The 144,179-nt window shown below is 37.4% G+C and overlaps 1 protein-coding gene across 2 annotated transcripts; it reads left to right on the forward strand.

Moving 5' to 3' along the window:
- The first annotated feature begins 31,412 nt into the window (after positions 1–31,412).
- Positions 31,413–118,766, forward strand: OPRM1 (opioid receptor mu 1). 2 transcript variants are annotated; one of them, XM_015137065.3, is made up of 4 exons: positions 31,413–31,895; positions 93,151–93,503; positions 94,278–94,798; positions 108,542–109,549. In XM_015137065.3, exons 1-4 carry the CDS (start codon positions 31,606–31,608, stop codon positions 108,569–108,571), a joined length of 1,194 nt encoding a protein of 397 aa, XP_014992551.3. In that variant the 5' UTR covers positions 31,413–31,605; the 3' UTR covers positions 108,572–109,549.
- Positions 118,767–144,179: the final 25,413 nt, after the last annotated feature.

The raw sequence follows: 144,179 nt of genomic DNA on the forward strand, positions 1-144,179 counted from the left end.
GTTCCCAGTTTGGGCAAAACAGTGGCCTTTAGAGTGTCACTCTACTTTCCAAGCCCTCTTAGGTCTTATCTCTCCAAAGGATTAAAGTGGCCAATAGTGCCCAGCCTAGAGTCTTAAACTCAAAGATAGAATTTTGCTCACAATTTCTGTTTCTATTATATTTTCATCAATTATTTTTTTCTGTCTTAAATGTATTCATTTTCAGCAATGTTCAAAAGTTAAAATAGAGTCTGTGACATATTTTCCAAAAATGAATGAAATATAAGTGTCTCGATCAGTTTGGGCTACTATAATGGAATACCAGAGACTGGTGATTTAAACAACAGAAATTGATTTCTTAAAGTTCTGGAGCCTGGGAAGTCCAAGAACAATTTCTGGCGAGTGCCTTCTCCCTGGTTTGTAGATAGCCATCCTTTGCTGTGTCTTCACATGGCAGACAGCAGGGAGAGAGGAAGAAAACCCTCTTGTGTCTCTTCTCATAAGGAGACTCATCCCATCACGAGACCTCCACCCTCATGACCCCACCACCTGCCAAAGGCTCCATCGGCAAATGCCATCATATTGAGGAATAGGGTTTCAACATATGAATTTGGTTGGTGGGGGTGGGGAGGACACAAATAGCATATGAATGAATTTGTTGCATCGTATCCTTGATGATTTAGGCCTGCCAAAAAGAAGAGTGTTTTCAAGTGGACATTAGCCTTGAGCCTCAAACATTTTGATTCCTGCTTTTTAAATTTATCCAATAATCAAGAGAGAACAATAACAATGAAGGATGTGATGCATAGAATATCAACCAGTTACAGCCAGGAAACTTTCAAAAACTAATATGTGAAAATCTAAGAAGAGCTTATAAATAGCTATGTTCATTGCATTTTAGTCATTTAAATTTTCCTGTGTGAGAGAAACTGAGAAATTCTGTAAGCAATGCCATTCAAGTACCTGAAATAATCAATGCATGCTGGCAAAAGTTACAGAAATAATTTGTGAATTTATTCATCCAACAAATGTTTATGGGGAACCAATTTCATATTGGACAAAATTTTCTGCCTTCATGGAGTTAACATCAAAGAGTAGAAAACAATAAACACATAAGTAAAATTTAATAGGTTGAATAATGGTAAATGTTTAATAAAGCTTAGTAAAATAAAGTGTCAATAGTGTGTCCATTAGTTTACTATTGCCACAAAATTGTCACATTTCAGCAATACGTGTTTATTGCTCATGTGTCTGAGATCTGTCAACTATGCTGATGTTGGCAGGGGTTGGCTGACTGAAGGGTGATCAAAGCTGATTCTTGCTAAGGTGACTGGAGAAACCAGCATGTGTCTCCATCTCCAGCATGTTAGTCTGAGCAGGTTATCAGGCTTTGGAAGGGGTGAGAGGACACGTGGAAATAGCCAAGGCTTCTTGAGACCTAGACTTGCACTAGCACACTGTCACTTCTAGCTCATTCGATTGGGGAAAGAAAGTCATATTGTTGATACTAGAATCAAAGAACAGAGCAGGTCATCCTACCCATTGAGAGAAGGAACTGGAGAGTCAGATAATAAAGGATACAGAGACAAGGAAGGGTAAGAAATGGGGCCAGTGATGCATCTACCATGGCGTCGATGCTACTTTAAAGGACAGGTCAGGAAAGAGGTTACTGATCTATTTGATCTAACTGATAAGACACCCTAAGGAGGTCAATAAGTGAGCCACAGAAATATCTGGAAGAAATATTTCAAATGCAGACGCCATAAGGCAGTATGGAAGAAATGAGGGAAGTGTGGTAGAAATGAGGTCACAGAGGTGGTGGAGGAGTGAGGTGGGACACAAATCTTGTAGGGCCTTTCAAGCCATTCGAAGAAACTTGATTTTACTCTAAGTAAGATGAGAAGCCAGTTAAAGATTATGAGGGAAGGAAAAACATAACCTTATATTTAAGAGGTTTCCTACCATGGACAAAAAGCTGAGCAGGCTGCTGGTTGTCATAAAGAAAATGAATATTAAGAGCCACAGACAATGAGAAGAATTGATAAATTCGACATGCAGGTTCATATATACAAAACTACATACCTGGTACCTTAAGGGAAATTTAATGACGATTGAAGGTAAGGTGATTTAAAATTTGCTTATGCTGAATTTAGGGAAAAAAAGCCCAGTTAAGCAGAGATTTCACCAGAAGCTATGTCCTTGAATACATTACTGCTGGGCCCACTGAGCACATATATCCTTTCATTTATGTGGTATATGCATTTCTAAAAGGTCTACGGGGTTTTGAATTTTAAAGTGAAGTAATTTTCCCATTACTATAATTTAAGATATGTAACCCCATGCAAAAATGAAGTTAAAATTCTCCAGAATAAAAAATGTGCCTTAAACAAGAAGAGAATTGAATAAGGCATAGGATATAAAAAGTAAGCCTGCCAAAAGCAATATCCTATATGCACATATAATTAAACTGAAGATACAATGAAAAAGAAGACCATATTTGATATAGCCAAAATGTATAACAATATAAAATATCCAGGCTAAATTTTAGCAAGAAATGTTCACATCGCTAGAGGAAATCGAGAAAACACTCTTCAAAGACACAAAAGTAAACTTAAGCAAATGAAAAGATACGCCACGTACTTAGGAAGAAGCAACCTTATAAGGAGATCAGTTATCCCTCAGGTAATTTTGAAATTTAATACGAGACCATTGAAAACCACCAGATTTGTCTTTTCTAGAGCTTGAGAAGTTAATTATAAAGTTCATTTGGGAAAAAAGCAAACATATGGAGAGAGTGGCTAGTCTTGTTATTAAAATCCACTAAAAGTCTCATAATGGTATAGAATGTGTTATGTAACAAGACAGAGAGACTAATGGAACAAAATTTAAAAATTCAGAAATCAGCTTGGTTACCTATACATACATACATAGAAAATATAGGATACAAATATAGGATACAATAAAGATAGAATCTCAAGTCTAAGCTGAAAAGATGAACTTTTAGTAACTTGAATTGAGATAATTGGATGTTCATATGGAAAAAGACAAAAATTAGATCAGTCTCTTACATCATACATGAGAATAAATTCTGAAGGAATCAAAAAGTAAATTCTAAAAAATTAAACACTGTAGTACTAGAAGTTAACATGGGTAAATTCTATCATCTGAGAGTGGGAAAACTGCCACAACAAAGTCCAGAAGTAATACAGGAAAAAATTGATAAATACGAGTACATAAAATAAAAAGATATTTTTGATATGGCAAAATCATAAGCAAATAAAGACAAATGGCAAACTGAAAAAAATAGCTAAGTGCTGTATCTCTAATATATAAAGATCTTCTAAAATAAAGAAAAAACAAACTAATAGCTCTATTTTTAAATGGGATAGAAAATTAAAGAGATCTCACAAAAAAGCAAATGATTCTTAACTCTAAGAGATGGTCAACCTCACTGGTAAGAGAAATGCAATTAAAACTACATGGAGATATCATTTCTCACCTACTAGATCAGCACAAATCCACAAGGTTGAAATCATACTCTGCTGTCAAATTCATGAAGAATCAGACACTCATATATATTTCTTGTGGAGTAGCAAAATGTACAATTTCCAAGTAAAGAAAGTTAATAATATCTAGCAAAATTACATATGCATGTATCCTTTGATGCAGCAGTAACTCTAGGAATCTACCTCAAAGATACGCTAGCAAAAATCCAAAATGCACAGGGCAATTCACTGTACTCCTGTTTAGAACAGCAAATGTCAGAGAATAACTCAAATGTTCATTAATAAGGTACTGGTTGAATAAAGTATGGTAATTCCAAACACACACACACATTGTTTACAATTATTAAAAGCAGTGAAATATATCTCTGTATATCATTATGTACTATCACGGGAAACTATATTAAAGTAGCAGGTTATAAAATTACACACAAAAAGCATAAGAAAGCAGGGAGGAGATAAAATTGTATATGTGACAACAATTACCTAAGGATAGAAGAGAAAATACTGTTAATACATATACATATCTGTTTATGGTAACAATTTATGGAGAAACCAAAATTTTTAAACTACCTTTAAGTGAGGGAAGAAGGGGAAAAGGCAGTGAGTAAAGAGTAACCAAACTTCTTTAGAAGGTACTTTACTTTGTATACCTGACTCTGATAAGAATTTAAATTGCTGATGAAACATATTGCAACACTGTAATTTTTAGAAGTGAATTTGAAGAACTTATGCTGAAAGTTATTTTCAAGTTTAGGAATTCCAATTCGACTTTTTTAATATGACATTAAGTTATTTTCTTAAGTTAGGAATACGCAACAGCTATTTTGGCATGTGTGAAAACACACACGTGTGGACTGTATTTTTCTTTTCTTTTTTTTTTTAATTTATTTATTATTATTATACTTTAAGTTGTAGGGTACATGTGCATAACGTGCAGGTTTGTTACATATGTATACTTGTGCCATGTTGCTGTGCTGCACCCATCAACTCGTCATTTACATCAGGTATAACTCCCAATGCAATCCCTCCCCCCTCCCCCCTCCCCATGATAGGCCCCGGTGTGTGAATGTTTCCCTTCCTGAGTCCGAGTGATCTCATTGTTCAGTTCCCACCTATGAGTGAGAACATGCGGTGTTTGGTTTTCTGTTCTTGTGATAGTTTGCTAAGAATGATGGATTCCAGCTGCATCCAAGTCCCTACAAAGGACTCAAACTCATCCTTTTTTATGGCTGCATAGTATTCCATGGTGTATATGTGCCACATTTTCTTAATCCAATCTGTCACTGATGGACATTTGGGTTGATTCCAAGTCTTTGCTATTGTGAATAGTGCTGCAATAAACATACGTGTGCATGTGTCTTTATAGCAGCATAATTTATAATCCTTTGGGTATATACCCAGTAATGGGATGGCTGGGTCATATGGTACATCTAGTTCTAGATCCTTGAGGAATCGCCATACTGTTTTCCATAATGGTTGAACTAGTTTACAATCCCACCAACAGTGTAAAAGTGTTCCTATTTCTTCACATCCTCTCCAGCACCTGTTGTTTCCTGACTTTTTAATGATTGCCATTCTAACTGGTGTGAGATGGTATCTCATTGTGGTTTTGATTTGCATTTCTCTGATGGCCAGTGATGATGAGCATTTTTTCATGTGTCTGTTGGCTGTATGAATGTCTTCTTTTGAGAAATGTCTGTTCATATCCTTTGCCCACTTTTTGATGGGGTTGTTTGTTTTTTTCTTGTAAATTTGTTTAAGTTCTTTGTAGGTTCTGGATATTAGCCCTTTGTCAGATGAGTAGATTGCAAAAATTTTCTCCCATTCTGTAGGTTGCCAGTTCACTCTGATGGTAGTGTCTTTTGCTGTGCAGAAGCTCTTTAGTTTAATGAGATCCCATTTGTCAATTTTGGCTTTTGCTGCCGTTGCTTTTGGTGTTTTAGACATGAAGTCTTTGCCCATGCCTATGTCCTGAATGGTACTACCTAGGTTTTCCTCTAGGATTTTTATGGTATTAGGTCTAACATTTAAGTCTCTAATCCATCTTGAATTAATTTTCGTATAAGGAGTAAGGAAAGGATCCAGTTTCAGCTTTCTACTTATGGCTAGCCAATTTTCCCAGCACCATTTATTAAATAGGGAATCCTTTCCCCATTTCTTGTTTCTCTCAGGTTTATCAAAGATCAAATGGCTGTAGATGTGTGGTATTATTTCTGAGGACTCTGTTCTGTTCCATTGGTCTATATCTCTGTTTTGGTACCAGTACCATGCTGTTTTGGTTACTGTAGCCTTGTAGTATAGTTTGAAGTCAGGTAGAGTGATGCCTCCAGCTTTGTTCTTTTGACTTAGGATTGTCTTGGAGATGCGGGCTCTTTTTTGGTTCCATATGAACGTTAAAGCAGTTTTTTCCAATTCTGTGAAGAAACTCATTGGTAGCTTGATGGGGATGGCATTGAATCTATAAATTACCTTGGGCAGTATGGCCATTTTCACGATATTGATTCTTCCTATCCATGAGCATGGTATGTTCTTCCATTTGTTTGTGTCCTCTTTTATTTCACTGAGCAGTGGTTTGTAGTTCTCCTTGAAGAGGTCCTTTACATCCCTTGTAAGTTGGATTCCTAGGTATTTGATTCTCTTTGAAGCAATTGTGAATGGAAGTTCATTCCTGATTTGGCTCTCTGTTTGTCTGTTACTGGTGTATAAGAATGCTTGTGATTTACAAGGAGGAGTTGGTACCATTCCTTCTGAAACTATTCCAATCAATAGAAAAAGAGGGAATCCTCCCTAACTCATTTTATGAGGCCAACATCATCCTGATACCAAAGCCTGGCAGAGACACAACAAAAAAAGAGAATTTTAGACCAATATCCCTGATGAACATCGATGCAAAAATCCTCAATAAAATACTGGCAAACCGGATTCAGCAACACATCAAAAAGCTTATCCACCATGATCAAGTGGGCTTCATCCCTGGGATGCAAGGCTGGTTCAACATTCGCAAATCAATAAACATAATCCAGCATATAAACAGAACCAAAGACAAGAACCACATGATTATCTCAATAGATGCAGAAAAGGCTTTTGACAAAATTCAACAGCCCTTCATGCTAAAAACGCTCAATAAATTCGGTATTGATGGAACGTACCTCAAAATAATAAGAGCTATTTATGACAAACCCACAGCCAATATCATACTGAATGGGCAAAAACTGGAAAAATTCCCTTTGAAAACTGGCACAAGACAGGGATGCCCTCTCTCACCACTCCTATTCAACATAGTGTTGGAAGTTCTGGCTAGGGCAATCAGGCAAGAGAAAGAAATCAAGGGTATTCAGTTAGGAAAAGAAGAAGTCAAATTGTCCCTGTTTGCAGCTGACATGATTGTATATTTAGAAAACCCCATTGTCTCAGCCCAAAATCTCCTTAAGCTGATAAGCAACTTCAGCAAAGTCTCTGGACTGTATTTTTCACTGTGATACGAGCTCTAGTATACAGCAGAAAGAGATGGAGTCTGGTGGAGAGTTTCTCAATTGGAAATCAGGTCACCAGCCAAATAAACAGAAAAAAAAAGTTCTTTGAAAACAAACAGAAAAATCCCACAATGGTTACGGATTGTATCCAGAAATAATGATTGGGATTTATTCCCTTAATCAATATGATTCTGTTTATGTAATCAAATACAAATATCTCAGTTTACTTCTTAACTTACTTTTTCATTGGGCTATCAAGCTGCTTTTGACACAAAATTGACTTGTTTACCTCCCCAGCACTTACCACCATCTGACATTACATGAAACTAATTTCTTCCTCTCTCCCTCTCTCTTCCTCTTCCTTCTCATACCCCATCTTTCTTTCCTCCCTCTGCAATGTAAGCTCCATTAAACCAGGGATTTTGTGTTTTTACTCTTTTAACTAAGTATTTGGTACCAGTGCCTGACCAATAGGTGATGCCCAATAAATATTTGTTAAGTAAATGAATGGGCGAGTATTATTCATTTGTCACAGCCAAAAATCTACCTGAGATTTGATATGGTCACAGTGCATTTTGCCATGTGTCTTAATCCAGGTATTTATGATGGACAGAATCTCTTGTAGGCTTTTAATGGCACTGGGGCACAGGTGTACATGAGATCAGGGCAGACTGCCATGGCTAAAGAGGGTAGCCTCTGAAGGCATTCACTCCATCTTCCACAGAGCCCAGTTCACGTACCTGCATACAGAGACTTAGGACAGAACCTACCTCATGTGGTTATTCAAGGGAAGTACCCAATACAGTGTCTGGCAGACAGTCAAGAAAATGTATTGTTCATACCCATAAGTTATGAGAAGGGATAAAGCGAAGAAGTCTAAAGGAGCCATAAAGCCTCCCCAGCACTTAACTTCCTCGATTTCCCGTTCTATTTTTCATACAGATGACCATGGTTAAGTTTTTGGAATAATTTGAGCATCAGCTTCTGAATTAGAAAAATTGAAATAAAATAATTCCTGCTCAACAAAAACATCAAACAAGACCATTTAAGTGGAAGTGATGTTGCTATATAATTGTGCTGTGTCCTTACCATCTACCCACTCAAACCACCTAGTCAATTAAGCCAACTGTTCAATCAATCAATCAATCAAACAGCACGTATTCATGATTACACACCAAGTGTGAGGCACTGAACTCTTCACCATGTAGAGTAAGGTAGGTATTTACAGCACTCCCCAGGGAAACCACAGACAAAAGATTCACTAAAGTCTTCTGACTTTTGTTTAACATGCAGCTGCCGGCACTCAGGTATAAACAAAGAGATTTTTTTTTCTCCTCAGAATATATTCTTGGGGACCAGGCACAGTGGTTCACACCTGTAATTCCAGCACTTTGGGAGACCGAGGCAGATGGATCTCTTGAGGTCAGGAGTTTGAGACCAGCCTGGCCAACATGGTGAAACCCTGTGTCTTCTAAAAATACAAAAAATTAGACAGGCGTGGTGGCTTGCACCTGTAATTCTAGCTATTTGGGAGGCTGAGGAACGAGAATCACTTGAACCCAGGAGGCGGAGGTTACAGTGGGCTGAGATCAGGCCACTGCACTCCATCCTGGGTGACAGAGCGCGACTCTGTCTCAAAAACAAACAAACAAACAAAAAGAAGAAAATATACATCCTTGGGTTCCAAGTTCTTTCTCACTTTCTATTGTGCCCCATTAATTCCTTTCTTTTGTCTTTTCTGACCCTGCATATCAAAAATGTGAGAGACCAAAACCCATTATAGTCCTAGTAAATAATAAAAACAGATTAAGTCTTGTGATGTTGCCCCAAGAGAAAACATCTGATACTCTTTTCTAATCACCATGTCATTCTCCTATCCAAACTGCAGGTTCAGGAATGAAGACTCAGCTCCTGAAAATACTACTATCCCCTGACCCAGGGTAACTTTTCTCTTCATGTTTTAAACGGAAAAACAAAGTGTGTTCTATTTAAACAAAATGTGTTCTATTTGGGTTCAAGGCCCACCCTCCTTATATCCAACATTAGACTATTTTCCAGGAACCTCACTCCAACCTCTTAATATCTTCTCTTTCTGAACACATAATTTCTCCCCCACAAATTTTGTTTTTTCTTATAACACAAATGTCCTAATAATATTACTATTTTTTTATTTTTTAATTTTAGTTTGATGGGTGCCTAGTAGGTGTACATACTTACAGGGTACATGGTATGTTTTGATACACACATGCAATGTGTAATAATCACATCATGCCAAATCGAGCACCCAACCTCTCGCGCCTTTATCTTTTGCATTACAAACAATCCAATTACATTATTTTAGTAATTTTAAAATGTACACTAAAATTATTATTGACTGTAGTCACCCTGTTGTGCTATCTTGTTTTGTAGGTGGCTTACTGATAGCATGCTTTTTAAAAAAATGAACTTTATTTTTTAGAGCAGTTTTAAGTTCACGGCAAAATAGAGCAGAAAGTGCAGAGAATTTCCATATGACCTTTGCTCCCACACACACACACACACACACACACACACAGCGTCCCCACAATTAACACCTCTTGCCTTTATTACAATCAACTAACCTGTATTGACATATTATTATTACCCAAGGTCCATAGTTTACATTAGAGTTCACCTTTGTGTTGTACATTCTATGGGTTTTGACAAACATATAAGGACATGCATTCACCATTATAGTACCATATGGAATAGTTTCACTGCCTTAAAAATTTGTACACTCTTCCCATTTTTTCCTCCCTCCCTCCAATCTCTCACAACCATTGACATTTCCCCTGTCTCCATAGTTTAGTCATTTCCAGAATGTCATATGGTTGAAGTCATACAGTACATAGCTTTTTCAGATTGGCTCATTTCACTTAGAAATGTGCATTTAAGGTTTCTCTAGGTCTTTTCATAGCTTGATGGTTTCTTTTTCTTTTCTTTTCCTTTTTTTTTTTTTTTTTTTTTTTTTTTGAGACAAGGTCTTGCTCTGTTGCCCAGGAACAAACATGGCTCACTGCAGCCTCTCCTTTCTGGGCTCAAGCAATCCTCCCATCTCAGTCCCCCAAGTAGCTGGGACTACAGACACATGCCACCATGCTTCGCTACTTTTTGTATTTTTTGTAGAGATGGGTTTTCACCATGTTGACCAGGGTGATCTCAAACTCTTGGGAGCAAGTGATCCATCCACCTCAGCCTCCCAAACTGCTGAGATTATAGGCGTGAGCCACCACACCCAGCCGATAGTTTATTTCTTTTTACCCCTGAAAAATACCCCATTGTCTGTACTGCAGTTTATCCATTCACCTACTGAGAGACAATTTGGTTGCTTCCAATTTTGACAATTATGAATAAAGCTTCTATAAACATCTGTATGCAGGTTTTATACGGACACAACTTTTCAACTCATCTGAGTAAATACCAAGGAACATGATTATGGGATTGTATGGCAAAAATATGTTTAGTTTTTTAAGAAATTGCCAAACTGTTTTCAATAGTGGCTGGGTGTTTAGCTTTTTTAAGAAATTGTCAAACTGTTTTCTACAGTGACTGGGGTTTGGGCCATACTCCTGAAAGATGCCATTCTAAATTTTGTAATATCAAATGTTGAAATCCCAAATTATCAAAATCCCTAATGTCTAAAATTCCCAAAATTCAAATATTGATAGACCAAAATCACAATATAATTCTGGAAAGATAATTTAAAAAAATTTTTTTAAAGACATTTACTTACATTTGTAAAGAAGGTTTGTTTGAGAAACATAAAAAAACAACTGAACAGTTTATAGGCATTTGAGATTTTGTCTTTTGGATTATGATTGGCACTGTGAATGGCTCTACCATTATGCATTCCCAGCAGCAATGAATGAGAGTTCTTGCTGCCCCAGCATTTGGTGTTGTTCATGTTTTGCATTTGAGCCATTCTAATATGTATGTAGTGGTATCTCATTTTAATTTGCAATTGGCTAGTGGCATACAATGTTGAAAACTGTTTCATATGCTTCTTTGCCTGGTGTGTGTCTTCTTTGGTAAGTTTTTAGAGTACTTTGGACACCAGTCCTTTATCAAAAGCATTTTGCAAATACTTTCTCCCCATCTGTGGCTTGTCACTTCATTCTCTTGACAGTGCTTTCACAAGAGTAAATGTTTTTAATTTAATGAAGTACTGCTTGTCAATTATTTCCTTCATCGATCATGCCTTTGGTGTTGGATCCCAAATATTCAGCCCAAACCCAAGACCATCTAGATTTTCTTCCTCACTATATTCTAGGAGTTTTATACTTTAGCATTTTTACATCTCAGTCTATAATCCATTTTGAGCTGATTTTTGTGAAGAGTTTAAGGTCTATGTCTAGATTCATCTTTTTGAGTGTGAACATCCCATTGTTCAACACCATTTGCTGAAAACTTACCTTTTCTCCATTGTATTCCCTTTGCTCCTTTATCAAAAATCAGTTGATAGTATTTATATGGGTCTATACCTATGCTCTGTTCCATTGATCTATTTTTCTGTTCCATTGATCTATTTTTCTATTATTTGGCAAATATCACACTATCTTTATTACTGTAGCTTTATAGTAAGTCTTGAAGTCAGATAGTGACAGTCCTCCAACTTTGTGCTTCTTCAATATTATGTTTGCTATACTGGTTCTTTTGCCTGTCCTTATAAACTTAAGAATCAGTTTGTTGATATTCAGGAAATTATTTTCTGGGATTTTGATTGGGTCTCCCTTGGATCTATGCATCAAGTTGGGATGAAGTGATGTCTTCATAATATTGAGTCTTCCCATCCGTAGACATGGAATCTCTCTCTATTTATTTAGTTTTTTATTTCTTCATCAAAGTTTTATGAATTCCTCATAAAGGTCTTATATATTTCTGTTAGTTTTATGCCTAAGTATTTAGCTTGGGGGTAATATTGTAAATGGGATTTTGTTTTTAATTTCAAATCCCATTTGTTTGTTGCTAGCATATAGGAAAGCAATTAACGTTTGTATATCAACCTAATTTTGCTACCTTGTTAATAATTGCTTATTAGCTCCAGGAGAGTTTTTTGTTGCTGTTGTTGTTTTGGTTTTTTGTTTTGTTTTGTTTTTTGGTCAATTCTTTCAGATTTTCTACATAGATAATCATGTCATCTGCAGACAAAGGCAGTTCTATTTTCTTCTTCCCAATCTGTATACCTTTTACTTCCTTTTCTTGTCTTATTGCATTAGCTAGGACTTTCAATAAATATGATGTTGAAAAGTGTTGGTGAAAGGAGATGTCCTTATCTTGCTCCTTATCTTAGTGGGAAAGCTTCAATGTCTTACCATTAAGTATGACGTTAGCTGAAAGATTTTTGTACATGTTCATTATCAAGTTGAGTAAGCTCCCCTCTATCACTAGTTTGCTGAGAGTTCTGATCATGAATGAGAGCTGGTTTTGCTAGATGCATTTTCTGCATCTATTGATATGATCATGTGATTTTTCTTCTTTAGCCTGGTGCTGTGGTGTAATTAGTCTGCTGCCACAGCCAAGTGTATAAAATCCTCTGGTGAATCTCTTGTGATCATTCAAATCCTAGAGTAATCTCCTGAAGAAGAGAAGAGCCTCTGCTCCACATCTCATGGCTTCCACCCTCCTTTCCCGTGCAGGGGCCCAGCCTCCTCCCCACAGCCTTGGGGGCTCTTGCCCCTCCTGTGCTAATAGTAGGTCTTATACAATCTTTCTAATGATTTTTTTTTTGTAACCCACTGAGTATCCCCACCTCCCCCATACCCTCTGACTACTCTTCCCAGCCTCTAGCAATCATCCTTCTACTCTCTATCTCCATGAGTCCAATTGCTTTGATTTTTAGATCACACAAATAAGTGAGAACATGTGAACTTTTTCTTTCTGTGTCTGGTTTGTTTCACTTAGCATAATGACCTCCAGTTCCATCTATGTTGCTGCAAATAAAAGTATCATTCTTTTTTTATGGCTGAGTAGTACTCAGTAGTATATATAAATACTGAGTAGTATATATAAATATATACAGTATATATATACTGAGTAGTGTATATATATATATACTGAGTAGTATATATAAATACTACATTTTCTTTATCCATTCTTCTGTTGATGGACACTAATGTTGCTTCCAAATTTTGACTACTGGGAACAGTACTGCAATAAATATTGGAGTGCTGCTATCTCTTTGGCATACTGATTTCCTTTCTTTGGAGTACATACCCAGCAGTGGGATTGCTGGATCATGAGGTAGCTCCATTTTTAGGTTTTTGAGGAACTTTCAAACTGGTTGTACTAATTTACATTTCTACCAACAGTTTATGAAGGTTCCCTTTCTCCACAAACTCACCAGCATTTGTTATTGCCTATTCTTTGGATATAAGCCATTTTAACTGGAGTGAGATGATATCTCAGTGTAGTTTTGATTTGCATTTCTCTGATGATCAATGATGGTGTCATCAATGATGATCATCAATCATCAGTGATGATCTTTTCTTATACCTGTTTTCCATTTGCATATCTTCTTTGGAGAAACATCTAATCAATTCTTTTGCCCATTTTTAAAATCAGATTATTAGATTTTATTCCCTATAGAGTTGTTTGACCTCCCTATACATTCTGTTAATTAATCTCTTGTCAGATATGTAGTTTGCAAATATTTTCTCCATTCTATAGGTTGTCTCTTCAGTTTGTTGATTGTTTCTTTTGCTGTGAAGAAGTTTTTAAACTTGACATGATTCCATTTGTCCATTTTTGCTTTGGGTGTTTGTGCTTATGTGGTATTACTCAATAAATTTTTGCTCAGACAGACGTCCTTGAAAGTTTCCCCAATGTTTTCTGGTAGTAGATTCATAGTTTGAAGACTTAAAGTCTTTAATTCATTTTGATTTGATTTTTGTATATGGTGAGAGATATAAGGGTCTAGTTTCATTGTTCTGCATACGGATATCCAGGTTTCCCAGCATTATTTATTGAAGAGACTGTCTTTCTCCCAATGTATGTTCTTGGCACCTTTGTAAAAAACTGAGTTCACTGTAAGTGTGTAGATTTGTTTCTGGGTTCTCTATTCTGTTCCATTGGTCTATGTGTCTGTTTTTATGCCAGTACCACACTGTTGGTTACTTTAGCTCTGTAGTACAATTTGAAGTCAGGTAATGTGATTCCTCCAGTTTTGTTCTTTTTGCTCTGGAGAGCTTTGGCTATTCTGGGTCTTTTGTGGTTTCACATAAATCTTAGGACTATTATGTCTCTTCCTGTGAAGAATGTCATTGGGATTTTGATGGAAATTACATTAAATTTGTAGATTGATTTCAGTAGTATGGACATTTTAACAATATTTATTCTTCCAATACATGAAAATTGAATATTTTTCAATTTTTGGGTGTCCTTTTAAATTTCTTTTTTTTTCTTTTTTTTTTTTTTTCTTTTTGAGATGGAGTCTTGCTCTGTCGCCCAAATTTCTTTTATTACATTTTTTATAGTTTTCATTATAGACATCTGTCACTTCTTTGGTTAATTTAACCCCTAGGTATTTCATTTTACTTGTGGCTATTGTAAATGGAATTGCTTTCTTGATTTCTTTTTCAGATTGTTCACTGTTGATATATAGAAGTGCTACTGATTTTTTGTGTGTTGATTTTGTATCGTGTAACTTTACTAAATTTGTTGATGCGTTCTAATTGTTTTTTGGTTCAATCCTTAGAGTTTTCCAAATATAAGATAATATAATCTGTAAACAAGGATAATTTGACTTCTTTTTTTCCAATTTGGATGCACTTTCTTTCTCGTGTTTGATTGCTCTAGCTAGTACTTCCAGTACTGTTAAATAACAGTGGTGAAAATAAGCATCCCTGTCATGCTCCTGATCTTAGAGGAAAGGCTTTTAGTTTTTCCCCATTTGGTATGATAGTAACTGGGGGTTTGTAATACATAGCTTTTATTATGTCGAGGTATGTTCCTTCTAGCCCCAGTTTTTTGAGGGTTTTTATTATGAAGGAATATTGAATTTTATCAAATGCTTTTTTTAGTATCAATTGATATAATCATATGTTTTTTGGTCTTCATTCTGTTGATATGAGGTATCACATTGACTGATTTGTGTATGCCTTGAATCCCAGGGATAAATCCCACTTGGTCATGATGAATTATCTTTTCAATATATTGTTGAATTCAGGTTGCCGGTATTTTCATGGGGATTTTTGCATCAGTATTCATCAGAGGTCTTGGCTTGTAGTTTTCTTTCTTTGCTGTGACTTTGTTATGTTTGGTATCAGGGTAATATGGGCCTCAAAGAATGAGTTTGGTAGTATTCCCTCCTCCTCTATTTTTCAGAATAGTTTTAGTAGGATTGGCATTAGTTCTTCTTTAAATGTTTGGTAAAATTCAGTAGTGAAGCCACTAGGTCCTGGGCTTTTCTTTACTGGGAGAACTTTATTCTGGGTTCTGTCTCATTACCTGTTATTGGTTTGTTAAGGTTTTGGATTTCTTCATGGTTCAATCTTGGTAGGTTGTATGTGTCTAATAATTTGTCCATTTCCTCTAGATTTTCCTATTTCTTGGCATGTGGCTGCTCATAGTAGCCATTAATTATCCTTTGAATTTCTGCAGTATCAGTCCAAATGTCTTTTTTTCCATCATTGACTTTTATTTATTTGGATCTTCCCTCTTTGTTTCTTAGTTAGTCTGGCTAAAGGTTTGTCAATTTTGTTTATCTTTTCAAAACCTCATTTTTTGTTTTGTTAATCTTTTGTATTTTTTTTACATTTCAGTTTCATTTATTTCTACTATGATTTTTATTATTTCTTTTCTTCTACTAATTTTATCTTTGGTTTGTTTTTGCTTTTCTAATTCTTTAAGACATATTACTAGGTTGCTTATTTGAATTTTTTTAATGTAGGCACTTAATAGCTACAAACTTCCCTCTTAGTACTGCTTTGGCTATATCCCACAGGTTTTGGTATGTTGTGTTCAAATAAACATTGTCATTTGTTTCAAGACTTTTCAATTTCCTTCTTAATTTCTTCATTAACTCATTGGTCATTCAGGAACATATTGTTCAATTTCCATGTGTTTGTACAGTTTCCAAAATTCCTCTTGATATTGATTTCTAGTTTTATTCCATTGTGATCAGAGAAGATACTTGATATTTAATTTTGTTGAATGTTTTAAGACTTATTGTGTAACTTAACATATGGTCCATTCTTGAGAATGATTCATGTGCTTAGGAGAAGAATGTATATTCTGTAACTGTTGCATGAAATGTTCTGTATTAAGTCTATTTGGTCTATAGTGCAGATTAAATGTGAGGTCTCTTTGTTGATTTTCTGTCGGGAAGATCTGTTTAATGTTGAAAGTTGACTTTTGAAGTCTCCAGCTATTATTGTACTAGGGCCTGTCTTTCTCTTTTGTTCTCATAATATTTGCTTTGTATATCTGGGTGCCCAATGTTGGGTGCAAATGTATTTGAAATTGTTATATTTGCTTGCTGAAGTGACCCCTTTATCATTATATAGTAATCTTCTTTGTCTCTCCTTGTAGCTTTTGTCTTGAAATCTATTTTGTCTGATACAAGTATAGTTACTCCTGCTCTTCTTTGGTTTCCATTGACATGTGATATCTTTTCCTATCATTTTATTGTCAGTGTATATGTATCTTTAGAGGTAAAGTGAGTTTATTTTAGACAACAGATCAATGGGTCTTGATTTTTCATCCATTCAGCCACTAATTAGGTTTTGATTGGAGAGTTTAGTCCATTTTCATTGAATGTTATTATAAGTAAGCAATTATTCCTCCCATTTGGTTATTTGTTTTCTGGTTGTTTTGTGGTCTTGTCTCCCTTCTTTTTTCCATGTATCTGCCTTTCAGTGAAGGTAATTTCCTCTGGTTATATGGTTTTATTTGTTGCTTTCTATTTTTGGTGTATCCTTTGTATTTTGAGGGATGGTTATGTTACCATGAGGCTTGCAAATACTGTCTTGTAACTCATTATTTTAACCTCATAACAATTTAACACTTTTTGCATAAACAAACAAACAAGTAAAACAAAAACAAAAACAAAAACTTTAAACCTTAAATTTGTCCCCCTACTTTTTAAGGTTTTGTTGTTTCTATTTACATCTTATTGTACTGTCTATATCTTGAAAAGTTTCTGTAGTTATTATTTGTGTATTGGTTTGTTATTTATTCCTTTTACTTAAGATAGGTTTAGATTACATACTAAAGTTATAATGTTATAATATTCCATGGGTTTCTGCGTACTTACTATTACCAGTGAGTTTTGTACCTTCAGATGATTTCTTTTTGTTCATTAATGTCCTTTTCTTTCTGATTGAAGTACTCCCTTTAGCATTCCTTGTAGGACAGGTCTGGTGTTGATGAAATCACTCAGCTTTTGTTCATCTGGGAAAGTCTTTATTTCTCCTTCATGTTTAAAGTATGTTTGATGAAGAAATAGGGTAAATGTTTTTTTTTTTCTTTCAGCACCTTAAATATGTCATGCCACTCTCTCCTGGCCTGTAAGGTTTCCACTTAAAAGTGTGCCCACCGGACATATTAGAGCTAAATAGTATGTTGTTTGTTTCTTTTTTATTGCTGCTTTTAGGATCCTTTCTTTACCTTTGACATTTGGAAGTTTGATTGTTAAATGACTTGAGGTAGTCTTCTTTAGATTACATTTGCTTAGTGTTCTATAATAATCTTATACTTGAATATTGCTATCTTTCTCTATGTTTGGGAAGTTCTCTGTTATTATCCTTTTGAATAATCTTTCTACCCTTATCTCATTCTCCACTTCCTCTTTAAGGCCAATAACTCTTAGATTTGCCCGTTTGAGGGCTATTTGCTAGATCCTGTGAGTGTGCTTCTTTGTTTCATTGCTTTTTATTCTTTATTATTTTGTCTCCACTGACTGTATTTTCAAATAGCCTGTCTTCAAGCTCATTAATTCATTCTTCTTCATCATCTCTGTTATTAAAAGACTGTGATGTATTCTTCAGTATGTCAGTTGCATTTTTCATCTCTATAATTTCTGTTTTATTATTTTTAATTATTTTAATCTCTGTTAAATGCATCTGATAGAATTCTGAATTTCTTCTCTGCATTACATTGAATTTGCTTCAGTTTCTCCAACATAGCTATTTTACATTATTTGTCTGTATGTCACATATTTCTGTTTCTCCAGGAATAGTCCCTGGTGGCTTATTTAGTTCATTTAGTGGGGTCATGTTTTCTTGGATTGTCTTGATACTTGTAGATGTTCATCTGTGTTTAAGCATTGAAGTATAAGGTATGTATTATAGTCTTTTCAGCCTGGGTTGGTTTGTATTTGTACCTGTCCGTCTTGGGAAGGCTTTCCAGATATTCAAAATAACTTGGGTGTTCTAATCTAAGGTGTATCTGCTTTAGGGAGCACCTCAACCCCAGTAATGCTGTGATTCTTGCACATTCACTGAGGTACCATTTTGATGGTCTTTGACAAGATCTAGAAAACTTATCTGAATTACCAGGTAGAGACCCTTGTTTTTTTCTCTTACTTTCTCCCAAACAAACGGAGTCTCTCTCCCTGTTCTGAGCCACGTGGAGCAGGGGGTGGTGTGACACAAGAACCCTTGAGACCACCACTACCTGGACTCTGCTGGGTCAGACCTCAGGCCAACACAGCACTGGGTGTTACTCAAGTCCTGCTGTAGGTTCTAGAGTCAAAAACCTTAGAACTCTATGTGGTAGCCAGGTTCTAGAGTCAAAAACCTTAGAACTCTATGTGGTATTCTACATTACTGTGGCTGAGGTGGTACTCAAACCACAAAATGCAGTCCTTCCCACTTTTCCTTTCTTTCCAAAGGCAGAGGAGCTTCACCCTGTGGCCAGAGCCACTATTGGCCCATGGGGAGTACTGCCAGACTACCATTGCTGTTCCTTTAAGCCACGAAGGCTCTTCAGTCAGCTTGGCATGAATGTACCCTGCCTGGGACTCACCCTTCAGAGCAATGGGCTACCCTCTGGCCCAAGGCAGGCCAAGAAATGCTATGCAAGAGCCAAGTCCTAGAACCCCATGAACCTACTTAGTACTCTACCCCACTGGGGCCAAACTGGTATCTAAGGTGCAAGACAAAGTGCCCTTTGCTTCCCCCTCCCCCCCGCCACTTTTCTTAAGTGGAAGGAGTCCTACCCCATAGTCACTATGGTTGGGAACCTGCTGAGTCTCACTTGAAGCCATGAAGTTCTCAGTCTCACTTAAGGCCCTCAACATAGTACCTGAGTATTGCTGCTGGTTATTCAGGACCCAGGGGCTCTTCATTAGCAAGTGATAAATTTTTCCAGGACTGGGTTCTTCCCGTCAAGGTAGCAGGTTCTCTTCTGGCCCAGGGCGTGTCTAGAGATGTTATCCAGGAGCTAGGGCCTTGAAAGAGGGCCTTACGACGATGACTGGGGCCATATCCTGCTGTGGCTGAGATTCAAGATGCAACACAAAGTCCCCCCTACTCTTTCTTCTCCTCTTGTAGAGTGGAGGAAAGGGATTTCTTTGGAGCTGTGAGCTGTGCAGCCTGGGGCTAGGAGAGGAGTGATGCCAGCTCTTCCTTAGCCATCACAATGCTCCTATAGTCCACTGTCTATTGGCCAAGTTCAGCACTAGGACTTGCCTGAAAGTTGCAGTCCTTGTGTCCTAGATAGTCTTTCAAGTTTATTTAAGGCCCCAGAGCCCTTTAGCCCACAGTGGTGAGGCTTGCAGGAACTCAAGTTTAGACCACTGGGATTAGTGATGCCTCTCTGGCTAGGGCTGGGTTAAATGCTCCCCACAGTTTGGTCCGGTTCTGTTTTCTGCTATAATAGGACAGCACTGAGTTCAATATGTCACAAATGTTGCAATCTCCCTCTGCCTAGCACACAGAAACACTGTCCATGCACTGCCCACCCACTGCTGGGGAATGGAGGAGGGATGGTGTTGGTGATTCAAGACTGTTTTTCCTACCCCTTCAGTGCCTCTTTCTCTTTCAGTGATATGAAGTTAAAACCAGGTGCTGGCTGGGCACAGTGGCTCATGCCTGTAATCCCAGCACTTTGGGAGGCCGAGGCAGGCAGATCATGAGGTCAGGAGATCGAGACCATCCTGGCCAACATGGTGAAACCCCTTCTCTACTAAAAATACAAAAAATTAGCCGGGTATGGTGGCAGGCGCCTGTGGTCCCAGCTACTCAGGAGGCTGAGGCAGGAGAATGGCATGAACCTGAGCAGAGATTGCACCACTGCATTCCAGCCTGGGCAACAGAGAAAAAAAAAAAAAAAAAAACAGATGCTGTGAGTGCTCACCTGATTTTTGGTTCTTATGAGGTGCTTTTATGTGTAGATAGTTGTTAAGTTGGTGTCCTTATCTGGGTGGCAATTAGTGGAGTCCTTTATTCTGCCATCTTGCTTCACCAGAAATCCAATATTATTATCTTATTTGGTCTAGCTTATCAGTAGCCCTTCCCTTGTAGAGGTCTCCATGGGGCTTTGCTAAGCTCAAATACAGATTCACATATTAGACACTGCCCCCTTTAAACTCTGATCTGCCCTTAAAATATTTGGATATACATAAGACTGACATTTTGTAAAGTAGTATATGAGCAACGTGACAACAAATTAAATGTTTCCTTTTAAAAAAACTAAATACTCTAGAATATGAATAAATGAAAGCAGTCTTTCAAATGGTCATTTTGTAAGATTATCTGTTTCTGAAAAAACTTGCTGGTTTAAGAACTAATCTTGAAATTGCTTTAAAAAAATTCATAAACGTGTTTTTTGAAAATAAATTTCATTCACATACACTAAAGCTGAATGTCTTTCTTTAAACCACAAACAAAATAATATGAATACAATGAATGCATAAACTTGGCTTTAATATTTCAAAAAAAATCAATTCTACCTTCAAGAAATAAAGACTTAAACACTTGCAGCTATATTAAAGGATATGTTAATATAAAAGGAAGCACAGTTCCAGATGAGATTTTCTAGACATATGATGGATGATATGGTTTGGCTGTGTCCCCACCCAAATCTCATCTTAAATTGTAGTTTCCATAATCCCCACATGTCATGGGAGGGGCCCAGTGGGAGTTCATTGAATCATAGGGGCAGTTACCTCCATGCTGTTCTCATGGTAGTGAGTTCTCACGAGATCTGATAGTTTTATAGGAGGCTTTTCTCCCGTTCACTCTGCACTTCTCCTTGCTGCTGCCATGTGAAGAAGGACGTGTTTGCTTCCTCTTCTGCCGTGGTTTTAAGTTTTTTGAGGCCTCCCCAGCCATGTTGAACTGTGAGTCTATTAAACCTCTTTCCTTTAATAATTACCCAGTCTCAGATATGTTTTATTAGCAGCATGAGAATGGACTAATACAATGAGCTATCATTAATAATTCTGTAGCCTCCTATCAGGAAATGTTTAGTCATGTACCCATGTACATTATATTCAGGTCTGTTTCCTTAAAAAGTAGTAGAATACCTGACATACTGTAGACTTCTGAGAGTTTCCCCTTGGTGTGGATTTACATTTAAGAGAGGAGATTTTAACATATTTATGAAGAAGGGTAAATCCTGGTTTTTGCTCTTGAGGTCCATAAACTTGATTAAGAAAATAAAAAGACAGGCATTGTGGGGACACTGGGGATTTTAGAACTTTTCTTTTATGCCCAGAAAAATTTTAAAGATTCAAAACAGAACTATATCTGTCTCTTTAAGAATTTAAACCTTTTATAGTAAGGTATTATTAAGAATGAACTTCAAAGCATCAATTTACTTTAATCAATATTCTTACTATGTACTTGGACACTTAAAAGGAAAATGAGGGAGAAACAAGTAAAATTGTAAGCTAAAAAAACAGAATAATAGAAGATATTCACAAAGTACATGCACTGGACTTTCCCAGTAGCAAATTAATTTTTAGTACAAAAATTTTTTTGTATTTTCCCCTATAAGATTTGGAAAGTACAGAGAGATTAGAGAAAAAAGACAGTCTGGTCAAGACCAGACTGACCAACCTGGTGAAACCCCATCTCTACTAACAATACAGACAGATTAGAGAATAAATTTGGGTAGTAGACCTTGTTCTATGTCAATTTTGGCAATCTCCTCCCTGAAAAGAGGAAACATTCTATGAAGGTGAGAAGGATTGAGAGTGATAAACACCATTAAAATACATGGATTGCTTTTGTTGTTCTTACATGAAAACAGTCACAGAACAGATAAACACAAAGACAAGTTACGTTAGTACTGCTCTATGAGCCTGCAAATGGATCCAAATGAAGCCTAGACTATATAAGATAAGAAGCAGAAATTTCAGCCACAAAGAATCTAAGTGTAACTTAATTCTAAGGTTACCATGGAAGTTTAATTTTATATTTAAAGCAATCAAAAAAAAAATAACATGTTCTATGGTAGTTTAATCTCATCAAAAGCTCTGTGAGTAGTTCACATTTCTATAAATCTCATTTCAAAAATGGAATGTCCTACTGTTAATATGAAATATTGCTATTTTGACAATTTTAAATTATTATTTTACTAAAAGTACTTAAAGAGAAAATTATCAATTAATTGTTTGGCACAGGTCATTAAGTTCTGAGATATGCTGTTGCATATGTCTAGAATACACCAAACCATGGAGTCTACACCACTCTCCTGGCAATCAATTGCTACAGAGAAGACTGAGGAGCTGCTACATTCCATAACTGCCAGTCTATAATGTCAATAGAACCAGTGTCTTACAGTGAGTCAAGAAATGTTTATTGGCTAGGTGCAGTGGCTCACGCCTGTAATCCCAGCACTTTGAGAGACCAAGGCGGGCAGATCCTTTGAGGTCAGGAGTTCGAGACCAGACTGACCAAAATGATGAAACCCCATCTCTACTAAAAATACAAAAAAAAAAAGCTGGGCGTGGTTGCACACACTTGTAATTCCACCTACTCGCGAGGCTGAGGCAGGAGAATTGCTTGAACTTGGGAGGCGGAGATTGAACTTTGGAGGCGGAGATTGCAGTGAGCCAAGATCACGCCATTACACTCCAGCCTGGGTGACAGAGTGAGACTCCATCTCGGAAAAAATAATAAAAATAAAAATCAAAGTAAAATGTTTATTAAATATCTACTGTGTGCTAGAAGAAAAAAAAATGAGCAAAAACAGAGAAGAAAGAAAGAGCATGGCAAGTACAGGGAATTATAAGCCGTTCAGGATTCATGGTGAGCTAGGAGCAAACAGTGGGTATCCAGAAATGCAGCTAAAAGGGTTTGTCCTCAAGGACCTTAGATGTCAGGATGTTTAACTTTATCCTGTGCATTATGGGGAGCCAACAAGCATCATCAGCAAGGGCACAGTCTGATTTCCATTCTTTTAATCTCTTTCTGGCTACAGTGTATAGGATGAACATGTAGGAAAATAGATCAGTTAAGAGCTCACTGTAAAACTCTGTATGAGCCGTGAAAGTCTGAACAACAAAAATGATACCAAAAGGTACAATCAACAATCGTGGTAGTTGAATGTGGGAAAGGCAGTGAGAGCAGTCTATGATTTTCTGTAACAAAAATTTATATGATGCATATTGTGCCAAGGACTCTTGTAAGTGCTTTATTAATGAAGTTCATTTAACACCCATAAAAGTCTTATAAAGTAAGCACTACTGGAAATCCAATTTTACAAATGAAAAAATCAGGCCATCAACTAGCTGATTAAGTTGTTCATAGTCACACCAATTGCCTGTGATTGACAAGATTTTAGCAAGAAATGGGGTATGAGAATTTATACTTCTTTTAAAATTGTTTTTGGAGACAGGATCTCTCTCTATTGCCCAGGCTAGAGTGCAGTGGCACAGTCATAGCTTACTGAAGCCTTGACCTCCTGTGCTCAAGTGATCCTCCCACCTCAGCCTACCGAGTAGCTAAGATTACAGGCATGCACCACAACACTTGGATAATTTTTTGTTTTTGTAGAGATGGGATTCTGCTATGTTGCCCACGCTGGTCTCAAACTCCTGGGTTCAAGTAATCCTCCCACCTCTGACTCTCAAATGCTGGGATTACAGGGATAAGCCACCTCACCCAGTTCAAAGTTCACATTTCTAACCACTGAACAGTGCTGCCTACCTAGAAGGCCAAGGAAGGCTGCCAGATTTTTGCCTTGGGGAACTAAGGAGATGATGATGCCATTAAGAGAACTATGTTTGGATAGGAAGGTGAAAATGCTTTGGGCTTGTTGTATTTCCAGTGCTCATGAGTTATTTAAGTGGAAATGTCTACCAAAGTTATCTGTATTAGAATCTGAAGCTTTAGAGAAACAACTGAGCTGGAGATGTAGGTTGGATCTGTCAGCATATAGGTTAAAATCAAGACAAGAATGACTTGAGATTACTTAAGAAGAACACGTTGAAAAGGTTAATAGAGAGAATGCTGGAAAACATCCACATTTAAAATGCAAGCAAAGGAAGAAGAAAGCATTAAGATAAACCAAAAGAAATTGTCAGGGTGGGAAAGTAATTTTAAAAAATAAAGTTATGGAAGAGAGATCATAAAGAATATCAAAAAGAGAGATGCGACAAAATAAAGACTAAAACACCAATAGATTTAACATTATGAAAGTCCCTAGTGTCCTTGGAAATAAAGGCCAGATTTTAAAGTGTGGAGGAGGAGAAAGGGAAGCTGTGAAAAACAGAGAGAAAATTGAAGGCAGGCCTTGGGTTAGAGATGAAAATGTGAATAAAATGCCAGTTTTTAATGAAAATGGAATAGTCCCATGGAATTAACACCAAGAGTCTTTTATACAAAGGCAAATGTGCAAGGGTTTGACAGCAGAATTAAAGCACTGCAAAAGTGCTACCCCCACTGCTTTCTCTGTGACCCTTGGAGCATGAAGTTCAGGGAGGGGAGGATGAGAGAAAGAATCAAGGGAAAGGAAGGACAGAGAGTTGTATGGAGATAAGAATGCAGGTTAATACATTTTGTTTGTTTGTTTGTTTTGTTTTGTTTTGGTGAGTATTGAAGGCTATAATGCAAAAGAGTGATTTGCTCAAGAAGAGATTTTAGAAAGATTTACATGGCACTGGTACAAATGTTCAATGGAGTAAAAGGAAACAAAAGACAGAAGCTGAGACATTCTTATAATGACCTAAATCAGCGCTTCTGAAAGTATAGTCTGTGGATTTGTGGGGTCTCTAAGACTCTTTCCATGGATCAACGAGGTTAAACCAATTTTAATAATAATTCTATAAAGTTAAATGGCTTTTTCACTATATTGCATTTTTGCATGAATGGTGCATAAGCAATCATGAGTTCAACTGCTCACACCTTAGCAGAAATCGAGACAATAACCCCATGCTGTACTAAGAGTCACTGTGCTCTTCACAGACCTGCAGTCACAGAAGAAAAACATGAAATAAGTTCTACTTTTAAAACTATAATTAATGGATCAGTAAAATGTATTAATGGTATTAAATCTTGGCCCTTGAGTACATCTCTTTAAATCTATGTATGATGACATGGGAAGGACACATGAAGCTTCTGCCACAAACTAAAGTAAGAGATTTGTCTCAAAGAAAAGCACATGCATGACTGTTTGAGCTGTGAACTGAACTAACCACTTTTTCCGTGGATCACTATTTTTATTTAAAGAATGACTGAAAAATAAACTACATTTATTCGAAATTCTGTGTTTGGCAGATATCTTCCTGAAAATGAAAGAACTGAATGTATCAACTCAAGGAAAACTAAAAGTATCTATTACCAATGATTAAGTTCAGGCTTTCAAGCAAAGTTGGAATTTGGAAAATTGTCCCCCACTGGGAGCTTAACAGCATCTCAATATTGGAAGAAATTTCCTACAAGACCAGTTGTAATATGAACAAATGTAATTTGTTGCTATTTTCTAATGACATGTTTCACCATTTGGAAAGTGACATAATGCAGTGAACTAGTATTTTCTAAATGATCAATGCATACTATTACAAAACTACACATGAATAGCAGATTCGTTCAAAGTAGAAGACAGATCAATAGATTTAAACGTATCAAAGTACAAAAAATTCATTAATGTGGTTTTAATCTCCACATACCAACTAACCTTTAAAAAACTAGCACTTCTTAAGTTTGGATTTAGTATTAAAGAAAAATATCCACTATTATTTGTAAAGGCTGTTAAAATAATCTTCCTTTTTCCAAACACATATATGCAATTGTAAATCCATATTTTTGTTCATGTACATCAGCTAAACAATGTATTGCAACTGATTGAATGCAGATGCAGATATGAGAATCCAACTGTCTTCTTCTAAATCAGACATTTAAAAGAATTGTATAATGTAAAACAATGCCATTCTTCTCACTAAATATTTTCTTGCTTGGGAAAAATATAGGGTTTCTTTTTCCTAGAAAAATATTTATGTTTACGTGTAATAGGTGTATTGTTATTTAAAATATAATGATAGGCTGGGCACGTTGGCTCATGCCTGGAGATCGAGACCATCCTGGCTAACATGGTGAAACTGCGTCCCTACTAAAAATACAAAAACAAAATTAGCCAGGCATGGTGGCAGGTGCCTATAGTCCCAGCTACTCAGGAGGCTGAGGCAGGAGAATAGCGTGAACTCAGGAGGTGGAGCTTGCAGTGAGCTGAGCACCACTGCACTGCAGCCTGGGTGACAGAGAGAGACTCTGTCTTAAAAATAAATAAATAAATAAAATAAAGTATAATGATAAAGAAATGTTTTTATAGATCTCTCAGTTTTAATATCTGAAGTGATAGACTGTGATAAAGATAACCTAAATAAGAAAAGCTTTTTGGATCCTCAATAATTTAAAAACTTGTAGAGTCCTGAGACTGAAACATCTGACAACTGTTTATCTAATAGAAAGTGATAAGGGGCTGTACTAGGGTAATGGCAAACCTCTGTAACTGGAAATTGAAGAGCAAGACTTGAATAGAAATGAGGTTCCAGATTTTAGAAAGACATTTAGACTTATGTATCATTTAAACTATTTGTTTTTGGATGAATTTTCAAAAGAGTTGATTTAGCTGGACCCTAGATACTACCTTCAGGCCCTTAAAAGAATCAGATCCTTTAAGGATGATTCTGTATTATTAAATATAGTGTATTATTTATGATAATTCTTCTTGCTAATTTGTAGGCCACATACAACAGGATATAAAAAGCCAAAAGACAAAGGATAAATTCTTTCATATATGTGTAATCCTATAAACCCTCTTTGAAGTTGATTCTCATATTTTTGCTTTACAGAAAAGGAAACCAAATATCAGGAAGCGTAAGTAATTTAGTAAGTCACAAGGAAGTAAATAGTTGAGCCTGGATTTTGAACTGCTTTTTTTTTTTTTTTTTTTTTAAATCAAAAGTCCACGGCTGTCATCCACTTTATTCTAGATGCCTTTGTTTTAGGTTTATTGGGTAGAAGTTGGTGTGAGAAGTTTTTTGCTTTCATTTACTTATTTGTTTTTTACTACAAATAAAGAGTGCCTATTCCATTTTACTTGATATGTATGCAACAATCCAGTGATCAAGGATAATATTGTATCACAATGAATTTGCATTCTCATTAGCTATACACATTTAAATGTTAGATAACACAGAAAAGATCTATAAACAAATATATAAAATGCTCCTCCAATGAAACCTTGGATGTCCCATTTTTCTGAGCTTCAAACCACTGTAATTGTTTCCTGCATAGTATTTATGCCTGTGTTCCTCATTAATAGCCATTAATCATGTGTTCCATTAACAGCCACTCTCAACAGAATCAGGACTAAGCTATTAAAATAAATGTAGGGTGATGGCAATCCTATGAATAACTAAGCCAAAAGATGTTGAAATTCAAAAAAGGGAAGTGACTTTTAGCACTTTCCTGGGATTCATCCATGCTGTGAATAAATACGTTGCTTTGAAACAAATAATTTTTGTGAAAAATGTTGCATGATATGGATTTGATAGCAATGTTAAATCTAAATTGATAGATAATAAATTAGTCTTCCTTCAAATAGAAAGCCTGGGCTAAGCAAGAAGCATCAACAAAAAGATATTTCTCTTGTACAAATTACATATTAAGACTCAATGAAATAAAAGATTTTGTGTTTGGGATCAATACTGTATAAAATAATTATGTTTGTAATAAATTGACTCATTTATTTGCAGTCCATCTGCTTTTATGAGAGACTTGAATTTTCACAATAGACTTCAGACCAATTGAGTAGGAAATGAAAAATTATGGAGGAAAGGGGGAATATACCAGAAGGAAACTCTGAAATAACAAAAGCTTGAAATTGAGGTGCTTTTGTACTACATATTAAGTGGTATTAATTTATTATTTCTGAAACATTTTTTATCTAGGTTTCTCAAGGCCGTCAATATATTTGAAAGAAAATTAAATTTGTTCTGCAGTTCCCTGAATTGTATATTAAATAGGTGGAAGACACCAAGATATAAATGTTAATACAACATAAGGAAGGACATGCAATGATAACCAGAAGATTCTATATTCAAAATAGAAGGATAATAACTATCCTCAGTGAAAGATGATAAAGACCAATAGAAAAAGAGAAAATCAATCTCAGCTGAGAATATGAAGTACAAAGTTCAAGTCCTTCTCTAGAGAGCAATTGCATTTTTCTATAAAACAGAAAAAAAAAAACAACTGTTTCTAGAAAAGGGCAATGGGAATGGGGTTGCTCTTCACCTATAATTCTAGAAGAAAAGGCATATGGCTAGTCCATAAGTATATACATTTAAGTCCTGGTTCGTTAACAGACTATATTGAGTCAAAAAGGACAAAATATCTTCATTAAGGTTTTCCCATAACGATGTTTTATTTTCAAACTGTATCATTAAAAAATCACCCAGATTACTTTATTAAATAGATAATGGCACAAAATATATGCTAATCATTTTTTCAATTGAATTCAAATATGATGCACATGCATATTCATATATATTTAATACAGAAAGAAACACAGAGAGTGAGGGAGGGAGTCCACTATGTATTAAGTACTGTGTTAGTGAGTAGGCCTCTCTTAGGAACCTTATTACAGAGTACAAAGCTAAGAGAGTAAATAAAGTATATTTAAAAATGCATGCAAAAGATGACAGAATCACCATTCCAAAAGATCTTGGTGGGTAACAATCATGAACTGGATCTAACAAGATGTAACTTAAAAGTAAAAAACTATAGTGTTGCACTGAGCTCCCTCCAAAGCAACTATATATTTATAGGAGATGAAACACATGATTCACCAGGCATAAGAAGAAAGCTTCCATAATCAAAAACAATTGTATCCATCTTTTTAAACTCCAGCTCCTATCACAGCATCTGGTCCAAAGCAGATCTTTAGTATTTGTGGAACTGACTTGGATTGTTCTTTGGGAATTTTGTCATTGGTAAACCTAAGGAGAGTCAAGAGAACAATGTGACCAAAAAATAAAAATAAAAAAATAAAAAAAGATTGGGACTTTCATTGTACTGGTAGAAAGATTAAGTTTATAATCTGGCTCAGTTTCTTTTTTGTTTTCTTTTTTGTTGTTGTTTTTTGGTCAGGGCAAACTTAGGTCATTATTTTTAACACTAGAACTGTAGTTTAAGAGCAGATAGACAAGCTATAATGAGAATAGACAAACAGCAAGGCCACCGAAAGAACTCAGAACTACATCTTATAAGAAACAACTGAATGATGCCAATGTTTAACTTGCAAAAGAGACTACTCAGTTGATTTCAAATATATGACATATAATGGTAATGAACTATCACTTATTAAGCAATTACTATTGCAATGTATACTCATTTAATCCTGCTAACAGACATGTGAGGTGAATATTACTAGCCCACCCCCCCTCTTTTAAACTAATGAGAAGACTGTCATCTGTAAGGTAAAATAACATGTCCAAACTCATAGAGCTACATAGTTATAAAGCTGATTTATAAAATGATTTGACTCCAAGATCAGGAATTATTACACTGTGTCTTGTCTTCCACATGAACTAACCACAAAGGAACTGAGTGCATGCAGACAGATTTCAGCTCAGTATAAGAGAATTGTTACATTAGTTCATGGAAGAATATGTTTTTAAAGTATTTTTGTTAGTCTCTAGGAAATCTCTGTAACATTTTATTGTATAAATTATACCCTTTAATGTAAGAGGATAAAAATAATACTGAACATTGGCAAATAGCCTATGATTAATAGAGTTTACCTATGAGTTATCTGCTTCTAAGATAAATACCTAAAAATAATATTGGAATTAAATGTTCCTTTCAAGATCTACCCTCCCTGCTCCCTGAGAGTGCAGTTAATTTTTCAAGACCAACTGGGGACATGTATTTTCAATGTTTATGGTTAAAAGATATATACATGCACAAAAATATACATGCACAGAAATGAGAATCACTTCAGAATTGGTGTTAACTTTAGGGGAAAAAAGGCCAAGAACTTACTCTTTGTAACTACAAATTTATTTCTAAAATAGAAGCACTCGTGGATTTAGAAGTAAGGTATAAAATTCAAAAACGTATCCATGTTTCTCAAGGACCTTGTTGTAGGCCACTCTATTTCCATACGTTATGTGACTTTTCCTAGAATTTTTACACTAGAAAACAGGCAATCAAATTTTGTTTGGTTTTAACAACCTTCTTCTCAGAAGCATATGTCTATCGAGGAAGTCTTCAGATAACAAGGACAAATCATTCCTAATAGGTCTATGAGATTTAAGATGTGAAAGATCAACATTATCTTTAGTTGACTTTACTGGATGCCACAACCTTCTGATTTCTGTAACCACTTCTTATGCCTCTTCCTCACTGAGACAAAATCAGAGGTAAACAGAGATTCACCCTAAGAGAAATTGGGGAAAATGAGGAACAGGTTTTCTACACAAAAGTTTATTTCTTTCTTATTTCTTTTTCAGAAAATAGAGGATCGCTGTTGTTCCCAACAGGTTTGTAGGGAAGAAAATTGGAGAAACATTATTACATTTTCTTAGATGTTGGCAACTGAGGCAACAAGGACTGCAAAACAAGATTGTGTGTCCCCTATTCCCAAATGATCAAAATTGGCAATAGGGATGGAGGAGCATTGGGGTTTTAGGGTTGTTAGGGTTTCGTCAAGCCAGTGTATTCCCTGCCAGATTTTAAGGAGAAAAAGGCGCTGGAAAATGGAGTGATGTTAGCCCCCTTTCTTATTTTTCACTGCTGCCAAAAACTAACTCTATCTCTCTCCCCAACCCTTCTCTCCATCTCCCTCCCTTAGATGTGTTTGCACAGAAGAGTGCCCAGTGAAGAGACCGACTCCTTGGATCGCTTTGCGCAAAATCCACCCCTTTTCTCTCCTCCCTCCCTTCCAGCCTCCGAATCCCGCATGGCCCTCCCTCCCCTCCCGCAGCGGTGCGTGGCTGGGGATGAGCCGCTGTGAACTACTAAGGTGGGAGGGGGCTACAGGCAGAGGAGAATGTCAGATGCTCAGCTCGGTCCCCTCCGCCTGACGCTCCTCTCTGTGTCAGCCAGAACTGGTTTCTGTAAGAAATAGCAGGAGCTGTGGCAGCGGCGAAAGGAAGTCACTGAGGCGCTTGGAACCGAAAAGTCCCGGTGCTCCTGGCTACCTCGCACCGCGGTGCCCGGCCGGCCGTCAGTACCATGGACAGCAGCGCTGTCCCCACGAACGCCAGCAATTGCACTGATGCCTTGGCGCACTCAAGTTGCTCCCCAGCACCCAGCCCCGGTTCCTGGGTCAACTTGTCCCACTTAGATGGCAACCTGTCCGACCCATGCGGTCCGAACCGCACCGACCTGGGCGGGAGAGACAGCCTGTGCCCTCCGACCGGCAGTCCCTCCATGATCACGGCCATCACCATCATGGCCCTCTACTCCATCGTGTGCGTGGTGGGGCTCTTCGGAAACTTCCTGGTCATGTATGTGATTGTCAGGTAAGGAAAGCACCAGGGCTCCGAGCGGAGGGTTCAGCGGCTCAAGGGAGTCCAAAGAGACACCTAACTCCCAAGGCTCACTGTTGGGCGGGAGGATGAAAGAGGGGAGGTAAACTGGGGGAACTCTGGAGGCTACCACGGACAGTGATTGCTATTTCTGTGAGAAAATCTACTTTTCTAATTTTTCAATTGATAAAGAAGTAATCCAAAATTTCAGGAGCAGAGAAGTTGCTTTGGTTAAAGCTACAAAGGTCTAGGGGTGGGGGGGAAGTTATAGGGTAGACTTAGAGCTCTTCCTTATACTGAGCAAAGAGGGCTCTTGGCAGAGTCCTACACTCAGTCCCTCTGCAGGAGCTATGGAAAGAGTAAGTTGTGAATAATGGGTGAGAAATTCTAGTTAGCTTTCTCAAATTTGGTTGGGGCTGTGGTGTGTGTGGGGGGGAGGGGGGAGAAGTCTTCTCAGTTGTTTTGAGATGGACCTTGGCAACTTTCCTACTCCTACTGGTTTAGTACTTCCCTGTACTACAACCCCACCCTTTCTTCTCCCCTACCATAGCAGCCCTTACCCATATCTTCCTTTCATCCTGAGGCAACACTAGGTAGAGGAAGTTTCCCTAGCGTCTCTCCATGGTAGTTTTCCTCCTGTTATAACAAACATGACAGCTGTGTTGCCTAGACCAGTTTGCCATTGGTAGCTTCAGATCGCCTAAGTCACAAACTGCATCTGGAATGAGTAGGTTGGTTCAGGAAAACTGCAGGACATGGCTGTATTTCAATGCCTCCACAAGTTGGAGCTAATTAGGAGTGACCAAAAGCATCATAATTCCACAGTAGAGACTGCAGAAATGCTTACACAGGAAGTTTTGATGGGTGCTCTAAACAAAGTGTTCTTATCAAGCAAAATTAATTCAAAAGAGTTGTGGTCCACTTTCTGTTTACCCAGATGTTCCAGGTATATTTGGCAGAGTGTGGAAGCTCTCAATATTGATTGAGATTGGTATTGATTGTGTTGCTGTTGATGTGTATATTCAAATATATATTCAAATACTATATGTGAATGTGAAATGCCATATATCTGTTTTTGTTAAATAATATAAATATTTTAAGACTTTAAAATAGCTCCTAAATCGAGGGTTTTTTCTTTTTTAACCAGGGGTATGTGTATGTAGGTAACAAGGCATTTTCATATTTAGTTACAATATTTGTTTCACCTATTCAGCAAGTATTGCAGGTTTCAGTGGAGCTCTTAAATCATTTAACAATTGCTCTCTCCAGTATCGTTTCATTACCAAGGTGCTGCAAATTGCTTATAAGCAATTCTTTCTACTCATCTGTCTGATTTCTTTAATTAATGATTTTCAAAGAGTAAAGCTAATTTCCCTGATCTTTTGATGAGGAATAAGATAAGTATCGTCTGTAAGAAAAGAGCACCATCTACTGAGAGGAAGGCTAACAACAGAAGGAAAAATGTAAGAAGATCAATGGAATAATTTATTTTTAAAAACATTTACTTTAAGTAATTCAATACAATGATTCACATTAAAGATTAAAAGCCAAGTTTCATTCTGCAGTTATGACAATAAAAGTTATAATTAAAGGCCTACTTTGTGAAGAGAAAATATGTTTCTCATTTTTTCTAAAAGAAATTCATAAAATCATACACTAATCAAGCTAGAAGGGACTCTAGAGATTATCTATGCTAAGTAAATAAACTGAGGCACAGAAAATGTAAATGATTTTCTCCAAAAACAGATATTTCATTAATTCAGTGCCACTGAATCTCTCCTAGCTAACATAATTTTATGTTTATTGTGCTGGCAAATCATGATTTGAGTTAATTTGACTATTAGGTTGACAGAGTGGGTTGATACAGCAATAATAACTTGGGAATAACAAATTATCCCCAAATTCTGTATGAAATCCTGAAGGAAAAAAAGCATGAAACAAAAATTACCAAAGCATCTAGGAGTCCTGCCATCTGAAACATAATATTTTATTCCTTTTTATTGCTTCTTGGTATTTTCCTTCCTCATTTTTCTACACTTCAGTTTATGCTTTGCAATACAGAGAGGGCCAATAGAGTGGCAACTGGCTGTGAAATAAGCAGATTGGTCTTATTATTCCAGTGTAGATGTTGTTGGTTGGGTGAGTTGGTTTTAAAGGCATTACCTCTGGCCTCTTGTTGACTTGGAGAAACATGGTGACAGTGCATCTTACTGAGAACATGATATTATGCTTTATCCTTGGTACTGAAAGTTCTTACAAAATGCAGTACTATTTGAAAGGTCATCCCAAACACCCACCTGTGGCAGGGTGGGTTTTAATTGCAGGGTTAGGTAACCCTCTTGGAATGTGACTGTGAAACAGAAAAATGGGCAAGTTAGTGACAGATGAAGTGACAGGGAAGGCATCTGGGGATTGAACCAAGTATATCTATTTAGCCGAGAATATTTAACTGACTGTCTCCAGGCTGCAGTGTTTAAACTGCAAAATGATCAGTTCAGGGATGTATTGTCCTTGCTAATAGGCTGGATATAATGTTGCATCTATTAAGCATTGAGGAGAAGTGCTCACTTCCTTCTCTATTTCAAATTCAACAAATACTATTGAATGATCAAGTAGCTGCAGTTTTCTGATTATATTAAGGTAATATTTATTAAGATGTTTTAGTCCATTGAGTGAATCATGAGGCTCAGATGACTATGGCAACAACAACAACAAAAATAACTGCTAACGCAGATGCTGTGATTAACTCTTTGGCTCTGTTTGTACCACCATCATCATCATCCCTTCATCAACAACATTATTAAGTAGTATAACTTAAATGAGATTCTTAAATAGGGCTGCTCTAAGGAATACAAGGGAGGAAAGAAGAAACTGTAATATGTTCTAAAGGTTTTACATCCAAATGTTAAGTCATAAAAATGTTATCAGTAACCATCACCTGAAAGCTTTTTTTGGTTTTAAAGAAAACTAATGCTTGCAGAATAACTTTATGAAAATTACCACAAAGATTTTAGAAAATATGATGAAAATATTACAAAAAGTAGCAACCACTTAAAATGGGATGATAGTGTTTCATTGTCAAGAACTGTAAAGAAAAAAAATCAAAACGAAGAGTAACAGCAACCAGAGATGTTTCACTTTTTAAAAATATTTAATAACTGAACCAAACTATAGGATTACCCATAACTGCAAAAACTAATATAATCCCAGATGTGTTTATGTTGGCAGATTCTTTTTCCAAGGTTCGTTCATATAGCTATGAACGTGGTATGTACAGACACTGTTGAAAAGTGGAGGGCTAGAAACTTTGAGATCTCTGTGGGCTGTGTAAACCATCCTTACAGTAAATTTCCAATGAAGAGTGCCAAGTAATAGTACCCTCATTTGTAAGACTATTTCTTAATGTGGTTAGATAAATTCCCAATATAACTAATTATCAGAGAAGAGCATTTAAATACGTGCAAGATGTTATTGTCATTTCTCCTTCCTAAGAAGTATTTCTGATTTTAGAAAAGTCCTGTGAGCTTATACTTGTTCTATATACCAAATATTTGATTCAGGTTTAAATTTAAAGATGATCAGTTATACTTGATTGGAACAGAAGTATAAACTTTTAAACTTAATCCAGATTTAGGTAGGTAGAAATTAGTGAACAATAATGTTTTATCTAATATAAGGATATATATATATATATATGTGTGTGTGTATATATATAAATTCACACACACATACATATATATTTGAATCAATTTGAAAGCATATGTCACTAAATATGATCATTAGTAATTTTCATAAAATAAAAAGATAATAGTTTATTTAGAAAGCTCAAATACTAATAAAATTCCCTTTTTTAAAACCCATAAAATATCCTAATTAGAGGATAGATTTTAAGTGGAAAGCACTAAGTAAAATTCAGTTCTCAATTTAATGGCTTACATTAAAAAATACTAACTTAATTGCATGCCTTTCACTTAGTAAGGGGGAGCTCCTGGTACCTATTACAATTTGAATTTTAAGTGCTATTTTCCCTATAGATACTAATTCAGAGGAGAACAACTCTTCTTCTGTGTCTCCTAAACACACTAAATTGCTTTTACTTTCCTTGGTTGTAAGCTGTGTCTTTTGTCATTTGCATGGCATTACCAATCAATGAGTTTCCTACATTCTTCTCTCTCTGTTTTCTTTCTTGAAAGGATGACCTATCTGATATTTCTTGAAACATCTCCAAAGATAAAAAAAATATAGAATTACAGAACAATCCTTCTGTTAAAGGATGGATGGATAGATAGATAGATAGATAGATAGATAGATAGATAGATAGACAGAGAGACAGATAGACTGAAACAGTTGAAGTCTCTTCTGTGCTCGCATTACCCTCCTTTCACTGAGACTACCACTACCATAAATTTAGTGGTGAGTATTCACATGCATGTTTTTAAACATTTACTACATATGGAAACACATATATATAGTAAATATATGGAAACACAAATACATAGTAAATGTTTTTGTATGTTTTTGTAACTTTTTATAATTGGTATCATATCATATGTTTAAGCTTAAATACATAATTTCCCAGTTACCCCAAGTTGTTATAGTTCCAGTAGGCCAGTGCTAGAAAATAGATGTCAAATAAAACCAACAAACATAAAAGAAAACAAACAAACATTGTGGCCATTAACTCTTCTGAGTACTTTTAACTGATCTTATTTTTAAAACATGTGTTAAAAATTATTCATAAAAATTTATTTGCAAGCATTTTTCTAATCTAATTGTTTTAATTAATATTTAGGTATAAAAAACTCAGCTACTGCTGCAAAAAAAAATACTGGTTAATAAATTTAAATAGAGCACAATTTCTCTACTGCTAAGAAGAAAATAAAAGTAATTAATTGGTGTCTGTATGCATTCGAATAATAAATGCTGGCAATATTTATTTTGAGATTTTGAACATCTAATAGGATCCCTTACATATAAAAGTTGAAATATTATTTCTCCTAGGATTCTGTTTAAAGCAGTAGTTGAAACAGATATTTTAAGCTCAGCAGCAAGAAAAAATAAGCTCATTTTGATAAATAACATACAACCATATGAGATTTTAAAATGTACTCGTGGTGGTCAGGCACTGTGGCTCTTATAAATGCCAGTACTTTGAGAGGTGGAGGCAGGTGGATCACCTGAGGTCAGGAGTTTGAGACCAGCCTGGGCAACATGGTCAAATGCTGTGTCTACTAAAAACACAAAAATTAGTTGGACCTGATGGCACATGCCTGTAATCCCAACTACTCTGGAGGCTGAGGCACAAGAATTGCTTGTACCCGGAGGCAGAGGCTGCAGTGAGCCGAGATCGCACCACTGCACTCCAGCCTGGGCGACACAGTGGGACTCTGACTCAAACAAAAAAATTAAAATAAAAAAAAAAGTACTGGGGTAAGTACCAAGACTAAATGGTGCATGTCATTTTAAAATACAAGAATTTCATGTCTTTAATCCTCACTAAGTTTAATGTTTATCTAACTGAAATAATTGTCTGTGACAGCAGTCTCCAAACTTGTTTTTAGACATAGACACTCATTTCAAGAACTTGGGACCCAATATATAAAACAGATCACAGAACAACTGTCCAGATGTAACCACATGTTGGGGCCAAGAGCGCTGCTCACCTTGCATCCCCATACCACCCACCAGTGCTGTCCCCAAGGGACCACCACAGAATTTCTAGCGCTCCACCAGGCAAAATTTGAAAGCAATGGCTTTCGTGTTGTTTCATAGCCTTCTCGTGGCCATGTCATGTCCTTCACCTTGCCTTCCACCTCAGCCGCTGATATGACAGTCAGTTTTGCCCAAACATAACTGAGTAACACTTCATCTTGGCTGCATCAAAATCCCTTACTTTCCGCCCTAGGGCTTTTCTATTGGAGTAATTGGCCTCCGTAGGAATCAGCCTGGCACTCACAAAGGCACTATTTGGAAGTTCAGGGAAGTTCTCTTGACCAGGAAATGGAAGCCTGTGGACAAATACTGCCCTTGCTCCCCTCTCTCCTCAGTTGTACAATTCTGAGGTGCCAACTACAAGGCATGTCAGAAGGCCCTGCCCACGTTGTGACCGTCTCAAACACATGCCTTGTTTTCCTCTTCCCTGGTTTACTCTTCAGGTTTCCCACTCCTTGCCAAGCAACCACTTTTCAAAATGGTTCACCTTCACACAAGGTCATATCTCACACTCTGCTGAATATCCTTCCTGTTCTTTTATAATTGGTGACTATATGTTAGCACAGTAAAATGTGGTTAATCAATAGAGCCCTTAGAGACCTATCAATAAAGGTTTTTTCTTAACTATCAAAAACTCATAAGAAAAATTCTAATAGGCAGCCCCAGTCAGAACTACCAAGAGAGTTCAGAAGCTAAGCTTTGCCTTCCATTTGTGTTCCTGCCTTGGGATTTAGGAAAGGCTTTTTTGGGTAAGTTTGGCTGAATGGAGAGAGAGTGGGCACCAGTCATGTCCAGTGCTCCGTTTACTTCTTCTTGAGCTCAGGGTGATAGGAGCAGAATTGTCTGCGCCATGTAAAGGAAATAAAGCTTCTTGTGCCTTCTGGCAAACTATCTGAGGGTTTAAAGAAACAAACAAACAAAAAAACCTACCACTCCCTTTTCCATTAATTTTATGTTATATAGTAACATTAAGAGTATCTTGTGATTAATTGAGCTCAAGAAAATTTCAGTCTTCAAAAGTGAGCTGAAGCATCAAATGCAAGAAATGTCATATACAAGAAGCATCATATACTGAGCTTGCCAAGCAACTCCTTTCTTTATCCATCCTTTCTTGTCTCAGGTAACTTTTTTTCTTTCCCATCCACTTTTCAGATATAAATTTAGAAAGGAAGAACAGCAAGGAAGAAACCTTGCTCTGGCTCAGGACCCCACGTGTCAGTTGTGGCTTGACTTCAAAGCACTGTGTGCCCCACTCTCCGTATCTGTAAAAATGTGCGAATCGGACTAAAAAAATCTTAAACCCTTTCTGGTACTAAAATGTCCTATGGCAACTTCAGTCACTATTAAGCGCATGTTTTTCCCAGCGATACAGTCTCGAGGAAAAGAGTAATCATACACAAAACTGAACAATCATGGTCGCCATTCCGAATACCACAGCCCTTTGGATTCTATATAAGCTCAAATAGGTTCTGTCAAAGGGAGAAAGAGCGAGTGCGCACTGAACTGCCAGGTGTGGTGTTTATGATTAGGACAATAAGCGAAACAGAAAGTTACAGTCAAGCCTTTATTCACATGCTTCGAGAGTACAGGCAAGTGGTTAAATGGGAAAAGGTGCAACCCCACAATGTTTCATTCCTCCCACTCCCACCCCACAGAAGCCACCAGGTTAGCATAACATGTTTGAGCAGAAATGCAGGAAGGAGAGGGGAAAGTCATCTTCTCACTGCACAGGGAGCCCCAAGCAAAAGGTCCTGCTGTTTTGTGCACCCAAAGTACTTGTGTTAGAGAAGCTTTGTTCAGGCATGATTTATAGTGCTGCTGACCATGAGTTCAACGTTAGTGAATCAGCTATGTATCATATAAAGCGTCTTTAGACAGAAACACACATAAAAAAGGTTATATATGCATTAGCTGATGAAAGGGTATAAAGAAACAAACAAAAAACCTACCACTCCCTTTTCCATTAATTTTATGTTATATAGTAACATTAAGAGTATCTTGTGATTAATTGAGCTCAAGAAAATTTCAATCTTCAAAAGTGAGCTGAAGCACACCAGGCACCCAAGGGCCTGGGTGAGAGATGGGGAAAGACAAGGAATGAAAAACAGTGAGTCAGAGTATGTGCTGCCTCCTTAAGGGTTAGGAATGCGTAACGCCTAAGAGCGTGATTGGCAAAGGTGGGGCGTGGGCAAAATTCTTTCTCACACTCTCTCTCTCTCTCATTCTCTATATAGGAGATTGTTTTAATATCTGCCTTCAGATATTAGTCATATCCTGGATGTTGTATTCCAAGTCTGATGCAGAGGTTCCACCAAATCTAATCAAGTGAACCTTCGTAAATCAATGGATAAGGCTTTCCCATAAGATGAGCTGTGCGATGGGTTTAAACGAGAGAGAGATCATTCTGTTCTGGATATAAGTTTCTGTCCAACCAAAATGTTGTTAAGTACAATTTTTGTTTGTTTGGTTTTTGCTTGTTTAAAATAATATGTTAGCTTATGCACTGTATATAAGTAGGTGTCTTTGTGTATTCAGGCTGCTATAACAAAGTACCGGCCGGGCGCGGTGGCTCAACCCTGTAATCCCAGCACTTTGGGAGGCCGAGACGGGCGGATCACGAGGTCAGGAGATCGAGACCATCCTGGCTAACACGGTGAAACCCCGTCTCTACTAAAAAATACAAAAAACTAGCCGGGCGCGGTGGCGGGCGCCTGTAGTCCCAACTACTCGGGAGGCTGAGGCAGGAGAATGGCGTGAACCCGGGAGGCGGAGCTTGCAGTGAGCTGAGATCCGGCCACTGCACTCCAGCCTGGGTGGCAGAGCGAGACTCCGTCTCAAAAAAATAAATAAATAAATAAATAATAAAAAAAATTAAAAAATTAAATAAATAAATAAATAAATAAATAACAAAGTACCATAGCCTGGGTGGCTTACAAACTACAGAAATTTACTCTTACAGTGCTGGAGGCTTGAGAAGTTCATGTTGAAAGCACAAGCAGATTCTGCATTTGCTGAGGGCCCTCTTGCATAGACAGCTATCTTCTCCCCATGTCTTCACAAGGCAAAGAGGCAACGGAGCTCTCCAGGACCTCTTTCATAAGGGCATTAATTGCATTCATAATGGCTTTGCTCTCATGACTTAATCACCTCCCAAAGGCCCCACCTCCAAATACTATCACACTGGGGAATAGTTTTCAACATATGAATTTGAGGGGAACACATTCAGTTTCAGTAGGTGTCCTAAGTGATTCAAATATTAACCGCTCATATTCACTAAAAACTATTAGTGTGATTTAAATTAATGTTTAAGTAAATTAGGCCAACCTGATCCCTTCACTATCTTCCAATATGCTTCATATTTATCTCTTTTATACTGTTTTCTTTATTTTTCTTTCTCTCTGTTTACCCATAACATATCTCTCATTCTTTTCCTATCAAAATGTTTCTTGTTCTTCAAGTATCAGCTTAAATCTATCCTTTCTTAGAGCCTCTCCAAAGTACTCCTACAACAAATTTCCCTGCAATATAACCCAAAATACATGCAACCATTGTTTAAAAAAATTATGCATTTTCTCATGGCCTTATAAAATGTCACTTGATAAAATTTAAAGACTTGAACTACATCTATCTCTCTATATTTAGGTAAGAAATCCAACATTCAAAGTTGACCAACACAACTGTATATCTTCAAAATACTGTACAATTCTAAGCATTTAGCAATTCAGATGTACCTCAAATTAAGTATAAAATCTAATTTAAATAATTTTCTCAATTCACTTTGTTCATGCATATTTAGCTTTTATCACTTGAGTCATGAAAAGTGATCTGTACCATAGATACATATTAGCAAATCATAAATTCATATACAAACACATGCATGTCTATATATGCTTATTCCTGAGTTTGCAAACTTTAAAAATGGAATATATGGTTACTCTTATAATAAAAATGCAGAAAGTAAAATTTGAAGAAGTAAAAAAATAAAAAGTTAATATAGTCAATCCTCATTGTTCATGATAGTTATGTTCCATAAAGTCATTATGACTACAGAATTTGTGAATACTGAAGCTTTGCTTCTAGCGGATATATAGAGCTAGGTTCCTGTGAGCCTCTGATTACAAAATTTTCATCAGCTAATGCATACATAACCTTGTTTTATGTGTGTTTCTGTCTAAAGACGCTTTATATGATACATAGCTGATTCACTAACGTTGAACTCATGGTCAGCAGCACTATAAATCATGCCTGAACAAAGCTTCTTTAACACAAGTACTTTCCTCATAAGCTACACCACAGTCTTCTTGGCTTAGGGACACTAAGTAGAACTTCCACACTATGTTTGAGACCATTTTAAACAGTGAAGCTGCCACCATCACCAACAACAAAAAAACACAGAAATGTGAAAAATGTGGCATTAAATAGATTGTGAAAAGGACACTTGGTTGTAGTACAAGCTGAAATAAGACAGCAGAGCATTGCCTTGTTTGGCCTTACCTGGGAACTTGCACAGAGAGCAACTCAAATTTTTTGCTGCTCTACACATGTCCACCTAGGTCCTCAAATGACTGCAAAAGTCAAGTTTTATTTTGAGGGTAAATATTAATAGATTTTAGTGAACAGGCCAATTTTCAAATACAGAATCCTCAAATAATGAGAATCAAATGTATATAAATTGTTCCTCAAGGAGATATTTTTAAAACATTAGTAAAGAAGAAAATCAGGAAGCTATGTTCCATATTAAATATGGTAACAAATTCATGACATGATGACAAGTTGTATGTTTTGTTATAATCAGGTAGAATCATTTGAAAACAAAATGGATTCCCGTATAACTCACTCATCAGTCACCAGATACCTAACCACATCACACGAATTAAAAATATACATAGCACATTGATTGATTTGCATATTTTGAACCATCCTTGCATCCCAGGGATAAATCCCACTTGGCTACGAGGAGTGATTTTTCTAATGTATTATTGAATTCTGTTTGCTAGTATTATGTTGAAGATTTTTGCATTACTATTCATCAGAGATATTAGCCTGTATTTTTCTTTCTTTGATATGTCTTTGGTTTTGGCATCAGGGTAATATTGACCTCACAGAATGAGTTTGGAAGTATTCCTTCCTCCTCTATTCCTTAGAATAGTTTGAATAAGAATGGTATTAGTTCTTCTTCAAATGTTTGGTAGAATTCAGCAGTGTAGCCATCATGTCCTGGGCTTTTCTTTACTGGAAGACTTTTTATTATGGCTTAGATCTCAGTACTTATTATTGATCTGTTCAGCTTTTGGTTTTCTTCCTGGTTCAATTTTGGTAGGTTGTATGTATATACTCAAAACAAAGGAAATTAGTGTATCAAAGAGATATCTGCACTTCTATGTTTGTTGCAGCAGCATTGTTTACAATAGCTAAGATTTGGAAGCAACCTAAGTGTTCATCAATAGATTAATGCATAAAGAAAATGTGCTACATAAACACAACGGTATACTATTCAGCCATTAAAAAGAATGAGATCCACTCATTTGCAACAACATGATGAAACTGGAGATTATGCTGTTAAGTGAAATACGCCAGGCACAGAAAGACAAACTTTGTGTGTTCCTACTTATTTGTGTTATCTAAAAATCAAATCAATTGAATTCATAAACTTAGAGAGTAGAAGGATGGTGACCAGAGGCTGGAAAGGGTAGTAGGGACTGATAGGGGGTGGGAGGAGGTGAGGATGGCTAATGGGTACAAAAATATTAGAAAGAATAAATAAGACCTACTATCTGAAAGCACAAAAGAGTAACTATAATCAATAATAAGCTAATTGCACATTGTAAAATAACATAAAGAATGTAATTGGATTGTTTGTCACTCAAAGGATAACTGCTTGAGGGGGTGGATACCTCATTCCTCATGAATGTTTATTTCACATTGTCTGCATGTATCAAAACATTCCATGTACCCCGTAAATATATACACCTACTACATAGCCACAAAAAATACAAATAATTTTAAAATTAAAATATATATTAGCATGTTTTTTGCATATTGAAATAACATTTTCAAAACTAAATTGATTCCTGTATATTTCTAAAATAGAAATTTAAGTAAAATTATGATTATGTAATATAAGTATGTGAATGTCAAAATTATCCTTACAATGTAGGATTTCATCTGTCTGAAGTCTTAGGCTTTTATTTTCAGTAAAGCTCTAAAACATGGAAAGGAAACTTTTACTTAATAAGTAATAACCACGCTATAGCTATAAGATCACAACAATTACTTGAGATTTACAATTAGCAAATTTTGGAAAAAAATTTTAAGCCACAAAATCCTTACTCTAATTTTTGATAAACAACTAAAAAGGGCTCTGCCTACAACTGAATGACTCTAGGACTGTGAATTAGCCTGCTCCCTCCAAACCGAGAATGGTGAAAACGCACAAGTAAACTAGACATTCCATCTGGAAAATAAAATCCTATTTTACACCAAAGTAGTTTTATTAGCCAAAGTGAAATTTGGGTCTAAATAATTCTGAGGTGAGACTGTCATCTCATTTTACTAAGATGCACATAAGATCCATTCATTGCATGAAGAGTGATGACTTTGCTCAGTCTTTCCTATAAGAGTTACAAAGCATTTATGCAGCCAACAAACATATGAGAAAAAGCTCAACATCACTGATCATTAGAGAAATACAAATCAAAACTACAATGAGAGACCATCTCACGCCAGTCAGAATGGCGATTATTAAAACGTCAAGAAACAATAGATGCTGATGAAGCTGTGGAGAAAGAGGAGTGCTTTTACACTGTTGGTGGGAATGCAAATTAGTTCAACCATTGTGGAAGACAATGTGGCAATTCCTCAAGGATATAGAACCAGAAATATCATTTGACCCAGCAATTCATTACTGGGTATATACCCGAAGGAATATAAATCATTCTACTATAAAGACTCATGCACACGTATGTTTATTGTAGCACTATTTACAACATCTAAGACATGGAACCAACTCAAATGCCCATCAATGATAGATTGGATAAAGAAAATGTGTTACATATATACCATGGAATACTATACAGTCATAAAAAAGAATAAGATCATGTCTTTTGCAGGGACATGGATGAAACTGGAAGCCATCATCCTCAGCAAGCTAACGCAGGAACAAACAACCAAACACTGCCTGTTGTCACTCATAAGTGGGAGCTGAACAATGAGAACACATGGACACAGGGAGAAGAATAACACACACTGGGGCCTGTCAGGGGTTGGGGGGCAAGGGAACAAGGAGCATTAGGACAAATAGCTAATGCATGAGGGCCTTAAAACCTAGATGACGGATTGATAGGTGAAGCAAACCACCATGGCACACGTATACCTGTGTAAGAAACCTGCACGTTCTGCACATGTATCTTGGAACTTGAAGTAAAATAAAATAAAATAAAATAAAATAGAAAGTAAATATTTCAGGTTTTTACAATCAGATAATCTCTATCATAACTATTTAGTTCTCCTATTGCAGCCTAGAGGAAGCCATAGACAACACATAGACAAATGGATATGACTGCATTTCAATAAAACTTGATATGGACACTGACATTTGAATTTCCATATAATTTTCACACGCCTCAAAACATTATTTTTCTTTTGATTTCTTTCAACCATTTAAAAATGTAAAATTGTTCTCAGCTGGAAGACCACAGAAAGAAGTCGTACGCTGGGTTTTGCCCACAAGCTGTCATTTGCCAAACTCTGATACAGAACATCTTAAATAAAATTTTATTCTTGCAGTGGTCATGAAATAGGAACATATCATCTTCTTTAGAAAATTTGATTACATATTGTTTACTACATGAAGGCAAAACATTTTGTTAAAATAACCTAGTACTTTGTAGGTGTATGTATTTATGGGGTATGTATAAACCCACAAAAATTAAAAATTAACAAAAACCCTAGGCCAACTCACAGTATTTCTCAACATCAGAAAATAGCAACACAAATATGAAGTTAGCACAAACCACAACAGTTGCCATAGATTGCTATGACAGAGCACATTGCCCTTCCGGAACTGAGGTTGAAGTTGTGCTATAATAATCATCACACAAAATTATCTCTATTTCACCCCAGGCCCCCATCTCTAACCCTCAACTATTTATTTTGCTCAGACAATCAGCAAGGTTCATTACCACCCTTAGCCAGTGATTAAGGAGTAAGTGCTTAGAAAATAACATTTCTGAAGAATTTCTCTCTATTGGATATGCTTTGTGGTTATCTTAAATAAGTGCAATTTGCTAGGCTCATCACAGTATTTTCGTCTTCAATCTTTTGGAAGTTTTCAGGAAAAATGGAAACTGTCATCTGCAAATTCATATCAACTTCTTGGCAAATATAAAATCTGCCCTCCAAGACACCTATGCCTGCACACCCGCCGCCCTGCACCCACTGCATGTGACCAGATAGTGAGTGGCAGCTTCAAACTCTCTTTATGCCATTTCAAACGTAAAAGCTCATTGCTTGGATCTTTTTTCTTTTCTGTCTGACTTATATGTTGCTCATTTTAAAAATGTTTTCTACAGCTCTCAAAAGTTGCTTTGGAAAATGCTATTACTTATTCTTTGGAACTCAGACTGTCTAGCTGGGTAAAAAGGAGTACTAGGGTAGGCCAAGGTATTCTAAGGATGTTTGTAATCTCTTTGCTTCTTGTCTACAGTTTTGTTCAATGATTTCCTTAAGACTCAATTGAAATCTCCTCCCTGCCTGACTCTACGTCTTTAACTTTGTCCCCATATCTAAGTGACTACTCCTTTGATCTGCCATGCTCAGAGGAAACCTTCTCACATGTACAGGAATTCTTTAGATTAGCCAGATGACCATCAGGAAAAAGTTTGCAAGAAGAGTTAAGTTAAAGGAGAGTTTAAACTGGGTAAGTTAAAGGAGAGTTTAAACTGGATGACATAGAGTCCCCTGCAAAATTTTATAATTCCCAGACTCTCATAAGTGAGAATTGGATCTAAATTCTAGCAAGGAACCCAGACAGGATAAAATGAATAATAACTGAGTCTCCTTCCAATTAATTCATGGAACATCAGAGCCATTATATAAATCCCTACAATATGCTGAGACATGTAGAAGAAGAGTACTTTCAGATCATCTAGTCCAGTGACTCTGAATCCTGGTGGTACCTTAGAATTACCTGGAAAGCTTAAAAAAAAAAAAAGGAAACCCACCTAAGGTTAATTGAATCAGAATCTCCAGGGGCAGCTCCTGGGCATAAGTAAGTATAAAAGTTCCCCTGGTGACTCTATCATGCAGCCAAGATCAAGAAGGACAGGTCTGGTTCAACCTATCCATTTTATGGATGAGAAAACTGAGTCCTGTTTGTGAAAAATATTTAACTAATCTGTCTATATATTTTACTTCTCTGAACTTTAAGGGGTTATTTATAGAACAAGTAGTAAATTAAATTACCTTCCAGAAAAGTGAAAGCTCAGGATTTTTTGAAAATTTATCTAAATTTGACCAATCACCTCTCTTCAGAGTAGGCATAGTGGAGTAGACAGAGTAGTAAACATGTAATGGAAGACATGTTTAGATAAATGCTTGAGGGGATGCATACCCCATTCTCTGCGATGCGATTACTATGCATTGCATGCCTGTAGCAAAACATCTCATATACTTGATAAATCACACAACTAACACCTGCTAGGTACCCACAAAAATCTAAATAAAAAAAAACTTGAAAAGCAGACATGTTTAGGTTTCTGCCCCTTACTAGTGACTACACTAGACACCTAACCTATTTCAATCTCATTAGTTAACGCTTAATAAAGGAAAAATAGCCATATTCAACCTCACATGGGTTTTAGGTCCAAATAGATAAGCTTTTGATAATAAAAATATGGGAAAATATGTGGTAAACTCTAAAGTGTTCTGTAAAGCTTGGCTGGGTGCGGTGGCTCATGCCTGTAATCCCAGCACTTTGGGAGGCTGCGGTGGGCAGATCACTTGAGGTCAGGAGTTCGAGACCCACCTAGCCAACATGGTGAAACCTCGTCTCTACTAAAAATACAAAAATGAGCCGGGCGACATGGCTTGTGCCTGTAATCCCAGCTACTCGGGAGGCTGAGCTAGGAGAATAGCTTGAATATGAGAGGTGAAGGTTGCAGTAAGCCAAGATGGTGCCACTGCACTCCAATCTGGGTGACAGAGTGAGACGTCGTCTCAAAAATAAATGAATAAATAAATAAATACTGAAGAGTTTTATTTGCTCCTAATTATCTTCCCTCATACTGGATTCACACCATCAGTTTGCAAGCTATCAACACTCACCCAGGGCTTTTGCCTTTTGCCTTTACCTAGGTCAGATATATTATCCATTATAATATTTCTGATTACAGTTTATCTTTCTAGACTCCTAAGTTCTGCAGAGGAGAAGCTAGGCTTTGCATGAGTATCACTGTTTCTTTCCATTCTTCTCTTCATTCCCATCAACTCCTTCTACATGCACTGGGTCATTTCAAAACCATCTTGTCAGGGACATGATGATGTGAAGAGAATTCTAAGACAGGTAATGGCAACTCATTTGGTTCCCTATTGATAAGTCTTTTTGTATTGTCTAATAAAGACAGTGGGGGGAAAATATACGAACCGGTGATTTTTCGAACAAAATAGCATTTTGTTACTTAAATCTTGGTGTGAAAGAATCTCAAGCAGGATCTAAGTCTAAATGCTAATTGCATGTGACAAAACTCCTTTGTCTCCAGCAGCACTGTTCATTTGAATAAGAAGAAATAACTCACAACAATGACTTTCTCTGAACACTAGCTTTGAGAATTTAGGCATTTCTAATTTCATCCCTGTGAAGAGTCATCCTGACCCCTGTTGTGTCTGATTCTCTAATCACACAGTAAAGCTGGACAAATGATGGAGCTCTTTTCCTTTTTTTTTTGGACGGAGTCTCACTCTGTCACCAGGCTGGAGTACAGTGGTGTGATCTCAGCTCACTGCAACCTCCATCTCCTGGGTTCAAGTGATTCTTCTGCCTCAACCTCCCGAGTAGCTGGGACTACAGGTCCTTGCCACCACACCCAGCTAATTTTTGTATTTTTAGTAGAGATGGGGTTTCACCATGTTGACCAGGATAGTCTTGATCTCTTGACCTCATGATCCACTGGCCTCAGCCTCCCAAAGTGCTGAAATTACAGGCGTGACCCACCACGCCCAGCATGATGGAGTTCTTTTCTGCATGAAGGATGCCTTAATGACAGTTCCTTGGGCCTACGTGTCAATTTCTAATGCCTTCATGATGGATTTTTCCAAGACTTGCAATGCAATGTCTGTCAACTTCCTAACTCAGGAAAGTAAACTCTATAAATAAAGCAAGCACAGGATGCAGCAGAGAATAATAACCTTGAATCTCATGGTGTCCTTGAGAACTAAGACTCTTCCAAGTACAGAAGCTGTGGGAACAAGGAGATCAATGGAAGGGAAGGCCTCTTTGTTTCCAAGCATTTTTTCACTGAAATGCTGGGTTCGGTGCCAGTGAGAGGTTGAGCTTTTTGTGGGGGAGTATAAAATGTTAATTGAAAAATATTGCCAGCAGGATAACCTGAACATCAGAGCCTCATTGTGCCTGCCAAGAAGAACAAGGGAAATTATTATCAACATTATAATTTCATTCTTACTCAGCCTCCATCAGCTCTGGAAAGAAAACCACGCAGGCTGAATAAAATTAAATATGAACATGTTCAAGATCCAAGGCCACTGAAATTGGTAGTCCTATTAAAGCAGATAGCATTAATTGAAATCCTTCAAATAGTCTTTCCTTCTGATGACAAAACGAAGCTTTTTCAAGTTCCTTATAAGATATATAAAACACATATCTAAGGACTAAAGATATTCCTTAAAATTGTATAGAACTTTACATTTTTCCCTATATTGAACAGTTTGAGTCTCATAAAATTTTTGTGAGTCTAAACAGAGAAGAAATTGAACAGATTCATTTTAAAGAAATAAGCAGACTAATTTTAAAGAAGAAACATGAACTACATTTGTTGAGCACTATGTACAAAGCACTCTCTTAGAAGTTTCAGATATCAGTGAGCAAAATAGACACAGTCCGACTTTTTTCCAAAGCCCAAAGGTACAGTCTAGTGGATAAGAAAATTAAACAATTTTACCAGTTAATAAATGCCAAGAATAAGACTATAAAAACTCACCTTATGTTCTTTCCATCACACTATCAGAAAAACACTCTTCTCAAGGTTTATTACAATCAATTACTGTAGTTCATCTTATTCCATCACCAAACCCATCAATGTGATATCTTCTTAATTTAAGTCTTTATTCCATTCCTCAAATTTTGTTAAAAGTATTATTTATGTCTCAGAGGCAAGATAGTAGTGAGTGGAAAAGGCCTTGGTTCATTTTCATAAAAGAATGAAAGAAAGTGCTATTGACCATAATTTTATAAGTATTCTTCTCAAAGTAGATATTGCAAAAATTTTACAAATAGTAAGGATATCGGCTCAGAAGAGCAGAGTCCTGTATGAGTGGAATTCGTAGGAAGAAAATCTCAGGAATCATTCCTTTCAGACATTTGTTACTCTGTCATTGTATTGGAACAATGACCAGTCTACTTATGAATACCCTATCAAGCGAAGACAGGCAGCAGAAGAATCAAGCTGAAAGTCAAACCTGAAACTTTCACATTTTACAAAGTTTTGTATCAGTTTTGTGGAATTTAAGATGTGACTATCAAAAGAGAAATTGACACTATCTTTTAGAAAAGGGCCACTATTCTGAACAAAGAAGAAATTGTCTGCATATAAACAAATACATCACATTTCCACAAAAGACTTTGGTACATTAGTCAATGCCACAAAGCATAACTTAAAACACATAAACTACACCAGTGATCATGTCCACAGGAGTATTATTTTCTCAGCAATTTCGAAACTCAAAATAACAGCATATGAATGAAGGAATTAACATGCTTTCTACACACCCTTGCTTTTATACATCTTTTAAAAAATATTTTATATAAAGATATATGTCTTCTACTATATCAAAAAAATTCTAACAGTAGTAAAAAGATGAAAAATGATGTTTGGTATAGCTGTCATGTTTTTATTCACACAGTTGTTTGAAGTTAAGTTGATATTAAAGCAGAATATATTGGGTCAACATTCTAGTTGAAATAGATAAAGTTATAAAATTTAGCAGACCAAAACATTTTTGGAACGATAATTGATCAAAGAAGCCCTTTGAAAACAGTTGTGTTTTCAGAACAATCATAGGTCAGAATGCATCAATTATCTTTAGCACACATGAGAAACATCTAGAAGCAATGTTAGTACAATCAAAACAAAAAGTAACACTTCAGTAAGTATGAATGCTTAACCTGGGCCCATATTTTAAGGACAAATAAATATGAACATAGAAGAATATTGGTCCCTAGCAATGTGCCTTGGAGAATAAATTAGCACCCATTAAATTTGAAACTCACAGAAAGCATTATCATCATCACCATCTTCATTGTCATCATCACCATCTTCATTATCATCATCATCACTGACTTTTACTGAAAGTAACTACAGTTCAGATTCCATACTAACAATCCTTCAATACACTACATTAAAAAAAAAATGTCATCTGTACACCAACCATTAAGGAAGGTATTAATATTTTCCAACTATTACAGATGGGAAAAATAGAATTTAGGCAATTCGTATAGTAAGCCCAAATTTGTCCAACTAGTAAATAATGGAAGTAAGATTTGAACTGAGAGCTACGTTACCCTGAAACTTAAGTGTTTAAAAATTGTTTTATTCAATTGCATCAAGGAGAGATTCTCAAACCAGTTATCAAGGGTCCATTTGGATGGCTGACAGGTATATTAAGGTAGCTTTTACATCTTACTTTCCAGAATGTTCCCTAATTGGCAACCTATTTTCCTTATTGATAGGCTCTTCCTCATGGAAATCGGAATGAAGGAAATGAGATGCCTGTCTCCTTGCAAGTCAAACCCTGGAACTTTTCCTTCATATTAGGCTGCGACATTTTGAATTGACCTTTTGTCTCTATTAGAGACCTTTTGTCTCAATAGAGACCTATATAATAATAGACCTTTTGTCTCAATTAGAGACCTAGATCCAGTCTAGGTCTCTAATTGAATAACTAGATCTAGGTCTCTAATTGAGACAGCCTTTTAGCCTGGAAAAAATAGGACCCATCAATTATTAGTGGAACTTCTATTTTACAAAACCTCGATTGTGATCTAAAGGTGCTGTCTTAATCTACCCTCGACAGCATCATTACTCAGTGTGTGACTAGGGAGTGCTAATAATTCCTATCGGCAAACTGGTCAAGAGACAGCCACTCTGCCAGGCTCAGTGCTTAAAGTTGGAGATCTAGTCAGGCTTCCTGGCTGTATTATTCAGTCAAGCACTGGGACATTTGCATATTTCCATTTACATTCATGATCCTTTTGTACACTTTTTTTTAAAAAATGAAATTTCCAGTTTTGGGAATGCAAGCTTCTTGAGGACAGACTTTGTCTGGTATTTTTGTTGTTGTTTGTTTGCCTATTTTAATTCTTGTATCTCAGAACCCAACAAAGTAACAAATACTCATGTAACATACAGTAGCTGAAATATTCCACTACACTGAATTGATTATAATGTTATGTTAATGCTACATTTATTTCAGCCCTTTGTGTCTCAGTGATCCATTCCTACGTTTTTAAAGTAACTTTTAGATCATTGTTCCACTGAGAGCTAATGTTTGAAAGAAACTTGAAATTCCCAAAATTAAAATTATTGTAAAAGAGCTATTTTTTTATTTTGATGCAAAGATATTTCCCAAGGTTATTTTCTACATTCGAGTTGAGAAGAGAACCTAAGCCCATGAAGTGTTTGCCTTTTCCTTTTCCCAATTTATTGTCATAAGGAATCCAAATGGGAGAGGGGTTATAACAAGATAATAGTAACGGAGAAAAATTGAATCTAGAAGAGGAATTAAATCTGAAAGAATCTAAGAAGAATCAATCTGGAATAAAAGGTTCAACTTTACTCAAGGATTTTTTTTGAAGCAGCACTAATTAAATTCAAGAAAAGCATCCTGCTCCATATCCTTGTATCCCTACCCTAGCGAGCAAAACACCAGATGGACAGGCTGAAGGCAGATTAGCTGGAATTACTGCCAAATGCAAGTAACCAGGCATGTCGGTGGTACTCCAGCGAGCCTGAATAAATAGACCAAAAGGACCCAGAAAAGTAATGGAAACTCCCCCTTTTTACTCATGACTCTTATCCGTAACTCTTTCTTTGCTTCTCAAATGGTTAATGGGGTCACTTACAAAAAGTATGGAAACCTAGTCCATTCAACTCCCATGCCAAATTCTTCCCATAGACTATTCCAGTCCATTCCATATTCTTTGTCTTAGACACAGATTGGAAAAGAATAAGGTATCTGGGGAGACTTCCAGTAAATGAGATTTTACTTATTGTATCAATATGATGGTCTGAAAACTGACAAATACTGAGAGAAGAATTCTTAGTTGTATGAATTTTTCCCCCAAAAAAATCAGTGGATTTCTGACTCCCTGAGAAAAGAAGATGAGGTGGCAATAGCCATAGTAACAGGAGAACAATAGGAGTAGAATGCTTCCCTAGAAAATGGAAAGAAAGAAGTCACAAGACAATGTGTGTTTAAGAAATCCAGATTCATCTTAGAGATGTATCACACAAGGAGGTTATACTAGGTGACACAAGAAAATTTCTAGCCTCTACTCTGCACCAATTATTTCACAAATATTTAAAAGTACAAAGTTTATGTCAAGAAAAGAAATTCTTACTTCACAGAGCAGAAAATACACTGGTAATAAAATATTGACAAATATCTCACTCTCAGTAAAATGGGTAGTAAAATTGGTGAATTTAAACATATTTATCAGTGGTGTATATTTACTTCTAGAAAGTAGATACATGGCAGGCTAATTGGAGAATACTAGATATATATTTGTTTCTGGAAAACTTTGGGGCCCACCCTAAATTAATGGCTTTCTGCCACCATCAGGGACAAAATCCTTGGCAAAATGGGCCAGGAACATGACCCCAGTAAGTGAATTTAATATTCTCATTGACACTCTCCATCTAGTAAAACAAATCTTGAAAAATTGCAACGTTCCTGTCACCTACATGAGGATTAGGTACGCTTCTCAACACTGCCATGTTACCCGCACTGTGCTATAACATCTAACATACCATTTAGAAATCACTTCGTTCTGGTTTGTCACCAGACTTAGGAGAGATATGTCTCACTGTAGAACCAGTGCCTATCATGTGCTTGGCAAAAATAAAAATAAGAAAGGTGTTATATGGAATACTATGCAGCCACAAAACAGAATGAAATCATGTCCTTTGCAGCAACATGGATGCAGCTGGAGGCTGTTCTCCGGAGGCAATGCATGCAGGCACAGAAAACCAAATACCACATGTTCTCACTTATAAGTGAGAGCTAAACATTGAGTACACATGGACAAAGAGGGGAACAAAAGACACTGGGGCTTACTTGAAGGTGGGAGGTGGGAGGAAGGTAAGGATCAAAAAACTTTTATCAGGCACAATGCTCACTACCTGAGTAACAAAATCATTTGAACACCAAACCTCAGTGACATGCAATTCACCTATGTAACCTGCACAAGTACTCCCTAAAACAAAAATAATAGTTGGAAAAAAAAAAAAAAAGGTGTTAAAGAAATGTATGTTGGCTCAGTGTTGACACTAAGAAGATTTTATGGTGAACAAAAGTAATTATGAAAATATAATGCATTCTATGAAAATTAAAAACATGCCCACAATTCTTAAGATGCTTTAATACATAAAGCTCAATAACATTTTTGTCTTTAGCTAGGAGAAGTGTGAAATTTGTAACTTTGATCACAAAGTTAGAGTATTAAATATAACAAAATGTTCCCAGAGTTTGGCTGTACTTGTTAAATTTAGAGTGATTTGTATTTTAGTTTCTATATAGTTCAGTGTTCTTCAGATTTTTAAATATGAATGTCCAATAGTATAATAAGGAAAAATATAATCAATCATATGAAAACAAGTGAAAAGGGAGATAATTTCAGAAGTAGTAGATGATCCTGAAAAGTAATAAAGTATTGCATTAGAGAGCTTTTATACTAAAATATAAATCAATGTTTGGAGTTTTCCTATTAAAAAAAACAGTTACATAATTTGTGGCTGAAAATGTTGTTAGTGCCAAATGAGTCTATTCCAAGTCGGAAGACAACTCTATATTGATTTAATAACCCTTATTGCACTATAAGACTAAAATTTCAGGCTTTAAAAACTAATGGGACTTATTTGCTTTGCCAAATTACTGGTTTATTCATGAATCATATTTTCTCCTCACAAATGCTATTGAGTTCTCCACAGGGAAAGGAAAATACCTTCCAAAAAAACTATGTGACTGAAAAAAAAATCTCAGTAAGCTTCTTTCTGTTTCCTAGAAAAATGTCAATCAGCATGATTGTTAAATTATAAATAATTGTGTAATTCTTGGATGGAAAACAGTCATCATAAATACATAATTTTATATAAATCAAGATCTACAGGAACTAATTGCATTACCTTTATTTTTCCATCGATTGGTCCTAAAATATTTTGGAAGCCTCCTGTTGCAGGAATTCATTAAATGCCAAAATATTCAGACATCAGGAGGTACTACGACACACTAAAATGGATAAACAGGAATGCTCATCAACAGTTTGGACAAATAGAATTTGAAATTAAGTCTTTATAGACCTTAATTAAATCTCCCTTTTGTAAAACTTAGGAGCATTGAGAACATCCTTATTTCAATTTCAGCTTCCTAAGCAGTATCCTGACATATAATTCTTTCTAATCTGTTGTACTATTATTAAACATTCCAAGTGGTTAAATCTCCAGAAAACACACACACAAAACTACAACTAAAACAAATCTTAACTACCCAGATTTTTTGCTTGCATAGCAACAAATATCCAGTTAGTTCAAATGCATAATGCTAACAATGTTAAGCATTTTTGTCTTTGACAATTGTTCTAAACTTTAGTACTCTTCTCTTTAAAAATAGGTACAATAATCATAGTTGTCTTCGTTACTACTAGAATTTTTGTGAACATCAGTTTGCACAAAGCCCTGTAAAGAGTTAGTAAACTTTACTGTACTTTATAATTATTTATTATACAGATGGTTTATATTTCATGGTGCAGATATGGTAGCAGTGCAATGTAGTAGTAAAGAGTGTTGACTTTATTTTAAAAACAGGTATGAATTTAAATTCTGCCTGTGCCTTTGATATTCTTTTGTAACCCTAATTCATATTTTTATTGATTCATGCAACATAAAATTTCCATTTTAATCACTTGTAAGTATAAAATTCAGTGGTCTGAAGCATATCCGTATCATTGTGCAATCATTAGTATCAGCTATCTCTAGAACTCAATTCATCTTGCAAAACTGAAACTCTATACTCATTAAACAATAATACCCATTCATTCCTTCCTCCTCCCAAACCCTGGTAATCACCATCCTACTTTCTGTCTCTATGATTTTGACTAATCTAGTTAACTAATATAAGTAGAATCATATAATATTTATCTTATATAAATACTTTATTTCATTTAGCATAATGTCCTCAAAGTTGATCCATGTTGTAGTATATGTTAACATTTTCTTCCTTTTGAAGGATGAATAACATTTCATTGTAAGTATAAACCACATTTGGTTTATTTATTCATCTGTTGAGTGGTTGCATCTATCCTTTAGTAATTCTGAATAATTCTGATGTGAAGATGGGTAAATAAATATCTCGTGGAGACCATGTTTTCAATTTCTTTGGGTATTTGGATCATATGGTAATTCTGTTTTTAATTTTTTGAAATACTGTCATACTGTTTCCCACATTGATATGTCATTTTACATTCCCACCAACAGTCCACAAGGGTCCTGTACTTTTTTCATATCCCCACCAACACTTGTTATTTTCTGCTTTATTTGATAGTGATATTCCAAATGAGTGTGAGGTGATATCTCATTGTGGTTTAATTTGCATTTTTCTAATGAATAGTGATATTTTGATCTTTTCATATGCTTATTACTCATCCAAAAATCTTTTTTGGAGAAAAGTCTGAATAGACTCTTGAATAAGTCCTTTGTCTATTTTTTAAATTGGGTTGTTTGTTTTCTGTTGTTGAGTTTTGGGAGTTATATGTTTTGGATATTAATCCCTTCTCAGATATATGTTTTCCAAATATATTTCCCATTCTGTAGGTTGCCTTTTTACTACATGGAAAGTGTCCTTTGATTGACAAAAGTTTTCAATGTTTATGATATCCAGTGTGTCCATGTTTGCTTTTGTTGCCTGTGCCTTTAGTATCATATCCAAGAAATCTTTGTCAAATCTAATGTTGTGAAGATTTTGCCCTATTTTTTCTCTTAAGGGTTGTATAATTTTAGCTTTTATATTTAGCTCTTTAGTCCATCTTGAGCTAACTTCTATACGTCAGGTTAGGTAAGGTTCCAACGTTATTCTTTTGCATGTGAATGTCTAATTTTCCCAACACCATTTGTTGAAAGGACTGTTCTTTCTCCATTGAAAGGTCTTGGAACTCTTGTTGAAAATCATTTGGGCATGTAGGCAAGGGTTTATTTCTGGGATCTCTACTCTATTCCATTTGTCAATATGTCTGGCTTTAAACGAGTACCATGCCATTTTGATTACTATTACTTTAAAGTAAGTTTTGAATTCAGGAAGTGTGAGTTCTCTGTCTTTGTCCTTCTTTTTCAAGATTATTTTGGCTATACTGTTTAACATAAGATTCCATATGAATTTCAGGATGAATTTGTCTACTTCTGCAAAAACTTCATTGAGATTTTGATAAAGATTGCACTTAATCTGAAGATCACATTGTATTAGATATGTTAGCAGTATTACATTTCCAATCCATGAACATGGGATGCCTTTCCATTTATTATGTATTCTTTAATTTTCTTCTTCTTCTTCTTCTTTTTTTTTTTTTTTTGACAGAGTCTCTCTTTGTCACCATACTAGAGTGCAGTGGCATGATCTCCGCTCACTGCAACCTCCACCTCCCTTGTTTAAGTGAGTCTCCTGCCTCAGCCTCTGGAGTAGCTGGAACTACAGGTGCATACCACCACACCCAGCTAATTTTTGTACTTTTGGTAAAGTCGGGGTTTCACCATGTTGGCCAGGATGGTCTCCATCTCTTGACCTTGTGACCCACCCACCTCGGCCTCCCAAAGTGCTGGGATTACAGGCATGAGCCACAATTTTCTTTAGCAATGTTTTGTAGATTTTATACAAGTCTTTCACCTCCCTGGTTAATTCCAAAGTGTTTTATTACATTTGATGCTATCATAAATAAAACTATTTTTCTAACTTTCTTTTCAGATTGTTCATTGAGAAAGTATAGAAATGCAACTGATTTCTATATGTTGACTTTGTATTCTACTACTTCACTGAATTCATTTTTAGTTCTAACAGGTTTTTCTGTGCGTGGAATCTTTAGTATTTTCTACTTGTAAGATTATGTCATCTGCAAACATATATCATTTTACTTCTTTTTTAATTTAGGTGCATTTTTTTCAAATTTATTTCTCTTACCTATTTTCTCTGGCTAGAATTATCTTGCTGCATAGAACAGAAGTGGGGAAAGCAGCCATCATTGTCTTGTTCCTGATATTAGAGAAAAAGCTTTCAGCCTTTCAACATTGAGTATGATCTTTACTGTGGAAGTTTTGTATACAGCTTTTAATATGATACAGTTGATTCTTTCTATTTCTATTGGGTATTTTATCATGAAAGGGTGTTGAGTTTTAACAAATACTTTTTCTGAATTAAATGAGATTACCATGTGGGTTTTTTCTTCATTCTGTTAATCTGGGATGTTACATTGATTGATATTCATATGTTGAACCATCTTTTCATTCTAGAAATAAATCCCAGTTGATTATAATATATAATCCTCTCAATATGCTGCAGAGTTTAGTTTGACAATATTTTGCTGAGGATTTTTGCCTTGATTTTTATAAGGGACATTGGTTTGCTGTTTTCTTTTCTTGTGGTGTTGTTGTCTGTCTTTGATGTTAGGGTAATGCTGGCCTTATAGATTTAATTAGGAAGTGCTCTCTCCTCTTCGTGATATGGAAAATTTTTGAGAAGGATTGGTATTTGATCTTTTTTAAGTGTTTCGTACAATTCACGAATGAAGCCATCAGGACCAGGGCTTTCGTTTATTGGGAGATGTTTTTATTACTGGGTCAATCTCCTATTATTGATAGCTTCTGTTACTTTGTACTTTAGTCTTGAAAGGTGTTATGAATTGAATTATACACTCTCCCACTCCCCCCAAAAAAATCATACGTTGAAACGCTAACTCTGATGTGACTGTAATTGGAGGTAAGGCCTTTAGAAGATGATTAAAGTTAAATGAGATCACAATGATGGGGTACTAATGAGGTTAGTGGATTAGTGGAATTAGTAGCCTTATAAGAATTCGAGAGAGAGAGAGAGAGAGAGAGAGATCTCCTTTGAGCAAAGAGGAAAGATCACAGGAGGACACAATGAGAAGGCTGCACCTGCAAGCCAGGAAAAAACTCCCTCACCAGGAATTAAATCAGTTTGCACCTTGATTTTCAATTGACCAGCCTCCAGAACTGTGAGAAACATTTTTGTTGTTAAAACCACTCAATGTATGGTATTTTTTATAGTAGCTCAAGTAGACTATTACAGTAGTTTTTATGTTTTTAGGAACTCAGTCATTTCATCCAGATTATCCAATTTGTTGGCATATAATTTGTTCATAGAACTCTCTTGTAATCACTTTATTTATGTATAAAGAGTAGTAATATGCCTACTTCAATATTGTAGTGATCTGATTATTCTCTATTTTGTTCTTAGCCAATCTAGTTAAAGATTTGCCAATTTTGCTAATATTTTTGGAAAACCAATTTTTTGTCTTTGTTCATTTTCTCTATTGTTTTTCTAGTTTCTATGTCATTTATCTCTACTCCAATTTTTCCTTCCTTCTGCTAGCTTTGTGCTTATGTTGTTCTTTCTCTAGTTCCTTAAGTTTTTAAGCTGTTAATTTAAGATTTTTAAATTTAAGTATTTATACATACAAATTTTCCCTTAGCGCTGTGTTTGCTGCGTCACAAAAATTTTGGTGTGTTGTGTATTAATTTTCATTTATCTCTAAGTATTTTCTAATTTCTCTTGTGATTTTTCTCTTTGAACTATTGGTTATTTAAGAGTGTTCTTAATTTTCACAAACCTGTGAATTTTCCAGTTTTTGTTATGTAATTATGTTATTGATTTTTTAAATTTTATCCAATTTTAGTCAGAGAAGATACTGTATATAATATTTATTTTAAAATTTTTATTAAGATTTAATTTGTGGTCTAACATATAGTCTATCTTGAAAATGTTCAATGTGCACTTAAGAGGAACGTTGTTGTTGAGTGGTCTGTACATATCTGTTAAGCCTAGTTGGTTTATTGTGTTTTATAAGTCCTCTATTTCCTTACTTATCTCATCTGATTATTCTATCTTTTGTTCAGAGTAAGATATTGGCACCATCTCTTTCCCTCTTCAATTCTGTCCACTTTTGCTTTATATCTTTTTTAATGGTCTGTTGTTGAGTCATGTTTATAATTGTTATATCTTCTTGCTGTGAAACATTTATTGACATACAATGCCTTTCTTTGTCACTTGTAAACTTTTTTTATTTACAAAAAGTTAAATTACAAATTATTGTTGCAATAATACTAGCTTTTATAATTGTCAATGTATTTACCTTTACTGAGACCTTTATTTCTCTGCATGGCTTTGAAGTATTGTCTACTATATTTCCCTTTCAACCTGCAAGATTCCCTTTAGTATTTTCTTAAATGTTAATAGTATATTTTACTTAATCTCATATATCTATATTATCATTTCAACAAGTAATCGATGTAAATTTCTTAAATCATGTACAACTTGATATTTTGAAGTATATGTACATTCTGGGATGGTTAAATCTAGCTAGCTATCACTTTTGTAATGAAAACACAACATCCACTCTGCACATTTTTCAATAGTACCATATGTCAATATTAACTAGAGTCACCATGTTGTACAATAGATCTCTTGAATTTATTCCTCTTAACTGTAAATATGTTTTCTTTGATCCACATCACCTCAACCCCAATTCACCCTAACCACCCAAGCCTCCATTCTATTCTCTACTTGTATGAGATCAATTTTGTAGATTTCTCACGAGTGAAATAATGTGGTATTTGTCTTTCTGTGCCTGCCTTATTGCACTCAACATATGTCCTCCAGGTTCACCCACTGTTGCAAATGACAGGACTTACTTTTTTTATGGCTAAGTCGTATACCATTGTGTATATATACCACATTTTCTTTATCCATTCATATATTAATGGACGCTGAGATTCATTCCATATCTTGGTAATTGTGAATAGTGCTACAATAAACATTGGAATGTAGCTATCTCTTTGACATATTTATTTTGTTCCCTTTGGATATATATACCTAGTAGTGAGATTGCTAGATCATATGTTAGTTCTATATTTAGCTTTTTGAGGCACCTCCACAGTGTTTTCCATAACGGCTTTACCAATTTGCATTCCCACCAACATTGTGTGAGGATTTCCATTTCTCTCCATCCTTGCCACCACTTACCTTTTGTATTTTTTGTATCATCATTCTAATAGGTACAAGTTGATATCTCATTGTAGTTCTGACTTGTATTTCCCTGATGATTACTGATGTTAAACATTTTTTTCATATACCTGCTGACCTTGTGTATGTCTTTTAAGACATGTCAATGAAAGTCTTTTGCCCATTTGTTAATTAGGTTATTTGCTTTCTTGCTGTTGACTTGTAAGAGTTTCTTATGTATTTTGGATATCAATCCCTTTTCAGCTGTATAATTTGCAAATATTTTCTCCCATTTTGAATGTTGTCTTTTCATTCTGGTAATTTGTCTCCTGCATTGTGCAGAAGCTTTTTAGTTTGATGTAATCTTATTTGTCTAATTTTGCTTTTGTGGCCTGTGCTTTTTTTCTTTCTTTTTTTTTTTTTTTTTTAGACGGAGTCTCACTCTGTCACCAGGCTGGAGTGCAATGGCCCAATCTCGGCTCACTGCAACCTCCACCTCCCAGGTTCAAGTGATTCTCCTGCCTCAGCCTCCCCAGTAGCTGGGATTACAGGTGCATGCCACCACACTCAGCTAAATTTTGTATTTTTAGTAGAGACAGGGTTTCACTATGTTGGCCAGGATGGTCTCTATCTCCTGACCTCGTGATCCACCCACCTCAGCCTCCCAAAGTGCTGGGATTACAGGCGTGAGCTACCACGCCCAGCCCTGGCCTGTGCTTTTAAGGTGATAGCCAGAAAATCATTGCAGAAACCAATGTCATGAAGCTTTTTCCTATGTTTTCTTTTAGCATTTTCATAGTTCGGGGGTCTTCCATTTAAGTTGCTAACTTACTTTGAATGTCTACTTTATCGGGTGAAAGATAAGGGTCTAATTTTATTCTTCTGCATGTGGATATCCAGTTTTCCCAACATTATTTATTGAAAAGACTTTCCTTTCCCCATTGTGTTTACTTGGCACCTTTGTTGAAAGTCACTTGATTGTAAATGCATGGACTTATTTCTGGACTCTTTATTCTTTTCCATTGGCCTATGTTTCTGTTTTTATGCAGATACCTTTTTTATTATTATTATAGCTCTGTAGTATACTTTAAAGTCAAGTACTGTGCTGCCTCCTGCTTTTTTTTTTTTTTTAATCAAGATTACTTTGGCTATTTGGGATCTTTATAATACCGTTTGAATTTTAGGGGTTTTTTTCTGTGAAGAATGTCATTGTATTGCAGATGTCATAATTCTATATCTAGAAAACTCCATCATCTCAGCCCAAAAGCTTCTTAAGCTGCTAAGCAACTTCAACAAAGTCTCAGGATACAAAATCAATATGCAAAAATCACAAGCATTCCCACACACCAACAACAGATAGGCAGAGAGCCAAATCATGAATGAACTCCCATTCACAATTGCTACAAAGATAACAAAATACCTAGGAGTACAGCTATCAAGGGAAGTAAAGGACCTCTTCAAGGAAAACTACAATCCACTCCTCAAGCAAATCACAGAGGAAACAAACAAATGAGAAAACATTCCATGCTCATGGATAGGAAGAATCAATATGGTGAAAATGGCCATAATACCCAAAGTAATTTATAGATTCAATGCTATTCCCATTAAACTGTCATTGGCATTCCTCGCAGAATTAGAAAGAACTATTTTAAAATTCATGTGGAACCAAAAAAGAGCCCATATAGCCAAGAAAATCCTAAGCAAAAGGAGCAAAGCTGGAGGCATCATGCTACCCAACTTCAAACTATACTACAGGACTGTAGTAACCAAGATCGCATGGTGTTGGTACAGAAACAGACAGATAGACCAATGGAACAGAATAGAGATCTCAGAAATAAGACCACACATCTACAACCATCTGATCTTTGACAAACCTGACAAAAACAAGCAATAGGGAAAAGATTCTCTGTTTAATAAATGGTGCTGGGAAAACTGACTAGCCATATGCAGAAAATTGAAACTGGGCCCCTTCTTCATGCCTTGTATGAAAGTTAACTGTTGTATAAAAGTTAACTTGTATTAAAGATTTAAATGTACAACCCAAAACCATAAAGGCCCTAGAAGAAAATCTAGGCAATACCATCCAAGACATAGCACAGGCAAAGTTTTCATGACGAAAACATCAAAAGAAACTTCAACAACAGCAAAAATTGACAAATGGGATCTAACTAAAGAGCTTCTGCACAGCAAAAGAAACTATCATCAGAGTGAACAGACAACTGACAGAATGGGAAAAAATTTTTGCAATCTATTCATCTGGCAAAGGTCTAATATCCAGAATCTACAAAGAATTTAAACAAATTTACAAGATAAAAAACAAACAACCCCATTAAAAAATGGGCAAAGAACATGAACAGACATGTCTCAAAAGAAGACATTTATGCAGCCAACATACATATGAAAAAAAGTTCAACATCACTGATCATTAGAGAAATGCAAATCAAAACCACAATGAGATACCATCTCATACCAGTGAGATTATTAAAAAGTCAAGAAACCACAGATGCTGGTGAGGCTGTGAAGAAATTGAAAAGCTTTTACACTGTTGGTGGGAATGTAAATTAGTTCAACCACTGTGGAAGACAGTGTGGCAATTCCTCAATGACCTAGAGCCAGAAATAATATTTGACCCAGCAATTCCATTACTGAGTATATACCCAAAGAAATATAAATCATTCTATTATAAAGACACATGCATACATTTGTTCATTTCAGCACTATTCACAATAGCAAACACATAGAATTTACCCAAACACCCATCAATGATAGACTGGATAAAGAAAACGTGATACATATATATCATGGAATAACATGAAGCCATAAAAAGGAACTAGATCATTTCCTTTGCAGAAACATGGATGGAACTGGAAGCCATTAACCTCAAACTAACACAGGAACAGAAAACCAAGACTGCATGTTCTCACTTATAAGTGGGAGTTGAACCATGAGAACACATGGACACAGGGGGAGGAACAACACACACTGGGGCCTGTCGGGGAGTGCAGGGGGAGGGAGAGCATCAGGATAAATAGCTAATGCATGCAGGGCTGACGTAGGTGATGGGTTGATAGGTACAGCAAACCACCATTGCACACGTTTACCTATGTAACAAACCTACATGTCCTGCACATGTATTCTGGAATTTAAAATAAAATTAAATTGAATTTAAAACATAAAATAAAATTAAAAATCTAGCTGTCTTCTATTAATTCAGAACGTTAAAGAGATTTGTAAACATAAAAAAAGTCATTATAGTTTTAACACGGATTTTATTGACTCTATAGATTGGATTCAGCAGTATGAACAGTCTAACAATATTAATTCTTCTAACCTATGAACATGAGATGTATTTCCATTTGTTTCTGTCTTCTTCAATATTTTCATCAATGTTTTATAGTTTTTTCAGTGTAGATGTATTTTACCTCCTTGGTAACATTCATTTGTAAGGTTTTTTTTTTTTTTTTTTTTTTTTTGAGCTATTGTAAATGAGATTTTTCAAATTTTCTTTATCAGATGGTTCATTGTTAGTGTGTAAAAATGCTACTTTTTTAATGTTGATTGTGACCTACAGCTTTACTGAAGTTTGTTATCAAAAACCATTTTTTTGGTAGAGTCTTTAGGATTCTCTCTATATAAGCTTATGTCATCTGTAAACAGGAACAATTTAACTTCTTCCCTTCTAAGATGAATACCTTTTCTTTCTCTTGCCTAATTGCTCAGATTAAGACTTTCAGAACTATGTTGAATAGAAGTGGCAAGAGTGGGCATGCTTGTCTTGTTCCAGACTTTAAAAGAAAAGCTTTCAACTTTCTCCCATTCAGTGTAATGTTACTTGTGGGTTTTTCATAGATGGCCTTTCCTGTGTTGAGATACATTTCTTCTATACCTGATTTGTTGAGAGTTTTAATCACAAAAGACCATAAATTTTATCAAATTCATTTTCTGTATCTATTGAAATGATCCTATGGTTTTTGTTCTGCATTCTATTAATGTGATGCATTTATTTGCATATGTTGAACCATCATTGCATCACTGGGCTGAATCACACTTGATCACAGTGAATGATCTCTTTAATAAGATGTTAAATTACGTTTGCTAGTTTTTTACTGAGGATTTTAGCATATATGTTCATCAGGAATATATGCCTGTATTTTTCTCTTGTATGTGTGTTTGTCCTTCTCTGGTTTGGTATCAAGGTAATGCTGGCCTCACAGAATGAATTTAAACAATTTTTTCTCCTTCAATTTTTTTGAAATAATTTGAGAAGAATAAGTATTAGTTCTTCTTTAAATATTTGATAGAATTCAGCAGTGAAGTCTTCAGGTCCTAGACTTGTCTTTGATGGAAGACTTTTTATAAATGATTTCATCTCCTCATTCATTATTGGTCTTCTCAGTTTTCTATTTCTTCATAATTCAATCTTGGTAGGTTGTACGTGCCCATGAAATTGTACGTTTCTTCTAGGTTATCCAATTTGTTGGCATATAATTGCACATGATAGTCTATTATAATATTTTTTCTGTGATATCAGTTGTAATGTCTCCTTTTTCATCACTGGTGTTCTTCATTTGAGTCTTCTCTCTTTTTCTGAGTCTAGCTAAAGATTTGACAATTTTGTTTATCTTTTCAAAAAATAAACTCTTTATTTTATTGATCCTTGGTAATTTTTTACAGTGTCTCGTTTATTTCTGCTCTGATCTTTATTATTTTCTTTCTTATACTAATTATTTATTTATTTTATTCTTATTTTTCTGGTTCTTTGAGGTGCAACATTGGGTTTTTTTATTTGAGATCTTTCTTCTTTTCTGATGTAGGTATTTACTGCTCCAAATTTCCTGCTAAGTACTGCTTTTGGTGTATTCCACAGGTTTTGGTATGTTGTGTTTCTATTTTCATTTGTCTCAAGTAATTTTTTAATTTCTCTTTCAGTTTCTTCATTGACCCATTGGTTTTTCAAAAGCATATTGCTGAATTTCCATATGTTTGTGAAGTTTTCAGAGTTCCTGCTTTTATTGATTTCTACCTTTATACCATTATGTTCAGAAAAGTTACCTGATATGATTTCAACCTTCTCAAATTTTTTTCAAACTTGTTTTGGGCCTTACATATGATCTATCTTGGAAAATGTTTTATGTGCAGTTGAGATATTCTGCAGTTGTTGGATAGAATGTCCTGTAAATGTCTGTAAGTTTCATTTGGTCTAGAGCACAAATTAAATCCAATGTTTCTTTATTGATTTTCTGTGTGCATGACCTGTCTGTTGCTGACAATGGGGTGTTGAAGTCCCCCACTACTATTGTATTGCCATCCATCTATTCCTTTAGATCTATTAATATTCACTTTATGTATTTAGGTGTTCTGATGTTAAGTGTGTTTGCATTTACAATTGTTACATTTTCTTGTCGAATGAAACCCTTTTTCATTATGTAATGTCCTCCTCTCTTTCTTTTCATAGTTTTTGACTTAAAACTTATTTTATCTGATATAAGTATAGCTACTCCTGCTCTCTCATGGTTTTCATTTGCATGGAAAATCTTTTTCTATACCTTCACTTGCTATCTATGAATGTTCTTACAGGTGAGATGAGTCCTTTGCAGGCAACATAGAGTCGGCTCTTGTTTTTTTCATTCATTTAGGCATTATATGTCTTTTAATTGAATAATTTAATCCATTTACATTCAAGGTAATTGTTGATAGGTAAGAACTTGCTACTGCCATTTTTTAATTGTTTTCTGTTTTCTACCTGTTTTGCATATCCATTGTTCCTTTCTCTCTTACTGTCTTCCTTTGTGGTTGAGTGATTTTATCATGTTTGATTCATTGCCTTTTTTTTTGAGAGAAAGAAGGTGTATTAGTTCATTCTCACACTGCTATGAAGAAATATCCGAAACTGGGTAATTTACAAAAGAAAGAGGTTTTGTTGACTCACAGTTCCACATTGCTGGGGAGGCCTCAGGAAACTTACAATCATGGTGGAAGGCAAAGGAGAAGCAGGCACTTTCTTCACAGGGTACAGGACAAAGCAAGTGCAAGCAGGAGAAATGCCAGATGCTTATAAAACCATCAGATCTCCTGAGAATTCACTCACTATCACGAGAACAGCATGAGGGAAACTGCCCCCATGAGCCAATTACCTCCACCTGGTCCCACCCTTGGCATGCGGGGATTATAAAGATTACAATTGGAGGTGAGATTTGGGTGGGGACAGAGAGTCAAACCATCTCACAAGGTCTGATTCTGTCACCCAGGCTGGAGTGCAGTGGCACAATCTTGGCTCACTGCAACCTCTGCCTCCTGGGTTCAAGCAATCCTCCCACCTCAGCCTTCCGAGTAACTGGGACTACAGGCATGCACCACCATGCCAGCTAATTTTAGTAGTTTTTGTTTGTTTGTTTGTTTGTTTGTTTTTAGTAGAGATGGGTTTTCACCATGTTGGCCAGGCTGGTTTTGAACTCCTGGCCTCAAGAGATCCACCTGTCTCAGCCTCCCAAAATGCCATACCCAGCCATTACTTCTTTTGTTAAACATATCTATTGTAGGTTTTTGTTTTGTGGTTACCATGAGGCTTACAAAAAAATCTTGTAGGTAACAATTTAACTTCATAAAATAAAACTCTATATTTTTACTCCACTCCTCACCATATTTTGAATTTTATAGTGTCACAATTTACATCTTCTTATATTGCATATCCCTCAAAGAAGTTTTTGTATTCTATGATCTTGTCTTTTAACCTTCATACTAAAGATATACACAAGATATACATGATTTACACACCCCATTACAGTACAGTCATGTATCACTTAATAACAGGTATATGTGCTGAGAAATGCATCATTAGGTGATTTTGCCATTGTGTGAACATCATAGATTGTATTTACACAAACCTAGATGATATTGACTACTCCACACCTAGGCTATATGGTATAACCTATTGCTACTAGACTACAAACCTGTACAAAATTTTACTATATTAAACACTGAATCTTATGGGACCATCATCATATATGCCACTTGTTGTTGATTGAAGTGTCATTATGCAGCTCATGACTGCACTCCCTTTTACTAGTGAGTCTTATACTTTTAGATGTTTTCATGTTACTCATTAGCGTCCTTTACTTTTGGCCTTAGCATTTCTTGTCCGGTGATAAACTTCCTCAGCTTTTGTTTGTTTGGGGAAGTTTTTAATCTATCGTTCACTTATGAAGGACAACTTTGCTGGGTACAATATTTGTGAATGGCAGGGGTTTTTTTTTTATTTTTCCTTCAGTGTTTTGAATATGTCTTCTCACTCACTCACTCAAGCTTGGATTGTAAGGTTTCCGTTGAGAAGTTTGCTGTTAAATGTATTGAAACTCCTTTTGTGTCACTTCTTTCCTCTTGCTGCTTTCAGGATCCTCTCTTTGTCTTTAATCTTTGAAAGTGTGCTTATATTGTGTCTTGGTTTAGTCTTATTTGGATTAAGCCTGATTGGAGACTTTTGGCCTTCCTTTACCTTGACATCTATATTTTTCTCCCGGTTTGGAAATTTTTCTGCTATCATGTATTAAATAAGCTTTCTACCCCTTTATCTATCTCTAATCCCTCTTGAATGCCAAAAACTGCTAATTTGCTCTTCCAATGTTGCCCCATAAATTCCATAAGCTTTCTTCAATCTTTTTCATTCTTTTTTTCTCCTCTGACTGTAAATTTTTAAATAACATGTCTGAGTTTACAGGTGTGTTTGTTGTGTTTGTTTTGCTTGATAAATTTGCTTGATGCTCTTTATTACATTTTTCACTTCGTTCTGTACTTTTCAGCTCCAAGATTTTTATTTGATGTTTTGTTCCTTTAATCTCTCTGTTAAATTTCTCAGATAAATTTCTGAATTGTTTTGCTATATTTTCTTTAAGTTTACCAAGTTTATTTATTTATTTATTTATTTATTTATTTATTTATTTGAGATAGAGTCTTGCCGTGTCACCCAGGTTGGAGTGCAGTGGTGCAATCTCAGCTCACTGCAACCTCCACCCGCTGGGTTCAAGTGATTCTCCTGCCCTCGCCTCCTGAGTAGCTGGACCTGCAAGCACATACCACCACACCCAGCTAATTTTTGTATTTGTAGTCGAGATGGAGTTGAAGCACATTGGCCAGACTGATCTCAAACTCCTGACCTCAAGTGATCTGCCCACCTTTGCCTCCCAAAGTGCTGGGATTACAGGGGTTAGCCACTGTGCCTGGCCTTACTAAGCTTTTTTAAAACAGTATTCTGATTTCTTTTCTGATAGTTTATTTATCTCCATCTCTTTAGAATTAGACCTTAGCACCCTATTTTGCCATTTGATTATGTCATGTTTCCTTAATTGTCCTTGATATTCATGGTCATGCATTGATGTCTGTGCATTGAAAAATGAGTACTTATTCTAATCTTTGCAGTCTGACTTGGTCTGGAAATGTCCTTCAATAGTCCAGATATTCTGGGTAGATTGTCTTATGTGGTATCTAAGACTCTGACTGCTGCACCTGTTTCAGCACTAGGGGGTGCCTATGCCTAGGACTGCCATGCCAGCACAGTCTGGGCTGAAATTGCTGTTAGCTAGTTTTTGTGGTTCCCAAGTTTTCAGATGTTTGGGATGGCATTTTTGTCTGTGTTTAGTGGCTAGTTGGATTTCTGTCAAGAGGAAATGAAGCAAGAGAACTCCTATTTTGCAATCTTGTTCATATTACTCCCCTTTGGCATTTCTTGCAGGATAGGCCTAGTGGTAACAAACTCCTTCAGCTTTTATTTTTCTGGGAACAACTTCTCCCTCACTTTTGAAAGACAGATATAGAATCATTAGGTGACAGGTTTTTTTTTTCTTTTAGCACTTTGAAATTACCAACCCACTGCCTCTGGCTTCCAAAGTTTCTGATAAGAAATATGCTGATAATCTGATTGAGAATCTCTAAGATGAGACAAGTTTCTTCTGTCTTGCTGCTTTATCTCTCTTTATTTTTGTCTTTCAACATTTTGATTATGTGTCCTGAGCATCTTTTATACATGACAAGTTTCTTCTTTCTTTCTGTTTTTAAGATTCTCTCTTTATCTTTGTCTTTCAACAGTTTGATTATGTGGGTCTCTTTTAGTTCACCTTACTTAGGGATCATTAGCTTTTTGGATGTTTATATTCTTGTCTTTCACAAAACTTGGGAAGTTTTCAACTATTATTTCTTCATGTAATCACTCAACCACCCCCACTTTCTTTTTCCTTTTGGATTGCCACAATATGTGTGTTAGTCCATTTCATGGTGTCTCATGGGTCCCTTACACTGTGTTTTTTCTTCACCTTTTTTCTTTCTCTTCTTCAGACTTGATAGTTTCAATTGTCCTATTTTCAATTCACTAATTCTTCTTCCTACTCAACCCTGCTTTTGAATCCTTTTGGTCATTTTTTAAAATTTCAGTTATTATTATATTCAGCTCTAGAACTTCTTTTTTGTTTCTCTTTAGATTTTCTATTTCCTTATTGATATTTTCATTTTGTTCATACATTGTTTTCTTGACCTTCTCCATATCCTCCTTTTGTTATTTGAGTAGCTTTCAAATGGTGTTTTAAAGACTTCTTTAGTAGGTTTGTCTTCTGATCTCTGTCAGTAACAGTTTCTGTTGTTGTTCATACTTTTTTCTTTCTTTGTATGCCTACTAATTTTTTTTTTCAAAAATAGACATTTAAATCTGATAATCTGGTAACTCTAGAAATCAGGTTGTTCCCCTTCCCCACAGTTTGCTGCTATTTTGTTTCATTTTGATTTGATTTTGATTCCTGTAAGTTATCTCTGTGCCAATGATTAGCCTACGATATAAACTTAACATCTTCTCAGGCGTTTTTCTGAGCCTGTGCCTCTCCCTTGGCTTGTTAGTGACTTTCTGATTTTCCTGGTATATGCAGTTGCTTTGGAATATCCTAGTCTTTAATGTCTGATCATCAAAAAAGGAAAAATAAATGAAGTAGGGGGAATATGGTCCTGGTAATTTAAATTCCCTGGAAGTTGCTTCAGTTACAGGAAAAGAAATTTGTAATATTTGAAGGTGAGGAGATACAACAATGACTATCTGTCTTTGTGTCTGCACCTCCATGATCAGAAGCAGCAGTCAGCACTCAGAACATAGATTCTGATATTTGGAGGACAGAGTTCTCCTTGCCTACCTTGGCTCCTGCAAGCTACATGCAAGCTGCATGCAAGCTTCCTGAAGCTCATGCACTGCCTCCAACCAGGCTCAGGGTAAGAGAGAGAAAGCTGCTAGCCAGATAAGAGCAGAAATTGACCAAAATTAACCACAGTTTACTGTCAAGCATTCCCCTGGAAGTTGCAAGCCTTCAATAACACTCCAAAGTTCAAAAATATTTACAACACACAGAATATGCTAATGCAGTTGTTATCTAGATGGGGAAACAGATTCTTGAAGCTTCTACTCATCCATCTGCCCAGAATCTTTGCCACTGTTATTTAAGAGGTGGTAGCATGCATCTTGAAAGGCTGTGATGAAGATCAAGTAAGAAAAATCCAAGTAAACTCTTTAGAGCAATGCCTAGCATTCAACAAATGTTAGCTATAATTATAATGCTCAAAAACAGTATCTATCTCCATTATTATTTAATTTGTTTTAATGATAATTTTTGTGGTAATATCGTCAACACTTCACATTTATGGAAATTGAGACTCAGCAACTTGACTAACATCACAGACAGTGCAGATTTTTATATCCTAATTCCAAACCCAATATTCTTACTACTAGAATATGCTGCACCGTTTTACTCCTAAATTGGTTAAGAAGCCAAATATAGGAGGAGATTAACAAATCAAGGTAGCTGTAGTTACTCATTGGTCTGTGGGTTCACAGCATTTTAATAGAGCCAACTTTGCTCTTAAGATAGAGTAAGCAGTTGGTATGACTCAGGAATCTCTATGAATGTTTCTTCCTTAAAAGGCAAGTTTTTGCTTCTAAATCCTGTAACAATTAAGATTCTAATTAAGGGAACATTGGATAGACATATTAAGGAGCAAAATACCTCTAGAAGGTATTGAAAATACTCACTGTAAGTATAAGCCAGTTGATTACAACTGAGCAAGCAGGTCTTCACTTTGATAACTTCTAGACCTAAAGACCATGTTTAACTGATATTTGAAGGTATGAAATGCATAATATGGAAAGAGATTTAACCTAGAGCATGGTGAAGATCTAGCTAAAGGCACAGTGTGTAGTCATAGATGCTGAAGGAAGGAAGCAGCTCTAAAAAAAGGTGAATGGTATCCAATACTAGCTTTCATACTCCCAGGTCCACCTGAGATGGGTTTTTGCCTGCCACAGATAGACACTGGATAAATATGTATGCCGAGATTTCAGTGGTGCAGCAGCTGATGTAGCTACTATGCCCCTTAATTGGCCTGTACCCATCTGTCAACATCATTGGAAAATGTCTATTGTTTCCCTCTAATTGCTGATTTTTGTTGGCCTGCTCATCATGAAGCCTGATCCTCATTGTTATCTTCAAGTACACTGTATTATCCATGCTCACCAGACAAAAGCACCAAGAATATCTCTGTAGTTTAAAAAAAATAGGTTTATTGATCTTGCTGCAGCAAGGGACACAGAAAATCCAGGGATTTCAGTTTATATTTGGTGATTTGGGAAAGGATTCAAAGAAACGAAGGTCTATCCAGACAGGGTGCTGTCTTAAAGCAAGAGAAATTTGATGAATGAGCATCAGCAATTTTTTATCTAGGAGGCAGAATTAAGCACATAAGGCTAGAGTTGTCACTGAGCAGTGGTCAATGACAATAAGAAGCAGTGTTTACTTAATGTTAACCGGAAAAGGGAGATGCTTGCCATTTTTATGGTTGTGGGTGATTTTGGTTTTCTCTCTTGTCCAGGCACGGTTACAAAGTTAACTTATTTTTGTCTTGTTGCATCACACCATGGAGAGACCTCATCTGAGGTTTATATTCTATGGAATTTTGTTCCACAGAGGAATACCACAGACTGATGGTTAGCAACTAGGCTGCTCCCCAAAAGTTCTCAGGGACTTTTTTTGGTCTTTCTCAAAATTACTCAACTGACTATTATATACTGTCCATTCTCCTTCTTTGGCAATAGGAGAGGGATAAAAATGAGAATCAATGTGGGAGTGGTAAAATAACAAGCGCTGGGAAGGTATGGTTTATTCTTATTGGAGGGAAATCTCCTACGAGTGTGAGATGATTAGGAATGTCATAATTAAACAAATATATAAATGTGGCCATTAGGATCAAGAGAATGCATCATGTTACTCAGGCATAGCAAGGCAGGCAATTGAGTGCAGATTGAAGGTGGTCTCTGTACTTATAAACCAATAGATAAAACAAATAATACTACTATAATCATCACATATGTTACATAGCACTAAGATTTCATGTGCAAGCATGCAAAAGGTTGAAATGTATTTTCAAATTCGTTGATAGCACAAGATTTGCCTTTATTCAATACTAAAACTGAGTACTTGTTTAAAGTGAATTTCAATCTTTCATTTTCAAGATAGCTAACTGAAAACAAGCACAAGACTCCACTCCTGGTGTCCAAACTCCAAAACATGATAGAGACTATTTTTTAGATAATATAAAGCAATAAATCAATGGACAGTCATACATTAGTTTATGAAAATGGCAGAGAAATTCTTACTAAACAATGTGATCTTTTAAAGGGCCCTATTAAAGGTTATTCCTGTTTTCTCTGCCATTTTTGAACCAACTGAGAGATAAGACAAAATGAATTAACAACTTCACTACTGATAAATATCTTTATAATGAAAAGTTGTTCAGTAACAATGGCTTCCCAATTCTTATCCCAGAATGCAGCATATTAAACCACCTGATTGCCTGCTTGGACCACTGGTGACCTCCACACATGGATACCCGCCCCTTTAAAATTTAGAAAATAGAGTAGCTTTGTGTTTTCCTTGAGAAGCTGAATCTCAAAGAAAGAGAGAAAAGGAGAAAGCTATACATATCCTATTCTTTAAACATATAAACTAGCTAAGTCACTTCTCCTTTTGAAAGGAGTGAATAATGGAACTGAGAGAAATCAAAGCAGAGAAATGGTGGATGACTTCACTCATGAAACATGAAGTCAGAAGAAAGGAGTTTCTCCCATTGCAGATAAACTAAAATGCTAAAAGAATACCTGAAACTAAGAACAGCCAATATAAGCTGCAGATAGTGGAGGCAACCGCACTGATATTCCATAATGAGGCAGATTTCCACAGTGGTAGCAGGCATGTTAGTTTACTCTTTTATATCTTCCGGGCTAGACATAAGCAACGGTGTCCTTTATAAAATTCATGCATACTTACGGAAGAGATACTAGGCTATACGTGGGAGACTAGCACTTCTCTGCAGGATTAGAAGGAAAGATAAGTAATCGAAATCAGATGACCAGCCACTAATGTATTACATCTACTACAAGCCGTCTCATCCTCTGTTTTTATTGAAAACTGCATGGTGTGTAAACTCAGGAGCTAATTCTAACCTTTATCTCCAGCCAGGCTGCACAAGCAGAAGCAGTGAACAGTCTACCAGGGAATATTATCTTCAAGGATCAGCTCAAAGCCAATAATCATCACACTGTTGAAGAGTGACCACCCCAGGAAAGAGACAGGGCAGCAGTGGGAACACAGCAAACAGAAGAATTTACACTTGAGGAAACAGAATAAAAAAGCAATCACACAAGGACTTTAAAATAAATCATATCAGGCATGGTGGCTCACACCTGTAATCCCAGCACTTTGGGAGGTGAAGTCATGTGGGTCACTTAAGTCCAGGAGTTCGAGACCAGCCTGGCCAACATGGCAAAACCCATCTCTACTAAAAATACAAAAATTAGCCAGTGTGGTGGCCCACGCTTGTGATCCCAGCTACTTAGGATGGTGAGGCAGCAGAATCATTTGAACCTGGGAGGTGGAGGTTGCAATAAGCCAAGCTTGTTCCACTGCACTCCAGCCTGGGTGACAGAGCAAGACACTGTCTCAGAAAAATGAATGATAATAAGTCATATTTCACATCTTCAGAGAGATAAAGGAGAGAATTTGTTTATGAAATAGGAGGAAGCAATTCAAAAATAGTAAGAGGTGGTTATTAACAAGCAAAGCATAGCGCCTAAATTCCCAGACAACCTAGGTTTCAATTCTGGCTCTGACGACAATCAATAGTTGGATGTCTCCAGGGCAAATTACTTAACCAATCTGTGTCTTCATTTTCCATCTGTAAAATGAAGATAGTCATGGTATATACCTTATATGTGTGGTATGAGGATTAAATAATTTAGCATTAATAAAGCACTCTGAACAGTATCTGACATATAAATGTTTGTTAAATAAACAAACAAATTGGAAATTCTAAAAATAACAACCATAATTTTTGGCATTCAGGATTTTATGGGTGAGCTGAAAACCAGGAGAGAAGGCAAAGAGCATGTTAATGAGCTGGAAGAACACAGAAAATGGGATGGAGGCTGGGCGCGGTGGCTCACACCTCTAATCCCAGCACTTTGGGAGGCCGAGGCAGGCAAATCACCTGAGGTCAGAAGTTCAAGACCAGCCTTGCCAACATGGTGCAACGCAGCCTTTACTAAAAATACAAAAATTAGCCAGGCATGGTGGTACACGCCTGTAGTCCCAGCTACTCAGGTGGTTGAGGCAGGAGAATCGCTTGAACCTGGGAGGTGGGAGGTTGCAGAGAGCCGAGATCAGAGCCGGGGGACAGAGCAAGATTCCTTCAAACCAACCAACCAACCAACCAACAAACAAAAAAAGACAAGAAAAGAAAAGAAAATGGGACAGAAATGGAGAGTATGAAGAAACACATAAGATACTAAAAGGATAGACACAGAAAAGCTAAAATTTATCTATTAAAGGTAGAGAACAAAGGAAATGGAAGAGAGGCAATATTGGAAGAAATAACAGCCCAGACATCCTATAACTAAAGAAAGGAACGAGACTAAACTGATGTCTCTGTGTTCCAAGCACAATCAATATTTTTTAAAATTCTTGCCACATTTTAGTAAAATTCAAGAACATACAAAAGAGAGAAGATTGCAAGTACTACAAGAGAAGAGAAAATTATATTTTTAAAGGGAATAGAATGAGAGTTTTCAACAACACAGTCGGCACCAAGAAGACAATGAATAGAGCAACATTTTCAAAGTGAACAAAAACTACTTTGAACCTTAAGCCAAACCAGCTCTCTTAGAGGTTATATCCTCAACGTACACTAGAAACATGCTTTTTAGAGATATTGAAGTAAATAGCAACATAATCAGTTACAAATATTGAAAATGATACAGTGAACAATAGGAATGAGACAAAGCAAAAAGAACTGGCATTTTTCATTACAAGGATGAAATTATGTATTTGTACCTTTTTCATAGAGATTAAATCTGTTTTTTATATAACCAACTAAAATAAGCACTTTTTTTTTTTCCAGACAGAGTTTCACTCTGCTCCCAGGTTGGAGTGCAGTGGCGCAATCTCGGCTCACTGCAACCTCCACCTCCCAGGTTCAAGCACTTCTCCTGCCTCAGCCTCTCGAAGAGCTAGGATTATGAGTGCAGGCCAGCATGCATAGCCGATTTTTATAATTTTAGTAGAAATGGAGTTTCACCATTTGGGCCAGGCTGGTCTCAAACTCCGGACCTCAAGTGATCCACCCACCTCAGCCTAAAACAAGCATTTCAAGTGCTCCTGTACAGGGGGCTTGAAAGACTTACAAGACTCAACCCCACCTCTGAGATACGCACCATGTGTTAGAGGGAGGAAGGGTAGAACAGTGAACAGACCCAGGGAATCCCAGTCTGTCATTTACTGGCTTTACAGATTGGGGAAAAGGAGCTGATGTCTCTGAGCCTTAGTTTTCTTGCCTGTAAAATGGGGATGATGAAGTGCCCACCCCATCAACTTTATGAATTACTTAGTGCAATACCGGGCATGTAGACAATATTCATTTTCATTACTCCTCTTCTCATGTATAAGGAGATACTTGAAAAGGCAATCACCATGTAGTAGGATTTTACTTTACTTTTATGTTATTCTTTGTATTTTCCTGTATTGTGTATTTGTACAGTAAGCATGTGTTATTTTTACAAAGTTTAAATAATGCACCCTGTAAAGGAATCAATATTTTTAAATTATCAGAAGAAGATTTCAGAGATCATTTTTAATAATCTCAGAATAAGTAAGAACTTTATGAAAAACATGTACAGGCACATACACCACAGGTAGTCAAAATGTAATACTTCTAAGGGACAAAAACACTATGAATAAAGTTAAACAATAGCAATCTTTGAGGAAATATTTGCAGCATGTATCTTAAATTTTTATAAATCAATAGGAAAAAGACAACCCAATAAAAATGGTCAGAAAAAGAAAATAAATTCATAGAAGAGGCAGTACAATTAACCCAGAAATAGATGAAATTATTTTCAACCTCTAAATAGTATACTGTTAATTGAAACAATAATGGCATATTACATATCATTCATAATATTGGTAGATATGGCTGGATATGGTGGCTCATGCCTATAATCCCAGCACTTTTGGAGGCTGAGGCAGGCAGATCGTTTGAGTTCAGGAGTTCAAGGCCAATTTAGGCAATCGAGGGAGATCCCATCTCTACAAAAAATAAACAAAAATTTAGCCAGGTGCAGTGGTGTGTGCCTGCAGTCGCAGCTACTTGGGAGTTTGAGATGGGAGGATCATTTAAGCCAGTGAGGTCAAGGCTACAGTGTGCAGTGAGCTGTGATCACCCCACTGCACTCCAGTCTGAGTGACAGAGCAACACTCTGTCTGGAAACAAACAAAAGAAAAGATTGGTAGATGTTTTAAAGTATTTTGACATCAAATATTGGGAGGATGTAGGAACAAACGATCATGTGCCTCAGATCAGAGGACAACTGCTTTTCCAGGTAATTTGGGTGACCTTCTCTAAACAGAAATGTGGATCCTCTGGAAACTGCTAACACCAGCCCAGAGAAAGATTTGCACAAAGAGACAGTTACAGCAACACCCATTGCAGCGTTGCTAATAATATTGAAAAATGAACAATGTAAATGCCAAGTGGCAAAAAGCATACATAAAATGAGGCGTATTCATATAAAATACTACTATACAGCTATTTTTTAAAAAATGAACTAAACCAGGCATGATGGCTCACACCTGTAATCCCAGCACTTTGGGAGGCTGAGGCAAATGGATCACCTGAGGTCAGGAGGTTGAGACCAGCCTGGCCAACATGGCGAAACCCTGTCTCTACTAAAACTACAAAAATTAGCTGGATGTAGTGACAAGCACCTGTAATCCCAGCTACTCGAGAGGCTGAGGCAGGAAAATCTCTCGAACCCGGGAGGTGGAGGTTGCAGTGAGTCGAGATCATGTCATTGGACTCCAGCCTGGACAACAAGAGCGAAACTCCATCTCAAAAAAAAATGAACTAAGTCTACAGGTATTAAAATGAAGAACCCACAAAATTATATTGCTGACTAAAAAGTTGAAGGAACTCACAAAATATATACAAAGTAGATAGAGTATGTTACTATTTGAGTTAAGAAAATAAATAATGTAGTCCGGGCACCATGACTCACACCTATAATCCCAGCACTTTGTGAGGCTGAGGTGGGCAGATTACCTGAGGTCAGGAGTTCAAGACCAGCCTGGCCAACATGGTGAAACCCTGTCTCGACTAAAATATATAAAACAAAAAATAGCTGGCCATAGTGGCGTGCACGTGTAATCCCAGCTACTTGGGAGGTTGAGGCATGAGAATCGTTTGAGTCCCAGAGGCAGAAGTTGCAGTGAGCCAAGATCATGCCACTGCACTCCAGCTTGAGCTGCAGAGTGAGACTCTGTCTCAAAAAAATAAAAAATAAAAATAAATAATGCGGCGTTGCATATTTTCTAAGGGTACATATTTATGCACAAAATTATTGTCAAGGCAATGTAACAGTCCAAACTCATGAGGCAGAGAGAGTGTGTGGTGTGTATGTGTTTGAGGAAAAGAGGCATATGATACTGGAATTGGCTTAAAGGGGTCTTTAGTATTATTGGAAACTTGTGTACAAGTGTTTTATACACAAAAATTTGTATTTTCATAAACTGATTAAAATTAATTTTAACATTGAATGAAAAAAGAAAGTTTGACTCAATACTTGTTTAAAGACTACATGTGCTAAAGGAGATATAATCAAGTCATTACTGTAATATAAAACAGACTAACCTGAAGAGAATTGGGAGAAAGAAGAAGAAAGGAGGAAGAAGAAGAGGAATAGGAGAAGGAAGAAGAAAAATAACAAGAATAAGAAGAAACGGAATACCTAGTAGAAGTAGCAGTAACCGCAGTAATAGTAACAATAGTCATTAGCAGAACTCAACCTAGAGAGATCACACCCGTGGAAAGGATCAAAAGACATCATGAAGGAGATAGTATTTGAATCGGGCTCATTATCAATATTTCACTCTAGGTATATTTTGGCCCAATCTTCCATAGTCATATCCTAGAACTGGACATCAAGAACTCCAAAATCTCCCCTGTAAGAATCATCACCTTTCAGACAAACACCTCTTCCTTTCCAGACCCTGAATCTGATACCTCCCCCAAAACTGAGCTCTTCAATCCATCATCCTCATTCCTTTTTTATAAACTACAAATCTCAAATGAGCACCTAATATTGCCAAGCAAATGTTTCTCTGCTAAATTTACTTTCCTGTTCTCTTCTCTTCTAGACCTCCGACCTTTTCTTCTCTATCATTTCCTTTCATGGATACTTCTGGGTTTTATTTTATTTATTCATCCAACAAATACTCATTTTGTTCCTTTCCAATTGAATTCAGGACAGTGAATATGGATTCTTTCTTGAAGTTTTGCTGACAAGTAAAACAAATGAAAATTATAAAACAGAAAAAAATGAGGTTAATAGAGGGCTTTCAATTAAAAAAACAATAAAAGCAGGCAAAAAAAGTTCTCAACAGATCTACAAGCCTCTTCTGTATCTGTACCCATATTTTTAGTCTTGTTGCTCGTCATAATCAAGAAGAAATCAACCAATCCGCATGTGCTCCAAACCCCACCCCCTTTCAATTTCTCAAGGACATTGTTCATACTCTATTTTCCCTGCTTCTTCAAGTTTTCATTGCTACAACATGATTTAGTAGCACACATACATTCTCTAGTATATCAAATCATAAGGAGGTTGTTTCTAGGATTTTTGTTTTGTTTTGTTTTTAGAGACGGAGTTTCACCACGCTGGCCAGGCTGGTCTTGAACTCCTGGCCTCAAGTGATCCTCCCACCTCGGCCTCCTAAAGTGCTAGGATTACAGGCATGAGCCACTTCGCCCAACATTCAAATCACGTTTTTTAAAAAACGAAATAAGGCCAGGCATGGTGGCTCATGCCTGTAATCCCAGCACTTTGTAAAGCTGAGGTGGGTGAATAACTTGAGGTCAGGAGTTCAAGACCAGCCTGGCTAACATGGTGAAACCGTGTCTTTACTAAAAATACAAAAATTAGCTGGGCATGGTGGCACATGTCTGTAATTCCAACTACTCAGGAGGCTGAGGAAGAAGAATCGCTTGAACTTGGGAGGTGGAGATTGCAGTGAGTTGAGATGGCGCCACCACACTCCAGCCTGGGCAACAGAGTGAGACTCCATCTCAGAAAATAAAAATAAAAATAAAAACTAATTAATTAATTAAAACAAAAACAAAAATCTTTCTTGAACTCACAGTTCTCTTTCCCTCTTGGTACCAAAATATCTCCAAAGACGTTTCTAAATCATTGACTTCCAGATCCTCACTCCCCATTTACTTTTTTTTTTTTTAAACTCATATCTGTTTATCATCCAACCCTACTACTCCATGGAATTTGGCAAGGTTCTTAACAGGTATTTTGTCAAAGGCAGTGAACGTATTTCTGTTACTCAATCTCCTTGCATTCAGCAAATTTGACCACTATAGACTTCATGGTAATCTTTCTTCTTTTGACTTACTTAACCCCAGCTCTGGGTTTCTTGCTTAAATTCTCTGGCCATTTCTAAGTTCCTCTACTTTCTCAGAGCTTTAACCTAGGCCCTCTTCTCTTCCGTGCATATACTTTCTCCTTAAGTTTTCTTCCTCAGTTCCATGCTTTATAAACTACCCATATGTCTACTACTCCCAAAGTCACATCACTAGCCCTGTCCTCTCTTCTAAACTCCACATTCCAACTGCCTATTTAATTTCCTTACCAGTGACCTAATAGGCACTTAGCAAAAATAAGAAACAAAAATAATATCCATTGCGTATATCCCCTTTCAGTAATTCCTTTTTATGCTGCAGGTCTGTTATCCTTAAAACCAGACTATGAGAGTAAGCCTGTATTTCCAAGAAAGGGAAAAAGAACCCACAGGGAGAGCCATTGACTATCAATTCCATTACAGAATTTTGAAAGCTTTAGCTTTAAGATGCAAAACTAGATGGATGAGAAAGGAAAATGTTTTTCATGAATTCTGAAAGCTTGCACTTAATTATGAAAAACATATCCTAGGCTGCATGTGGCGGCTCACACCTGTAATCCCAGCACTTTGGGAGGCCAAGGAGGGAGGATCTCTTGAGCCTAGGAATTTGAGACCAGCCTGGGCAACATGGTGAAGCCCCATCTCTCATCTCTACAAAAAGTACAAAAGATTAGCCAGGCATGGTGATGCATGCCTGTGGTCCCACCTACTTGGGAGGCTAAGGTAGGAGGATCGCTTGAACAGAGGAGGTCAAAGTTGCAGTGAGTCATGATTGTGCCACTGCACTCCAGCCTGGGCGACAGAGCCAGACCTTATCTCAGGAAGGGGGCGGAGGGGAAGAAAGGTCATCCTAAAAACTGAAAGAATACAGCTTATGCAATAGGTCATACATTAGAAAATAAAAGCTGTTGAAAATGTTGATGATCCTGCCACACAGAGAGGAAGACAGGAGAGAGGAAAACATTCTGGGTTGGGGAAAGACATTTGAGAGGATAGGAGAAACAGAGCAGGAGAAATTAACTCAGTGTGAGCCCTGCCTTTACCAACTGATCATCTCATTCCCTCACTCCAGGAAAAACTCTTTATGGGGAAATAAACAAAAGGAATCCAAAACAATAAAAGATGTGACCTCTCACCTGACTGGAATTCTGGAGAGAGACACTTCACAGAGTGTCCCAGGGTCCCCTGGAGTAGCTAGAGGGGAGTAGAAATCTGGCCAGATGACGCTTGGCAAAGAGAAACTGAAATGTTCTTTTAATATGAGGAGGAGACCCAAAATGGGATAGAGGAGGTTCATGGAGTTGGGAACTTTTGTGCCAGCCAGAGGCACCTGCGCTGCATGTGGGAAGTGAGCCCTCTAGAGTCTTGTGGCAGAAATCCAGGGGAGACACCAGAGAGATCATCAGGCTCCCTCCAGGAACAGCTCTCAGAGCCAGAGTTGAGAGGTGAGCAGGGAGGGGCTGGAAATATGTAGGGTGGGGCTCAAAACTCATACACACTGGAGTGCTCTGTAAGAAAACGATAAAAAATCACAAGTAAAAATAAGAAACTAAAGCAGATAATTCAATGGAAAAATGATTTACAAATATAAAGTTTTCAAATTTGACAAATAGCACAGATATCACAAAATTCAGAAAAGATACTTTTTTTATCTTTTTAATTTGTTTTCATTTTTTAGAGATGAGATCTTGCTCTATTGCCCAGACTGGAGTGCAGTAGCATGATCGTAGATCACTGCAGCCTTGAACTCCTAGGCTCAGTGGATCCTCCCACCTTGGCCTCCCAAAGAGCTTAGGATTAAAGACGTGGGCAACTGCACCTGGTCAGAAAAATAAATATTTTTGCTAGTTAACTCCCTGCCATACCTCTGTAATGCTTTCTTAAATGGTAGGCTGCATACTTTAGGAATGCCTGATTATTTGATTAAAATTTCAGATGATCATTTTCTATATGGAAAAAGGGAATAATAATTAGTTTCTCTAGCATGATTAATGAAAAATTTATTTATTTTTATTGATATTTTACATAATTTTTTGGTTTGCAAATTGATCCTGGAATTGTCATTTAAATTTGTAAGATTGTCAGATTTGGGCACATTTCTATCAAGATCATTTCTTATATGAGCTATAAGATTTATCAGGAAAGTTTTTATCACATAAGTGAAATGTAATCCAATATGTTAAGACGCATGAAATATGTGATTTCACATACAGACATACTCATGGCTTTAGTAGTGCAGCAAACTTAACACCTTCAAATGCAAGAATCCTGACAAATTGTATTTCAAAACAATTGCCATCAAAAGTTATAGTCCATAAATAATTGCATTTTACATGTATAATCAGCTATAGTCATGATAGATGAGAATTGCTTTGATTAGATATGATAAAAATCAAATCCTCTACTTACAAAAACGTGTGTAAGATGATTTAAAAAATTTCCCACAGATTGGCTTCTGCCTGACATTTCAAACCTCATTTCTCTCACACTCACGTATTTCTGACATAGTCTGCAAAGTGCATTCCTATCTTTCCTCCCCGTCTCACTCCCTCTTTTCCTCTCTGTTTTTTTCTGGAACTTGATCCTTCTCTGCCTTCAGCATTCTTTCCATTCTGCATCACAGCACAGAGCCATCCCATCTGCTCGCATTAGAGAATCATTATCTAGAGTCTGGTGACCCGTACGTGAGTGGCTCTGGCTAAACTGTAGACATTTCCAATGGCTTAATGAACAGTCTCCTTTGTCCTACAACAGCATACATCCAAAGTGTCAACACCAAATCTGCTTTTCCTCTCTGCCTTCTCTGTTAGACAACGCTATTGTCATCTATTCATTCTCCCATGCTAGAAATGCGGAAGTCACATTACACCCTTCTTTCATTCCCTCCTTCTAAAAAATAATTAAGTCTTGTTGATCCTTCTTTCTAATAATCTCAATTCTCCATTTGTTGTATCTTCCTAAGTGATTTTACTGATTATTGTGTTGTTCTCATTGTGGTGGTGGTGGGATGAAGAGGTGAGAAAGAGTAAGTGCCTTTTGAGAAGTATTGTCTCTGAGAAACCAATACGACAAGCAGGCACAGATGTCCAAACAAAAGGAGAAAACGTAGTCACAAATCTGGGAACAGAGAGGTTGGGAGTCAGTTTACATAGAACTGATAGGTTCAAACCACGGATTGTAAGAAAATAAAGCAGAGCCGGGCGCGGTGGCTCACGCCTGTAATCCCAGCACTCTGAGAGGCCGAGGCGGGTGGATAACGAGGTCAGGAGATTGAGACCATCCTGACTAACACGGTGAAACCCCGTCTCTACTAAAAACACAGAAAAAAGTAGCCGGGCGTGGTGGTGGGCGCCTGTGGTCCCAGCTACTCAGGAAGCTGAGGCAGGAGAATGGCGTGAACCCGGGAGGCGGAGCTTGCGGTGAGCTGAGATAGCGCCACTGCACTCCAGCCTGGCAACAGAGCCAGACTCCTTCTCATAAATAAATAAATAAGTAAATAAATGGAAAAAAAGAAAAGAGAAAAGAATGCAAAGGATATGGAAAAAATAAACAACTATGACTGTTACAGCATTCACTATAATGAGAAAATGTCTCAAGATTTCCAAGATACTCTCAGCACAGTCATCTTTGAAAAGAAGATAAGAAAGCTTTACATGCCTACCTCAGTGTGGCCAGAGAGGCGGAAGAGTATTTCTGGGACACACTGCTTATAACATGCTCAGCAATGCACTCCTAGAAATACACGTGGCCCGCAATGCAAGCTAGACTCCACTTTAGTTTTAGATGGAGTCTAGAGAAATGGCAGAAAAGCCTCAAATACTTGTACCTCTCTGTGCCTCGGGTCCTTCACTATCAAGCAAAGGTGCCTCTTTGCTTAGTTTCATAGAGGCCTCTTCCGGTCTTCTCTTTTTGAGGCAAATTAGCAAGCAATAGTTCCTTTCCTGTAGCAGGATTCAGAGGCTTGATATCACCCCTTTTACTCTTAGACAATGTGATCTTCAAAGTCTCATTGGGATCCTCTCATTATTCCATGACTTTCTATGATTGAAGTTTTTTTTTAATTTGACAGTGAATTGGCATATCAAAAACAAATATTCCCTCTTCATTCTTACTTCAAAAATTGCTGGTCTCCCAAGAAAAAAATGTTCTATCCTACACACAAAAGATAAAATAACCCAAGCCCTTATTTCTTTATTTAAATTCCATTCAACGAGTATTTGCTGGTGCCCATCTTGTGCTGGGTTCTATGCTGAATGGATTATTTTTTTCTATTTTATTTTGTTAAATTATTCTATCCATGTTACTTTTCACATTTTACTTCTATTGAGTGATTATACGTACAATGTCATTACCAAAAGTATATATTAAGCCTTATATTTGTTGTACTAAGTGCAGTAAAAAATAATTTTACTAGTAGTCTAAGCTCTCTAGAAATTTAAAATCTACAGCATATGCTTGCACTTCTACAAAAAGTAATTTTCTAATATTAATAATGATGAAATTGTTTTATTATATTTTGAAGTTGTTTTCTTTGTCTCTTCTATATTACAGAAATACGTAGGGCTATATACCATGATTTGAAGTTGCTAGTAATGCATACTTGATTTTTCATTTATAAAATTCCCAGATCCTAAAATATAAGAAATGACCTTTCTCCTTAGAAGTTATGAGTTTGAAATGTAAGCTATTTCTAAGCTCTAAATATCAGGTTCTTAGAATAAAAGCAAAGCAGTGTTCTCTGTAAATCGAAAAGCTCTAGCTCCTGAGATGGATGCTTCAATGCTGTTTTCAAAGTCTTTGGTCCAAAAAAATAAATCTTCTATATATTTGCAAACAAAAACCAAAGCCACAAATAGGAATATTTCATCTAGTTATAACTGCATATATATGTAATCTGATATATATATATCAGCAAATATAGCATAGTAACATTTTTCTATAATACATAAATACTATTTATCACAGAATACAGAAATCAGAGAAGCAAAACATGTCATTTTTTAGAAACTTCTGATAAGTGCTATTCATGTCCTGAAGTAAAGTTTTCAGAAATCGAATAATGCAGGAAATGGGCACTTCCAGAAAGCATAATACAAAAATGGGAAAGTAAGGTCTCTTGGCTGTAATGGAAGCATCTCTCTTTCCATTTCCTTTCCCACACCCAGAGGGGTAGTGCAGTGACATGCGGCCATGTTCTCTCCACACCCTCCACTCCAGTTTCCAATTCCAAAACAAGAATTTGAAGAGCCTTACAAAAATGCATACCAAAAAATAAGAGAAATAAAGGAGAAGGCAGGCCAATAGAAACCAAGAGAGAATGAAACAATGAGATTAGCAGGAGAGGTGACACAATAGAAATGTGTGCCATGAACTTCTACACAATTATTATGAGGATACATAGATTTTCCTCTGATATTTTCAAGCACCAAATGCAAAAAGAAAAATATCATTAGTTATTCATTTTACGTTTTCTATATACAAAGTTCATCATGGTTCTGAGAAAGCAACTTCCCCTTGCTCTGTCTGACAGATAGTTTACTCAAGGTTTGTCATTAGGGGACCTGGAGGAGGAAGAAAGCAGAGAAGACTGGGGGAGGACAACGCAGCAAAGACAATGTGGAGAGAAAGAGTGACATGCCACCAAGAAGACGGATAGTCATCCTACTCTGGTGACACACAGAGATGGAAACAGCCACTTGTCCTCTGGATGGAGATGCCTCTTTGCTTAATTTCATACTGGCCTCTCCCCATCTTCTCTTTTTGCGGCAAACTAGCAAGCAATTGTCTGATATCACCACTCTTTCCCTTTGCTGATAGTAGCTCATTGGAAATGTCATTAACCACATAACATTGCTTTGAAATAAATGTAAATTAAATGTTTCACAACATTTTATAGCAAAGTGAGAAGTCCTCCATTCTCCTCTTCATTAAGATGGTGGAGAATATAATACAATAAAAGGACCTAATATGTAGTCTTTCTCCATGTTAATACCAATGAAAGGATAATCACTAGTTTTGATTATGTTTTTTCTTATTTTAGAACTCCCCCACAGACACACACACACACACACACACACACACACACAAGTAAAAACGCACCTGGGATATCAGAATGGAATAGATAGATAATAATGGATAAAATTAATTCAGGTAGATACTCATTTGACCACAGTCTTTGTCTAAATAATTACTTGAAGTGTAGGAAAGTATCTTTATTTCATTGGATTGATCCAACTAATTATGAATATTAAAGGATAACACTCTAGGGAGGTATTTTTTCCTCAACTAAAAAAGTTAATTTCTATGTGAGGGTAAGTGGACATAAAAGTCATGGCAATTGCAAGAAATATATCTTTCCAAGCATCATTTCAATGATGGACATATAAGAGGGGCTCCTTGAATTCTTACTGAATTAGGTATCTTTCTTCACACCACTTGGTAAAAAAAAATGAAAAGTCAGAAAAATCAGCCCCAAAAGAGGTGAAACTCTTCTGTCTGTCACCACTGACTCTATTGTGAACGTATGAAAAAGGTAGTTGAGCAATATGAAGGCCATGATGTGGAATTAAAATAAAAAACACACACAAGTTGGATTCTAAAATGTGTCCTTCCTCCTCTCACTCTCTTGATCAGTTTTATTTCTGTACTGAGACATGATCATCACAATTCAAAGAATTAACTACAGGCCAGGTGCGGTGGCTCACGCTTGTAATCCCAGCACTTTGGGAGCCCGAGGCGAGTGGATCACGAGGTCAAGGAATCAAGACCATTCTGGCCAACATGGTGAAACCCCATCTCTACTAAAAGTACAAAAAATAATTAGCTAGGTGTGGTGGCGCTCGCCTGTAGTCCTAGCTACTCCAGAGGCTGAGTCAGGAGAATTGCTGGAACCCGGGAGGCGAAGGTTACAGTAAACCAAGATCGCCCCACTGCACTCCAGTCTGATGACAGAGCCAGAAAAAAAAAAAAGAGAGAATTAACCACAAAACTAAACAGAAGTTTACAAAGCCCATCAGGTGTACAGAGGTAATTTATTCAATCTGGCTTCACTTAGCACAAATGGGTCAAAATCAATCACATTTTCGTAAGTAGAAATAGTTGGAGAAACGTGTGAAGAATAGGTCAAAAGATAAATAGGAATTATTTTATAACCATAAGAAAGGAAGAACATTTATAAACAAAAGTCATATATACAACATAAAAGAACAGGTGAGCTGCCAACAAATGGGTCTCACAATGCCTTTTCCCCAACGCTTCTGGAAGCTCCATAAAAATCACTCTAATAGGTCAAACACTGACGGTTCTCAGAAGAACACAATATTTTTCAAAAATGAATAGTGTGGTAAATTTGTTTGAATTCATAAAACAGCTATTTAATCATCTAGACCAAAGTTAAAGAAATACCTACTACAAAAATTTTAATGGGATAATGAGAAAGAAACAGCGTGGGCCACTGCTTAGAGCAGAAGACGGAGTTCAGTGGCTACCATAGGAAGGGTCAATGTCAGGACTGCCTGTGAGTCCAGATGAGTCTCTCTTTGCCCATTTTGACACAGAACACATTCACAGCACAGTACAAAGCAGTAGGCACGGAGGAAGGAAAAAGCCCTGTGATTTAATAGCCAGGAGTTCTACTCAGACCCACTCAGGTAAACTGAATGGCAAAGATAATTCTTCCTGCAGGTCACTTCTTTTGCTAGTTTGCTAACTCTGAGTCCTATGCTCCTGTGCGAGGCCCATGGTGCGACTCTGACCATCCATTGAACTTTGCTGGGACAACATTCATGCCACCACATCAGAACAGAACAGAATGAAACTTGCCCATTTTTTTTTCTCTTGAGACAGAATCTCTCTCTGTTGCTCAGGCTGGAATGCAGTGGTACGATTCTCCTGCCTCAGCCTCCCGAGTAGCTGGGATTGCAGGTGCCTGCCACCACCCCCAGCTAATTTTTCTGATTTTAGTAGAGATAGGGTTGACCAGGCTGGTCTCCATCTCCTGACCTCGAGTGATCCATTCACCTTAGCCTCCCAAAGTGCTGCGATTACAGGCATGAGTCACCATGCCCAGCCCACATTGCTCCTTTTCTGATTAGACCATCTCTTCAGATTAAAGCCTTTGGGTATATGCTGGAGGCAATTGGAATTCTTAATCCTTTAGCTTTGTATGATTTTCTTTCACATATTTAGAAGATCGCTGAGCCCCCTTTTACATGTTGCTGTGATCCACAGCACGAGTAACTGGGGTAAGAATGCTGGCTATCTTTAGAGGAAGGCTTTTTAAATAAATTGAGAAAAATTAAACAGCATCATTCCTATAAAATGTCCATTGAAAGAATTTTTTTAGATAAATATTCACTTTTCTTTTTTATTATTTTTATTGTGTAAATTGACAGATAAAATTATATATATTTACCATGTACAACATGATGTTTTGAAATGTATACACATTGTGGAATGGCTAGCATGCCAATTAATATGTGTATAACCATGTTTCCTTTCACCATGTTGAACCCTGACATAAGTTTTTTTTTTGTCAAACACCTCATTCTGGAGAAGGAAATGATTTTTTTAAATTAAAATAAACATACATTGGAAATAGTGCTAAAATAAGCCTGAAGGAAAGGTTAGAAGTATGATGAGTCAGAAAACTGTAAAGAACCAGTTACTTAACATAAAACACTATTAAAGATAAGCCGCACAAAGTAAGGTCTGCTGGGTAGGAAAGTGGCGAACGCAATGAAGCATGTCTTTAGATCACGCAGGTCTGTAACCAACGGTGAGTCTAGCAAAACTTATTTTCTGCTTTTGGGGAGAAACTTCTGCTTATTAAAGAAATCAAAAATATTTAAACTTCTTGAGCACCAAGTTGAATTATTCTAAATCTTAAAACCATAGTTTTCATTTTGCTTTTTTGTTAGTTTTTGTACTTTGGAGTATTTGTCTACATTATCTTTTTATATTTGCCATATTTAGAGTCCAAACTAAAATCACATTATTTTCTCTCCTCAAGTTAAATGGCTCTACCTTTTTCTTTAAAATCCATTCAGAGAGTGAAACTTCTAAAGCAAGTCAAGAAAAAAAAAAAAAAGCCCTGAAAATGTGGAGCTTTTCTGGCAGTAATGCAACTTCTGCAAGTATTGCAGACCGGATCAGGTATCAGAATTTTAAAGCTTCAGTAACAAAGCCACCCTATTGACCCTGAGGAGATTTATGAAATCACTTTCCTGATGTTATTGAAACCAGAACACTTTCCTGTACACAGAATTCAGTCCGAAAGAAAGGGCCTCCAACCAACAGCCGTCTTGGACTGAATGAGTTAGACTCAACCTCGTGTGATGGAAAAATAGTAAACACAGCTAACATTTAAAAGGAATTGATGGCACCATGTAAATCAGAAGCCCAAGAAGGGCCTGGCTTGAGGTATGGGGTTCTCTCTCATTCTCTCAAATCCACATCCTCTGGATTAGGTCCATTTTCAGACAAGCTCCTCCAGCAACTACATACCATACATCTTCTCAGGTGTGGGTCCTGCAGGAAAACTACTACACTCTTTCTCCGTAAGTCTCAAAATAAACTCTCACTGGCTCTGGTTGGAACATGAGACCATCCTTGCCATTCACCATAGCCCCAGTCACTGAACATCTTCACGCCCTGGACTAATAATAGAGCCCATCACAAAGCACCTGGACTGAGAATGGGAAATGAGTGGTTCCCAGAGTGAAACTGAGGTACTATTACTAAATGAAGGTAAATATATGTGGAATCTTAAAAAAAAAAAAATTGATGTCCAATATTTGCAAGGTATACTTCTGCCATCAGATATAATATATTATTGCAAGTGTACCTGCTTATCCATTCTACTATCATATTTCTAATTTCTGCAGGCCTTGAAAGCATATGACACTTCTAGATACTTATCCAGGAGAAAGAAAAGCATATAAAGACTTGCACAAGAATGATTATAAACAGTTTATTTGTAACATCCAAAAGTTATATGCAACTCAGTTCCCATTGATAGGTGAATGGATTAAAAAACAGAAGAGTGGATAAGTAATACTACTTGCCAATAAAAAGGAATTATTTCTTGTTATATGCAACAACATGGATGAATCTCAAAATAATTACACTGAGTGAAAGAAGCAGCACAAAAAAAGAGTACATACTGAATGATTCTGTTTGCATCTTCTAGGAAATGCAAACTAATCTACAAGAACAGAAAGAAAACCAAGATTGGCAATTGCCTAAGGAACAGTGAGGGTGGGATATGAGGACAGGGAGGGGCAAAAAGGAAAGATTAAAGAGCTACACAAAGACACTTTTGGGGGCAATTGATGTCATTGTCTTGATCAGGAGTTGACTTTTTTTCTGTAAAGTGCAAGATAGTAAGTAACTTAGGCTTTGCATGTGATCTGATCTCTGTTGCAATTATTGAACTCTGCCATTGTAGCATCAAAACACTCATGGGTTTTTAAATGGGTGTATCCGTGTTCCAATAAAACTATTTATAAAAACAGGCAGTGGCCCAGTTGGATCTACACACCATAGTTTGCCAATCTCTGATCTTAATTATGGTGGTGGTTTCACAGGTGTACACATGTATCAAAGCTCATCAAGTTGTACACTTTAATTATGTGTTATTTAATGTAGGTCAGTTCTACCTCAATAAAGCATTAAAAAATAAAAACAAAGCAAACACACTTGGGTTCCTCATCATGGATTGGATACAGTCTAATTTTCTTACCATGACATACAAGTTCTTCAGGTACTGGCCTCTCTTTTTCCCCAGTCAGATCCGTTGCTATTCCCTGGTAGAATGTGCTTGACACACACCTCAGGTCACTCCAACTCTACACCTTTGTTGGGGTTCTCTCTGTTACCTCTCTGTCTAGAATGACCTGCTCCTACCAAGTGTCTAACTCAATCATCCTACTTGTACTTCGAGATTAAATTTGCACTTCCAGGATGACTTCCACATCTTACTCCTGCTATTCCCTTTGCCTTATGCTCTGTGAGTTGCCTCATCTCTGTGCTTCATAATATCCTGTGTGTTTGTATGTGCATGTGTTCGTGTACATACTATCTACAGACGTGCACAATTATAATTCTTGATAATTTTAACTATATTTATATAGCTAAAATTTTCTCTTTTATATTTACAATTACTATCCAGTCACTGCCTCTACTACTTGACTGGAATCTCCCTCTTTCTATTGGACCTATCACAATGACTGACACAATACCAAAAAACAAAAAACCTCACTGTGTGCTCATGCCTGTAATCCCAACATTTTGGGAGGCTGAGGAGAGAGGATTGATTGAGCCCAGGAGTTCAAGACCAGCCTGAGCAACATGTTAAGACCCTATCCCTACAACAGTTTTTTTAAATTAACAGGGTATGGTAGCATGCACCTCCCAGCTACTCAGGAGGCTGAGGCAAGAGGATCTCTTGAGCCCAGGAGGTTGAAGCTGTAGTGAGCCCTGTTCATACCTTTATATTCCAGCCTGGGTAACAGGGCAAGATCATATCTATAAAAAAAAAAAAAAAAAAAAAAAAAACCCTCAACAAAGCAGCATCATTGCTATTATTACAGCTATTCAGCCCATAGGCACATCATTGACATCATTGTAAATAGCCAAGCTAATACTGGAAAATAATTCTATATCGAATCTCAAAAAAGCTTTCTATTAATTCATGCAAATTTATTATTGGAAGCTTACCTGTATTTTACATGAGTGTCTTTTACTGACTCGGACACTCTTCTTCCTTTATCTCCTAGATACACCAAAATGAAGACTGCCACCAACATCTACATTTTCAACCTTGCTCTGGCAGATGCCTTAGTCACCAGTACCCTCCCCTTCCAGAGTGTGAATTACCTAATGGGAACATGGCCATTTGGAACCATCCTTTGCAAGATCGTGATCTCCATAGATTACTATAATATGTTCACCAGCATATTCACCCTCTGCACCATGAGTGTTGATCGATACATTGCAGTCTGCCACCCTGTCAAGGCCTTAGATTTCCGTACTCCCCGAAATGCCAAAATTATCAATGTCTGCAACTGGATCCTCTCTTCAGCCATTGGTCTTCCTGTAATGTTCATGGCTACAACAAAATACAGGCAAGGTGAGTGATGTTACCAGCCTGAGGGATGGAGGGTTCACAGCCTGATACGGTGATGTCATAAGCAAAGTAGTATTTATAGAGAGGTCCATCATCTTAGTCAAATTGTAATTTTAATTATTCTTTCTAGTAAAAAAAAATGCCTTTGAATACTTTAAAATTGGAATTTTCCTCATAATTTTAGGCCTATTAAACCCTTTAAAGTGAATATAATCTATTTATTTCTGATTTCTCTGTATTTACTTCATAAAAATGGTGTGTAAATTAGAATATAGCTCTCCCAAGAGTAATTGGAGCTTAAACCCAAAGAGTATTACACTGAGGCTTGTTGAAAATTTTCAAGTGGCTGATTACATGGCAAATTTGTCTTTCTACACCTAATATCAGAATATTGAACAATCTATCAAAAAATGAAGTGAAAACATCCATTACGTGGAGTCTCCTAGAGACTTTGGACAATTATTACATTTTTTATATCAATGTAGACCTCATGGAGGATCTAGCTCATGTTGAGACGTTCATTTTAGTTCCCTTAATGAAACCTTAATGTGATCAAAGTGGACTGCAAATGAGAAATTTAGGAAAAAAAACAAAAAACATTAGAAGTAAAACTTTCTTTGAAAAGTAACAAACAACTGAGTTTCTTCCACAATTTCTTTACAGCGTTAAGTTAGCTCTGGTCAAGGCTAAAAATGAATGAGCAAAATGGCAGTGTTAACACCTTATGACATAATTAAATGTTGCTACTAATTTTTCCTTTAAATTCCTTTCTTCTAGGTTCCATCGATTGTACACTAACATTCTCTCATCCAAGCTGGTACTGGGAAAACCTGCTGAAGATCTGTGTTTTCATCTTTGCCTTCATCATGCCTGTGCTCATCATTACCGTGTGCTATGGACTGATGATCTTGCGCCTCAAGAGCGTCCGCATGCTCTCTGGCTCCAAAGAAAAGGACAGGAATCTTCGAAGGATCACCAGGATGGTGCTGGTGGTGGTGGCTGTGTTCATCATCTGCTGGACTCCCATTCACATTTACGTCATCATTAAAGCCTTAGTTACAATCCCGGAAACTACGTTCCAGACTGTTTCTTGGCACTTCTGCATTGCTCTAGGTTACACAAACAGCTGCCTCAACCCAGTCCTTTATGCATTTCTGGATGAAAACTTCAAACGATGCTTCAGAGAGTTCTGTATCCCAACCTCTTCCAACATCGAGCAACAAAACTCCACTCGAATTCGTCAGAACACTAGAGACCACCCCTCCACGGCCAATACAGTGGATAGAACTAATCATCAGGTACGTAGCCTCTAGAATTAGGTGCATCCACTGGGGATGACGTAAAAAATTATAAATCTTTGTGCCAAACTAGGAGTTTAATCCATTATAGAGGATGAGAATGGAGGGAAGAGGGGAGCAGATTGTGGTTCTAGTGTTAGAGAAGAGGTTTGTTATATAAACTGTGTTCTTTATATTTGACTGTACATATTCATTTAGGTATAAAGATACACCAATGAGAAATCCATGAAACTATTCAAAATAACTATTTTTATGACTTTTACTTCTGTGCAAAATTTATGACTTTAGCACATTGTAGAAGTAATTCTGATCTAGAATCCTTTTCCTTTTCCCCAGAATTATTTATATAATTCATAGATGTCACTCCAAAATCCCTCTTATTTCTCAAAAGCCAGTCTTGCTCTGGCTCTGTGATTAAAGAGAGAGGGTCAGTGCCTTGCCCGCTGTGGTCATGGATGCAAGATATTCACAGAAAATTCGCATCATGGAAAAGGAGAAAAGATTAAAAGATGACCATTCCTAACTTCTCTTTAGCTATTGGTTTGCTACCTGAACTCTAGCACAAATATCAAACATATTAGACTGAATCATATATTTAACATATGAATCATATTTAACATACGAATATTAATCTAAGAAATATTATTAGATTAAACAATTTTTAACAGACCTCATGCTTGTTGGAGATAATAGGGTGAATAGTGACTAGCTTTTGGAAGGTGTATTTCTGCACCCAGAAGAGTACAAATGGGGACCTACACAAAATATTCAACACTTACACACAATGTCATAATCATATGGGAAATCAACAAGGAGGAAAGAGAAAAGGCTGTCTCCAAGTTAATACTACATGGTTAAGTCACTGGTTGGCTAACTTTGACCTCTGATCTATAAAATCAATCAAATAAATGGCTTAATTTTTAATATTAATCTAAGTAAGTAAATTTTAAATAATGATGCCAGTATCCAAAAATCACAGCCTGTATAATTTTTTTAACAGTGAATTCAAATTCAAACTTCCTAGGAAGTAAAGGCTGGAGTCAGAATCTTGGCTAAAGTTCCTAGAGTCAGGGGTCAGGACTGTGAGGACGGATGGCTCCAGAGAAATGAATAGCAAGTCAAATGGTTGAAGAGCTAGGGGAGGCCTTTGACACCACAGGGTGCAGCGGCTTCTTCCTGCTGTCTCTTGACCACACCCTGTCTCTCACTGTCCCCTCTATACCCCACTCTGCCGTCCAGCCAAGCCCAGGCTCAACCTTTCTAATTGACCAGAGGACTAATGTAATATGGCCCAGATGCATCTGTCATGGGCGACATTAATCTTCATACCCCTGGTATTCAGTGATGCTCAGAGGAACACATGAACTCGCACCCCCTAGAGAACATGAGGTAATGATGGCAGACCCACTTCCAGCCAAAGGGAAATTATTAACCTATTATGTCTCACTTCTAATTCCATTTCAGAAATGAATGCCAGAAAGAAATGGTTTTGACTCTGCTTCTTTTCTCTATGTTTTTTTCCACATCAAGACCGCTAAACCTACTCATTTTACTAGGAGCTACCTTTTAAAAGTAGTTGCAAAAACAGCCATTACTTTTGCACCAACCTAATGCTAAGCAGCTCTCTTATTCAGTGGCTGCTAGAATCTTGTAAGGAACTTTAAAAGGGCAGGGATTTAAATAGATTTTCACCAACCTGGGGATAACATGTTAAAGACTGCAACTTAAAATGCCTAGTCCTCAGCTAAGGGTAAAATATTTTGCTTTGAAGTAAAATATTTCTATTGGAGCAAAATCATGGCCATTATGAAGTATTGACTCTCCTTCAGTCCCTACCTGTACCTTCCCTGTCTTGCTGGGCTCTAGAGCATGGCTGCTTAGTAGTGTACCCTGGACCACTGCAAGGACCTCTTGCCACATATGACCTCCCAGCTGTCCTTCACTCAACCTGCCTTCGTGGAAATACAGCTCCGAGCCCGTCTGGTGGAGCATTTCTCCTGAGTTAAGCATGATTATTCTTCAGTTGCCCGACACTGCCCTTGATTCCCTTCCAAATTCAGCATTTTCACATCAGTATGGCTATTGTACAGCCAGATAGAAAAGAAGCTAATTGGAGGAGTTCTGTTCCAAGTAACTAAAAGGTTTGCTTTAAAAATACATCCAATTAGGCCTTATCTTCATCGCTGCCTCTATGAAGCAGCATTAGTGTAAGATAACAGCAGAAACACATTAGCCCTGGAACTGGCTGCTGTCCCAAAATGCCCAACTGAGACAGCCGGACACAGAAGAGAGGCTACCAGGAAAAGAGGGAAAGATGCTCTGACATATTTAAAAATTAAGATAAATCAAAGCTCCCTTTAGCTAATCTCCACTGATGTGTCATCATTAGAATTAAAGCAGTTACAACCAGACAACTGGAACAATACATAAGCTGCTAGTGATAGTTGCAATAATATATCAACATAATCAAATGACTTAAAGGAGAAATTGGAGACTTGATGGCTGTGTCTATAGGATATGTTGAATTAGTTGTACAAACCCAGACTGTGATAAACAGGTGTTTAGTCATTGTTTCACATCATGATCCATCATGTTGGAAAACAAAACTAACAGGATTTGCATTTAACCTTTCAACTACTTGTTTGAAGTTTATGTTGGTTGTGGATGTTTATGTTCTGCCTTATGTATTTGTACTTTCTTTGAGGAATATATTATACTCTATATGTCACATTTCAAGCACATTAGTCAACTTCATATTCTGCAGATCAGAGATCCAATATCAAATCTTCCCAGGGTGTCTATATTCTGACAACTATCCAGTGAGGCAATGTCCATACAGCACAAAGTGGAGTGGCGATTTGGCAGTTATCAAGGTAATTTGATAAGCCAATGAAAAAATTCTGTGCCCAAAATAAGCTTGGAGTCATACTTACACAGTTGAGAGTTGCTCAGTCAGCTTTTGCTACGCAACAAATCATTCCAAAATTTAGTGGCTAGAAGCAACCATTTACTTAGTTTACAATTCTGTAGAGCAGCCATTGGAACGGGGCTTGGCTAGACCATTCTTCTAGTATTGGCTGGGCTGGCTGAGGGCAGCTGCCCGATGGGCGGGTGCTCAGCCAGCTGATCTACGTGGCCTCAGCAAGAATGACTAGCTCCACGTGGACTCTTACCCTCTAGCATGTTACCCCAGCCTTGTTCTCACGGTGATCACAGATTCCAAGAGAGAGAAAAGAGAGGAAAGCTTCTTTTGGCATAGAGTAGGAACTGGCATACAGTCAACTCCTTGCTTGTTATAGGTCAAATAAAGTCATCCTGCCAACCTAGATTCAAAAGGTGGGAAATTAGACTCCATCTCTTGCTGATAGGATCTGCAGTCACATTGCAAAAGGATAGGGATATAGGGGGGGAATAATTATGACCACTTTCACTAACAATCTGTAGTAAGGACATGCTGCATGAGACAGGAAAGCCATTACCTCCTGAGGACAGGAGCCATGTCTGTCTTGCTCTCCCAGGCCATAGTCTAGCACATTAAAAAGAAAGTACTTCTAGCGGGGCACAGTAGCTCATGCCTGCAATCCCAGAACTTTGGGAGGCCAAGGCTGGTGGATCACCTGGGGTCAGGAGTTTGAGACCAGCCTGGCCAACATGGTGAAACCCCGACTATACTAAAAATATGAAATTAGCCAGGTGTGATGGCACATACCTGTAATCCCAGTTACTTGGGAGGCTGAGACAGGAGAGTCGCTTGAACCCAAGAGGCAGAGGTTGTAGTGAACCCAGATCGTGCCATTGCACTCCAGCCTGGGCAACAAGAGCAAAACTCCATCTCAAGAAAAAAAGAAAGAAAAGGAAAGGAAAGAAAGAAAGAAAGTAATTCCAAAATATCCAAAGCACTGGACAGATTCATGTCTGTTGAATGGATAATGAAAGGGCTGAGGATATTTCAGGAGATGTGGCAGGCATGACCCCTTTCTCATGCAACCGACGAACAACCTAAATGACTGTGTAACCCTCTGACATCATTTCCGGCTTACTGTCAGTAATGGGAAAATATTCAAAATAGGCCTTCTTCCTTTTCTCCTCCTCAGCCTTTATTACTCTGATCCAATGCTATTTATACTTTTCAGAAAATCACATTCATGGTTGTTTTCTAATTTTATTTCTAACGAGTGCTTTCGATGAGGAGACCAAGAGATTGATTCAGTGCCCTAAAGAGGTCTTTCCCTAGCTGAATATGAAAAAACAAAAAAGATGATCTCGTGTTTTTTTGTGCATGCCTGGACTCCACCTACTGCTCCAGCTGTAGCCTTTGTGCCTGATTTATGTTCAGCTTGCTGTCTTTATGACTTTTAGATCTTTATTAGGTAGACTCAGGCATAGGCATTCATTTTCCATCTGCTCTCAGTGCAATTTAATTTCTCCATACATGCCCTACACTGCTGTTACCCCGTTGAACTCCACTTTGCCTTCAAACACTTCCCCCGTTTATTTTGATCACTTCGGGTTCAACTCAAACCTGAACTGCCGGCCACTGCTAACCTGCCTTGACTACTTGGTTCCCACCTGAATCATATTATCTAAAGCATTTTCTTTCTGTTGTTGTTTTTTTTTTTTTATTTTGAGATGGAGTTACTCTGTCGCCCAGGCTGGAGTGCAGTGGTGCGATCTTGGCTCACTGCAACCTCTTCCTCCTGGTTCAAATGCTTCTCCTGCCTTAGCCTCCTCAGTAGCTGGGATTACAGGCACGTGCCACCATAATCGGCTAATTTTTATATTTTTTTTAGTGGAGATGGGGTTTCACCTTGTTGGTCAGGCTGGTCTCAAACTCTTGACGCCAAGTGATCAGCCCACCTCAGCCTCCCAAAGTGCTGAGATTCCAGACATGAGCCCCCCGTGGCTGGCCTCTAATGCATTTTATGTCTTGACACATAGGTGATTATTGAAAACGTTTAGCATTATATGGGGAAAAAAGCAACACTGTTAGATCAGTTGAATGGTCACTAAAACGGTGTAGTTTGGTGCAAAAGTAATTGTGATTTTTGTCATTACTTTCAATGGCAAAAGCAGCAATTACTTTTGCACCAAGCTAGTACTAACAACAACCATGATAATAATGCTGCCTTGCATTTATATGGCAATGTACAGATTCAAAAGTGCTTTTATGGGCATTATCACATCTGCTTCCTGTAACAACTCTGATGGGTAAATGTGAGAAAATAAATGCTCAGGGAAGTTAAATCACTATATCAGATCAAACAGCCAGGAAGAGGTAGAATCCAGACACGCACCCAGGGCTTCGAATATTACTCCACAGCTTTTCTCTGCTTCCCCACGCAATGCCACTTTGAACTCAATTATTATCACATGGTCTCAGCCAGATTCTCAAAATTTACTATGAGCTCCAGAAAATGTAAGTTCTTAAGAACTGCTCTGATAAATTACGATTTGTTATGTGAGGGTCCAAGAATCTACCTTTCAAATAAAACAATAAACTGAAATCTCTTATTTAAACTGTACTTTCATCTCCAAAGTAGCAAATTTACTGTTTTGTCTAACTTGCCTAACCATTTCAGTTAAGCTGATTGACATGAACGTTTTCACCAAATGAGTTACGTGTTTTGTGAAATAATGTAATTATCCTTGAAAAAAGGCTTAATATTCTGACATATCTACCTATGGGTCTTATAGGAAAAAGTAACATAATAGTAATAAAGTGAACATCATGGCATGTCCTGCTAATTCCTTTCCATTAATATGACAAGTCCAGTCCTAAACTCTCTAATTACTGTTATTAAAGCACTTTCTTGACGTTTTAATCAAAATAGCAGGTCAAGAAGTTAGGAGATGCTCTGTATTTGGTTTAACTGTGAACTGTATTATCTCCAGCTAAACTAAAAGCAGAAGCCTAATTTTAAAATAAACTACATCACTCTCAAATGTTGATCTCAGTTTTTGTTTTTTTTTAAACAAGAAATCTGTGGAGAGTTCATTTGGGAAAGAAATGATTTCAATTGGGAAAAAAACTCAAATGAGAAGAGCTCACAATATTACAGCAGTGGACAACATTAATGCATATTTTGGGAATGAAATCAAAATGATTATTCTTTTAATTCTATGGTCTGAAAAGAAAATGGTTCCAGGTGTGTGTGGGGGTGTGTGTGTGTGTGTGCATGATATAGGTGTGTCTCTTTTTGCATGTATGGGATTAGAGTAAATGTAGGTTTAAAATTAATATTTCATACATAGCAGAAGAAATTAGTATGTGTTTCTATAAATTATTGTGATATGTGAGAGAAATGTTGTTTAGTTAAAAATGTATTTATCCCTAGAAAAATTTGGCTTTTAGACTATTCATAATAACATATATTGATCATTTTGTGTCTGGGATGGGATATCTTATTTAATCATATTAGATATGGATTGTAACCTCTACTCTATAGTTGAAGAAACTAATGTTTAAGGAAGTAACTTGCCCGAGGTCATAATTAAAAAGTAGTGGCTAGGGGTCGGGTGCAGTGGCTCATGCCTATTATCCTAGCACTTTGGGAGGCCAAGGCAGGAGGACTGCTTGAGGCCAGAAGTTCAAGACCAACCTGGCCAACATAGTGAGACCTTATCTCTACTAAATTTATAAACATTTTTTTAATTAAAAAAAAAATTTAAAAGTTAGTGGCTAAGTGTTGACTCCAGTTAAATTCCATCTTATAACCCAGGCTTTTAATCAATGTGCCCTGATATATTCCAGTCTATTTTTCACTCTTTTCAGCGTGGTCTCAGACCTCTGAGAAATTTAGGGAAATTTAGTTTTAAAGATTGGATTAATTAAAATGGTGCAGTATCTTCTTGTGTTCACTGTTCCAACTAATGCAACTAACTGAAAAACAGAGCAATATATTTTTCCTTTAAAACCTAACAAAACGAGATGTCATCTTATTTGGTTAAACTTAAGTGGTGAATTGCTATTTTATAGCCCTTTTTTGTAAAAATATTCTCACTGAGATTAAATGTTTTGGAACATGTCAATCTTTATTTTCTACCTCATGTAGTTTGGGATGCCAGATATGAAAGGTGCATATTTTTCTCTTTTAACTTTCAACAACACCACATTTATTTTTCCTTCTCCCTCTATGATTTTGAAATGCAGTTTCACAGTATTTATTTTTGCTTTTGCATTTTTCTCCTTCACACTAAAGAAAAAGATGTTTGAATGTATATGACCTATCACAAACCAGCTGTTAATTTTTGGATGTCATTCTGATCACTATATCTTTTGGCAGGTTGCAAATAAATATTTGTAAATTGCTAAAATTTGACAAAAATGGCAAAATTAATTTGGAGAGGACATTATGAGAAATAGAAATTTCTGTGGGGTGTAGAATAAAATTTGTTTTTTGATAATTTTCCTTTTCTAATTATTATTTCCCTGGAAATCAAGAATCTAGAGCCACAATGTCATCAGTCTTCTCCCTTCACACTCAGAATTTGTTTCCTTCTAGAGTAGAGTTTCTGAGTTTGACAAGAATAGGAACTTTTTATGATTAAAAAAAAAATTAGAGCCAGGCCAGGCTTGGTGGCTCTCGTCTGTAATCTCAGCATTTTGGGAGGCCAAGGCCGGTGAATTGCTTGAGCCCAGGAGTTCAAGACCAGTCTGGGCAACCTGATGAAAGTCGATCTCTGCAAAAAATTTTTTAAATAATAGCCAGGTGTAGTGGCATGCACCTGTAGTTCTAGCGCACCTGTAGTTCTAGCTACTCAGGAGGCTGTGGCTCCCTGCAGCCTCTACTTCCTGGGCTCCAGCGATCCTCCCGCCTCAGCCTCCTGAGTAGCTATGACTATGGGCACACGCCACCACACCAGGCTAGTTTTTGTACTTTTTGTAGAGACAGGGTTTTGCTGTGTTGCCAGCCTGGTCTTAAACTCCTGGGCTGAAGTGATCCACCTGCCTCAGCCTCTGAAAGCCCTAGGATAGCCAAAATCCTAAAAATTTAAATGGCTCCAGTATTTACCCAGATCATACTACCGATCAGCTGAATGTTCTTGGGCAAGTTTCTAACACTCTCTGCTTGCATTTCCTCATCAATAAGAAAGGCAATCACTGTAGTAACTACCACTTAGCTTTGATGTAAGCATGATGTATGATTATCCATCCAAAGTGTCAGGCAAGTGGCTAATATTATTACTCTAAGCCATCCAATGAGACTTTACTATTTTCATCTTCTTCCTTTCCTTTTCCCCCAAAACTGAATTTCATCTCCTGTAAATAACATTTAAAAGGAATGAAAAAATGTACCAAAAGAGTTCATAAAGTGGACTAACCCAAGCCTTCTCAACCTTGGCACTAGTGACATTGTAGGTGCTGTAAGATGTTCAGCAGCACCCCTTGTCTCAACACACTAAATGCCAGTAGCACCCACCCATCTCCCATTGTGATGCCAAATGCCTCCAGTTACTGCCAAATGTCTCCTGGAGCGGAGGCAGGCAGCAGAAATCAGTCAAGAACCACTGATCTAACCTGTTTAATTTTTTTCAATAGCTGGAGAAACATTAAGGTCCAGATTAGTTGTGATGTTTTTAAAGCAATGCTTGAGAAAAATTGGAACCAAACCCCAGGTGTCCTGACTTTAGTCTGATCCTCCTCTGAAACATCACACTGATTTCTCTAAGGAAAGCTTTCTTCTACACCACTAACCAGTTGAAAAAAAAAAAAAAATGACTCCATATTCATGGAAGACAAGGCAAAGGCACAATTCTTCAACCCTTGTATTACTTCAAGCTTCTTTTAGAAAATAAAATGACCTTCAGCTTGAGACATTATTAAGAAAAAAATTAAAGGCCAATAAAGATGAAGATAAGGCTCCAAATGAGGTCAAATCTCATGGCGGTATTAAAACATTAAGAGGAGTTGTAGACAAACTACAATGAAACACAAATCATAATCTCCAAAGCAAACAAGAATAGAAGGACTCCTGGAAAACGAGGGTAAAGAAATAGTCTTAAGTTTAATGGGAATATTGTAGCAACTGAAAACCACAGAATATTTAGCTTTGTACAAATTGTTTTTAGAACCTGGATTAAACCATTAAAATGTATTTTGAAAGTACTTAGAAAGAAAGCAAGTAACCTCTAAAAGGCAAATTATTATTAGTTATGGCAAAATAAATTTTATTTTCTTAGAAAATTACTGGACCAGGAAATTAGGCAAACCCTATACCAATTGTGTTTCTAACCATAGATTTGACAAGCTCTTACTAATTTCTGTAATACTATCCTATGTTTAATTATGATCTAGATAATGGTACAATGAGGTAGGTTTATAAACTTTTTTTTTTTCAAAGTGAAAGCAAGTTTATTAAGAAAGTAAAAAAATAAAAGAATACCTACTCCATAGACAGAGCAGCCCTGAGGACTGCTGGTGGCCCATTTTTATGGTTATTTCTTGATGATATGCTCAACAAGGGATGTATTATTCATGCCTCCCCTTTTTAGACCATATAGAGTACCTTCCTGATGTTTCCACGGCGTTTGTAAATTGTCATGATGCTGGTGGGAGTGTAGCAGTGAGGACGACCAGAGGTCACTCTTGTTGCCATTTTGGTTTTGATGGGTTTTAGCCAGCTCCTTTACTGCAACCTGTTTTATCAGCAAGGTCTTTATGACCTGTATTTTGTGCTGAACTCTTATCTCAGCCTGTGACTTAGAATGCCTTCACTGTCTGGGAATGCAGCCCAGTAGGTTTCAGCCTCATTTTATTCAGCTCCTATTCTAGATGGAGTTGTTCTGGTTCATATGCCTCTGACACTTCCCCCCTCCCATTTATAAGAGAATCCTTAATCCTAAGAGTTGCAGAGAGATGAAAATCCATCTTCTGTAACTTCTTCAGGCTGAATAGGGGCAATAATAGTCCTGCCTAGCTATTAAGGGCTCTTGTGTTCAGGATAGAGAAAAGTTCAGTCAGAAAGCATCAGTATGGCGAGGGCCATTCATGAATCTTGAGTTTCAACAAGAGATGATATCTGGAAGATTAATAAGTGTTTAAGAAAACATTCAGTCAGCTTGTCCTGTATTCCTACACAAAAAGTATAACAGGAATATATTCCACAAGAATAAAGCAAAATATGTAAAGTTATTCCAAGTAAAATAAATTAGAAGGCTTTTCATGAATTGGACAACTGTTGGAACTAAGCTGATACGGGGTTGTTAGCTGTTTGTAATGTGCCCAGAATTAGAATACTGATTTAGATTTTTACATTACCCATCCCTCTTGTTTCTTCTAAGCAGCAGTCAGATGTTACTGGTTGGTTTACAGGAATAAGCAGAATTAGCCTAAATTGTGGAAACAAACTTAAAAACAACTAATGAGAATTTAATAACAAGTGTACAATAGTTTTTGAAACATAATATTTCTCTCTCTAGTTTCCCATTTTTACTAAAGACAAATCATGGTAAGACTGATTTGCTTTATTATACATGGCCTGATTATTTGTATAAAGTGCAAGAATAATTATTTTTCACATAAGCTGTTTTTAAATTGGCTTTGATGGAACTCTATTCCATAGAAGGAATTTCAGATAAGACTTTTTTTAGCTGAGCTGAGCCACGGGTTTGTACCCTCAAATACCTATGAGTTGGGTCAGTTTCCTTCCTCTTGAAGTCCCAAGATAACTTCAGGCTTCTGGACCTGACAGAAAGTGATGTTCTTTACTTAACATAGGTCAGAAACCCTGAACAGGGACTGTGTAGGCAAAATATGAGGCCAGTTCCCCAAGGGGCTTTTATTGGCTTTATAAGTCAAGTTTAATTCCTTAAAAGAAAACACACCATTCCAGTCAAAGCCTTGGCAAGATAACCAATTTCTCCAATTGTGTCCTGTTACAAAAGACAACAGATTTTTATTGCACCTGTGCAAATAACTATACTGTCATGCATTAAGAATACTCACAACTAGTTTCCAAATTCTGTAGAAATCAGGTAGAGAGAAATAAATATGCTCCAAATTTTGTTCATAGGAGTACAGTCAACTGTTAAAAGCTGTAAATAGCTTAAAAGAAAAGTTTTATTGACTCTGAAAAACAAAACAAAGAATCACCAATGTTCTAAGCAAAGTTTAAAAGATTACTTTAGTTTTATTGGTTTACTGAATTTAGTTGACTCCTGTTTTGCTTGATATTCATGAACATTCCAGCTCTTCATTAAAGTTCTGAAAGTTGTTTCCTCTATTCTAATGTTACAATTTCCAAAGTTATCAGAAACCTGCATTTAAGAACACCTGTTAGAGTTTTATAGCTGATTATAAATCACCTTCTAAAGAGGATTAAAACAAGACAACAATTTTCTGTGGGTGACAAAAAGTTTTAGGACAGCCACTATTAAAGCCACAATTGATAAGGAAATTTGCTTACTTCTGTGGCACACAAAATTTTACACAACAGTTATAATTATTAATAACATACACTAAGTCATATTAGAATTATAGGAGTTTCCCATAACTTTGGAACATATACCAGTAACACATTTATGCAAATATAGTCTAAAGCAAGCAAAACACCATTTCACATTTGATAATGCTTCCTCTATGATTTTTATGCCAAATAAGCCAAATTTCACCTTTACATTAATGTACGATTAATGCTAAACCTAATTTTTAATACAATCTTATAGACATATTTACCCAATTTTAATGTTTAACCATAAGGTAAGATCCTTATAAACCTTTTGTAACCCTTTACATTTTTTTAATGTAAGAGCAGATCAGTGCTCTAAGAAAAACCTATTGTGCTTTTATTCCAATGTTGAATTTATGGAAAAACTAAATAATGCTCCTTTTTAGGCAATATGTTCACATACAGAATCTCTTACAATTAATCCTTATAAACCTTCCACAACTTGCTTAAATCTTTAGTTGTTTTCTTACTTAAAATAATTCTTTAACACTTTAAGCAGAAAATATTCACATTCTTATGACTTCTTATAATTTTTCAGCAAAAACACATTTTACTTTCTTTACACACCTTGCATGTAAAATTGTTTCTTTAGTAGTTTTAATTACATGTTATAAAGTTAACTCTTAGCAACTTCTATTCTGATGAAAACCCTGGTAAATTTGAGATTTTAATTGTGTATAGGTGTGAAGCCTACCCCAGAACACACCAGGCAGAAGTGCAGAAAAGAGCTGGCTCTCCAGCATAGTTAAGGGCATAACTAACTCCACATGTCCCAAGACCTTACCTAGCAGTAAAGCAGGCAAGTTGTACAGTAAGAGTCATAGTGGCATTTTATGAAGCATTTAGGAGACCTAACAACCTTTGAATTGTACAACATTTCTTGCATAAATTCCTTTTCACAAATCCTTTCACAACTTACACAGAACATCTGAGACATTTGTGGACTTTCTGACTTGCCCTTAACATCCCTTCTTTTAAACAACCAGTTATTTTACTTTAAGACAAGAATTTATCATACAGGATCCTTTTTTATATAAAATCTTTCTTTATAATCTTCTTTGTATAGCTAGTGGGTATGGCAAATTCCACATGTCCCCAGGTCTTATCTAGAATTTAATGCCTTTAAAGTAGGTAAATTGAATAATTTTCAAAAGTCAAAGAAACAGTTTGACCTTAAAGCATTTAGCAAGTCTGAAATCTGACCTTAATTTAGACCAAATGTCTACATTTTTAAGACATTTTATTTTACCAATCATCTTTAAAACTGTCTTTATTTCCAAAATATTGGTAAAGTCATGTGAACAAAAAAGCATTAAAGTTTCTATTTTTCTGCTGAAATATTTTATTTAAATGCTTATTTTTCTAAGCCAATTAATTAGAGCCCTTTTATATATAAACATACAACACATATAAATATACAGACAGAAGATTCAGCACTTGTAATATTTTCATTTGCCAGTTTCTTAATTGGATGACTGGCTTCAGGGTGGAGCCCTTGGAAGAACAGGTCCAGGAGAGGGATCTCTGGTGCCTCCTGTTTTTTCCAAGGAGTCCAGACAGAGTTTGAATGTCCACTTTTAATTAAACTGATATTAACCATAGCACTCTTTAATAAAGTTCTTTTAGAATTTCTTATGCCAAATGGCCAGTATTTCTGGCTTTTGACCTTCACCAATGGTAACAGCACTGGTGCTTAGAGAAAGGAAAATTTCAGACGATTCATGGAGGAGAAAAAAATAGACATGTTCACGCAAATATTAAACGTGAAATGACTCACTTTCTAGGTGGAATTGAACCTGGACTACCACTGTGAAAATGCAAAGCCTTGGCTACTGAGCTACAATGCGGGGTAGTCTCCATTTCCCTTCCCAGGAAGAGTCTAGAGTAGTTAATTTTGAGCTTGCAAAGGCTCGTAACTATTTAATATGATTTTTACAGCTGACTATGACATGAACCCTAAAATTCCTATTCCCTTGAAGGTGGAGACCAAGAGACGGTATTGCCACATGGTTAAAAGGTCAAGCTCCCAAGGTGGAAACTTCATCCAGTTTTTTTTTGGTTGGTTTCAAGGACGTCCAGCCAACTTTCTTACTGACCAGCTTGCTGGGGCTTACAGGTATTCTAAGCCCGTGTTCTATCCTAAAGCATCCCTCAACAAAGAAAAACGACCTCATAACACAAAATGCACCAGCTTAAGAATAGCCTTAGAATTCTTTTTTGCATTAATCAAAACTCTACAGAGGAGATAAACACTGATTATTTTATTTTATTGCCATTCATTCAACCATTTGCACAGAGAGGGAGAAGACAGAAATCTGACTGGTAAGAAATTCTTACTTTTTTGCCAGCATGCCAGGCTTCTGGGTTCCCTTTCCCTGAGCAGCCCTAGTGATCTGGCTTGTGGCACCATTGCCCTAGAAGCCAAGTCACATTATAAAGGAAAATTTTTTTTTCATTCTGGCCAGAGCAAAATACATGTGATAAAGCATAGACATTAGCCACTCCGCTTAGCACCCATATCAAACTAGCAAGCCTTAAATTTACCCCCAGATGGGCCCCGTCATCTTTAATCCAACCTCTGACTTGGAGTTTCAACACGTGGTCTCTGGGCAAGACAGTTGTCTTGAGTAACAGAAAAGATAGGAAAGGAAAGGGAGAGAGAGAAAAGCGTTGCCCGTGGCAGGGTGGGGAAGGTGAAAGGATCAGGAAGGCCAGAGAAAGACCCACCTGTTGCAGTGACACTGTAAAAGTTCAGGCAGCTGCTTCTCAGTAGCAAAAGGATCTTTACCAGCATTCCTATTAGTTCTCAAGTTTCCCCTTTTAGGGAAGAAAAAGCTCCCCATGTCCCACGGTCCTGTACATGTCCAACCCTGTCATCCACAGCCATCAGTGAAGAGTGCAAGACAGATTATTCCCAAGAGAATAGCAGTTAATATCCCATAGCATCAAAGCTGTTCTTAGCCGAGAGGGACTTTACTGAGAGGGGTCTCTAATGCCCTAAATCTTAGAAGGGACTCTGACCGTCCTAAGTAGGGCCTCTAGCCCCGGTTTATAAACTTTCAATTGACTCCCCTCTTAACAGTTGCAATCAACGGAAGAATGCTTGATAACCTCGGTGATAAGATGAAAACCCAAGCATACTAGAAGTGTTCGCTAAAATTAAAAATACAGTAATTACTACAGAAAGATTTTAGTCCAAAAATCCAACTATAGAAACATAGAATGTGAGTGGTAGCACATAAGAAATAAGTCATGGGGATTTTATTTCATGGAACAACAATATGATGATATAAGCCATCTAACCCATTGAAATTATAGGTCTCATCAACAGAATTTTAGTGTCTAGAACCAAAGAAATGTTCGCCTCACTCTAATAGACAATACACTTCAGGAATGAAATAAGCAAATTAGATTGTGTTCAGAGATGAATAACCAAGATGGCAGAGGGAATTAAAATAATTGCTCATGATTACCCTGGGAAATAGAAGGATCAGAAAGGACAACATAGCTGTCTTCATATACTTAAAGCAATGTGAATTGGGAATTGGACTTATCCAACATAACCCCACTTATTAAAGCCAATGGGTAGAGGTTACAGAGAAAGCTATTCCAGTACAACCAAACGCAAAAAAGTTTTTAAGCCACTTTCTTGAGACATGATTGACTTACAAAAAGATGTACCTATTTAATGTATACAACTTGATGAGTTTAGAATTTTCTAAGCTTTGAGTTACAGAGATTTTCTTGTTACTGGAAGTCTAATATTCAAACATCAGCATTTTGCCTACATGAAAAGGACATTGAGGGAATTCAGATGTAAGATTTGATGATTAGAGAATCAGAGGGAATGACCCTTTGAATAAGGCTTTTGGTTTTTTTTTTTTTTTTTTTTTTTTTTGAGACAGAGTCTTGGTCTGTCGCCAAGGCTGGAGTGCAGTGGCGTGATCTCGGCTCACTGCAAGCTCCGCCTCCTAGGTTCACATCATTCTGCTGCTTCAACCTCCCGAGTAGCTGGGACTGCAGGCTCCCGCCACTATGCCTGGCTAATTTTTTGTATTTTTAGTAGAGACAGGGTTTCCCCATGTTAGCCAGGATAGTCTCGATCTCCTGACCTTGTGATCCGCCTGCCTTGGCCTCCCAAAGTGCTGGGATTATGGGTGTGAGCCACCGCGCCCAGCCAGGTTTTCAGTTTTCACATGTTCTACCAACTTCTTGTAGAACACTGCTACAGTGAAATGCTAATGGTGGTCCATGAATGAGAAGCTCTATAGACAAATGTTAGGAAATGTGGCCTATCTTATTTTGGTCATGGGGACTGATAATACGTATAAGCATTTAAAGGGCTTTGAAAAGCCTTTCTCTGTCTCTCTCTCTCTCTTTCTCTGTGTGTGTGTGTGTGTGTGTGTGTGTGTGTGTGTGTGTGTGTGCGTGTGTGTGTGTTACATACATACACATTTTATTTTCTAAGCCAAAAATCTACAGTTCTCCAATTTATCTGAGCACAGGCCCAGTTTTTCAAGGGACACCTTATAACATCTCACAGAATAAAGGTTTCACTAAGCAATATTTAAAAGCCACTGCAGATAATCAGTCCCAGTTAGGCATGAAAATATTCAAAATTCAATGTTTCACTGAATAATTGGCAAAATCTCATAATTCTAGGCATTAATCAGAATCCTAAAATTGATTGTTAAACTCTTATTCTTACTCATTTAAAATATATGCTCTAAATACTTTGGTATACAAAAAGACATTAAAATTTCCTATCTCTGAAAATAGAGCAGGGTTTTTTTCCCTTTTGTTTTACTTGGGTTTTCACTTTTGTTTTGCTTTGTTTTCCAGTGATAGTATAAGAAAAAAATGTATGTAGCTTTGGAGTATAAATCACTGAATTAAACAATACATGGCTAAGAATAAGCATTATAATTGGCACATTGTTCTGTTTTTGAATGAAATATCTTTCCAGAAAATAGATTTATTTTAAAAGTCATCTAAACTCAACTGTGAGAATACCAAGGGCTAACAATTACAATATTTGCCTGTGAAAGAATGTAAGATTGGAAGCCAGAGAGCCTGGGTTCTGGTGCTAGCCCTAATGGAGACCATTTGTGTGAGTTTTTCATCCCCTGGCTTAAGGGTTGCTTAAGGGATCCCTTCACAAGCAGGAGTTTCTGAGCTCTTTTGACTACTCAAGAATTAGGACTCATTGGCCGGGCACAGTGGCTCAAGCCTGTAATCCCAGCACTTTGGGTGGCCAAGGCAGGTGGATCACAAGGTCAGGAGATCAAGACCATCCTGGCCAACACGGTGAAATCCTGTCTCTACTAAAAATTCAAAAAACTAGCCCGGTGTGGTGGCGGGCACCTGTAGTCCCAGCTACTCAGGAGGCTGAGGCAGGAGAATGGCGTGAACCCAGGCAGAGCTTGCAGTGAACAGAGAACGCACTGCTGCACTCCAGCCTGGACGACAGAGCGAGACTCTGTCTCAAAAAAAAAGAATTAGGACTCATTTCTGGGTTTGACTGATTACGCCATTCAGACTCCAGGGCCAGCTTCTGTTGGTGAACAATAAATGTAATGACCAAAGCTTTCTCTTGTGAAAGAGAGATGTATTATATTGAACAAAATAAGTCCATATTCACAGCATTGGCAGATCAAGAAAGCATTGGCAGATCGGGTCTGGATCTTTTGGACTACCAGATTATTCCACCTCTCCGTGAATTCTTCTTTGCTGAAGTTGGAGCCTTTGTACTATAGATTCCATATGTCTGATTCAGGCAATGGAGCTTGGAAGAGGGGATGCGTTTCCTATTATTATTATTTAGGTACATGGAGATCTTTGCCTATGAGTCATCAGCCCCCAAGCTTTTCTGTATGGTTCTGTTTTTATGGTTTCTGTAATAAATGAGATTTTGAAGCCTGTTACTGGCTTAAACTCTGATCGGCTTCAAAAGTACCCAAGCCTGTTATTGCCTACAATTGTAACTTTGAATGGCATCACAAAGAGGAAAGAAGAAATGGAGGTGGAAGAGAGTGGCCGCAAAATAAAAATATTAAACCAGCTTTCCTCCTGCGATGCACCTGGGCACACCACTTCACCTCTCAAGGTTATGTTTGCTTCCATAGATTGACAAAGTGGAAAAGATAATCTCTTCAATTTTCTTTAGTTCCAAAAGTGCAGGAAATACACACCAATCTTTGTGTGGATAAAGATTAAAAGTTCAACTTCAGTTTGAACCTTAAAAGCTTTTCAAACATTTAATTTTTTAAAATATGACCAAAAATAGCCCAAGGAAATTTGCTAATTTACTTCCTGAAAAAACTATAGTTTAAAAAAATTGTTGACAAAAATAGAAAACCAATAGCAGAAAATTGTGTATCCAACATATGTGTTGGATATCTATGTATCTAACATATGTGTCTAAGCATCGTATCTAATGTCAAATGTCAAATCTACTGACTGTACTGTGGTTACCATCAGAAAAGAAACCCAGCTTTAGAAAATGGTCGAGAGTTCCAAAACTGCAAAGGAGATATCTTAGCAAGCAAGCAGGTTGGTTTGTCACAATTCTGTGGGTGCTAGAAATAGACAGTGTGACTCAGTAGACCAGAGAAAACCACTTATTACTCACAGCACAGTAAACAGCACAAGTATCAGCATGCTAATGCCAGTTCCTTTGCCTTTGTGTCTTGTGATGTGACACAATGAACACACATTGCTGCTACACATATGATGAGTTGCACAGCAGCTGAGGAGCTCAGAGATACGGGTTCAGTGTCTTTTGTAGCAAGCAGTGAACAAATTAATCCTCCTTCCCCAGGAGGCAGAGTCTCAAAATGCTGTGGTCCTCATGTGGTCAGGCAGTGAAGGTTGTTAATTGACTATATGACTAGCTGTAGAAACAACTCAGGGTGAGAAGATAATTAGATCTTGCAGTTCAGCTCAGTCAGTAAGAATGGGAAGGGTTGTTCAGTGGACACCCTCTCCCAATAATTGACATTCAGCCTAGCACATTCTTGGCTGAACTTAATTTTTTATATGATTATGGCACCCCATCAGCAACTTGAATTAGATATATTGACAAGGACTAGGACCAAATCTGTTTCCACTTATTTCAGTCAATACTGGATTACGGCTATTGTCAACAGAATCCCATCCACGGGATGAGGTCAGTCTGTAGTATTGACCTCAACCATGCACTCCAGGATCCCAGACTCAACTAAACAAGTCACAGAGAAGAAATAGGTCAAATTTCAGAAAAGCACCTAGCTTCCTTTCTTACAGTATGCATGGATTGCTCCACCATACCGTGGATATTAATCCAAACACAACAGGAACAGTTGGCAACCATACAAATTCTCCCCCATGCAGCCAGCCTGTAGTCTAAGGTCAATCGATGACCCATTTACAATCAGGGAGCGAAGACCGACCTGTTGATGTTCTATGGTTTGTTCCATCTCGTTGGCTATGGTAGCTAAACTTAAGAATAGGGTCCTGACCTGTCTCTAAAATGTGGATGCTCTTGCTGGGTAACAGTACTCACACTTCTGTATGGGAATAGAAAACCACATATCCCTCAGGCAGGATAGCCTTCTTTACCTAGGGAACTAACAAAGGGAATGAAATCCAAAGAGTGGTGCCATTGCCAATCATTGCAAGAACTCAAAGATGAACCAAATAGCAACCCCCACATGCGACAGTGGATGGATATCCTCTGGGCCACTCTCTCCCACATATGAACACATAACTTGATTTGGATCACCATGACCTTGGTTTGGTTAAGCTCTACGGGCAGGGTCACCAAGTAGTTGTCACCTTGACAGCCCTACATAGCATGACTCAAGGGCACTCGGTGTCAGGAGAAGCACATGAATCAGTATGAGCTGTCTGAGTGGTTGCGCGGGTAAAAGGGTGATTCATCTGGGGGAGCTGTCTTTGATACACCAGGCACGGTAGAATAATTCTGGACCAAGCAGGCCAACAGGAGATTTTCTGATCCCACAGCACATGGATGAGGATGATAAATTCATCTGATAAATCCAGCAGTGGTACAGGTTGGCAGTCAGAGCTGCTGCTTGTCTCCGATGGACCAGCCTCTCATTTTGCCAAGTGAGAGATTGAGATTCAGAGACAAAAAGAGCATTCATTTTTCCCTCCTCTGAGCACCTCCAGGGTCTAAGGTGTCCTTTCCCCAATGAAGTGGGGAGTGGTGCCAGGGAAGCAGTGAGTCCGGAATGCTAAGGGGTACCTCCAGGTGGAGATTGTTTCCCTTTCCAGAAGCATGGAGTTGAAAAGGGCCCCCTGGGTGGTCTGCTGCAACAACCTGCTACACTGACCCAAGTGTCACCTGCAGCTTAGGTCCCCAGCCATATATGGCAGACTTTCTAATCAACTTGTACATAGGACTCAACAGGAGGCATGCATAGGTAAGGCATGTATTATCCCTAAGATCTAAATAGTCCAATTAAGTGCCAGGCTTCCTTTCTCTTAGGAGAGCCATAGAGCAAAGAATATTTTATTTATAGTCTAGGATCAACTTTTGAGTCTTAGTCCACATTGTTTTGGAGATTTTGACTTGGGTAGCTGGTCCTGTATCTTATCAGAATTGAGAGCCTTTCTGGGCCTTCATGTGATTTAGCATTGGCTAATTTTATTGAGACCTTTCAATAGAATATCATCAACATAGTAAGCCCAATTTCTCTGCAAAAAAAAAAAAAAGAGAGAGAGAGAGAGAAAGAGAGAGAGGCTTGTCCCATGTTTTGACTCACCTACTGGCGATAAACAACAGGGAAATTCAAGTAGTACTGCAACAGCCCAGTGAACATGTTTTGGAGGGTCAGCCAGGGAAGGGGTCTTAATCTTTGGGTGCAAAAGGGATTGAGAAAAATACATGGCCAAAGTCCAAAATGGCACACCAGGTGCAATCACAGAGAATTGATTCATTTACAGTCACAATGTTTGTAACAGCCAGGACTATAATACCAACAAAATTCAGTTGGCAATGATCTACCACAAGCCTCCAGATTCCCATTAGCTTTTTTTCACTGGCCATACAAAGCTGTTACATTGAGATACTACATTTTTCATTAGTCACATTGTATTTAAGCCTTTGATCAAGGCTATGGTTTCCTTTTCTCCTTCTGGAATTCTGAATTTTTTTTTTTAAACTTAGAAGAGAACCAAAGCCAAGTTGTGTCCAGTTGTGCATGCATCCTTCTCTCCCTCTCTACAAAGGGCTCTTCCAAACAAAACAATCTCCCCTGGACATCATGAATATTTACAGAACAAGGATGTAAATTATCAATAGCAATTACACATTCAGCCCTGGGAGCCACAAAAGTAGTAGATAACAGGGCTCTAAACAGCCCTGCCCAGTGGATAGAGTTACTTCCTTTCCATTTTTTTTTTTTTTTTTTTTTTTTTGTATCAAATCTGGGTAGTTAAATGTGTGGTCCTTACAAGAGAATGACCTCAAGAGAACTTAGTGCAATCCCTCAGGAGGACCTAGTACTTAGTCATTTGAGCATGGATATCAAAAAGCAACATAAGGCAGCACAGTGGCTCATGCTTGTAATCCCAGCCCTTTGGGAGGCTGAGATGGGTAGACCGCTTGAGCTCAGGAGTTCGAGACCAGCCTGGGCAACATGGTGAAACCCCGTCTCTACCAAAAATACAAAAATTAGCCTGGTGTGGTGTTGCATGTCTGTGGTCCCAGCTATGTGGGAGACTGAGGTGGGAAATTGCTTGAGCCTGGGAGTGGAGGTTGAGGTGAGCTGAGATTGTACCACTGCACTCCAGCCTGGGTGACAGAGTGAGGCAAGAAAAGTAGTGGAGTCCTCTACCATGGAGGAAGAAACGCCATCTTAAAAATGCATTGGTCATGCTCTGGGTGAGGGTTTGTTGTCAAAGCTGTCATTCTGTCCAGGACAGAACAAGTCTAGGGCAGCTTCAGCCCTCAGGCCTTAAATAGATTCCTCTGTGGGATTTCATGAGATTTTATTCACTTAAGAAAACCTTCTTCACTTGGGCATGGTGCCTCATGCCTGTAATCCCACCACTTTTGGAGGCCAAGGCATGTGGATCACTTGAGGTCAAGTGCTCAAGACCAGCCTGGTCAACATGGGAAACCCCGTCTCTACTAAAAATACAAAAATTAGCTGGGCATGGTGGCACATGCTTATAATTCCAGCTACTTGAGAGGCTGAAGCATAAGAATTGCTTGAATCTGGGAGGTGGAGGTTGCAATCAGGCAAGATCGTGCCACTGCACTCTAGCCTGGGTGACAGAATGAGACTCTGCCTCAAAAAAAGAAAAAAAAGGAAAGGAAGGGAAGAGAAGGGAAGGGAAGGGAAGGGAAGGGAAGGGAAGGGAGGGGGAGGGGAGGGGAGGAAATGAAAGGAAAATCTTCTGGGATTGGCCATAATGTAGTCACTAAAACAGAAATCCAGGGTAGCAAACCTTATTGTGGGACATGATTCTGTCTAAATGACGTAATTTGCACAGTGTTTTAAAGTACAGGGTCCCACATGAGACAGCCTCAGTTCTGCATGCTCTAAGACATAACTTTCTTACTACTTAATTACACCAGTGCAGCAGCCAAGTGTCGAACAGCCCCTCTGTCTGCTGATCAAAGCACCCCTGGACTTCTTTCCTTTCTCTCTCCCCATGGATCTGCATCTTGGTACTCTCTGTGGGAATACATTGCCCTTCAGGTGTATACAATTGTAACTTTCAACTTGACACAGTTGTGCTTTCCTCCCTAATGGGGCCCGGAATGTTCTCTCGGTCCTTTACCCTATAGGAGAGCAAACAGAAACCAGGGCAGCTTGTTGGATTTTATCCCTCACTTTTCAGCCTCCATCTATTGGCTCAACTCTTGTTCATCAACAGATAGGACAGAGGTGGACCACTCGCTGCCCACCTTCTGCACCATTTGGACCAGAATATTTGCTACCAGACCCAGGGAGTTCACAAATGTCCCTGAACCCAGCTTATGAGTTCTTGCCTTTTTATTCTTCCAAAAAGTTGTTGTCTGTCTTGGCACCCTGCACTTTGTGCCACTTTGGGAAGAATCTCAACCCCTTAGAAGATGGCAAGAAGTAACAGGATTCCAAAGGAGATGACTAAGCAAGCAAGTAGGTTGCTTTGCCACTCTATAGGTGCCAAAATTAGACAAAAGACTCAGACAATTGACTACTCACAGCACAGCAAACAGCAGAAGCTTTAGCGTAATAGTGCCGGTTTCCCTACTCCCAAATCCCACAAGGCAATACGATGGGACCAGATGGCAGTACACACATAGTGGGTCATATCACAGTTGAGGAACCCAGAGCTTAAGTCTCAGCACGTGGGGGAGCAATAAACCAACCTCCCCTAGGAGCAAGCAGCCACATTGTGGTCAGTGCTGTGGTCACCTGTGCCTACTTAATTGCCTGTGTGACCAGCTACAGAAACGATCAGAGTCAAAGGACAGTTAGACCTTACAATTTCTCAGGGTCAGCCAGGGTGTGCAGGGACACTTCTGGCCATGATGGACTGCCTCTCCCTAAAATGAGAATGGCCTGACCTATTCTTTGTTATTAGAAAACATGTACTGAAATATTTAAGGGTAAAGCAACAAATGGTTTAAAAAGATGGGGTGTGTGTGTGTGAGAGAGAGAGAAACAGAGAGAGAGAGAAAGAGAAAGAGAGAGAGAGAGATAGAAAGAGAGATAAAGCAGATGGTAAAGCACATGGATAAAGCAAATTTACCAAAATAAAATTTTTTAAAAATGATCTTTTACCCTTTTACACTTATTATACAAACATCTGCTTTTCTCCTCAGCAATATTATAATGAATGATAGCAAAAATTATTTGTTAATTACAAAACTTGTTATATTTCCACAGTCCTCTTTCCTTACCTGAAAATACCAGGTCACATTTCCATGTGTCTGAGCAAATTTTGTTACTGTTCAACACATATGCCAGCTTTACAGTGGCGATCAGGTGGGGTGTAATTCAAATCAGTTACAGGAAAAAATATCATTAATTTTGAGAATTGGGTAAAAATAAAAATATCTTCATCTGGAAATAAAGAAGATCAGAAGTACTGAAAAAAGCATTGCTTTTCTTTCAAAATGTTGATCAAGTCATAAATGATTTGAGGCTAAAGAGGGAGGAAGAGGGTAACAAAGAGGGAGAAAGAGTTTCGATTAGAAGGTATTTTTTCAAGGAAGGTATCAATAATATCTCTACAATGACTATACAGTTGTTTTCAGTAGTATACACAAATGAAGAGCATATTCATAATGAGCCAGAAGATTATTCAAAATGTCTGAAGAGATTGATTACTGTCTTGACATTTAAGAGAAACTGAAACTTGCAGGTGAAAGTATACGAGAAGGTCTTCAGTATAGTTCCTATGGGCAGAAGATGCTCAATAAATGTGTGCTGCAACCACATCTGAAATGTTCACTGTCTTTGCTCTTTCTCTCCTTTCAGCTAGAAAATCTGGAAGCAGAAACTGCTCCATTGCCCTAACAGGATCTCATGCCATTCCGACCTTCACCAAGCTTAGAAGCCACCATGTATGTGGAAGCAGGTTGCTTCAAGAATGTGTAGGAGGCTCTAATTCTCTAAGAAAGTGCCTGCTTTTAGGTCATCCAACCTCTTTCCTCTCTGGCCACTCTGCTCTGCACATTAGAGGGACAGCCAAAGTAAGTGGAGCATTTGGAAGGAAAGGAGTATACCACACTGAGGAGTCCGGTTTGTGCAAGACAGCCAATGGAACCAAAACCCACTGTGGTATGTGAATTAAAGTCATCATAAAAGGTGACCCTTCTGTCTGTAATATTTTGTGTTCAAGCAAATATTTACGACCTCATCAAAGAAAAACCATCTTTTGTTAAGTTCACCATAGAAGCACATAAAGTAAATGCTACCTCTGATCAAAGCACCTTGAACGGAAGGTCCGAGTCTTTCTAGTGCTTTGCAAGGCAATGGATCCATTATTCTATTTTAGATCTTTAACGTTTACCTTAAAATTAGCATCTGGCTAAGGCATCATTTTCACCTCCATTTCTTGGTTTTGTATTGTTTGAAAAAATAACATCTCTTTCATCTAGCTCCATAACTGCAAGGGAAGAGATCAGCATGAAAGGTAATCTAAACCACAGTCATGTGTCAGCTGTAGAAAGGTTGATTCTCATGCACTGCAAATACTTCCAAAGAGTCATCATAGGGGATTTTTCATTCTTAGGCTTTCAGTGGTTTGTTCCCCAGTTTTAAATGTGCAATTTTCTTGCTCCTATTTAAGTGTTCACAAAAGGTAATAGTCAATGAGCTCATCACTTCATCCATGCAGGAAGTCAAGCATTAAAATGTACTCTTTATTTCTCACTGATTTCTCCATACCGCATGCTCCCCACATATTATTTTCTTTTTTTAACTCAGCTCAGAATCCTTATGCCTTTTGAATCAGTGTAATAAAATGGCAGATGTTTTTGTTGATTGCCAGAACAGTTTAAACTTTTTTTAAATAATAGATCCAATAAACATAATCTCAAGACAGACTCAAATGACCATATAAGGAAGTGTGTCATCTATTTTTCAATCCTGTGTAGCTACTTGGATGTGAAATATTAACAATGGCCCAAAAATATTTTCCTGAAGATTGTGTTTATATAATGTTACCACCAATATTTTGGTCTTTTTGATCTCTGCTAAATGTCAAGATTTCCTTTGTAAAGTGTCAATCTTCTAAATAGTTTCTCTAAGACAATTCTCCTCTTTGACTGATTTTCTTTGTTGTGAAACACAGTAGAGATTTGGCAATCACCCATTTTACTTGATCTAGGTAGACAGCCAAGTCAGATGGCCCATGCCGAGAAGCTCTCCATTTTGAACTTTTGTCAGCATTGATTAAACTAGTCAAATAACCCTTGTAGTTATCTATGAAGATACAAGTGAAAAACTAGGCTGCTGACTTCTGAGTATTCCTGAGTCTACAATCTGCCAGAAGACTCCATTGTAAAATTTGTATTTCTTCATCGATCTGACAAGGCACAAATATGTGCCAGATATCCAAAAGCGATGCTTCTAGAAAACAGCTGTCGGGATCAGAATAACTGAATTTACTCTCAGATCTATTGGCTATAGTTATGTGGACTCAACCCATCTCTCCAGTAGATGGGAAAAAACAAAAGCCAAAATAAGTGTTCTAATGTTTCCTTCTGATGAAGTTTCATGTTTGCTTATAATAATCTCTATTTCTCAAATATTATGTTCCATAATAGATATTATGTTTAATTTTTTGTTTTCTGACAAAAGTAGCTAAAACTAGGACCTTAAAAAGATTTAGAATGTTAAAAAAGTGTACTAGTTTGTATATATTTACATATATACACTACTAGAGCTTCCATAAGTAAAATGGATAATTCAAACAGAGTACAACGTAATATTTGTATGTAAATAACAGAGGAGGAAAATTCATGCTTTTCATGGGCTATGATGGTTTCTCTCAAGGGATGACATAGTATTGCTTTTGCTCATCAGGCTGTTTTTCGACAAACATTGTTTCTGCTTAATACCAGCTCCTAGTACGAATTATCTGGCAAGTTGTTGAGAGCAACTTTGCCTTCAAGTAGGACCTGATCTATCTTTTTCCACAAATGTCATGCGTGTGAACAAGTTTCTTCCATGTCATCTTTGAGACTCTATGCAGAATACACAATAAAGGGGGTTATTTTTTAAATAAGACATTCTAAAGTAAATAATAAATAAGTGCATTGTCAACATTTTTCATTCAAAACCATTTTTTAATGTAAATTTGCTAGAACCACCTTGCAATTCCAAGGCAAGTAGAGACATAACAACCCCAACTCAACTAGATGGGCTAAGGTTTCTGATAAAATCTGAAGATAAAGAAAGTGGAATATTCTGCTTTTTTCTTCCTTCTAATTTTACCCTTGCCTAAGGATGTGATTTCTTTCTGGGTTGGTATCCCAGAAATGCAGACTATAGATATGGGGCGGAAGCTTTGCTTCTTCACCTGATCACGTGCTGTGGAATTTCTAGCTTATTCTGTCCCAAGCAGTTAGTGGTATTTTCTCTTTCAGTCTCCACTGTTATTTTGCTCCTTCATCCGTCTTTCCTTGCCAATCATTAGAAAGGGAAGAAGAGGAAAGAGACTTGGCTGGGGCAATTGTGAATCCCTAGGACCCTGCTATTAATGTCCCCATAGGAAGGCGCTATCTGTCCTCAGAAGGGGATTTGATCATACTTCTGTTTTAAGCCTCTAGCTGTAACATTGTAGACCCACCTTAACAGCTTGATGATGTTGAATAAAAGAGTATAGCGAAGAAGCTAAAATTTGAGCTTCAAGGTCATGCAAACCAACGTCTGAATACACTTTGAAATTTTTCGACTTTATGGTTTTGAGCAACATATTTAAGCTCTCCTAGCTTCAGTCTTCTCTTAAAACCGTGGATGATAATAGCAACCTTACTGAATTGTGGTTAAGATTAAGTGACATAATACATACAAAAAGTTTGGCCTACCAGGCAGCCAATGCTTCCTATGTGCAGTGAAAATTATAAATGAAAACTATCAGCACCAAAACAACAACAAGGGAAACTTGGGGAATTCACTGGGAACAATCTCTGCTCATCTTTGGCACTAAACCCTGAGAGAAATCTCCTTGAGAAGGCAGGAAGCCCCTTAAGGGGAGCCTTCTGTGATAGAATGGCATCCCAATGGGGCTGTCAGAAGGAGAACTCCTAATCTGGCCATTTGAGACACTTCTCAACATTGAAATAGACAGTTGCAGTTTTAAAATAAACTCTTCTAAGACACAGCTATGAGTAGGTAAGAGAGCATTCATTTCCTTCAATAATATGACTATGTTGATAAAACTGATATCCATTCACTTGCAAATTTTATTACTGAAAAAGTCTCACTTAGCTCATTTAATATTACCCAAAAGATGCTAGCAAATTCTGTTTCCCACATTATCACAGCATGCCCTTTACATCTCAGGATCCAGGCAAAAGTTGAAATTCAGAAACATAGATATGAAATGTAGCTAAGATACAAAGAAAATACCTCTGCAAAGATTCTGACCACATTTAACAGAAAGTCCCCAAACCATTCAAAGTCTTTACTTAAGTCTATTTATATGTTTAAAAGCTAAAAACAAGATATTTTTGATAATGCTTCAATTAAATGTTTTATCTAAATATGTGGAAATGATAAGATGCATACTGCATCTCTCATATAATAAAGATAATCAGTTTATATGGACATATTCTCCATCTACTGGCAATTACCAAGATAAGATGGCCCTAGAAATTTTTCTCCAGCTTATGCCATGAATACTGCAGAAGCTGATACTATCCGTTGTGTTTTTACAAATTCTAGAGGGTTCTAGCCAAAGCAACCTAAGAATAGGACATGGTAGCTTAAGTTTCTCAGCTCCTCAACTGGCCACACACACCTAAGTTGTGGTTGTACAATTCTTGAGGTCAATCAGAACCAAAAAAAAACTGCTGCTGGAAGAAATATTATCCTCTTCATAGAAATATCCACCAACAGAAAATTGGTTTCTCAAGGAATCCCTACTGTCATTGTAGAAATATCAAGATTCTTGCCTGGATTCTCAACATAATTCTTTACTCACTGGCCTATTGCTTGGGCTCAGGAGAAGAGTAAGAACATAAATGTTCATAAATGCCTGGGCCACTACAACTCTAACCACTGTGTTTCCCCCAGTTTGGTATGGTTCAGGATCCACAGTCATAGAACAGGGCATGCAGACTGCATTTAAGACCACTGCAAGTAGAGTCTAAGGCAAAAGTCAATTAAAGAGTCCAGCTCTTGGACATCCATTTAAGAGCCATTTAATCCATTTAATTACAAATAATTTCAACTCATAGTCAATGTTCTTCACTATCATCAAAATATAAAAAGTACAAGGAATTGTGTACATTACAAACTGCTCCAGAAGCAAAACCAAATGTAGATAGCTTTGTGAGCTGCATTGTGTGGCAAATGTTCAACCTTTTGTTATGCAATACCACCCATATTGAGTACCATTCTTAAAACAGTAGACAGATGAGTCAAGTTCAATTTAATGCAAACAATATTATTGTGTCCTAAGCACTTCTGTTACTGGAAAGGGATCTGATAGAAACCCCAAAAGAAGATTCTTGGACCTAATGCAAGAAAGAATTCAGGGGAGTCCATAGAGTAAAGTGAAAGTGAAACAGGTCAGGATCAATGGTCTTGTTGTCAAAGGTGTTATCTGAGCTCACTGTCTCAAAACCAAGAAAATTAAGGAGCATGGACACAAAGGGTGAGGTTGGAGCAAAAGTTTAATAAGCAGAAGAGAAAAGCTCTCTCTAGCAGAGATGGGAGCCCAAGTGGGTTGCTGTTTTTACAGCTGAATCCAAAAGCTTTCGTAAGAAACTCCTCTCATCTCTGTAGCTATTTGAGTAACTTCTCTTATCCGAAAAGCTGTCTGTATAACTGCCTCTATCTGTGCAGCTACGGGATGTCTCTAGGCAAGCACAAAGCATAGCTTCTCTTGTTGTATAACTGTGGGTTTGTTTTAAGTAAGCCCCTTTTCCTCCCTGTGGAAGTTCCCACAGAGCAGAAAAAAGCAGGAAACTTTTTCCTGGGAGCCCACTAATCACACAGTGAACAAAAGGCTTCTGTGCTGGGCCTTACTTTCTAAGAGTGCAGCAGTTACAGTCTGAGTTTTCCCCAGGCTGCTCCATTTTTGCCTGTAGCTATGATTTTTCAGGCAGGCTGCTTCTCCAAGGACTAGTCTTAGCTGTCTACCTAACTGATTTGTCCTTTTTTCTCCCTCAAAAGCAAGTTTATTAGGAAAGTAAAGGAATAAAGAATGGCTACTCTGTAGGCAGTGTAGTGCCAAGGGCTACTGGTTGGCTATTTTTGCGGTTATTTCTTGATTATACGCTAAACAAGGGGTGGATTGTTCATGAGTTTTCTGGGAAAGGAGTGGGCAATTCCCAGAACTGAAGTTTCTTCCTCTTTTAAGACCATATAGGGCAACTTCCTGACATTGCCATGGCATTTGTAAACTGTCATGGTACTGGTGGGAATGTTTCTTTAGCATGCTAATGCAATATAATTAGCGTATAATGAGCAGTGAGGACAATCAGAGGCAACTTTCATTGCCATCTTGGTTTTGGTGGGGTTTGGCCGGCTTCTTTACCACATCCTTTCATCAGTAAGGTCTTTGTGACCTGTACCTTGTGCCAACCTCCTATGTCTTCCTGTGACTTAGAATGCCTAACCTCCTGTGAATGCAGCCCAGTAGGTCTCAGCCTTATTTTACCCAGCCCCTATTCAAGATGGAGTCGCTCTGGTTCAAACACCTCTGACACTTGAATTACAAATATAAGGACCGTTGACACTGAGATTTTAAGGGACGAAAAGTAGATTGACAGTGGACTAAAGGTCCTTTTGTAACAGGGTACTTTCCACACAATATTGAATAAATGCAGTGTATACATTTGTAAAGTAATTTTAGGAGCTCAGAAATCATTAAAATTAAATTTATCAATTTTTGAAAGCATCTTCTGACTCAAATATATGAAAAGATTATTCTAGACCCTAGGCAGATATTCAGAGAAAGATCAATTTTCTATGAGTTTTTCCCATCATGCATTTTATGCAAATATAATAATATACTTTTTCAACTCACTTTGCATTTCCTGTTACCTTGTACTGAGAACTTCATTGAAACCTGCACTTGAAATCACACCTAAACTTTAAAAAATTACAAAAGAAGTGGTTTTCCACAGGTATGGAGTGGGATGTTAGAGCTCTAGACATTAATTCCTAGGAATCGCATACCTACGGAAAACAATCCTCTCATCTCCTGTGACACAAGGGATGAGACCTTCCTTTTTGTCTCAGACTCAAAAAACAGTAAGTATTTAATCCATTTGCATCCCAAAGTACTTCATATGCTTGAAACTAAAGTAAAACTTTATTGCAATACATTAATATGCTCCTAGAACATACTACTGGGTCTCAGACAATACAGAAAGTTTATTGTTTATTTGGGAAGAGCAAGGTAAGAATCAAGTTGAAATAATAGAGGGCAAGGAAAAAAGATGAAAGCTTACTCCTGTTAACCATTCTACCATTGGAATGATTTGCCAACACACCTTGCTGCTACTTAGAGAAAGTAGTTCACCTCACTACCTTTTATCCAAAGAAATTATCTCTAAAAACACTCAGACGTTTTGTAGAGCAAGTAGCAGTCTATTCAAAGTTGCAGTTTCTGTAGAATCTCTCAGACCAGGTACAGGACCGACCAAAGGCCACAGCCAAGCACAAGCAGCTACTAGACAGTCTTACAGCTCCGTGTTTCAGGAAAACTTCTGTCCTGTGGGAGCAACACAAAACTATACCAGTTTTTTGTTAGTGTAAAAATTGCCCAATATTAACCAGAGCAGCCCAAAATGTTTCAGGGTAAGAGTAGATATATTCATATTTTTCAGATGATGTATCTTCATTTTTGATTTTGAAAGAACAGTAATATTAATTATATCCCATGTAGGGGGCTACTGACAATTTCAATGGCACCTGAATTTGCCTCTATCATACATCTCAATGATTTATTGTCATCCAAAGCTATTTCATGAATCAAATATAGTTTTCTACCTGCCCCACAATTGTGTACATAAAACCTAAACCTCTTAAGCAATAAACCTCTTTCATTACACAGGTTTAGATTCGGAGTTTTGTTGCTTAAGTTCCAACTAAAAGTATTACATTCTTAGCATAAGCATACTCATAAGAAAAAATAAGCATTTGTTTTAGGTTATAAAGAGAGAGCACAGAGGCCCTTTGAGACAGTGGGGAAAATTCATCTTCCTATTGTCACAAACACCGTAATAGGAAAGTTTAGCAACAAAAACTTTCCAGAGAAAGGTGGTTTCCAATATTACCTACAACTTCCTTTGCAATCTGATTTTTGAAAGGACCTAAAAGTTGAAAGCAGGCTATCACATCCCACTTGCTTTCAAGTCTCTTAAACTTACGCTCTTTTGCTTCAAATGCATAAATATTTTATTTAAGTTTGCATTGTCCAATGAGGCTAGAACTGTTTCAATAAATACACAAGGTTACAAAATACCAAATGGAAATGAGAGAAGTGATATAAACCACAGAAGATGTAGGAGAAGAGAAAAAAGAGGAAATAAAGGAAACAACTGATTTTCTAAGAGTCTGGGTAAAACTGAACATAGCCATATTCACTGAACAACATGAGTGAGTTTCATTAATTTAAGCACAGCAAAACTGCTTTAATTAACAAGACCAGAGAGAAGGGAGAGGAGATTACATTTGCGTGACATAATGGTTGTGATTTCACTGTCCAAGAGGACAAAGACAAAGAAGTTCTGGGAAGGAGAATAAAACTCTTATTTTCCCCTATTTCAAGAAGGGCAGAAGTGTCCCAACACTACCCAATATTTGCAAAATTCAAATGGCTTATAGGCTCTCCTTCCCTGGTTCCCTTAGGAGCTGGGTTTCTGGGTTGCAGAAGTGCTTTTCATAGTCTGTATCTGGTTGTGGTGGCAATGTCACCACCCTACACTGCTGTAACACCGAAACAACCAAGCCTAGAATCAGCTGGTGACTCTCTTCATCTTCAGGGTAGATTTGGCTACCAAGGTTGTTCACTGCTCTGTGATAGGAAGGCTCAATGACAGGTGTACAGCCTTCAGTAAAGTCTCAAAGGTTCTCCCAGCAGAGGTAAACATGTGGGTCCTGCTGGTGACATATTAGACTTCTTACTTTCCCCAAATAAAAAAGTGCCGACTGGGTGTGGTGGATCACGCCTGTAATTCCAGCACTTCTGGAAGGCTGAGGAGGGCAGAACTTGTGTTACAAGGTCAGGAGATCAAGACCATCCTGGCCAATATGGTAAAACCCCATCTCTACTAAAAATACAGAATTAGCCAAGCGTGGTGGTGCACGCCTGTAATCCCAGCTAGTCAGGAGGCTGAGGCAGGAGAATTGCTTGAACTGGGGAGGAGGAAGTTGCAGTGAGCCGAGATTGCGGCATTGCACTCCAGGCTGGCCAACAGAACGACGCTGTCTCAAAAAAAAAAAAAAAAAAAAAAAAAAAGAGTGCCACATGCCATGCTATGTGCCCAAAGTTTCCATCGCACAATGCAACCTTGAGATGCAGTATTAAATTCTACACTTTTCCTACCATAGTGATACATGTGGCTTCTCTTTGCTGTGTTCTGAGATGTCATGCTTTGAAATCAGTGGCCATGATCATCTAAGGATTCCGCCAGAGACGTCCAAAAGAAGAGGTTTCATTTATAAAGTGAATTTGAATAAAATGGCCAGTTAGGTGTTTTCAGAAACACCTATCCCCTACTTGCCTACCCTGTAAGGGTTTAGGGGTTTGGGGGGAGGTTTTGTTTGGTTTTTTTTGTTTGCGTTTTTTGTTGCCATTGCTTATTTGTTTGTTGTTGTGTTTAAAACTTTTTACTTGTCCCTGAAATGTTTGTCATCACACAGATATGCACTCAGGATGAGAACTACCAGACTAGATTAGGAGGTCCACACCACCAGTTAACATGTATCTGTGCTCATGTTTTGACATTGTGGTGGGCCAGCTACAAACCTCCCCACCCCTCGCTTTCACTAAATAACAACTCTCTTCTCTCCATCATTTTGACTTAGAACCAGTCAGAATTCAATCTCCAATATCCTGACTAGCACAAGAAATCCATGGGTTGATTCTTGTTCTCCTGCATTTCTGCAGGTGGCAAACCTGATTCCTAATGCCTGTTCCTGCCTCTGCAGGGGTCCATTCAGAAAACAGGAAAATAACAAGGGCTTCCTATAATTCTCTTTGGCTGTAATACAATTTGTTCCTGTCTGCCCCCAGGCTCACCCAGTGCTCTGTCTCAGTGGGGAGCTGTAACTGATCACTGCTGTATTAACTCAAAACTCATTTGCTTTATGGAAATTCATGGCCCTTATTTCTCAAGGGACCAGAGAAAACCAATAGGCCTACTTCCCAGCAGAGTATTTTCCGTGCAAGCTACTGCAGCTGTATAAATTAGGTTCAAATAACAGAGCATTTCCAGGATTTATAAATTCAGTATTACAAATAGTAATCTGGCAAGTGTTCTCAGGATCCCCTTGCTACCTGTAAATCAATCATTTAACTTCCGCATGGACTGGGGGAAAATAATAATAAGAAAAACTGGTGTTTACCTGAAGAGCTGCCCAGCGATTTGTGTGTTTTCTTAATAAACTTTACCCATGTATTAGAAGAATAAAATGAGGATGGAGTTAATTCTGACTACGGGATTCCTTTTTCACTTTTATAATGAACTCCTTCTTTCTAACTAAATCTTATCATAACCAAATCTATACACCAAATTATTTAATACAATTCCTAATAATGGCTGAAGGACCATTTATTTGAAGCAATGTTCACCACAGCAAAATTCCAGTGAAGGCTAAGAACTGGGACAGTCCATTGAGGCTCCTTGTGCCAGGATGTAGGTTGCCCCATGAATGTGCACATGCATATTAAAATACGCGCACCTCTTTTAAGTCTTGTTTTTCTCATAGTAAGGTTGAAACTCACAGTAGGAAATTGAGAGATCAGTTTGGTGACTGTTTTCGTATTGATCCTGAAGACAGTTGAAGCAATCATGCAGGTTGTTCTCGAACTAGCTGGTTTACCACAGAGACAGCTGGAGACTGAGCAAATAAAGACATCATTGAGGAAAAAGGCTACCTTATACCTCATGCAGAGCTGAGGCTCTGATAAATGGGAACTGCCAGATAATAGCTATGCTGTTTCGGACATAAATTTAAAAACTAGAATTGCTCCTTCTAGCTCTGTTTTTGCATAGTGGACAGAGATCTTTGTAAAAAAATAGGAAATTAATGTTAAATCGGATCTGTGAACATAAGTCAGTTTGGCTCTATTGTGTCAAAAGAGAATAGGAGTTTTAACTTATATCTGTGTTTTGTTAATATTTTGAAGTATAGGAACCTCATGTCAGCCTCATATATGATTGGAGACTTCCACATAATTGAGTTTTAGTGAGCACTGTTACAAAAAATCATAATGGAAAAACTAAAATGTCAATAATAATTTCAGATGTGTATTTTAGTTCTCATAAGAACGTCTACATTCATTTGAAAAATAGTTCTATATCTATTCTTGAAACATATTTCTTTAGTTCAAGGTCTGATGAGCTCCCAGACTGCTGGGGATTGCTCTGCAGCCTCTCAAGCTTTTGAAGACACCTGTGATTTTTTTAAATGGCTGATTTGGTTGAAGTTTCTCTTATCAGTCAGGCACTTTGCATTTTAAGTGTACTTTGCCACCAACACCCCCCCAGCACACACACACACGCACACACACATACACACACGCATGCGCTCGCACACACACACAACACAGTGAAATGGACCCGCGGGAATTATATGATAGCTGTAATCAAAATAAAATGCAATCAATACTAAAATACAATTTACCAAAAGCTTACCTTCTTATTTGAAAGTCCAGCATCAATAATTCACTTGCACTCTTGTTATTTACATTTGTACTCTGGAAGTAAACTTGAAAATTATAATTTGCTTTCAATTATACTTACTCTGTCTAAATCTTAATTTGAAATTTAAATTATTTTATCTCTACCCAACCATCGGTTTCATGGAAATGTTTAAATTTTCTTTTTTTTTTTTTTTTTTTTTTGAGACGGAGTCTCGCTCTGTCGCCCAGGCTGGAGTGCAGTGCTCAATCACTGCTCCCTGCAATCTCAGCCTCCCAGGTTCATACCATTCTCCTGCCTCAGCCTCCCGAGTGGCTGGGACTACAGGCACTTGCCACCACACCCAGCTAATTTTTTGTATTTTTGTAGAAACGGGGTTTCACCATGTTAGCCAGGATGGTCTCGATCGCCTGACCTCGTGATCCGCCTGCCTCTGCCTCCCAAAGTGTTGGGATTACAGGCATGAGCCATTGCGCCCGGCCGGAAATGTTTAAATTTTCATAAATCTTGAATCCATAAAATTCAATGCTACCATTTATAATTCAATACTCCTACCATAACAATTTCAGTGTTAGACATACCTATATGAATATTGGCCTATAAATCCCCATTAATTTAATAGGAATTAAGTTAGAAATACTAATATATATATTCCCTTTATATACTAATTGTATATCCATATAATGGCATTTTAGTACCATTATATGAAAGTATATTTGCCATTCCATGAAAATATATCTACCAATATAAATAGAATATATAAAGGGAATATATATACCAATATAAATAGGAATTTATATTGGCATATACATTTCCATTACTTTAAATGGGAATTAAAGAAAAAATGCCAGTTTTCACTGTCATCCTTCCCCTGGCAATACATTTCCTGAACTTTTACATACTTAAATAACCAATTCTGAAAATGTAAAACAATGAGTGATCTTATTGTTTTCATTTTATTATGTTATATGAAAAAAAGAAACCCTGCAAGGGCAGATTTATTTTTAAAAAATTGAAAAACTACTCTGTCAAACATAACACACAGAAAAGTTAAAAAATAAAAAAAAGTAAGTCTAAACATTAGGTGCTCTGTCATTTGTCATTTTTTTTATAACATTAATGACACATTTTTTGCTACCCAAATATAATTTCCACTATAAAATAAAATATGTCCTCCATGTTTTAAATTGCATTTGAAATTCAGGTAACTAATAACCGTTGGTTTTAAAAGATACCTATAATGTTTCCGTGGGGAAAAAAATCAAAATATTGTAAAGAATCTGAGTAAATGAGATCCTCTTATGGTTGATTCAATTCAGACATTTTAAACAGACTCCTGCCCACAAATTATTTTTTCTCTCCAGGAATAGGAATGGCAACTGAATTGTTCCTTCTTTATTCTATAGCTTTAAGTCAAACCTAACATAAGCAATCAACTCTTCCACCCATTGTCCTCTTTCTAGCTGCTTGTATTCCTGAGTCTGAAAGAGGGCAGAATTAATTCGTTTCCTTGACAGTGTTGGGGGTGAAATAAAAGCTAGACCCCTGCTGCTCTGCACGTGGATTCAGCTTCTTTGCCAGGGTGACATTTTAATTTACAGTAGTCCAGATACCTAAACAGGACATAGAAATGTCAACTGGTCGTATTAAAATAAAAAAGTCTAGAATAGTTTCTGTTTGACGGATTGTGTATCCAAGTAAATAAAAACACAATCACCTTTCAAAACATGGTATGAAATCCACAGTTGTGACAGTGAGCACGACGTGTTTTCTGTGTGTGTTTTGAAGCTCTTTCCCCACATCTGCTTTTCAAAAATATTTGCCTGGGAACCTGTATTTCACCTATATGACCCTGCCAGGAAAATAGAGACAAATACATATATTGTTTGTTGTGATAATGCACAAAAAGGAATGTTTTTTAAAAAAAAAACACAACATTGTTTTCCTTTTGAAGGTCTGGGAGTTTTTCTTTTAAGTTTTTGGGTTTTTTTTTTTTTCCTCTTCATTAGTGTGTTAGTTCCATCATCATGTCTGTTTACTATTGAAAAATAAAAATTTTAATTTACAGTAGAGACAAAGCTATTATTTCACATTTTATGCACATTTCCAGGTAGGACAGGATGATCAGATGTAGCTTTCAAAAGAACTACCTGCTAAATCATAACAGTCTCATGTGCAGATCAAAATGTCAACTAGTATATCAAAGAGTGAACAATTCACTAAATTATTTTTACATTACTCCTATTTGACTGTTTAAGATAGTTGTATGTAAAATATATAAATGTTTGCATTGTATTATTCTTGATGTACCAGCATACATAAACATATTAGGCTGTATTGTGAGTTTCCTGCATGTAATATGTAACGTGTAATTATATGTGATAAATAAAACCTAAAAATGATACAAATCTAGATTTTCTCTTGTCTTTCTCATTCTCACATAACTGACCCATTTTAAAAGAATATTCCCCAAGTAAATGTTGCAATGTAGGTAAATAGCCTAAGAATCAGAGACAACTTTGATACTAAATAAATACTTCAAAATAAAGAAGTGAGCTTTCTCTCTTCATGAATTATTTCTTTTTTTTTTTTTTTTTTTGACAGAGTTTTGCTCTTGTTGCCCAGGCTGGAGTGCAATGGCACGATCTTGGCTCACCACAACCTCAGCCTCCCAGGTTCAAGCGATTCTCATGCTTCAGCCTCCCGAGTAGCTGGAATTACAGGCATGCACCACCATGCCCGGCTAATTTTTTTGCATTTTTAGTAGAGACAGGGTTTCTCCATGTTGGTCAGGCTGATCTCGAACTCCCGACCTCAGGTGATCTGCCTGCCTCAGCCTCCCAAAGTGCTGGTATTACAGGCATGAGCCACCGTGCCCAGCCAAATTATTTCTATTTTTGTAACCAAAATGTCTCTAAACCTTGACAACTGTGACTTCTTAGGCTAGAATTCTAATCAAACCATACAGAGAAGAAAAATACCCACCATAAAGTCTATAGTTGAAAGTATAGGTAGCTAAATCCACTGATAGTCTACTTTTTTTGGTAATTTGCTCTTGATGTTTGAGCAGGAAAATTCTTTGCAAGAAACAAGAGTTTGATAAGGTGAAATTCAGAGCATACTCTGCGTTGTTAGGTACAATTTTCTGAAGTGGAAACGTCTCAACATGAAAACACTTTATGCTAAGAAAAAAAAAAAACACTGCATAACTTTAGATTGCCCATTGAAAAAAGTTATTTACGAGGGCTTTTTGAAAAGAAAAATCTATGTCCCAATATGTAAAAATTTCCTCTCTACATAGCATTACCAGATGTAAATTCCTGACACACAGTTTTTATCTTGTCCTTTTGCTCAAAAGCTTTGAATGGCGTCCTACTATCTAACGATTAAAGTCCAGTCCCTTCCCATGGCATTCAAGGGCCATCATATTTTGTGTGAATATGTCACAATTTATTCACGCATTTTGCTATCAATAGATAGACATTTGGGTCACCTCCAGTCTTAGGCGATCATAATGCTAGTGTGTAACATCTTCTGGTACACATATGCATGCATTTGTCTTAAGTATTTATCCAGAAACTGAATTGTTTGGCAAATAATACCAAATGGTTTTCTGAAGTGACTTTACCAGTTTACCCTCCTTCCAATAGTATGTGAGAAAGTTCCGGTGCTACTCTTCCTGATCAATATATGATATTAGGCTGGGCACGATGGCTCATGCCTGTAATCCCAAAACTTTGCAGGGGACTGAGGTGGGATAGTCGCTGGAGGCCAGGAGTTTGAGACCAGGCTAGGAAATATTGTAAGACTCTGATCCCCACTGTCACCTCTACAGATAAAAAACAAAAAATTAGCCTGGCATGGTGGTGCACACCTATAGTCCCAGTTACTCAGGAGACTGAGGCAAAAGAATCACTTGAGCCCAGGAGTTTGAGTCTGCCGTGACGTATGATCGATGCCACCGTACTCCAACCTGGGCAACAGAGTGAAACCCTGTCTCAAAAAATATATATATGTATATATTTTATATTTTCAGTTTATAACAATTTTAGCTATCTTAATGGTATGTAGTGACATCTTACTATCAGTATAACTTGCATTTTCTGATAGTAATCGTGCTGAACACCTTATCATATACTTAATAGCATTCGAGTTTTCTCTTTTATAAAGTGTTTATATAAACTTTTTACTTGCTTTTTATTGAGTTGTACATTATGTTCTATTGACTTGTAGTTCTTTCTATTTTCTGGATATAAATCTTTCATTGGATACACAGTCATGCATCACGTAACAAGGGGCATGTTCTGAGAAATATGTTAAGTGATTTCATTATTGTGTGAACATCACAGACTGTACTTATACAAACCTAGATAGTATAGCCCACTTCATACCTGGGCTATATGGTACAGCCTATTACTCCCAGGCTACAAAACTGTAAGGCATATTTCCATATTGAATACTGTAGGCAGTTGCAACACAATGGTATTTATATATCTAAACAGAGAAAATGTACAGCAAAAATGTGGTACTAGAATTGTCTATTCATGTCCTTTGCCCACTTTTTGATGAGATGATTTGTTTTTTCTTGCTGATTTGTTTGAGTTCTTTGTAGATTCCGGATATTAATCCTTTGTCAGATGCATGGTTTGCAAATATTTTCTCCCATTCTGTGGGTTGTCTGTTTACTTAAAAGATGCTATACAAACAGTCAACAAACATGAAAAAATGCTCAACATCACTAATTGTCAGGGAAATGCAAATTAAACCACAATGAGATACCACCTTACTCCTACAAGAATGGCGATAATTTAAAAATCAAAGAATAATAGATGTTGGTGTGAATGTGATGAAAAGGGAAGTCTTTTACACACTGGTGGGAATGTAAACTAGTACCACCACTTTCAAAAACAGTATGGAGATTCCTTAAAGAATTAAAAGTGGAAATAGCATTCAATCCAGCAATCCCACCACTGGGTATCTACCCAAAGGAAAAGAAGTCATTATATGAAAAAGACACCTGCATGCATATGTTTATAGCAGCACAATTCACAATTGCAAAAATATGGAACCAACCTAAATGCTCATCAACCAACAAGTGGATAAAGGAAATGTAGCATATATATACCATGGAATACTACTCAGCCATAAAATGGAATGAAATAATGGCGTTTGCAGCAACCTGAGTGGATCTGGAGGCCATTATTCTAAGTGAATTAACTCAGGAATGGAAAACAAAACATCCTATGTTCTCACTTATAAGTGGGAGCTAAGCTATGAGCATGCAAAGGCATGAGAATGACATAATGGACTTTGGGGACTCGGGGAAAAGTTGGAAGGAGTGAGGATAAAGGGCTATATTGGGTACAGTGACACTGCTCCGGTGACAAGTGCATCAAAAATCTCAGAAATCACCACTAAATAACTTATTCACGTAACCAAAAAGCACCTGTTCCCCAAAAACTATTGAAATAAAATAAAATAAAATTTTAAAAGTAACGATAAAACTAATGATAAAATAATTATAATACTTTTCCAAAAGTAAAATTTAATACTTGCAGAATAATTCTCACTTATTAAGGAAATAATTTTCTTGCTTGTATTCAATAAATTAAAGACAATAATAAAATGTGGGTTGGAAACGAAAAAAAATAGTGCTAGAATCTTATGGCACCACCGTTATAAGTGGTCTATCATTCGTTGAAACTTTGTTATGTAGTACATGACTGCATATATTGCAGTCTTTCACACTCCATGGCTTCAATTTTTACTCTTTTGAAGTTGGATTTGGATGAATGAAAGTTCTGGATTTTAATATAGTCTAATTTTCAATGATAGTGGTTTTTATGCCCTATTTAAGGACATTTTCGCCTACTACAAAGTAAAGAAGATATTCTCCTATGTTTGCTTCTAGAAGCTGTTACCTTTCGCAATCTACAATCCATATGAAAATTGTTGCTAAATTAGGCACAATGTCCTCTGTAGTTTTCATATGGACATTCAATTGACCCAATACCTTTTCTTGAAAAGACTACTTTTCTCAAGTTCATTGTCATGTACCTGTGCCAGAATTCAGGCACCCCTATGTGTGTTGGTCTGTTTCTAACTGTTGAATTTATTCCATTGATCTGTCCACTCTGTTTTAGATACTGTGCATTTACAATGAGTCTTGATTATCTAGCGGCGTAAGTCCTCCAAGAGCTTCATTCTCAAGACTGACTGCTATTCTTGACCCTTTACATTTCTATATAAATTTTAGAACTAGCTTGTTCATTTCCACAGAAAAGGACAAAGGGATTTTGATAAAAATAAACTGTTGTCTGCTGGAAATGGCCTATGGTTTGGTTGACTGGGACATACGGTTTGAAAACTGACCAATGGAAGAAGCTTTAAGTTTGGCTGAAAGCTTATTTTTAAAAAACTTTGGCTGTCATTTAAGGAGTATGCATTTTATTCACTGTACAGTGGGGAACCATCAGTGATCTTTAAGCACAGAAGTCAGATGATTAGATTTGTCTTTCTGAAAGATCACTAGGAGGTAATATCCATGCCTAATTCCTGTCACCTAAATTCCCAGATATCTACTCTAAATATAGACTTATATTCATACCCAGGCGCTGGGAGATGAGTGATTCCTTCTGAAACCCCAAAGCAGAGAAGTTGTTTCGTGCCTAGCTTTGCGGGAGAGAGACCTCACCATGGGGTAGAGTAAACACAGCCAACCAGATACTTCTTTCTGATGCATCAATATTCAATCCAAGCTTCGGTGTGAGAGGCAGGAGAGTGCCCTCTCTGAAGTGGTTTATGTCTGCAAAGAAGACTTGTGATGTGCAAGAAGAGACCAGCAGATACAATGGCCCTTGTTCTTAAGCTGTGCCTGAATCACCCACTCTACACCTCACATCACCCCTTGCCCCCACTCTGATCCCCAGGCTGAAGCAGGGAACCCACTTAGCACTGACAGTGCTAGAAATATAATATATCCAGAAGTCATACTGAGGACCGTAAAACACAACAAAACAGCAACTTGTTAAAAGATATTCCACCAGGACTCAGACTCCTCACCCTCAAACTTCTGACCCAGATAGAAGGAGGGATCAGGCCAACGTGCAAATTGCAGATAGTTCTCTTCCAGAAACTGGCTAGCTGAGCAGCTAATTTAAAATTTCATATGCATTTTTTTTTTAGAACAAGAGTCAAAGAAAACTACTATTTGAGAAGGGAAAATGAGAATAGTAGTTAACCCAGTTGTCAAAAATAGCTGACAGAAACTATCTATTTAAATTAGATTTCATTTTGGGAGAAGAAGATCTCAGAGCCCTTCTTTCATTCCCACCCATCACCTATGGGTTTCCCAGAGCCGGTCTGGTGGCCAAGCAAGACTTGGACCATTTCACTAAGTCAAATCTATAGCCCACATTCTAACAATGCTTTTTTTATTTCTTTTTTGCTGTATGTACTATGGAATTCATTAGAGGTGTCAGAATATGAGAACACATATCTTCCCTTATTAAGTTTATACACCCATACTAAAGAATATTGATATTTGACCAGGTGTGGTGGCTCACGCCTATAATCTCAGCACTTTGGGAGGCCGAGGCAGGTGAATCACCTGAGGTCAGGAGTTCAAGATCATCCTGGCCAACATGGCAACACCCCGTCTCTACTAAAAATATAAAAATTAGCCGGGCATGGTGGCAGGTGCCTGTAATCCCAGCTACTCAGGAGACTGAGGCAGGGAGAATCGCTTGAAACTGAGAGGTGGAGGTTGCAGTGAGCCAAGTTCATGCCTCTGCACTCCAGCCTGGATGACAGAGTAAGACTCCATCTCAAAAAAAAAAAAAAAAAAAAAAAAAAGATTGATATTCTGTCAACCATACCATAGCTTAATGTTGGTCCAGATTTAGGGGGAAACTTAGTTTTTCAACTCAATCTTCTTCCCGTGGCAGGCTCCCTGGCCAACTTGAAGAGGCCATGGTCAAGCCATGGTGTCCAACTTCTCAGAGGTACCTAGGCCTCATATCCAGGCATATAGAACCTCTTGGCCTTGGCCAAGTCTCCCGAGGAATGAAGGCAGTAACTATGGGCACCATTCGACATTTTCCTAGTACAACCTGGTACTCCCAGCAGTGCTGAAGCTGCTAGCTTCCCATTGAAACAAGACACGTGTTCTCTGAAAGGAAAGTATACTGAAAACATCACGACAGAGAGAAAAAAAAATGAAAGCATTTCATATTTTATAGTCCCTAAAGAAGCATCGTAGGGAATATTAAACTCAAAACCTTGCTGGGCTTTACCTGTGTTGAGTATTTTTACCATTTTGACTTACACACAGAGAGAGAATCATTCTCTTGAGTGTGTAACACCTATAAAGGCATGATTCAGCTCTGCCTCTAGGAAGGCTGAGACATCATATCCCAGAGAGACCTGGGTGATCACATGGAAATGGCTGAATACGAATTTGTTGGGTCCTGGCCATCATAAAGGCAAGAGAAGCTATAGCCAAGGGATCCCAGGCAAACCCCTACCTGTGTCACAGCCTGCCACTCATTCTGTTTTCCAGGGCTTCCATTTCTCCATCTCCCCATCACCACTCTCCTCCCCTCCCTGACTGCACCATGGTTTCATTCCAAGGCTAAATATTTAATACGAAGAATACTCTGCCCAAGGCAGAAGGAAAGAAGAAATAAGAGAAACTCCTATGAGAATGTGTGTATGATATTAGGCTATCCCTGACTCTTCTTGTAAAACAATGGTGCCCATTTCAACTGAATCATCTAGAAAGAGATGTCAGATATATCTAAGTGATTCTGTAGACTGAATCTCTCATACCCACCTGAGGGTCCCTCTCTAGAATGGCCAGGGGGATCTCATGTTCCACCTCATCCCTCAGTCCCTCAGTTTGGTTCCTGGGCCCTCTGCACTGGCCCAGCACCCCACAGACGGTGCCCAAGACACTGTCTGAAATTCAGGTACAACAAAAATATACATCTCCTTACGGTGCCCAAGACACTGTCTAAAATTCGGGTACAACAAAAATATACATTTCCTTTACTTCAAATACATGTGGAGAGTGGTGAAAACTGGCAGCTGCTTGCTATGACCTACCCATATGATGTGGATAGAGCTGGGATTTGAAGGGAGGCCAACATGTGACTGGCAAAGGATGGGTGAAAAGGGAGGCAAGAAGAGTGATAGGTAGCTGCCCACATCTACTTGTCAAAAAAACATTCCTGCAGCTATTTGGGGAAATAAAGTGCCTTTGAATGCAGCTCACATTTTAAACCTTTTAATGATAATAAAAATTTTAATACTGATATTGTGAACATTCATCAAGTACAGACTATTTATGGTCATTCTAGTAAGATCTTTATTATCTCATTTAATCTTCACAACAACCTTAGACAGTAATACTAGTATCTCATTTCACAGATTAGGAATTACCCATAGTAATTTTATGAGATTACATTACCCATAGTAGCCCAGCTAATATATTATGTCAAAACTATACTTTTAACCTCCACATTACGCTACCTCCTTCAAAAATTATTCTCCAAGAATATAGGTGAAATGCCTATGAAATACAAGTCCATAATTGGAAAAGTGGGCTTATGGTAAAGGGAATATTACATCTATGTACAGTGATAAAGAGAAAGGAAAAGATGGGAGTATATTTATTATTTTAAAATGTATCTGTCACCTCTGAATATACTTGCTTTCTGTGGCATGCTTGTGCAAAACTAACAAATTACTTTATATTAATAAAGAAATAAACCTTTATGTACTCAGTTATTGATGCTAATAATTTTATTTCCAAAGTTAGAAATATTTTTCTATAATTTAATAAATTAATTTTTTTTTCTGCATGATGTCATTTATTTGTGGGATCTAAAAATGTTAAACTCATAGAAGCATAGTGTGGTTGCCAGGAGCCAAGGTGGGGGTGGGGCAATGAGGAGATGTTGGTGAAAGGGTACAAAGTTTCAATTAGACATGGAAAATAAGAGTGATCTCTTATACAGCATGGTGACTATATTTAATAACAATATATTGTATACTTTTCTTTTTTGGTAGGCACTTAGTACAGCTGGATTTGACTTTCTTTTTTTTTAATTTTTTTTTATTATTATACTTTAAGTTCTAGGATACATGTGCACAATGTGCAGGTTTGTTACATATGTATGCATGTGCCATGTTGGTGTGCTGCACCCATTAACTCGTCATTTACATTAGGTATATCTCCTAATGCTATCCCTCCCCCCGTCCCCTCCCCACAATAGGCCCCAGTGTGTGATGTTCCCCTTCCGGTGTCCAAGTGATCTCATTGTTCAATTCCCACCTATGAGTGAGAACATGCGGTGTTTGGTTTTCTGTTCTTGAGATAGTTTGCTGAGAATGATGGTTTCCAGCTGCATCCATGTCCCTACAAAGGACACAAACTCATCCTTTTTTTATGACTGCATAGTATTCCATGGTGTATACGTGCCACATTTTCTTAATCCAGTCTGTCACTGATGGACATTTGGGTTGATTCCAAGTCTTTACTATTGTGAATAGTGCCACAATAAACATACGTGTGCATGTGTCTTTATAGCAGCATGATTTATAATCCTTTGGGTATATACCCAGTAATGGGATGGCTGGGTCAAATGGTATGTCTGGTTCTAGATCCTTGAGGAATCGTCACACTGTCTTCCACAATGGTTGAACTAATTTACACTCCCACCAACAGTGTAAAAGCGTTCCTATGTCTCCACATCCTATTCATTTGTTTCCAACTAACATGGGGCATAATGCTGAGCATTGGAAATAGAGATATAAAAAGACATAGTCTTCCCCTTCAAGGAGTTCTGAGCCCAGTAAAAAGCTAAGAAAATCAAGCTAACATCTACAATAGTAATTAAAATTCTGAGCTTTCAAGTCACACTGATTAGGTGTAACCCCCCACCCCTTCTACTTACTAGCATATTCTTAACCTCTCCGAGCCTGTTTCTGCCACTGCAAAATCTCTGATAATTAATGTGAGAATTAAATTAGACAGTATGCAGAAATCTTTCAGAAAAAAAAAAGTCATGCAGTTTTTTAACAGTTAAATATTTTAATGCCAATATTTTAGAATGCCTTCATACCGAGGTTATTCTCACTCCAGCTATTCAATTGAATCACCTGATTGCTTTAAAATTTAAAAACAATACCAATGTCTGGAACCTTCTGCAGATGAATTATATCAGGTAAGTGTCTGGACTTTGCTCCAAGTCCAGCCGGTGAGGCTCATGTGCCTGCTTTCTGGGTTGAGCATATAAAAGGAATAAGCAGCTCTGCCCGTTTGTTTGCCAGGAGGGAGCGTGTCAAGGTGAAACCGCCTTTGCAAGATTATGACAGAGACAGAGAAAGAAGTCCAACTTAAATGATTCCATCTTGCCTCTAATCTCCAAGCTGTCCTGTTCATTCCTGGGTGTAGGCTGAACCAACTTTGGTTCAGAGTTTAGAGTTTAAAACAAAGATGATAACAGACCTTTCCCAAAACAAACCTCCTTCTTGCCTGGGGACTAGACTACTAACATTAGCCACAAGATTAGAAATTATAGTTTTGGAGTCACGTAACTGGTGGCTAAAAGATTCTGACCCTCCCTAAACTGCTCCTAAGATCAATGCTTAAGATGTTTTGCAGACTCTACACTTGATGGATCAACCGGCACTACCCAGATGGAGAAACCAGCCCATCTGATCTTGTACCCCACGCAGGAACTGACTCAGCGCAGGAAGACTGGGAGAGCCCAGGATTTCACCTCCAACCCAACCAATCAGCACTCCTTGACTCACTGTCCCTCCACTCCCACCAAATTTTCTTTAAAAACTTTGATCCCCAAATGTTCCGGGAGACCGATTTGTGTCATAATAAAACTCTGATCTCCGACTTGGCCGACTCTGCTTAAATGACTCTTTCCCTATTGCGATTCCCCAGTCTTGAGAAATCAGCTCTGTCTGGGCAGCAGGTAAGGTGAACCCATTGATAGGTTACAAAGGGAGGCCTCCTGGAATGGATGATTCCTGTCTTGTGTCACTGGTATCAGAGTCTGACAGACAAGAAAGGAAGAGGATAAGATGTGTACCAAACATTGGAGAGGTCAAGACGAGGGTCATAGTCAAATATAACTTTTATATATAGTCAAATACAGTCAAACAAATATATAGTCAAAATATAGTCTTTCGAAGGTCTTAAAAACGGTTTCCCTTTTGAAAACTCTTAGAGTTCTCACCTTAAAATCTGTTGTCTTTAAAATTTCTTTCAACCTGGAGCACATTATAAACCAGAAAATAGGAAAACCAGAATAAGCTGAAGAGAAACAGCTACCATGCTGTTTCAACAAAATTTCAACATGCTGTTTCAATTTTGTTGATTCAGCGATCAACAAAAATAGTGCTTTGAGGATCTCATGTCTCTAGCGTCTCAGAAAAAGCCTCCCAACCTGTGGGGCCCGGGGACACCTTCTTACTTTGTAGCTATCCTTAAAACGAGAAAGGGCATCCCTACGGCTGGAGCTGGGCCTAACACACAACCATCAATCAATGGTCGGCTAATATATTTTCACAGGAGCAATCAGAGTGAAAGACACTTAAGTGTGAGCAGCCACTTAAATCAGCCTCTAACATCTAGCTTGCTAGAAATTCAATCCAATACTTTTTATCTTCTTCACTGTGTATGAAATGGAAGACATGATCCGCAGACCAAGATGACCAGAAAAAAGAAGCATTCATTCCCCTGGCCCACATTCCCAGGTGATGTTCTCTCTTGGAGGAAAAAAAAAAAAAAAAATCACCCTTGAATCAGTCTAGGCCAAATGCCGTTGAGGAAGCAATCATGCCATCTCCAGTTCCCCGCCCTCTTGAGAAAACCAGCACAGAGGGCCTGAAACATTGATATGCAAGTCGCTCTCAAGCTTTTCTTCTCAAAGCAATTAGCAATTACCAGCATTTACTCAGCGAATGGGAGTCAGGCAAATAGACAGACACTGACAGTCTGTCATTATCGCAACAAAAGAACCACAGCTTTTATCCTCCGCAGAGGAAGTAAGACTTTAGAACTCTTCAACTTTCAAGCTTACACACTTCCCAGACCTATGATTTATTTCATGAACCTTAAAAATAATAGAAAGTTTAGCCATTTATGTTATTTTATTTTATTTTTTTGAGACAGAGTCCCACTCTGTCACCCAGGCCGGAGTGCAGTGGTGCGATCTCAGCTGACTGCAACCTCCATCTCCCAGGTTCAAGCGATTCGCCTGCCTCAGCCTCCTGAGTAGGTGGGATTACAGGCATGTGCCACCACACCAGCTAATGTTTGTATTTTTAGTAGAGACAGGGTTTCGTCATGTTGGCCAGGCTGGTGTCGAATCCCTGACTTCAGGTGATCCGCCCACTGCAACCTCCCAAAGTGCTGGGATTACAGGTGTGAGGAGCCCCACCCAGCCGTATTTTTGAGGCACTACTTGGAGATGGACTTCCCAAGAATCATATGCGAAAGGAGGCCATTATTAATCATAGATGTACAGGTCAACCTACAGAGGGCACCCTGCCTACACTCCCTACCCTACTGATGGCCTGGAAGGAGAAAACACCCTTTCTGCAAACTTCGGGCAGACTACATCCTGTCGGCCACTTCCTAACTACTCAGATGCTGTTTTTAATGTGGTCAAGTCCATTCAAGAGTTGCTTGTCACATGTCCATTTGAGGCCAGTACTAGATGCTGTAGAAGCCAGACTGAACAAATGACTCATGTTTGGCCCCAGCTCTTCGGTACTAGACTTACAGTTTGATCAGAGCCTCAGTCATGGAGCCAAGGCAAAACCGGAATTTTCACTCCCTGGTGGTTTCATGGTTAAGATTTGTCACTCTCAAAATGAATCAGATCCACCCCTAACTGTTATTGGATGCAATGCATTTAACTACCCTGAGCCTAGGTTTCATTTTCTCATTCATCAGAAAGATAAAACCTACCTCACATAAAATAAATAATGGGCACAGAGCACCTGAACATCAGGCAGCGTGTGTTAATGTTATAAATCACCCGCTTACCCCAGGCTTTACTGGCTGATGAATGTAAATATTCTAACGGTTAGCTTACCCCGAAGTCTCAGTGCTCTATCCCCTAGATCCGTTGTGTCCAAACTCCAATCCTTTGCATTAATTTCCTCCCAAATTATTTCCTCTTGGAAGCCTTGATGGGCGTAGGGCTGGTGGTATTCACAGCAGCCCTGTGGTCTGAAGCTGGTCTGAAGTCGGCAGAGCTCTGTGTGAAGCCCGTAAATTTGAGACAGGTCTCAGTTAATGTATCAAGTTTATTTTGCAGAGGCTGAGGATGTGCACCCATAACACAGCCAC

Source organism: Macaca mulatta, chromosome 4, assembly GCF_049350105.2.
Source record: "Macaca mulatta isolate MMU2019108-1 chromosome 4, T2T-MMU8v2.0, whole genome shotgun sequence".
NCBI lineage: Eukaryota > Metazoa > Chordata > Mammalia > Primates > Cercopithecidae > Macaca > Macaca mulatta.

Excerpts from the sequence above, each read along its gene's own strand:
- OPRM1 (XM_015137065.3), top strand. The coding sequence starts at position 31,606 with ATGGACAGCAGCGCTGTCCCCACGAACGCCAGCAATTGCACTGATGCC. Across the intron at positions 31,896-93,150 it reads GTCATGTATGTGATTGTCAG|ATACACCAAAATGAAGACTG; the intron begins GTAAGGAAAGCA and ends TTTATCTCCTAG. Across the intron at positions 94,799-108,541 it reads TGGATAGAACTAATCATCAG|AGAGGGAGAAGACAGAAATC; the intron begins GTACGTAGCCTC and ends CCATTTGCACAG.